Genomic DNA, 130,718 nt, shown 5'->3' with positions numbered 1-130,718 from the left:
CAGCGATAGCAAGGCAAAGCCTCCGAAGCCTGCGCTCCGGAGGCTTTGCGTTGCTTCCGCTGAAGCCAGGAGAGTCTGCTCTTTGAGGCTGGCGGTGGGGAAAGCAGCGCTTCCCCCATCGCCAGCCCCAGAGGATGGGGGGCAGCAGGAAGGCGCGCAACGCCATCCCGCTACTCTCCAACCCGGCTTCGAGGCTGGCGGTGGGGAAAGCAGCGCTTCCCCCATCGCCAGCCCCAGAGATTGGGGGGCAGCGGGAAGGCAGCGACGCCTTCCCGCTACTCTCCAACCCGGGTTGGAGGCTGGCGGTGGGGAAAGCAGCGCTTCCCCCATCGCCAGCCCCAGAGATTGGGGGGCAGCGGGAAGGCAGCGATGCCTTCCCGCTACTCTCCAACCCGGGTTGGAGGCTGGCGGTGGGGAAAGCAGCGCTTCCCCCATCGCCAGCCCCAGAGATTGGGGGGCAGCGGGAAGGCGTGCGACGCCTTCCCGCTACTCTCCAACCCGGGTTGGAGGCTGGCGGTGGGGAAAGCAGCGCTTCCCCCATCGCCAGCCCCAGAGATTGGGGGGCAGCGGGAAGGCAGCGATGCCTTCCCGCTACTCTCCAACCCGGGTTGGAGGCTGGCGGTGGGGAAAGCAGCGCTTCCCCCATCGCCAGCCCCAGAGATTGGGGGGCAGCGGGAAGGCAGCGATGCCTTCCCGCTACTCTCCAACCCGGGTTGGAGGCTGGCGGTGGGGAAAGCAGCGCTTCCCCCATCGCCAGCCCCAGAGATTGGGGGGCAGCGGGAAGGCAGCGATGCCTTCCCGCTACTCTCCAACCCGGGTTGGAGGCTGGCGGTGGGGAAAGCAGCGCTTCCCCCATCGCCAGCCCCAGAGATTGGGGGGCAGCGGGAAGGCAGCGATGCCTTCCCGCTACTCTCCAACCCGGGTTGGAGGCTGGCGGTGGGGAAAGCAGGGCTTCCCCCATCGCCAGCCCCAGAGGATGGGGGGCAGCGGGAAGGCAGCGATGCCTTCCCGCTACTCTCCAACCCGGGTTGGAGGCTGGCGGTGGGGAAAGCAGGGCTTCCCCCATCGCCAGCCCCAGAGGATGGGGGGCAGCAGGAAGGCGCGCAACGCCTTCCCGCTACTCTCCAACCCTCCTGTGGGCTTTTGGGGGAGATGGGGGAATTCCCCCACCTCCCGCAAAAGCAGGCAAAAGCCAGGCGCTCTTTAAAGGGGCTCCGTGGCTTCTGCTGGCTTTTCTAGGAGGTGGGGGAATTCCCCCACCTCCTAGAAAAGCCCGCAGGAGCCGCGCACCCTTTAAAGAGCGAGCGGCTCTTGGGGGCTTTTCCCCAAGGAGGGAGAAGGGACTGACTGGCCGAGTCAGTCCCTTCTCCCTCCTGCGGGCTTTTGCGGGAGATGGGGGAATTCCCCCACCTCCCGCAAAAGCAGGCAGAAGCCGTGCGCTCTTTAAAGGGGCTGCACGGCTTTGCTGGCTTTTCTAGGAATTCCCCCACCTCCTAGAAAAGCCCGCAGGAGCCGCACAGCCTTTAAAGAGCGAGCGGTTCTTGGGGGCTTTTCCCCAAGGAGGGAGAAGGGACTGACGGGCCGTTTCAGTCCCTTCTCCCTCCTGGTCGAAAAGCCCGCAGGAGTCACGCGGGGCTCCTGTGGGCTTTTGCGGGAGGTGGGGGAATTCTGCCACCTCCCGCAAAAGCAGGGAGAAGGTCTTGGAGTAGCGCACAGGCTGCGTGCAGCCTGTCCACTGCTCCCAGAGCTGGGGGGGGGGATCATATTTTTTCCTTGATTTCCCCCCCTGAAAACTACGTGCGTCCTATGGTCCGGTGCGTCCAATCGTGCGAAAAATACGGTACCTATTACAGCTCCAGCGATGCACGGCACATTCTGAAAGCAGAAGCCACTTATTTTCTCTTACTCTCTATCCTGGTCAGACTAAGTAAGGAACAGTGTGTGACATGATGCATATATATCAAAGAAAAGCATCTATAAAATGCATATATTAGTGAAAATAGCATACCAAAGTGCATTATACTACTGAAAATTGTATACCTGGGCTTCTTTCGGCTCATTTCTTTACTGCAAAAAGTCTGGTTATCATGTTTTTTTAATTGGAATTGTTGTTGTGCCAGGGCACTTTAATCCACTCTTAATTGTGTAAACCTAAATTTTCTGGTTTGTGATCTAACCACGCCCACAAAATGGAGTCTGGAGGGCACCGAGGTGAATTTATGGTCCTGATCCAGGCGTAACACGAAACTATGGCTTGGCATTGCATGAATGAGTCTCACAGACTCCTCCTTCTCCCTCAGCCCTCGCAAGAGCAATTAAAGTTGCACTGAGTTTGGCCTTGAGGTGATACCTCTTACTTAATGTTTTTTGCGTGCTTTTTATAACTGTTCCTTGATTAACAGTAGGGAGCATTCTTTTTTCTTAATCGGCATATTCTCAATCTGTTGAAATTTTCAGCCAAGTAAGTTTAGTTCTAGTCCTTAGACGCTTTGTCTCTAGGTGCAGGAAATACAAACCGTACATATAACCTTGGTTGCTTGACTTCTTTTTCTCCTTAGTTCTTAAAAGGTTTCTACTTTTACATCTGGATTCTAGGCAACCTGGAAACTGAAATACCTAAAGAACAGATAATTCAGGATATATTTAGAGGGTGGGTCTTCTTTTAGCTTGCATCTACCGCTCTACATCTTCCCACCCTATTCAGGGAAGAGGTGATTCATGCCAAAATCTGTTTATACAAGCCGTCTCTCAGACACATACCACACTGCAATCCCCATTGTTCAAATATCTGAGTGTCTGCAGGTTGCAAGAATGGGATGACGTCATGTTGAGGGTGATTTCTTATGTTCCTTTGTCTGCTGTTGCCTGAAGACTTTGGCCTAACCCTTTAGCCTTCCCCATCCCCAGCTGAAACAAAGCCTAGGTACCTGTGATTCTGCTCATATCCATCTACTTGTTACCCTTCCCTCTGTTGCTGTCTCATAGTAATAATAATAATAATAATAATAATAATAATAATAATAATAATAATTTATTATTTGTACCATCTGGCTGGGTTTCCCCAGCCACTCTGAGCGGCTTCCAACAAAGATGAAAGATACACTAAAATGTCACAGATTAAAAACTTCCCTGAACAGGGCTGCCTTCAGATGTCTTCTGAATGTCAGGTAGATGTTTATCGCTTTGACATCTGATGGGAGGGCGTTCCACAGGGCGGGCGCCACTACCGAGAAGGCCCTCTGCCTGGTTCCCTGTAACTTGGCCTCTCGCAGTGAGGGAACCACCAGAAGGCCCTCGGAGCTGGACCTCAGTGTCCGGGCAGAACGATGGGGGAGGAGACACTCCTTCAGGTATACTGGAAGGAGGCCGTTTAGGGCTTTAAAGGTCAGCACCAACACTTTGAATTGTGCTCGGAAACGTACTGGGAGCCAATTGTGAGCTCATCAGGAACCCCTTTTTTCCTGTAACGAGTGTGTGAAATGAACTTTTTTGGTTTAATCAAGTTTACTGCATTAGTTCAAAAGTCTGAACCACACCTGAAAGCAAGTCCCATAATTGCTGGGTGAACTGAACATGAATCACCGTATTTTTTGCTCTATAAGACTCACTTTTCCCCTCCTAAAAAGTAAGGGGAAATGTGTGTGTGTCTTATGGAGCGAATGCAGGCTGCACAGCTATCCCAGAAACCAGAACAGCAAGAGGGATTGCTGCTTTCACTGCGCAGCGATCCCTCTTGCTGTTCTGGCTTCTGAGATTCAGAATATTCTTTTTCTTGTTTTCCTCCTCCAAAAACTAGGTGCATCTTGTGGTCTAGTGCGTCTTATAGAGTGAAAAATACGGTAAGTTTGTTATGCAGTAGGGACTTTGAACAATTTCTAGTTCATCGTCAAGTCCATTCTCTTAAATGTATGTGTGTTGGGGATTCCCCCCATTATTCTGACAACAGTGCTGAGCTCAAAGAAGCTCAGAACAAGAGCAATTACCTTCAGTGCCATTTTTCTAGAAAAAGAGATGCTGGAACAGAGTTCTGGTGAGTTCCGGCTGAAAAAAAGCTCTGATTATGTTAACAATTAGCTGGTTTTAACCTTTAAAGCCCTATACGGCCTAGGACCCTCGTACCTACGGGACCGCCTCTCCTGGTATGCCCCACAGAGAAACTTCCAGTCTTCAAATAAAAACATCTTGAAGGTTCCAGGCCACAGAGAAGTTAGGCTGGCCTCAACTAGAGCCAGGGCTTTTTCGGCTGTGGCTCCGATCTGGTGGAACGCTCTGTCACAAGAGACTAGGGCCCTGCGGGTCTTGACATCTTTCCGCAGGGCCTGCAAGACAGAGCTGTTCCGCCAGGCCTTTGGCCAGGGCACAGCCTGACTCCCTCCTTCGGCAATCTTCGCGGAGCTCTGGCCCAATGGTGGCCAGTGGCTTGAATTTAATTAATTTTATAATGAATGATTTTAGAGTGTTGTTTGTGTTTGTACTGTTTTATTGTTGTTAGCTGCCCTGAGCCCGGCTTCGGCTGGGGAGGGTGGGATATAAATAAAATTTATTATTATTATTATTATTATTAAATGTTAGCAAAATGAGCAAGCATCACGATAATTGTAATCATACCAAAAGCACAATTGCATAGGAGGAAATTCAACAACCAGTTAATGCAATTCAAGACAAACTCATAGTGACTCAAAATAACCAAGATGGGTGCACCAGCCCTGTATCAGTGGTCATGATCTCTCTGGTAAGGAGCTTCCTCACTTAGCACAGCACCAGAACACTCATAGTAAAAAGATCACCCCCAAGTTGTTTGTCTTGAGAGTTCTTCTGTACCTCAAAGAGAAAAAAACGACGATAATTTCTATGTTGCATTTGGAGGGGTGGGGCACAGGTTTCATAGAAGATCCATATTGTCTGTGACATCTTTTCTCCATGTGGATAAGATAATTCCTTTTCACGGTCCCTTTGCGGGAGTGCAATGGCCTCTTTTTCTCTCTGTGTGTGCCCCAGAACAAGACTCCTGGAGCTTTTGCCCTTTGGCAAGGCATGAGCTTTTGAAGCTACCTGGAAGGAAGGAGAACAAACAGCCCGCCAGGTACTTTACAGCCCCCCAGGTGGAAGCACACCCCTGCAAGCCCCCAACAATCTCCTTTGTAATTGTTGAAGAAAAGAATCTACATTCCACTCTGTGTGTGCTTCAATACTTTCTTAAGTGTATTTCATACTTCAGCACAGCAGCTTGTAACATTCAGAATTCGGTTAGGGGTATTGTTGAGGATCGTCCGGATGAACTTGAATTGTGAAGTAGGGTTGGCTCAAGACATTTTGCTGCCTGAGGCGAAGGGCAAGATGATGCCCTCGCCCAAGGAACACACAGAAGCCAACTGGATTGATAGCTGAATCTTACTCCACTTCTGGTGAAAGGACAATGTCTTCCACTGCACTTGAGGGCAGCAGGCTAATGTAAGGGGCACAAAGAAGTCCACATGGTACCCATAGCTCTGCTGCTTGAGGCAGCTGCCTCATTCTGCCTCATTGCAGGGCTGGCCCTGCTGTGAACTGAGCTCATTCATTTTGTAAAGGGATAGATGCAATGCAAAATAAGTTCCTTTGAGGACATGTTGAACATAAACTAGTTTCCCTTTAAAATGTACTTTCCAAGCTCTGGAATGTAGTGGAATACCCAGGCAGAGACTGACTGACTGGCACTGGATTGGAACATCCGACAGTGTACACTTTTGCCACAGGGGCCATTTGTCAATACACTATTGCAAAAATCTGTTCGCACCAAAATTGTCTGGCCTCATTACTCAAAAGTATCACTTGGCTCAATAATAAGGGAGTAAAATTTCAGAAACTACAGAAACTGATTTTTAAAAATATTATAGGATTAAAAAAACACAACCCAAGAACTCTTAAAAATGGACTTCTTTTATATTATGTGCAGGTCAGACATTCTTATCATAAGCATGAAAGAAGAAGAAGAAGAAGAGTTTGGATTTGATATCCCACTTTATCACTACCCTAAGGAGTCTCAAAGCAGCTAACATTCTCCTTTCCCTTCCTCCCCCACAACAAACACTCTGTGAGGTGAGTGAGGCTGAGAGACTTCAGAGAAGTGTGACTGGCCCAAGGTCACCCAGCAGCTGCATGTGGAGGAGCGGAGACACGAACCCGGTTCCCCAGATTACGAGACTACCGCTCTTAACCACTACACCACACTGGCTCTCTATAGTGAAGAATTTGTTTCTGAAGAAAGAATGAAGACTCTTCATTCAGCACGGAGTGCGGGTGGGCGGGCATGGAGCAGGTCTTATTCATCAGAAAGGAAAATGTAATGACACAAGGCCAAACTATGCATAAGGAGATGTACCTACAGGTTTGGGAGTGACTGATGATGAGAGCAGAGCTCCCACCCTCAATTTCCTTTTAGAGACAATTGAGTTCTTAACACTATGCCTTTTTGCTATATAAACACAGGTGTGTGTGTGTGTTTGGGTGGTCAGATTCAACAGGCACTATAAGCAGTGATCAACACCTGCTGGTACCCTCACAGCTCCTCAGCAGTTTTGCATTAAATCCTAAAAAGAGAACATAATTCAACTCCCTTACGTTCTGCCATTGTGCATGGTATTTGTGACTAATGCTTCGCCTAGTGGTTTAGGCTAGTATTTGCAGTTGATGGACTCAGAATTTTACACCCGCATACTCATGGAAGTCTCTCTCATTCCAACCTGCCCTGCCACAATTCCCTCATGAACTTCCTAGGATTTGGAAGTTTCTGATGGCTGCTGGGACTTCTGAAGAGCCTATCTGAGTAACGTTTGAATCATAATGAAACCATGCAGGTAAGGCTGCACTTAGCAGTTCTGCAGAGGTCAGAGTGCTGGAGAAACTTGGGTTCAAATCCCCCAATCAGCCACGAGACTTATGGGGACAGTAGCTGCCACCTCTCAGCCTAACCTAACCCTATCAGAGGTGCCAGGTTGCCCCCAAGATTGATGGGCCCCAGTGCGACATGACACACGTGTGTCATCATAAGCATCATGTGTGCAATGTTGTGTTGTCTAGAGGAGGCCAAGAGCTTTGGAGGAGCCAGCCACTGAAACTGCACCACATGCTTCACCACAACATTGAGAGGGCCTGGCCCCCTTCCAATGAAGGTTGGAGATGGTAGACCTGCTGCCTGTCATTGTCTCTTGTGCCACCTACTGTTGGCCTCCTTGCTTGCTTTGCTTTCAGTTCCAATGGGCACCAACCACCATGATTCTCTTAGTCCAGAAAACTTGTCTCTTGAGAGAGAGGCTATTGGGCTGCTAACCCTCTCAGCATGCTTGCTAACTCCAGGTACCACCTGGTACTTGGAATTTGAATCCCTGCAAAGGTCCGTAGAGTTAAAGCTATGGTTTTCCCAGTAGTGATGTATGGAAGTGAGAGCTGAACCATAAAGAAGGCTGATCGCCCAAGAATTGATGCTTTTGAATTCTGGTGCTGGAGGAGACTCTTGAGAGTCCTGTGGACTGCAAGAAGATCAGACCTATCCATTCTTAAGGAAATCAGCCCTGAGTGCTTGCTGGAAGGACAGATCCTGAAGCTGAGGCTCCAATACTTTGGCCACCTCATGAGAAGAGAAGACTCCCTGGAAAAGACCTCGATGTTGGGAAAGATTGAGGGCACAAGGAGAAGGGGATGACAGAGGATGAGATGGTTGGACAGTGTTCTCGAAGCTATCAGCATGAATTTGACCAAACTGCGGGAGGCAGTGGAAGACAGGAGTGCCTGGCGTGCTCTGGTCCATGGGGTTACGAAGAGTCGGACATGACTAAACGACTAAACAATAACAACAAGGGCCATATAACTTTCATCGCATGAAATAGCCCCTCACCAATAACCAAGCTCAGTGTGTCACAATAAACCAAGCTAATGTCTTTTATGTTCCCACACCGTTTCTCATGTTCCGCTGCTCCTCTGCAAATATCCTCCCCCCTTTGACACATTTCCTATTGCTTTCCCAGGACCTGGGCGGTGAAGACGATCTTGTTAGCTTGGGGGCCTGTCAGTCACAGTCACACACAAACACACACACGATGCTTTGAACTGAAGGCGAGACTAGCTGGGCTGCTCAGAAAACAACCACAGACAGCTCTGTTGTCAGTCTGAACTGTCTGCACTGACAGCTGCCCTTTCTGGCACTTGTAATTTTTAAATCTTGTTTCATTATCACATTACTTCCACCACCACCAAGTCAACTCTTCCTCTGAACTCATGAAGGAGTGGCCCTAATGCTCTCATTAACCTTTCCATGTCAGATTAAACTGTCTGGTTCCCTGAAGGCTGTGAAATGCAAATGGGATGCCATTCTGTGTCTCAAGAGATTTCAATAACATTTCAGTGCGTGCAACTGAAGCTCCAGGTCCCTCTGCTAAAAGATACGTCACTCCTTTCAGGCAGCTACAAGTTATCAAGGTTATTATTGGGGTTCCTGGACCCAAAACCTCTTTCAGAGTGAGTTCTTTGACTTGTTCCAAGAAAGACAGCTGTAAGGTTATCTTGTTCTTAAGTTGTATTCATTCAACTTGTTTTTATTATTGGTTGTTAGCTGCCTTGAGCCCAGCCTTGGCTGGGGAGGGCGGGGTATAAATAAAATTATTATTATTATTATTATTATTATTATTATTATTATTATTATTCTGACTAGTTCCTTTATTTCAGGTGGTCAGCCATAACATGGTACGACAGAAGCATGCAAAGAAGGGGAAATGATATAAACTGAGAACTCAGGAAGGCCCCATAAACATTAATCCATTATTTCCTTTTTCTTCTCAATAGTGGTTATTGAATAAAGACTACTGCTGCATATTCCAACAGGGGAGGGTTGTTGTACTGAGGTTCTGCTTGTTGGTTTCTCACAGGCATCTGGTTGGCCACTGATATTATCTTACAATATCACAAATTATTAGGGCTCTATGCAATGAGTTATATGTGGTTATACTAGGTGTGAGGAACCTTTGGCCATCCAGTTGTTGCTGAACTACAACTCCCATCACCCCCAGCAAGCATGGTCCTGTCAGGCTTTGGGGAAGCGGCTTCTTCCCTCCCTTTGGCCATGGATAAGCAGAACAAAGCGAGAAGAGTCTCTTACCATTTAAAGAAATTTTAATCATCACTGCGGCAGAACAAAGAGTCCATCCTTAGAGTAAAGGTGCTCCCAATTAAGGTTTCCACCCACTTCCCCCTGAGTCATCCGAGTCACTTCCTTGTCTTGCAACCTGATCTCGCAACCACTGGGTCTTCTGTGCAGCCACCTTATCTTGACCTTGACCTTGGACTGAGCAGCTGGACACTTTACAGAGAAAAGGAGTTTGTTAACTCTCTCTCTCGGTTCTTCTGCTCCTAGCTGTTCCCCGCTCAACTCTACCCAGCTTTTGTCTTCCGAACTATGTCCCTCTGCAAACCACTGCTCCAAATCTATACTGCTCCACTGCTCCTGGGAAGCTTCAGGATCCTGGTCTGGAGCAGGAGGAGAGGGAGAGGGAAGCTCCCACCATTCCTCATCAGAGCAGCACTCCTCAGCCTGGTCTCTGACAGGTCCAGATTTTCCTTATTCAAATTCTCCCCTCATAGTCTAAGCATCATATGGACAATGGAGAAGTAACAGAGATACAGGAAGCTTAAACAATAGAACCTTCAGCATTCTCTCTGTGTTATTCCATGTTCCCAGAAGTGCTGGGGCATGAGTAACAAGCTTTGTGATTAAGTACATTTTGTGATTTAGGTACATTTTGTTAAAAAAAGATACCCTCTCCCAAAATTGTGCCACTAACCGGCACCCGTGCCACTCTCCTTTTTAACCATCGAACAATGAGTAAATTTCTGTTTACAGAAGACAACATTATAGGGGTATAATGCTACCTAAATACTGTTTTTAAAATAGATAAAGTTCAACTTTTCCACTGTCTTGGGACTATTTTGTCTCACCTGCCCTGCAAATGCTGTCACCTATATACCATAGATGGGATGTGGGTGGCGCTGGGATGCGGGTGGCGCTGTGGGTAAAAGCCTCAGCGCCTAGGACTTGCCGATCGAAAGGTCGGGGGTTCGAATCCCTGCGGCGGGGTGCGCTCCCGCTGCTCAGTCCCAGCGCCTGCCAACCTAGCAGTTTGAAAGCACCCCCGGGTGCAAGTAGATAAATAGGGACCGCTTACTGGCGGGAAGGTAAACGGCATTTCTGTGTGCTGCGCTGGCTCGCCAGATGCAGCTTGTCACGCTGGCCACGTGACCCGGAAGTGTCTGCGGACAGTGCTGGCCCCCGGCCTCTTGAGTGAGATGGGCGCACAACCCTAGAGTCTGTCAAGACTGGCCCGTACGGGCAGGGGTACCTTTACCTTTATATACCATAGAACCAATGTGCAGCAACTGTTGTAGTCTGTTGTAGCTGCTCAGCCATGACAGAGTTGAGTGGTGGGCGAGGCCAGCCAAGTCTCAGGGGGGTACTTGCCTGGGGGCAGAGTCCAAATGCAAGGCTCAGTCCAGTCAGACGGTCCAGGGGTCAAGAAAGCCAAGTCCAAGGTCACGGGAAGCAAGAGGCAGCAAGGTCTGGCCAGGAACGACAAATGTTGTTCCAGCAACTGACTGAGGCTGGAACCTCTGCATAAGAAAGCTGGAGCCAGCTCCCACCAGATGTCAAAGAGAACAACAACTACCAGACTTTCAGAAGACATCTGAAGGCAGCCCTGTTTAGGGAAGCTTTTAATGTTTAACAGACCACTGTATTTTAATACTTTGTTGGAAGCCGCCCAGAGTGGCTAGAGAAACCCAGCCAGATGGGCGGGGTATAAATAATACATTATTATTATTATTATTATTATTATTATTATTATTATTATTATGACAGTGGCAGACCTTGGGGTCCTAAGTTTCAGCGGTGCTCTGTGTGATGGCAAAATTCAGCACGCTCCCGCCTCTTGCCTTGCATTTTGCATTATAGTTGTGGCGCCCCCTGCAGTGCCCCCGAGGCTCGACAATTTAATTTAACAATTTAACAGAGTTGCACTCCCCTTAATCCGCCTCTGCAATGTGCTTGAACAGGTGTGTGCTTCGGCACCGGTATGGGTTTGCAAAGCAGGTTAATTTCTCAAATGCTCAAGATGTCTTTTCAGCAACACTGCTATGAAAATAGTTTTCTTCCTTCCTCATAAAAACCAACACTTGGGCCTCCAAAGGTTTCTTGGTTTGTTTCCCTTGTTAGTGAACAGTCAGATTGGCTTTCATATTTCCCCCCTCACCTTTTCCTGAAGCTTATCCGAATAATCTGGGTGCTCATAGTGTCAGGCAGGATGTACATGTGGGAGTGAGAGAGATGATGGGAGAGGACTCTTTAGCCATGCTTTTGTGGTTAAGCTCAATTTGTTCTGTAAAGTCTGCCATCGTTTGGTAAAATAGGCCAGTTACTGTGACTGTATCGCAGGTGTGGACCTGAGACAGGGAGAGAACAGTAGCCATCTAGTGGAGTTCATGGGATGTAACTTAATCATTAAAATCCTCTTCATGATTGTCTCGTTTCACCCCAAGGGACAAAGCATATGCTTATATGACCTAGCCACTGTGATCCACACGACGGTCATCTCCAGACTGGATTATTGTAACTCACTCTACGTGGGGCTGCCCTTGAGACTGACCCAGAAACTCCAGCGGGTGCCGAATGCCATGGTGAGACTCCTTACTGGGTCCTTGCTGAGGGATCACATTCACCCAGTGCTATACCAGCTGCACTGGCTCCTGGTGGAGTACAGGATCAGGTTTAAGGTGCTGATTTTAACCTTTAAAGCCCTATACGGTGTAGGACCCTCGTACCTATGGGACCGCCTCTCCTGGTATGTTCCACGGAGGACCTTACAGTCTTCAAACCAAATCATCTTAGAGGTCCCGGGCCACAGGGAGGTTAGGCTGGCCTCAACCAGAGCCAGGGCTTTTTCGGCTGTGGCTCCGATCTGGTGGAACGCTCTGTCACAAGAGACTAGGGCCCTGTGGGACTGGACATCTTTCCACAGGGCGTGCAAGACAGAGCTGTTCCACCAGGCCTTTGGCCAGGGCACAGCCTGATTTTATAATGAATTGATTTTAGAATGCTGTATTATTTTATTGTTGTTAGCCGCTCTGAGCCCAGCTTAGGCTGGGGAGGGCGGGATCTAAATAAAAATTTATTATTATTATTATTATTATTATTATTATTATTATTATTATTATTAAAAACAACTGTTTTGCCTGAAGTTGTGGAATGGCTTCAGGTAGAGCAGAGTCTTGGCTCTTTATGAAGCCATGGTTTGACTAGTCTGCATGTTCAGACCAAGGTATTAAAATGTGGTGACAATGTTACCTTGGTGTAAAAACACAAATTGAATGGATAGTATTCAAGGAAGTTTTACTCAGAGTGCAGCCTTTGGGATCATTTTTAGTCCCATCCACTTTTAGTCCCGTCTAAATATTGGATATGACCCAAGCTCTCTGAAATCCTACATTACAAACAAGGTGGAAATGAAGGGTCTTCTCAGTAGTGGTGCCCTCCTTGTGGAACACCCTCCCACCAGATGTCAAGGAAATAAACAATGATCTGACTTTTAGAAGACATCTGAAAGCAGCCCTGTTTAGGGAAGTTTTTAATGGTTGAAGTTTTATTCTGTTTTTAGTGTTCTGTTGGGAGCTGCCCAGAGTGGCTGGGGAAACCAAGCCAGATGGGCGGGGTATAAATAATCATATTATTATTATTATTATTATTATTATTATTATTATTATTATTTTATCAGATCCCTCTCTGTGTGTTGGCAAAGTGGGAGGAGGTAACCAAATGGGAGAAGGAAACAAAGATTTCCAGGAGAGGTGATGTGACTACAATTTTATACCTCAGAATAACTAAAGCAAGGTCATCAACATGGTGCAGTTAACCCTTCTAAAAACCAAGTCAAAGAGTGTATGCATTTTGCTATGAACACCTCATATGTAAGTTCCATTATGCTCTGCAGTGATGCATATGGCAATGTGTATTGGTGATTTCAGAAAATAATTGCAGTGGTACCTCGGGTTAAGAACTCAATTCGTTCTGGAGGTCTGTTCTTAACCAGAATGACCACTCCCCGCATAAATGGGGGCGCCCTTTGCGTGGATGTGTGCCTGGATCTAGAGCGGCTCCATCAACACAGGCTTGGCTTCGCCTTCCCCCAGGTGGGATACTTGGAGGTCTCCGCCTACCTCAGTCAGTTGTCCAATCCCGCCTGGGGGAAGTGTTGCCAAGGAGACCAGGCCAGGTAGGGGAGGGACTACCTGCCCACACAATAGAGGGAGGATCTTACCTGGGAATCCTCACTTGGCTCCAGAGCTTCTCCCACCCTACCCACCCTCAGTTAAGTCTTATTTTGCAGGTTAACTTTTCTTCACAGGTATGCGGGTGCTGTTGCATCAAGGTCACTGTTAAAGGGCCAGAAAGGAATTCCCCTGCATTGGCAGGTTTTGCCTTTCCCGTAGCAAAATGTCACAACTTTGGCGGTATCAGGCCTTGGGCGGAATCCTTAGTCTATCTTCCTCTTTGCAGTGGCGATACCAGGGTTCCCCATTAAAGGGGTTTCTGAAGGGAGGCTTGGAATGTACGCCGAGAGATCGTCATTGCTCTCCCCTGCGGCGGCGGCATAATGAGGGGGGGGGCACGGCCATCTCTGCTTGAACATATGTTCTCCAGAGCCGCCCCCCCCACACTGGATAACCCTGATGTTCCCTAGGTCCCCGGCTGGGGACTGGGGAGGGATAACGCCCAATGCCTGAGCCAAGGTCTACCCACATTTGAAATTTAATATAGTTGTGGCCAATTTAATCCCATAGCACGTTGTCCTGAGTTGTTATTCCACATGATGGGGGGGGCGCCCAGGATCTGGGGGGCTCCACCTGTCCACGCAAGCACCACTTTAGCTAATTGGGCCTCCTCCTGCTGCCACTGCGCTGCCGGCGTGCGATTTCTGTTCTCATCCTGAAGCAAAGTTCTTAACCCAAGGTAATATTTCTGGGTTAGCAGAGTCTGTAACCTGAAGCGTATGTAACCCGAGGTACCACTGTACATGTGGTCTGAAGTCACTTTTTTTAAAGAGCTTGGCTTTCCCCAAGTAATCTTGGAGAGTGTAGTTTAGCCTCCACACAGTTACAATTCCCAGCACCCTTAATAAACTACAGTTCCCATTATTTTGGGGGAAAGCTGTGTGCCTTAAATATGCATTGAATGCACTTTAAATGTATGGTGTGGTCCTGAGACATGAAGACGAGAGGTGAGATGCTCCCTTTGCTACCCTTAAATTATACCTGTGGCTCCATGACTGAGCATCTCAGATTAAATCCACAATTATGTAGGGAGCATGGAGCACATGCTTTTCATGCAGAAGGCCTTAGGTTCATTCACTGGCATTTCCAACTAGAAGCCACCTGCTTCTCAAGACCCCAGAGAGTTGCTGATAGCCAGAGCCGACAAAGTGCGTTCTCCATTAAATGAGAGCATGGGTTGCGGTGTGGGCCGCCGGGCCAGCCCTGTGTTGCCAGGCAGGTTAATGGCTATTTGTCTGGTGCATCAATTGGCTGACTGGGTTGCTGGGGCAAATTGCATGTAGCAAATTGGTGGGTGGGACCATAAAGGTAAAGGTAAAGGTACCCCTGCCCGTACGGGCCAGTCATGTCCGACTCTGGGGTTGCGTGCCCATCTCGCTTAAGAGGCCGGGGGCCAGCGCTGTCCGAAGACACTTCTGGGTCACGTGGCCAGCGTGACAAGCTGCATCTGGCGAGCCAGTGCAGCACACGGAAACGCCGTTTACCTTCCCGCCAGAGAGGTACCTATTTATCTACTTGCACTTTGACGTGCTTTCGAACTGCTAGGTTGGCAGGCGCTGGGACCGAGCAACGGGAGCGCACCCCGCCGCAGGGATTCGAACCGCCGACCTGACGATCGGCAAGTCCTAGGCGCTGAGGTTTTACCCACAGCGCCACCCGTGGGGTGGGACCATAGTCTTTATTGGGGCACTCTGGCTTTTGGTTTCTCTTTAACAGAGTGCATCGGATCACCCGCCCGCCCGCCCTGTGTTCCGGTTGGCCCTGCTTTGCCTGTCATGGGGTCATCTGCCTTGGTGCAGGAGCCTAGTAGGAATTTTGCCATTTGGCTGATTGGCTGGTGCCATTTGGTTCTTGCCAACTGCTTAGCAATTTGTCACAACTTGTAAGGTTGCGGTTAGGCATTGGTTATAAAAAGCTGGTGGTGGAGGGGTCAGGATAGGCTGTGCCTGCCCCTCCAATGGTGCTGAAGGGAATTCCGTTAAAGGAATCCTGGGGCTTGCCACGATTTCGTCCAATCCCTGAAATGGGACCAGGGCCGGCAAGCCTTGGGGAACTGGTTGGGTGAGCGGTGAGGGACTGATGCTCAGCTCAACTGATCGCCAGCATTGACTTTCCCTTCAACTGGCTTCCGATTGGAGCTCGGAATGTCAGTTCTGTCCCAGGCGGGGGGACAGATAATCATAACCAATGTCTAAACAACCACTCGCAGATTTTGTATTTTATTAAAGTTGTGGCCAAAATAGTGCCCAAAAACCTAAAACTAAAATTACGTGTGATGTGTGAATTATTTTGAGGGGTGGCAATACTACGCTGGATGCTCCAATGGTCTAATTAAGAACAAGGCAACTTCATATGCTCATGTCCTCATCCAGCCTGGGGACTAGTGACATGACTCAAAAAGACTGAAAAAGGATGTCTGAATTCCAGAGAAAGACCAGTGTGAATTGTGGAAACAGTTTTAGCAGATTGGCAATGCACATAAAACCTGTGGGTTTTTGTTTTTTTTTTGGAGGAAAAGAAGACAACGAGAACAGCAAGCTTAAAAATGACAGTTGCTCTTTATTTGTCACGCAGCCTTGCATGGGTCCATAGCCATTAGAATCAAGCGTTAGAATTCAGTGTTACAGTTCATAAAACAGCAGCAGCAGAATAAGCAATCACCTTTTCCAATTTTGCTTTCACTTCAAAGAAGGAATCAAATACGATTTTGCTGTTAGAAAATAAGCTCCATGCATGTTACAACAGAAGGGTGAGAGCAAGATCTTATCACTGGTGTCTCAAAACTATTTCCTTTTGGCAAGATCTGATGACTTTACGGGTCTACAGCTTTACACTGTCTCCATTCGAAATTACAAAGAACATGCTTGAGCAGGAGAGAGATTTCAGAAAGTGTGTGTGCAGGCAGATTCGTGCTGCCTGTCTACCTGGAAGTTCCCATAAGCTTTGATGTTAGCTGTCTATTAAGCATAGCACTGAAAGCTGTTAATTCAACCAAGAACTTAACTGTAAGTGCAAGCTTAAATCCGATTGCCGTCCAAAGGACCTAAGGGTGTATTTAAGGTTAACCATCTACTACACAAACTTTTCTAAAATGGGATTCCCTTTTTAACACACACCTAGGAGAAATCATGCAATCACTGAACAGTGAGACCCTGTAGCTTAGTAGATAATTTTGAGACCTTTGTTTAAAGAGCTCTATGGATGGCTCACGATTTGTCAGCACAGGAGCTCACTGCGCACTGGCTGCAGCTGATCCCGGTGCAGAAACCTGCGATCCGAGTCAGCAGTGCTGGATCAGGGTGCAAAGGTCTGGATCCATATGGCAGGCAAACTCAAATGGAAAAGGTGACAGTATCAGAGGGGAAGAGCTTTGCTGAGCTATTTACACAGTGGGCTGAAGAGCTTCGATTTGCAGGTGGCAACGCTCATTGCTATTTCAGAAGAGGTGGTGGTAGTGGCGAGTTAACCCTTTTTAATAGACACTTTTCTTGCTCGAAGTGGTTTTTGATACAATTTTCACACTGGAGCTTCCTCCTCCTCCACTTGAGGAGACACGGCCCCCGCCAGAACTGTAACTGCTACCACCTCCCATACTGACTCCGCCGCCGTAGCCACTGCCGCCGCCGAAGCCGCTGCCGCCGCCGAAGCCGCTTCCACCTCCAACCGCATAGCCGCCACCGCCTCCTCCGAGTCCGAAACCTCCTCCCATGCCGCCACCGTGTCCTCCTCCTAACGCAAGGCCACTTCCGCCAGCGTAGCCAGAGGTGGTGGTGCTACTGACCACAGCTGGAAAATATTAACAATGGAAAATTAAGTTCCTTGTGTCTCTTGGAAAGAGCCATGATTTCAACAGAATCTCTTTGAGCCAATGTTTCTCAAACTTGGGTCCCCATCATCCCTAGTGGCCAGGGATGATGGGAGTTGTGGTCCAACAACAGCTTGGGGACCCCAGTTTGAGAAACACTGCCTTAAGCAAACAAAAACCAGCAGCTCGCTTTCATTTTCAGAAAGGCAACCAATTTATACTAGCTGCTATTCAAATTTTTCAAGCTAAAGTGTCGTCCCAGCTACTTTTTGGGATCCCAATATGGATACAAGCATATAATAGTGATTTAGATAAGATACACTCAAGTTTCTTGAGACGTATCCTGTTTAGGGAAGTTTTTAATGACTGAAGTTTTAATGTATTTTTAATATTTTGTTGGAAGCCACCAGATGGGTGGGATATAAATAATAAATTAATTATCATCATCACCATCATCCTGGGGCTCCAAAATTCAATCAAGTATGAGACGATGTGTGGAGGACTAAGTATACACATGATGGAATATTGGTTGTGGGCTAGCACTATAAAATACTGGCTGTGTTGCTGTTGCCAACCTTTGAGTCTGCTTTCTGACTTATTTAAGAACTCTTAGAAATCCAGATCTATTGGTATTGATTTGGAACTCTTGTGTAATTCAAGTGAGCAATGTATTTATCGCAATATTCAAATCAGATTAAGGGACATTGAAAAACAAAACATCAAGTCAGCTGTAAATAAAATTTGCTCCCCCAAGTTCTATGGTTTAAATACAACAGATAACAGGGTCACTTATATTTCAAAATTAAGAATTCCAGTCCAATGCAGGGCCTTTATGTTAGCCCAACTGAACTGTTTTCCCCTCAGCTTTTGTCAAGGGCAGATATTTAAACATCCCCAGAAACGACAGACATTGCAGATGTTCTTTGAACGTGCCAGACACAATAGAACACAGTTTTTTCTACTGTCCATTGTACAACCAGCTACGCAAACGAGTGCTATTTTGGGTGTCTAACATCACGACACAAGGAAAATATCAGATTCTATCTGTCTGATATTAACTCGGAAGAAACCGCAAGGGTGGCTGAGTTTTTATCAATAGTATCTCATAGAGTGGTGAATGGCACTATTTTGCGGGAAGAAACTCCAGTGAAAATCCTCGTTATTACATATTTTTAAAGTGCAAGTAGATAAATAGGTTCCGCTCTGGAGGGAAGGTAAACGGCGTTTCCGTGCGCTGCTCTGGTTTCACCAGAAGCGGCTTAGTCATGCTGGCCACATGACCCGGAAAAACTGTCTGCGGACAAACGCTGGCTCCCTCGGCCAGTAAAGCCAGATGAGCGCCGCAACCCCAGAGTCGTCTATGACTGGACTTAACTGTCAGGGGTCGTTACCTTTTTCTTACATGGCTGTTTATTTGTATATATTTTAAAATTTTTATATATGGATTTTTTATGATAGCCTATATTTGTAATGCCTAATAAAGGTTTGGTGAAGTAAGTAAGTAAACAAAAAGGAAATCCAGAAACAGAGATGGTACTTACAGTAGCTCACATTTCCAGGGCCTTCTGACAACCTAGGAAGATGAAAGGAGGACATAATTGGTATAATTAATTCAGTGGATGCCTCAGCTTGTAGTAAACTAGGTCCCACATTTTAATCTAATCAAGGAGCTATTGTGAAGGCAGAACTCTTGCGGAGTCATCTGTTCCTTAGCCAAGTAAAAGTTGCATATTCACACAGCATTTTTTTTTAAAAAGAAACCTGCAAAGAAAAGTCAGCTCAATCTCCTTTTTTGGTCATATTGCTAATTGCTTTAAGAATGCATATATGCATGATTCTGTATGTTTGTTTGTTTGTTTGATTATTCATTTATTTGCTTTTCCTCTATTCTAAGCAGCTAAAGACAAGTAATTTAAAGCAAGCAATTATCAGTTTTGTATGTGTGTGTGTGTGTTTTTAATTATAAAAGTAACAATAAAATAGGCAACAGGAGTGTAATCCCCACAATAATCACAGTAAGAGAAAGTCACCCACCAACATTCTCAAAAGACCTTCCCAAAGAGCTACAGTTAAACCAAACAGTGGTTATTGCATATGTAATGATAGGACCAGATGGTCCCTCTGGAAAAGGCAAAGGGAGTCTGTGGCTCTTGAGATGTTACTGAACTCCAATTCCCACCCTCCCCAGTTAGCATGATGAATGATCAGGGGCGATGAGAACTACAGTCCAAAAACTTTCAAAGGACCATAGGCTGTTATACTTCCTTGCTATACTGTAGAAGTATTCTTTTCGCATCACATTTCAACAAATGCTGAGGTTAGCCCCATACCTTGGCATCTAAGTGCCTAAACACAACTGCACAAGAACATGATATTGTGGTTGGATTGCCAGAAACCTTACTGGCACCTCAGGCACATCCATCAAGACCGTCTTTTAGCTTCAAGGTGTGATTTTTGCCTGCCTTTGAGGTGAGTTTGGAATGTTCTCTTTGGGGGAAATTTAAAATGATTTTTGACGGAATCTATTCAAAGGGGAGATGACCGATTGGTTTAGTAAACCATCCAGGGCACTTTTGCTAGAGTACGGTTGCTGCTGCCAGCCTACCTGATTTCCTCTCCTTCTAGCAGCTTCCTGTAGGTGGCGATTTCAATGTCCAGGGCCAGTTTGACGTTCATCAGCTCCTGGTACTCCTTGAGCTGGCGAGCCAGGTCCTGCTTCGTTCTTTGCAAGGCTTCCTCCAACTCATTCAGCTTATGCCTGGCATCCTTGAGGGCAAGCTCTCCACGGTCCTCTGCCTCAGCAATGGCAGCTTGTAGATTGGCACACTGCACACAAGGAGATTTATTTATTAATATATATTAATAAGAAGTAACTGCAATATCTCACTGGAAGGACAGATCATGAAACTGAGGCTCCAAGACTTTGGCCGCCTCATGAGAAGAGAAGACTCCCTGGAAAAGACCCTGATGTTGGGAAAGATGGAGGGCACAAGGAGAAGGGGACGACAGAGGACGAGATGGTTCGACACTGTTCTTGAAGCTACAAACATGAGTCTGACCAAACTGCGGGAGGCAGTGGAAGACAGGAGTGCCTGGCGTGCTCTGGTCCATGGGGTCACGACGAGTCGGACACGAGTAAACAACTAAACAACAACAACAACTGCAATATCTAGACAGTTTTTGGGACCATCACCAATAAATAATAATTGTGACTTCTGGACATTTTGGGGGGGGGGGTATCACTATGGTCCAATCTTCCCCCTTCCCTACACCAGAAAAAAAAATATTTCACCCAGTTAGTGTCTAAAGTTTTTGTTTCTCCTGCATCAACCAGTGGAGAGCACTTTCTGAATGGTTGCTGTGCGGGGACGGGACTTCTGCGTGAAAACTGTTACAATGGACGTTTTAGGGGAAATGCTCCTTCCATCCCTTAATGATTCATGAGTAATCCCAGGAAAGTCCAATGGACAATGAATTCTGATGCAAGCCCTGAAATGGCCATGCACACATGCAACAAGATGCTGTGTACAGCTTGTGCTGTCTGCAGAGGTAACCCAAGAGGTATGGACACTGCATGCACAATTGCAAGAAGGTGTAGATATAAAACCATAATAATAACTAGATTGACTCATTGTAGATACATGCTAGGGGTGCATTATCATGCACCCGAGCATGTGTGTGGGTTGTTCATTTTGCCCATTTTCTGCAGTGCTGGAAATAACCTACATTTGATGAGGGCAGATCTGTCCCCAAGCAGTGAGGCTGAGTGCAACTTTTTGGATGTAAAAAATATTATGCTTCAGCAGGGCCTCCACTGTACACTGTATTAATTCCCTGCTCCCCACAGGTATGCCTCCATGTGTATACCTGCAGTAATTCCAAAAGCAATGCTCAGAGTGTAAGCATTTTCCAATGTCTATACTCCATGTCTTCGGCGCAATTATATATATTTATATATATTTACATATGGGTTTTTTTTGTTTTTGCTTTTTGCTTTGCAGTGCCCATTCCCTAAGAGTGGGTTAAAAGGCAAATGATCAATATGAATAAGAATTAGGTTTGCTTTGCTTTTCTTGGCAATAAGGGAAAGATATCAACACACTCCTATTGTGAACTTTGTAGGGTGTGGACTCTTTCAGTACACTGTCTACCTGTGTGGTACCTAGGGAAATGTGGAGGAGGAGATTCCTCCTCGCCTTTGCAATGCCTGGGAGATACTGTAAAACAACTAATTTATGGTTTGTTCAACTCTCTTGCATAGACACCCTGCAGCACTTGTGCAATGAGAGCTGTATTATTATCCGTGATATTTATCAGCACCGTGAAACAGACTGATAGTGATGATTAAACCTTTGTTACAAACAGCATCAACAATAGCAACCAACACCATTTCTAAAGTCAGTTTCAGAGGAGGAGGAGAAAGAGCTGGGCAAATTTGTACTCCCAGACCCTATTTCCATGCATCTGCTTCTGTACCCGCTTTGCTTGCCTTTCTTGTTTTGCCACTGCTAGGGCAGTGGAAGCATACCATCCTTCCCTTCTCAGCTGCACTCTGAGGAAGGGAAGGAGCTTCTTTCTCAGAGCAAGGTATTCTGGGAGAGGTGGCCTGGGAGAGTGCCTGCACTGCCACGTTGGGCTCACCTTGGCTAGTGACCTGTCTTGTGCTTGCCCTGGTATGACCTTGTTGAGGGAGACTTGGTTTGCCCAAAGTGAGTTAGCAGCTACACAATTACTATTCTATGAAACAGAAGCAGCCACTGGTCTACCCTGCATGCCAAACATAAAAAGATTGTACCTGTTTCTTCACGGCATCAATTTCACTTCGCAGCCTCTGGATCACCCGGTTAAGCTCAGAAATTTCTGTCTTGGTGTTACGAAGGTCATCACCGTGGCGTCCGGCAGAGACCTGTAGCTCTTCATACTAACATTCAGAAGAAAAGGAGAAAGGATTAGAATCTGATCCATTATATATGGTTGTCGCCCCCACAACACAGCTGGGAAATCAGGTGGGAGTGAGAACTAAATGTAGCCCCAAAGGAGCACCAGATTGAGGGAGGCTGGGACACTGAATTTCAGATGATAGATAAATAAGAGTTGTAAGGTTTCAGCGTGATCAATTGTCATCGCATATGTCTTTTGCTGGGATGCGTGTGGCGCTGTGGTCTAAACCACAGAGCCTAGGGCTTGCCGATCAGAAGGTCAGCAGTTCAAATCCCTGCGACAGAATGAGCTCTCGTTGTTCGGTCCCTGCTCCTGCCAACCTAGCAGTTTGAAAGCACACAGTGCAAGTGGATAAATAGGTACCACTCCGGCGTGAAGGTAAACGGCGTTTCCGTGCACTGCTCTGGTTCACCAGAAGTGGCTTAGTCATGCTGGCCACATGACCCAGAAGCTGTCTGCAGACAAACGCCGGCTCCCTTGGCCAGTAAAGCAAGATGAGCGCCACAACCCCAGAGTCGTCCGTGACTGGACCTAACGGTCAGGGGTCCCTTTCCCTTTCCCTATGTCTTTTGCTAACCCTTTGAGGCAGCCACAACTGAGATAGGGAATTAGCTAGCAATCTCAGGGTGTTCCATACATCTCTGTCTTGCATCAAATGACTCGGTTTTGAAAAGCAAATCTGAGAAGTGAGGGCTCAGCTTTTGCTGGAGGCCTGCAGGATCACCAGGCCAGATGTATCTGTCAAGCATTATTTCTGGATGAAGCTGCATCTATGGTAAGGCTGGTAGGTGAACCTCAGCCTGCTCTCTCCAAACAGGAGATCTGCTTGCCATCCAGGAGCAGGGCTGGCCAGAGATATTTTAGATCCTGAAGTGGAAAATCTAAATGGTTCTTCTCCTCTTCCAGTTTTTTTAAAAAGTTATGATAAATGAAGTTACTTGCTCCACTTCAATGACACTAAGAATCTGCTGCCTGAGGCAGCTGCCTACTTAATAGTAGGGCCAGCTCAACCACAGAGGAAGAAAGCTGCCAAGATTTGCTGTGAGGATTTGCTAAGTTTTATTTGCTAAGCCACTCTTCATTCAGGTCCTCTTTCCATTAATACTTTAGGAATGGAATCTCATTGCCACACCTTTTACTTTGCTCTGCCTAGACAGTCAAGATCAATTCAAGTTCCTATTTGCTTTCTGTATCTGTGTTGCTGCAGTTTATAATTCCAGCTATTTATTTCTAGCTTGGCTTGTTGAGCAGCAGGACAGCAAAGGGGGCATATTTCCACCCCAATCTCAGCCGTTTCACTCTCTTAGCTTTTCACACTTCTTTTAAGTGTTGTGAATACAATCCTTATACACTACACATGTTGCACATCTTAGAGAGTCTGACTGATGTATCTCCTAAGGAAGACCCTTCATATTTGCTTCAAATTTGACTTTAAGTTGAACCCAAGAGTGTATCTGAGTATTTCCAGCTTGCCTTGTCTACACACATCAATGAGTTAGGAGGTAAAATCTGGCTGAGGTAGCAGACCAGGGGTCACCGGTGTGGTGTCCTCTAGATGTTGTGGTCTCCAGCTCCCACCATCCCTGATCATTGACCATGCCACTGAGGCTGGTGGGAGTCCGACAACAGCAACATTGGCTATCCCTGTACTGCTTTAGGTGGATGATGCCATTTTGGAATGTTCCCTTATCAAAAACTTTCTCAGCTTAGAGGTAACTCCTAGGCCTTGAGCTGCCACTCACCTTGCTTTGATACCAGCTTTCAGCCTCAGTTCGGCTCCTGTTGGCAATGTCTTCATACTGCGCCTTGACTTCAGCAATGATGCTGTTCAGGTCCAGGCTTCTGTTGTTGTCCATTGACAGCACAACAGAGGTATCTGATACCTGCTGCTGCATATTAGCTAGTTCCTGCAAAGATTAAAAAAAGATGTGTCTGATTGTATGAAGCAATGGAACATGGCAGTTTTGAATGTAGAAAATAACAACCTTCTGTAAATTCTCCAAGCCTGAATTTTTTTTTGCAAATATGTTCATTTATATTATGATTTGAATGGCTTCTACTTTTCACCCTCCAATGTTCCCTATGATGGATTTTGTTGCATTCTGGAATGCATTGAAAGAAAGCAATATAAATGTATTTAGTAAGTTGCTTTCTTAACATGGTTGTTATCTAGGTAACTGTACTGACTGAGCAAGGAGATTCCCATGTGGAACCCATTTTTTATGTGAATAGCCAGTGCAGAGATATATATGCATCTTCAACCCCTGTCACATTGTGATGCTCATCAAAGACCAATAAACTAATTGCTTTTTGACCGGCATCCCCAGCCGGTACCACCAATGCTTAAACATAAAAAATTGTCTGTGATTCAAACTGCGTCAGGGCCCAAACATTTTCACATTCTTTCAGACACGGGTGCAAACTGAACAGGAGAATGTGCCAGTTCTACTAACACAGTACTGTAGTATGAAAACACTCAGGATTCTTTGGTTTTGGCCTCCAAAAAGGAAGCTGTTGATTTGACGATGACCAAAGTGCACATGAAAAACTGGAAACTCTGGAGGATTATTTTTCCCAATGGCATAGTCAGCGCAGGGACAGATATCTGGGGTCCCACTCATCAGAATGTGCAGGAGGATCCCAAACACAGCAAGACTATCTTACACATCACCATCTAGAAGACTCACTCCCAATAACACCATTCAGTCCAGAAAGTCTAAAATTACCAAACTGCATCACTGCCCACACTTTGCTTGAATTTTGACAGCATGAATGAAATAACTGCGCAGTTAACAAATCTTCCCCTTTTGAGACATAAACCTTACATATATGTTTTGAAAATTGTAGTCTGATCCTCAGCTCAGCTATACATCGACACACACAGAATAGGCAAGATAAGCCAGAGTACTATTTTTGTTTGCTCTTTCTAAAGGCTAAGAACAAAAGAAGAGCCCTGCTGAATCAGGCCCTATTTAAAGACCCACTTAGTCCAGCATCCTGTTTTCACAGTGGCCAACCAGATGTGTGTAGGAAGCCTGCAAAAAGCCCCTGAGTACAACATCACACTTACCACCCATAATCCCCAGAAACTAGTAATAAATAATAATACTGGGGACAGGGGCATTGCTTTTGTTTGTTACTGTGCTGTGTATTTTTGTGTTTTTATGTTGTAAACTGTGATCCTGAGATGAAGGGCAGTATGGAAACTTAATAAAGAAGCATAAAAAGAATGCTCTCCAGAGGCATGCAACTTCTGACAATGGAGGTTAAACGGGGGTAGAAAAAACTTGTGGTTTTGTATCACCACTGCTGAATTCTAATGTGTGGCTTCACTTATTAGTTTATTATAACCACCCATTATCAAGCTCATCTTTCTTCCCAACTGCTGGGAGCTAAACTTAAATTGCATTGAATAAGCTTCAGTTACAAAAAAATAAAATAATGTTTCCTAATCAAAGTGATTAATATGACTTGGATCCTGAGCCAAGAGCGGAGGTGGATTTTCCAAGGCTTGCAAGCATCAAGCCCAGACTAGACACTTTCCCCAAGGGAGAAGCGTTATTCAAATACAGCTCCCTGTCTTCTTCCAGCAATAGCTGGAGGAAAGTATTCATACATTGCACAAGATGTGATAATTGATGCCAGTAAGTCTCTGCTCGCTTTAAAATCTATTCAAATGCATCAGCAAAGGTAGGTGGGGACAGAAATAATAATCCCCAAAACCTCCTTGAGAAATGTAACGTTCCCAGCGGAAAATGCAACATGAAATTTTCCACAGTGGAGTATCTAAATGAGTGATGCATTTATACATGCTTCAACAAACCCATGTGATTTGCATGTCTCAGGAGTTCCTCCCATACCCAACTTTTGCTTTTCCATTAGCATTTTGCTTTTTAGATGGCCCTCTTTATGTTGAGTAAAGAGGTAATGTTAACTTAGAATGGTTTTGTTGCTGTTGTTGAAAGCGAAATGTATTTTCAAGATGAAGGTCCAAATCGGAATTCATTTTCCCTCTAAAATGTTCTGCTGCCACTAGTGGAACAGCTTCCTAGCCTTATGATTCTTATATATATATACCTTCGTTTGCCTGAACTACAATAAAACATGCCTCTACACACACACACACACACACACACACACACACACACACAGTTTGAAAATGTGTATGTTTCCAGAGAATTTTTCTGTAATTCCAGCTTTCCAATATAGTTCCTGCCTACTTGAGGATGCATGCAAATTAGAGAAGCCAGGATTCTGCTTTAAGGTCCCAGCACCTACTGGGCTCAGTGCTTCTATGTTTTCTGGAGGGAGGATAGCACATGTCTTGCATGCAGAAGGTCCCCAGTTCAGTTCCTGGTATCTCCAACTGGCAGGGCTTGGAAAGGCACCTGGCAGAGATAATGCCAGTTGGACTAGCAGGTATTGGACAAGATGCTGCAATGGCTTGGTCTGGCTAGGAAGTTCATTTCAATTCTAGAAGTGAAATTTTCAGGTGCCTAAGGGAGGACGCTTACCATCTCAAACAGGTTTTTCAGGAACAGAATTTCATCATTCAGAGAATCTGCTTTGCTACCGAGCTCAATCTTGTTCATATAGGCACCATCAACATCCTGCAAAAAACATGAGAAACGTCAGTAAATTTTGAGGGGTGGGGAGAATTAGAGGTATTTAGAAGGACCATCTTTTGAAACAATGCAGCAAATCAGGCAGGTTTTGTTTAATCTCATGAAGAATCCAATATTGCAGACATCGAATGTCGCCCTTCCATTTTTTAAAAAACTGAAGTTTGGCAGGACAACATGGGCATTGAGCAGTTGTTAAAGGCCACAGCAGAATAGCATTATTAAATGTAGAAACTGTCCAAGATCTGTCACTATCAACCTCTGCAGGTGAAGACTCTTTGGTACTATGCTATATCAAAGATCTGTCAACCAAGCCTGGTAGTTGTGTGCTAAAAGTGAACCAATGCTTTGACTCAGCACAGAGCAGCTGGTCATTATTCAAGACCAGGGATGGTGAACTTGTGGCCCTCCAGATGTTGTTGGAATCCAACTCCCTCCAGTTCCAGCCAATGGCCAAGGATGTTGACTACAACATTTGGAGAACCATAGGTTTCCTGCCCTTGCACCATGTTACTTAAGATATTGTAATGATAAAATAAAATGTACCTTCTTCAGCACCACGAATTCATTCTCTGCACCGGTACGCTTGTTGATTTCATCTTCATATCTGTTGGGACAACAGAGAGCAAAGGTAACACCAGTACTTTTCAGGATGAGAACCTAGCATAGCTAGCAGAAAGAAAGCATGAGGAGGTCAAGAACAACCCATTCTATTCAGAGTTCACACTTTGCCAAGGCGTTTGGTTCAGAGTGATTGGCTGCCAAATTATCTCCTTGAAGCTCAACACAACCAGGTTATTAACCCTTGCAGAAGCACCATCTGCACAGTGCATGGACTTCTCCTTGGAGGACTTCCAGAGCATGTTGATAGATTTCCAGGATCATGCTTTTAATGGCCAGCTGCAATTGTCTCCTGATGGCCTCTCTCATGCTTTTCTTATTGTGCTCTTATCTACTGCAGAGAGCTAGTGGAAGAAATGTGTGTCTGCAATGGATGTGTTACATTCAGGCTGTCAGGATCCACCCTCCTCCTTTAACTGCTAGATACACATTGACCCCTCTTGCTGGATGGATTAGCAACAGCATTTAAATGTCAAGCCAAATATGAAAACAGAAAATTCTGCATGCATTTTAAGGGAAAGCATGCGCTATAGATTTAAGTTGGTTTAGCAATCCTCCCACAGGAAAACCTGGGAACTGTAGTTCAAAGTGCAGGAGTATACAAGAATGACAGTACTCAACTCTCTGAGCAATTTCAACCCCCAATATTATACGGGAGAAGCCATTATTGGTAGACTAGCATGAAATAGATGTTTTTGCAGCATAGGTAAGCCGTCTTGCTACTTGCCCCACCCAGTTAGACAGAGGGGTGGGTGAATTAGTCAAATTCTGTTCTAAAGGTTCCTCATTTTTCCAATCTTAAATACAGTATTCCATATCTTCCACAGCAATTTGCATTAAAAAGAATCGTCATGAAAATTTGTATGCACTTTAAAGCACATTTCAATGAACACATTTTTGTATTCAGTTTTAGCGTACACCTTTTTGCAAGCAATTTTCCAGAATATAATGCATCTTTGTATGCTATTTTCATGAATACTTCTGTCATTATGCACATTTCTCCCTAATACATGCATAGTTTGGTAGAAAACTGTATTGTGAAATTCAGAGAAGCGCAAAATTCGACAGACGGCTGTGTTTCAGTTTGCATGTTGGTTCGAGAAGTGTGAATTAAGTAGGTTTCCCATGCAAGTGCAAGAATGTCTCAACCCTCCCGAGTTTTGGCTTGGCTAGACTACTTAGGAGATACAAAGCGATTTGTTCCAGTTCTACAAATGCTTTTCTGAGGAGGCACATATTCCCTCCTTAAGCAATACTGAAAGGCTGTTTCATGCACCTTACATGTTTTTGGCATACATCTAATTTTCCCCTTTAGAAATGCTTTTAAAAATTGCAATATATGAATAAAACAGCCACATGTCTGGAAACATGTGTCTCATATCACTGAGAGCCAGGGACTGGCTGGTGACCCCAGCTGAGCATATATACCGACTAGCTCCCATTAAATTTGTAAAATGGCTCTGAAAGGCAGTAGATGCCCCTGCTGTAAGAAAAGACCTCTGTGCCATGGCATCAATGATGTAATGCTAATTCACTGTAGAGTTTAATGGAATCTCTGATTGCTTAACTAGGTGTGGCAAGAGGAACTGTGGTTATGTGTTAGAGACATCCCTTTTATGAAACTTCATGACTTAGGGCCAAGTGAACCCTTTTGCTGGGCAGGGTGGAGCAGACTTCAACAAGAGAAAGACAGGAAGGATTTGCATCTCGCAGGTTTATCCTTAGAAAGCTCTGCTGACAGATCTTTGGTAATTTAGTTTGCCTTCCAGCAAAAGGATTTCAAAGAGGGGAATTTTTTGGTATAGATAGAGAAATTATTCTTACCACCATTTCATCTATCTCCTTTTTGCCTTGTCGGTCATTTTGAGCAATTTGATGGAGCGGCACTGCCAACAGAGTATTAGGCAGCAATCCTAGCCATGTTTACTCAGAAGTAATTCCTACTGAATTCAGTGGACTTATGGCTAGGTAAATGGGAGTTGAGAATGCAGCCTTAGCTTCACCCGTGAATTCTGCCAAGCCTTAGCCAACAAAAGTTTATACAGATTCAAGAACAGTTGTTTCGTTAAACAAAAGGAAGAATGTGAAAATAACTTACAGAGCCACATAATACTCAGTCAACCTGAATAAACATGTTAATGATGTACAGTAAGCGCTCCCTGGCACTTCTATTTGGATCAGTTCAAGGAAGGTAAAGTTTAGTTCTCCAAGACTCCCAGAAAGAAAAGGAGTGACTTTGTTTGCCACAAAACAGGTTAGTCCAGATCAAAGGACGCAGTGGATGTGCACAGGGATTTTAACCAGTGTATTTTCACCAGTGTTAGATATTTTGGGACCAATAGAAGGTGCTAGCCTATAAGAGCATTCAGATTCTTACCCTATCTAAGGCTGCAGCCCTATCCACACTTACTTGGGAGTTAGACCCATTGAACTTAAGGGGATCAACTTCAGGGTTAACAAATGCCTATGCCTGGGCCAAACCCCTAGCAGTAAATGTTACCCTTATCTCTCTGTATGGAGGTTAGACGGAGTATTCCTATTTATGTGAATTGGAACAGACAGGTTCTTACTTGTTCTTGAAGTCTTCCACCATGTCTTGCATGTTCCTCAATTCTGAGTCCAGTCTTCCCCGTTCATTCAAAATAGAATCAAGCTGCCTCCTGAGGTTGTTGATATAAGTCTCAAACATGGGTTCAACTCTGTTTTGTCGAACAGTTGTCCCCTGCTGTTGTAAGAGGTCCCATTTGGTTTCAAGGACTTTATTTTGCTGCTCCAGGAATCGGACCTGCAAGGTGGAATGGCAAAGGCATTGATGGTGCTGTATATAGGCAACCCACAAATCTACTGGACAGAAAGGGATGAGCTGTCCATTGAGACAGATGGAGATAATAAGTGAAGACCCACATTTGTTCAATGAAGATGTTGCCTTAACCCCTTACTCCTTGTCCCCCAGCTGAAACAGAGCCTAAATGCATCTTCTCACATCTGTCTCTCCTCTCCCTATTTGTCTCTTTCATCTCAATGTTTAGATGGTAAGCTCCTTTGGCCAGGGAGCTATCTTTTGCTTATGTTGCTCCCTAATGTGCCAGAATGGTACGACAGAGAACAGAAGGAATTATGAGGGATAAAAAAGAGAAAGAGCAAGGAGAGGAAAAGGGGTCAAGAAAACCAGGTAAGAATGGTGAAAACTGGCAGGAATGACTGGCAGCCTCTGCTTAGACACTTTGCTACTACTACCAGATTCTCAGCAAGCACACACTAATATCAACCAACCAATCAAGAGTCACTCCAAAGAACATAGACCTAGAATTATAAGGGAGGAGTTGTTGATGCTCCGAGTAATGTTAAAAATTGTGTACTTTTTATATGCATATTTATTGGCATGCCTAATAATAATAATAATAATAATAATAATAATAATAATAGGGTGTTAGATTTCCTTTATCACATTTAGATCTTGTTATACACCCGAGAAACTCTGACCACCTGCACTCTAACATCAATGACACCACACTGCCATCTTGCAAAAGAGATTTGTTACTTTGTTCTAAGTATTAACAGAACCATACATGGAGATCATGCTCAGCTCCAACAACTGAGGCGCTGACTGTGAAACGGGTGCCAAAAGTGAGCCTCTGTGACAGATGGTTCAGAAGCAATCAAAGGCTTCCAGAGTTAGACTACTTCACACATGCTGCATTTTCCCTCTACTGGTTTTGGAGACTAGAGAAGCCCAGCTTCTCCATGACTGGGGACCTCTCTATTTTTCTTGGAGAGCGTTTTTTCCACTCAGCCAGCCTCCGCACAGACAGTATGCCAGGAAATGACGTGGCCATCCCAGCCATTAATAATGAATCTACTCAACAATTGCATGCACACAATGTCTCTAGAAATTGGAATGCTTAATCACTCTTAAACATACTCCTCATGGAACAGCAACTATTTTTTTTTCTTTTGCAGGTTTTAGATCTGAGAAAAGGAATCAGTAGCCCTTCATTTTGCTGTTAGACTGCCACTTCCATCAACCCTGGCCATTGGCCATTCTGGCTGAGGCTGATGGGATTTGGAGTCCAACAAAGCCTAGAGGCTAACACATTGACTACCCCTGGTCTAGACCATCTTAAAGAGCCATTGTGGTGTTGGCCTGATTTGGTGACAAGTCACCTGCAACTTAGTGCCTTTGTGGTTAAGAATGATCACGAAGGTATTAATTCTGGTACTTACCTTGTCAATAAAGGAGGCAAACTTGTTGTTGAGTGTCTTGATCTGTTCCCTCTCATGGGTGCGGACTCTTTGGATCTCTGGGTCAATCTCAAGGTTGAGGGGTTGGAGGAGGTGCTGGTTGACGGTCACCTCTTGGATGCCACCGGGTGGGCAGACTGGAAACCCTGGGCCACCTCTTCCACCAAACCCTGGAGAACCTACCATAAAGCCACCGGCACCTCCCATCCCAGGCCCACCAAAACCAAAGCCACCACCGCCACCGGCACCAAGACCATAACCAAACCCAGCTCCTCCACCAGCGCCATATCCAGCACTAACAAAACCAGGTTGGAAGCCCCCCATGCCGGCACCGTAAGAGATGCGCTTGCTTCCACCCATGTTGTACAGACTTCGGCTGCCGAATCCACCGACTCCAATGCCGCCACCACCTCCTCCAGCTCTTGCTCCTCCAACCCGAGCAACAGAATAGGAGCTGAAACTCGATCTTCCACCACCACCACCGCCGCCGCCACCAACTATTGCGGAGCCAGAGCTGAAGCCTCTTCTTGCCCCTCCAGAGGATGATCGAAAGGATGTGAAACTCATGATGGTTTCTTTCAGAGAGAAGATGTGAGGAAAGGGTTTCGACTAGAAGCGGAGCTGCAGGGAAAGAGCAGAGGATGGAGAAGACGGAACCCCTCTGATATAGAGGAGCCAGAGACCTCCCCTTTTATCTGCTTGGGAAATAACCTGGCACGGGATCTCAGGCAACCTGATCTACTCATCATCTTGATATGCCTTGCAGCAACTTGTCTCATTAAAACACACCTACTTGAGGCGGCAGTATGGAATTGGGAGGAGGCATTTGTTTGCAATGAAACGATAGACGTTTCCCGCTTTTTATTTTTAGTTGGGCGTCTCGTTAAAAGAAAAAAGAAAAGAAGAGGGAAATAAGAATAATTGTGGAAATTACTAACCACAATTGCCACCCGCCTCCTTCTCCAACAGAGCCTGTTTACACAAGGGCAGATAAAGACCATGCTGTAAGATACAGATCTCCACAAAGTGTAGCCATGTGAATTTCATGACTCCATCAGGAGTCGTCTTATGGTTTCCAGTGAGATGGGAGCAAACTTTATGCAACTGTCTGTCTGCAAAAGTGGTCTCCTGTTCCCTCTTCTGGATTTTTTTGGAGGTGGAGGTGTTGATGTGCATGAATGATTTGTCATTTGCAACAACATTGTACTGACAACTGAGCTTTGATGTTCCTATGTAGTTTTTCTGCACCGTGAACTCTGTGAAGTAGATTGCAGCTGCCTGACAATTGAATTACAGCTGTGGTTTGTTTAGCCCAATCCTGACTTCTCTGACTGGCATCCTCTCTCTGGAGTCTTCCCCAACTCTGTCGAATGAGATCCTTTCCTAGAGATCCAAGGACTAAACTGGAGATGTCCTTCAGGCAATGCATATGCCCTGCCAGTGAGCTTCGCTCCTTAGACAAAGATAAATTACCCAAACGCCAAGGCTAAGCAGATGCTTGAATGAGGTTATCCTTTCCCTGAAGCCATCTCTGATTGCCCCTTGTTTAACAGAGCAATTCTATGCATGGTCACATAGAAGTAAGTCCCTTGTGAGTATATTTAGGATTGCAGCCTTAAAGCCTTAACCGTTGGACTATAACGGCAGAGGAACTTTCACATGCGGCTATAGATCTATGCATTATAATTCAAAAACGTTTGTAAGCTGAGCAGCTCCTTATCGCTGGTCTGGAAGATTTCTGGAGAGCAGAAAACCAAGAGGGTCAAGTGAATTCTAACATTGCTTTTTGCTTAGGAATACAGCATTTTAAGACAGGAAGGGAACTTAAGAGTCAGTGGAAACCGTTTGTGTAAGGCTGGATTGTCTACAGAGTTCCCCTCCCTGGCATTAGACTACCACCGAGACAACACCCCAACACTGGAGGCAGCAACCAAGATATGCTGATACAAATGGATCCTGCTATTCTGTCTTTCCTCTTGTTAAAGCATCAGTTCTTCACTGACTTTAGGTGGGGAAGCAAGCAGAGAGGGAGAGGAGGAATTAAAAGCAAAATGTGACCACCAACATCTGCTTTCCCAAAGTGCCTTACTTTATGTCTTTAGGGGTTTCCTGTATTTTGTAACATTTCAATATGTTATTTTTCCTCCAAGGAGCTCAAGGTGGCATATGTGGCTGTCCCAGATTCCCCGTTTCATCCCGACCACACTCCTCTCTAGGTTAGGCAGAGAAACAGTGAGTTGCCCAAAGTCATGCAGTGAGCTTCGCGGCTGTGTGGCGATTTGAAACCTGGTTTCCCAGGTCCTAATCCAACACTCTAACCACTATCCAACACTGTCTCTTATTTTTTAGAAAAAAGCAGCTCTTATTAACAACAACAACAAAACGATCTGCACAAAAATGTTCAGTTTGAAATCTCTCACCCCCAATTTCAGGTCAACATCACACATTAAATACAGTTGTATTTGTTATTCCATTTTCTTGCATTTTAGAAATGATGGTTCCAAAATATTTGTAACGGTTTGAGGTCAGTAGAAAATCTTAATTTTATTTTTAAGTATGTTTTCAGAATTAAGCATCAGAGCAAATGGTGGGGTTGGGTTCTTAAATCTATAACTATGCATGTAATTCTTAAACCTATTACTCCAAAGTCGCCTTAGCGGCAAGGTTTCAGAATCAGTGGTTAGGAAATTGCAGTGTAGAGGTCACCAAGTGCAAGCTATGAACTGTGAGAAAGCACTTCAAGTGCATCCTTGCTCAAGGGGAATTTTTGACCTTGGCTTTCTCATCCTTTAAGAGAGTAGAATATTTGAAAGTGGGGGAAATCCACCTATGGATGTATACCAATAACCGAGCAATCTGACAGCTTGATCCTGTGTTAGTTGAACTTAATGCTTCCTTTCTTATTCTGTTCAACTGGGCTTCATTGTGGTTTATGCGGCCACAAGAATGCTAAGCAAGTCTCTACCTGGATGGGGGACCACGATGGAGCCCAATGGAAGCAATTCTGCTCTATCCAAGAGGCAGAGGAGCTTGCAACTCACAGGATCAGCATGTTTCTCTCAAGCAGACAATCCTTGCTCTCATTGTCGCTACATACAGAGCTGACGACTGCACAGCATGACTAGGATTGGCAAAGTCACAGCATGAGAGTAGGAGTTTGCACAGTCAGACCTGTAAGGTACAAGCCCAGAGATGGTATCCAGACTGAATGGCTGAAGGGCACCAGCATTGTCCCATTGCTGGAAACTTTTCCAAGATGAGGGTGGTGTTTTCGGTTCAGTTCCTCCCCGCCTCCTTTTCTTTTTTTCCAGACTATCAAGAGACTTGATGGAACCTGAATCAAGGGCCAATTCCATTTCGCACAGCAATCAGAAAAATCTGATGTTTGCACAATTCGTTCTGTTTCCAGGCATTCCTGTCCCTGCACACCACCAATAACGTGAGTCATTCACACCCGAGGCTCATTGAAGGAGGATATGTTTGATTGCTGTTTGTATTATTTAGCATAAATCTGTTTCAGCTGCATGGGCAAGCCTGTACTGTAATCCTGGAAGTGTACAAGTTTGGGAGAGCATTACTCCTTGGGTGATCCTGGCACACTCCCACCCCTCTGAGCCATTCCTTAGTCCTTGTGGAAGATGTCAATGCAAAAGTTGAAAACATTATTTAAAGTTGGATTCATTTTTGACCCATGCATGCATTCACTGTACATTTGAATCTGCTTTTTATTTTAAATAAAAAAACTACATTTTGGCATGTCCTATTTGTTCCTCCCCACTACCCTGAAAGAGAGAGAGAATGCATTGATATTTGATAAGTTGTTTTATTGTTTCCAAGTGTTATTCCTGTTTCTGATTTTCATGGCATCAGAATAGGTTTAGACGAATCCCTTTGTAATTTTGATACATTGCCATAGCTGAAAACTTCATGCACATACATTCATTTGCATTCACGAGGACCCAGACACGTACAGTGTTTGTTACAGTGCAAGTTCCCTAACATTAGACAGTTTTTCAAATACACACATCCGACCTTTTAAACAACGTTCTGCATATTTATTCTTCTTATATAACAGTTTAGCTCAAAATGGAACTTCTGGGCGAGTTTGTGTGAGTTGAGCTGGTGGTGGATCAGATTCAGGGCTGCTCTTCTAGAACAATTCATTCATGGTGATTGGTGAGACTTACACCAATTCTGGCAGGAAAGGGGGGGGGAGTACAGTGGTACCTTGGTTTGCAACCGTCTTGGATTACAACCATTTTGGATTACAACCGTTTTGGATTACAACCACGTCAAACCCGTCACCCTCCCTTTTTTGGATTACAACCCAGTTTTTATTTGGAGACCCCATTGGCGAAAGCGCGCCTTGGGTTACAACCTGTTTTGGTTTACAACTGGACCTATGTCCAGTTTATGCCCAACGGATTATGGTTGTAAACCAAGGTACCACTGTATGTGTTCATTTTCTTGCCTTGCTCAGGTGGTTGGGGATTCTTTAGCCTTTAGCTCTTGATGCTCTTTTGACTGGTGGAAGTTTTAGATATAATTTTCACACCAGAGCTGCTTCCTCCCCCAGTGCCTTTTCCACTCCCAGAGCTGAAATTGCCCCCTCCTGAGCTAAACCCACTGCTGCTGCCTCCGCCGCCTCCTCCTCCAAAGCTAAGACCACCAAATCCCCCTCCTCCTCCTCCAAGACCAAGACCAAGACCACCAAATCCACCACCGCCTCCTCCTCCAAAACCAAGACCACCAAATCCGCCTCCTCCTCCTCCAAGACCAAGACCGCCAAATCCGCCGCCGCCACCTCCAAGACCAAGACCAAGACCGCCAAATCCTCCTCCTAGGCCGCCACCTCCTCCACCGCCGCCACCGCCTGCACTGGAGCTCACAACAGCTGTGGGGGGAAAGGGGAAAGTTTATTAGGTGCTCATGGGTTTGAGAAACTAGACAATTTCATCTCCCCGCCCCAGTTATTTGTGTTTCTAATATTAAGTTCAATTTCCACAGCCGTTTGCATATACAGTCGTACCTCGGAAGTCAAACAGAATCCGTTCTGGAAGCCCGTTCAACTTCCAAAATGTTCAGAAACCAAGGCATGGCTTCCTATTGGCTGCAGGAAGCTCCTGCAACCAATCAGAAGCCACGATGGACATTTGGGTTCCAAAGAAGGTTTGCAAACCGGAACAATCACTTCCAGGTTTGCGGCGTTCAGGAGCCAAAACGTTCGACTCGCAAGTCGTTCGACTTCCGAGGTACGACTATTTTTAAAAGTTCTGAAAATTCACCAGCATTTTAGTGCACTTTATACACATTTTTGCAAACAGTTTCCATATGCATTTTGGTGGATAATTCTCCCTTATTGCATTTAAATGGAAGTTTCCCCCTAACATACGTATTTGCACACATTGTTTCTGGATGGAGAACTTAGTTCCAAAATTTAGTGTGAATTTTGAAGGATGTTTGTGTTTCAAGCTTGCATATTGTTTCAGGAAATTATATAGGTTCACATCAAACTGAGAACAGAACCAACTTTCTTCTCCATTCCTAGGTACCAGGTATAATCATCAACTCATAGTCGGGGGGGGGGGGGAGAGATTTGCCAACATTTACTGTTTTTCTTTTGCTATTTTAGCCCCACTAGTCCTCACCACTGATGGATGCAACTATGGATCAGTGAAGGAGGACATGTAAAAAATAAGGTAAAGGACCCCTGGATGGTTAGGTCCATTCAAAGGTGTCTATGGGGTTGAGGTACTCATCTTGCTTTCAGGCCAAGGGAGCCGGCATTTGTCCACAGACTGGTCATGTGGCTAGCATGACTAAACTACTTCTGGTGCAATGGGACACCATGATGGAAGTCAGAGTGCATGGAAATGGAGTATGTATGGATAGATAGCAGGAGTTGAGCGCATGATCCAATGCTGGGTAGGAGTGAATGGGGAATTCCCACAGCAACAGTGCTCATCACTCTCATGAGCTACCTGACTGGGATTTTGAGCTGGACATCTCACCATAGGTGGAAGGCCAGAAGAGGGGACAGATACTCCATTCTATCTGAAAGCAAGAAGGAGCTGCTTTGCTGGTGATAAAAGGAGAGGGCACTGCTGAGGAAGAAGCCCCTTGGAGGAGACTGGTTGGAGGAGGAGGAGGAAGATTGGGCTGAAGTAGCAGGCTTTCCTCCTGTGTTATGGGACTTTAGGGGGGGGACAGTGTAGTCCTGTGATCCTCGGCAGAGTGGATGTCCACTGGACAAACCAATTTGCTGCTTTTATGCCACCCCTCCTGGTCCAAGGCAGTCTCTGGGAACCTGCCACTAAGAGCCTTGCTTGCTTACAACACTGTGCGGCTCCCTTCCCATGGTGACTGTGGGAATCTCCCCGGGAAACAGGGACCAGCCTTTTCCTTGGAACAGCCCCAGCTGTGTGCTATTGTTCCCAGCTGGTAGCGCTGGAAGAAGCTGCTGCCTGGAATGCAATACCAAGGAAGGAATTCGATCAGGTGCCTAACTGGGATGGCAGCCCTTCAAGATCTTCTCCAGGGTTTCCAAAACATTTGGCAGCTGGGGCATAGCCTCTCCCCAGATTAAAACTGCAAGCTCCTTCCACTCTCACACACCAAGAGATGCGTCTCCTGCCTTGCAGCTCTGGGACAGCCTGTTTAATCTTGTCTCCTGGCATCCCTCTCTCCTGTCCGTTTGCCCAGTTATTTGGGCCTCAGGGATGGGATGCAGCTTTCTGAATTATAGGGACTCCCCCCACACCTATGCCTATAATCTGTAGTGCAGGAATTCCCTGTGCATCGTTACTCCTTTGTAATGATGCCAGTGTCCAAATATTGGCAGAGGGAGAGAGAGAAAGAACAATGATCAATGCTGCGTGGAAAGAGTCATGGAAATGTCATCAAGGCACACCATCTGGGGCCGGAGATCTGAAATATTCAGTTTCTCCCAGCTTCTAAATTTTCCAGTGTTAAGTTCAGTCCACATTAGTTTGGGTGGAACTCAACATGGTGTTAAATGGGGTGTGCATGTGTTGAATGAGGTCTACTTGCAGAGCAGGACTCTCCTCTCTCCTCCCCCTCTGTACCCCATGTGCCCCCTAGAACTGTTATCGGGATTTAGGGGGTACAGGGGCGTGGGGGGTGGGTGGAAGGGGCAAAGTACCATTGCATGAACAGACCTCATTCCATGCATGCAACAACTTAGCTAAATCTGGCCTTTGCTGTTGTCATTCTGCATGGAAATATGTATGCGTTTTGTGCATGCTTATTCTAATATAAGCATTTTTATTTGCAAATGTTCTCTTTTGCATGTAATTTTTATATTGTAATATATTATATTTGCTAATGTTTGCAATTCCATGCACATTTCCCTCTAATAATGGACTTTTTATATCCAGCTCTTGGCTGGATATATAACTGCTTTGAAAAATTTGGAGGTGCAAATTTGGAAGTATAGTTGTGTTTCAGTAGGCATATCAGTTTTAATGGATGCACTGGTTCAAGAAATGCAAATTGCTGAATGAATTTCTTCACCATTCCTAACACTTGCCCTTCTTGTGGTGCACAGTGTACTCCATGCACCATTTGGGAATAAATAAACTAATCATCATCACATTATTAATAACTTATTCTGGGCCAGGCAAATAAAATAAAATGTTCATGATACTTACAGATGCTTACAGGATTGACTCCTTCTCCAGTTAGCCTGTTGAAAAAGAAATAGCAAAATGAAAAATGGCTCATCTATTACAATGAATATGGTCTGTTGTATATATAAGGGACAATGTTATCTATTAAATAGAGTTTCCAACAGCTACAATAATATATTTCCCTATTTGGCTTCCTGTGTGATATATACAGTATCAACAAAAAATCTACTGAAGATGTACTTAAGATCTGCAAGAATTTGGAAAAATAACTGATGCACAATGGAAGCAAAGATGTTGATGCTTAAGATCTGAGCTGTAAACTTAGAGCAATACCTCAAATACTCTCAAAGTCCATGGCACCACAAGGAGCACTGCTTTTCCTACTGCAACAAACACTCCATCACAATTCACGCGATTAGTGACATGATTTGTGTACTAAAACATTTTATTTTGTGTTTGAAGAAGATAATCAAATGTTGTATTCTTGCAAATTATAATAATAATAATTTGATTATACCCCGCCCATCTGGCTGGGTTTCCCCAGCCACTCTGGGCAGCTTACAACATATCTAAAAACCTAATAAAAAAATAAATCCTTAAAAAACTTCCCTAAACAGGGCTGCCCTCAGATGTCTTCTGAAAGTCAGATAGTTGTTTATTTCTTTGACATCTGGTGGGAGGGCGTTCCACAAGGAAGGCACCACTACTGAGAAGGCCCTCTGCCTGGTTCCATGTAACCTCACTTCTCACAGTGAGAGAACTGCCAGAAGGCCCTCGGAGCTGGACCTCAGTGTCTGGGCAGAACGATAGGGGTGGAGACGCTCCTTCAGGTATACTGGGCCAAGGCTGTTTAGGGCTTTAAAGGTTAGCACCAACACTTTGAATTGTGCTCAGAAATATACTGGGAGCCAGACAAAGCAAACTTAACAGGCATCCATTGATAGAGTTGTTCCATTGCAGATATTGTTTCATCTCCACACAGAGTCCCCTGCAAAAAGAAACTGAAGCAGCTCATAAAGTTATGATCACTTTATCCAGCTCACCTGTTCTCCTCCCCTTCCAGCAGCTTCCTGTAGGTGGCAATTTCAATATCCAGTGCCAGTTTGACATTCATGAGCTCCTGGTACTCCCGCAGTAGGCGGGTCATTTCTTCCTTAGCTTTCTGGAGAGCATCTTCCAAGTCAATGAGTTTGGCTCTGGCATCTTTGAGAGCTAATTCACCTCGCTCCTCAGAATCCGCAATAGCTGTCTGCAGATTTGCACACTGTAAGAAGGAAGGTGTCGTTAAATTCCTTGTCCTCTTTAGTATTTGTACATTCATTATTATTGCTATTATTGCTATCATGATTACAGTGGTACCTCAGGTTACATACGCTTCAGGTTACACATGCTTCAGGTTACAGACTCCGCTAACCCAGAAATAGTGCTTCAGGTTAAGAACTTTGCTTCAGGATGAGAACAGAAATCGTGCTCCAGTGGCACGGCGGCGGTGGGAGGCCCCATTAGCTAAAGTGGTGCTTCAGGTTAAGAACAGTTTCATGTTAAGTACGGACCTCCAGAACGAATTAAGTTCTTAACCTGAGATACCACTGTACGTATTAGTGTAAATACTGCTGCTATCATCATGCATTCATTTATTTCTTAGTCCTTGAATAAATGAGGCTGCAATTCTATTTTGTAAGGCGTGAACTTGCTTTTGAGTCAATGTACACAGGGCTGCTCATTTTGGGATATAAATTTTATTTCCGTCCTTCCAAGATTCTATTGTCAGTTTTCATTTTGATGAATTCCCACACTTTACAAAGTTCCAGCCAAAAACAGGACTTCCTCTCCCTGCCACCCCACAAAGTATTGGCAAGGCTATCCAATGCAGATGGCCTCTGTCATGTGACCCTTAACCAACACTTGCTTTTTAGAGCATTGGTAAGTTGCCTACTGAGAGAGAACATTGCATCAATTACAGATGTTCTTACCTGGTTCCTGGCGTTTTCAATTTCTGACCGTATCCTTTGAATCATCCGGTTGAGCTCTGAAATTTCTCCTTTAGTATTACGCAGATCATCACCATGCTTCCCTGCACTGGCTTGGAGTTCCTCAAACTATAACAGCAGGGAAGGGAAGGCAGAGATGGGTTGAAGGAAAGACACAATTACGCAATTTTCAAAGATTCTGCTCATCCACACTCCTCATTTCTGGCATTGGCTGTTGGGAGGTCCAAATGGCATCACCAAGAGGACCGGATTGAAGAAGCTAAGAAGAGCACTGTTGAATCTAGCTAGCATCCTGTTTTCCCAGTGTGGCCAACTAGATACTTATGGAGGAAACCTACAGGCAAATCCAGCAAAAGATTTCACTGTTTTTCCTCACTGACTGGTATTAAAAAGTAATGATGCCTTTCATTCTTCAGGCAGCTAACTGGTTTTTGTTGTTTAGTCATTTAGTTGTGTCCAACTCTTTGTGGTTAATGACCAGTTAACTTAGGGACTGCCAATTGCTGGCACCTAACACTCAATTCAATCACATCTCAGCTGAAAGGACATGTCACATGGGTGAACTTTGCAAATTTGATATCTGAATTCGTCTCTCATGTTCTGAATGTGTTTTGGCTCAAGATATTAGACTACTTAGAAAGTTAGAGTAGCCCATGTGGACTTTCTCTATTTCTCATCAGGAAGCAGGATTCAAACTGTTGTGCAAGTGGATTTCTGGGACTATCCTGGCCACAATCCAATATGGAGATAAGATTTATAACAGGAATCTTGAGACTAGATTGTGACATCTTGTAGACCAAACTAGATGTGACATGTTAAATGAACCTTTGCATTTCATAGACACATTCTTTAAAATGGAAATAGCAGCCACAGTGGCAGAGGAGAGATTGATAATTACTGGGATCACAGCAGTTGGGGAGCTGGCATTTAATTCTTTCCTTCCCTCCTTAACTACGACTACCCCCCAACTGCTTCATATTTACTCCATTTCAACTTCCCCACCAAGCTTAAAAGATCCTAAGCAACTCCAGACCCATGTTTTATCAGAAGCGTCCCTTGGATGTACTGGGGCCCAAGGCCACCTTCCATGCTAGAACTGCTCACCTTAGTTTGGTACCATGCCTCTGCTTCAGCTCGGCTCCTGTTGGCAATGTCTTCATATTGTGCTTTCACCTCAGAAACAATGCCATTCAGGTCCAAGTCTCGATTGTTATCCATCGAGAGGATGACAGCAGTATCAGACATGGAGGCCTGCAACTGAGCTAGCTCCTGAAAAACACAGAAGACAAAATTTGGTTAGAAAACATTTCATGTTTTGGGGGTTTTTGAGGTGGGACAGGATCAGATCGGTAGGAGACACACATCTGTAAAATGGTCAGCTTTCTAGGGAACAGGGTCACATGGGTGAGACCTTGACATTCATACCAAACAACAACCATAATAACAACTGAAGAATCCGAATCTTCAGTGGCAGATGAATTTTGGATCTCTAATATGAAACATCAAATCTTTCTTCTATACATCATTAATAGCATCTAAAATTAGGACCATTGTTTGTGAGAAATCACGTTAGGACAATGTAAATCCAAATATTTAGGGGGGAAAGCAAAGCATAAAAGAAAGGATGGTATTTATAATAATAATATAATAATAATTTATTATTTATACCCAGCCCATCTGGCTGAGTTTCCCCAGCCACTCTGGGAGGCTACATTTAGAAATGTCATGCTTCTTCACATTGCCGTCTTAACATTTATCAGGCTGACTTTTAGGTCTATGTTTTGAAGGTAAGAGGAAGACTGAATACCGATTCATAGAGGGCCCTCAGGAAGTTGAGTTCATCGGTCAGGGAATCAACCTTGGCCTCCAGCTCCACCTTGTTCATGTAGGCAGCATCCACATCCTAAAAAGACAGTAAGAAACCAATTATTTGTGGTTTTATATTCTGATTTTGTTCCATGAACTTCCCTGAGACTTTCGGATATATGGCAGTATATCAGTTCAATACAAAAATAAACTTTGCTTAGATTTCATTGGAGAGAAAACAGGGAATGGGAACAATAAAAAAAGATGCAGATGTCCACTCTTAAGGAGATTCATTATGGAGTTATAAAGGCAATGTTCTTTAGAAGCTTTTGTTATTATTTTTCGCTCCCTTTTTATCTCAAAAAGAGCAATCTTTGTCAGCACAGATGCTATTTTGGGAAAGATGCCCAAGTCCATTTAGCTGCTTATTTCTTTGCTCAGCAACTAGTCTTCCTGGAGGGTGATTTGTGGGATAGTGGATGGTGCCTTAGTCCAGAAAATGGCCTAAGAGCAAATTAAGGGTTTCAGGGAATAGTATTAGAAACAGAAACAAGAGAAGAAGTAGACACAATTTGCATACTCACCTGAGGTCAGGAACCCAAACCACACAAGCAGATGTAAGTAGTATCCACTATACTTGCTTTTTTTAAATCCACAAATGTTATATTAACAGTTTCCCTTCCATTGAAATGTATTGAAGTTAATTATGTAATTAATTACATATTTAATTGCATTAGTTTTGGCCATAGTGGATAGCAAGATGAATAATGTAGGTCATAGCAGAAGTTGAAGTGCAGTGGAATAGAAGCAGGGCTGATTGTGTTGAACACAGGATAGGATGGAAATCACTGCCTCCCGACACTCATAGAACAAATTCACCTCCTCCTGACACCAGTTTCTCAACTCTTTTGCCCCTAAGTTTGTAAGTGGGAGGCTAGTAGAAGATTCAGCTCCAGATGCTGACCCTTTGCTTACAGTCACTCAGAATATAGAACCAGTGAGATGCTTGCTACAGATGGTCCTGGAGAATAATCACATGTGGAGAGGGAGAGCTACCATCTTCCTTAAGATGGTATATTTGCATATTCGCTTTTAAAGCTGGCACAGAATTCATGCCTTATGCACACATTTCCCTCCAGCTTAGTACAAAATGCACCAAGAGAAGTCACACCAAGCCAACAAGTCCTTTTCTTGATGCATGAAACATCATTTGGTCAGACGTAATATTGGGTCCCTCTTAATTAACCCAGCTGCTCATCAACCTTCGGAGCACGAAGCCTCACCTTCTTGAGCATGACAAACTCATTTTCGGCAGATGTGCGCCGGTTGATTTCCTCTTCGTATCTATCAGTACAAGAAGCAAAAAGTTTCAGTTTGTAACTATTACATCTATTCAACGTGCCTTTAGGCATTTCAAAATGAACCACAGTGATAATGTCGTACATAGCACATACTGCACTTATTGCCATAAATCACCTATGAAAACTTTTATCTATTTCCACTGCGTTCCCAGTGTATAGATATGATGTTATGACAAGGGCCCTGAATGCAGAGCCTTTGACATTGAACTCTGCTCATCCTATATATCTGCAGAAAAATACCCCCCAAAATAGGGTGTTGTTAAGAGTGTGCCTGCAGAACATGGACACCCATATTTTTTTGTATGTGCCCTGAGTGTTTCTGATTGGTACATGAATTCAGGAGGAAATGAATGGGTGTGTTTGTGATTTGATTTACTCACTAAGCTATTGGTTTGTGGGAATAACTTAAGATGGTTTTATATAGTGATGCTTTTGGTATAATGGATGGGGTTAATTGAAAGGGAACATGATTTGGTATGGAGTGGTATCTTTGAGAAATGAACTGAAGTACAAATTAATTTAAGAATTTATCTGGGATCATTTGGATGGAAAATTAGTTGGCTCAGCTTCTGTGACATTTAAATTCAACAGTCGCACCCGTATATCAAATTACCATATGAAAATATTATGCAAACTTACGTCTGGGAGCCTTTGGACTGAATTTCCTCCAAATTTCAAAAACATTCTCAAAATATTCAGTTACCATTGAAGCTGCCATTAGTCAACTGATTAGTACCCCATATAGCCATTGCTTTTATGGATGGAGGCAATCTCTGTGCTGGATGGGGGTGATCTCAAAGGACCCAGCTGTACAGTCCACAGGTGATCATTAGATATCAGCAGATCATTAGATATCAGCAAACAAAACAAAACCTGAGAAATTTTATCTTTGGCAATTTGCTTCCCAAATTCTTTGGATGCGTCACTCAAGGTGTATCCACATTCCCCACCCCCGACCCTGAGGCATCATTTGGTTTCAGTTGCAAGGACCACCAGCTCTCACAGGAATCTGTCTGTCAAAAGTCCTTCTTAGGGAGCCTTCATCATGAAGGTGCATGGCAACTTGGAAAAGGGACTTTCCTGTGTTGGCACCCCAACTCAAAAATGCTTTCCTCCAACCTGCTCACTTTGCTTGCTGAGTTTTATGTAGCAGGCCATGGCTTTTTTTCTTTTTCAGGCTTCTAATGTTTCATTATAGGGACGCGGGTGGCGCTGTGAGTTAAACCACAGAGCCTAGGACTTGCTGATCAGAAGGACGGCGGTTCGAATCCCCGCGACGGGGTGAGCTCCCGTTGCTCGGTCCCTGCTCCTGCCAACCTAGCAGTTCGAAAGCACCTCAGAGTGCAAGTAGATAAATAGGTACCACTCTGGCGGGAAGGTAAACGGCATTTCCGTGCGCTGCTCTGGTTCACCAGAAGCAGCTTAGTCATGCTGGCCACATGACCCAGCCAATAAAGCGAGATGAGTGCCACAACCCCAGAGTCGGACACAACTGGACCTAATGGTCAGGGGCCCCTTTACCTTTACCTTTAATGTTTCATTGAGTTGTGCTGTTTTACATGCCTTTCTTACTGCTTTGTAATTAATGGGTGTGCTTTTGGAATTGCTATTTTAATAGTTTTGTTTTTAAACTCTGGAAGCCACCTCAATTAAAATAATCGTAATAACCAAACTATTAAAGTAAACTATTGGGTGTCAGTTTTGCCTATCAGGAGTTAAGAAAGCATGTAAAGCTGAACCCAAAAATTCCAACTTCCATCTGTTAACATTAACAGTCAAGGAAGATGCTGTGGGACTTGGCTGGAGAGGTTGTGGCACTCCTTTCACCCACTGTGACAGTGTCCATTAGTTTTCAGGCTTGGAGCTGAATGGCAGCCTGGGTAACTGAACTTGGGCTCTAGAGGTATTCCTCTTTCTCTTGATTTCTCTGCTCCAGATCAAATGGCTGTTTAATCTTGGGTTGGGGGGCTGCTTGAGGAATTGTACATGCCAATGAAAAATAAAGTCATACAAGAAATAATGTTCATGTTAGTAGCATAGCTGTCAACTTTTCCCTTTTCTTGCGAGGAATCCTATTCAGAATAAGGAAATTTCCCTTAAAAAATGGGAAACGTTGACAGCTATGTAGCATAGCACAAAACCAGTAGCCCATACCTAGCAGCCTGCACATTGCAGAGGTGCATAGAAGCACAGATGCGCTTGCAAAGCAAATTCCCTCCATGGATGACTCAAGCAGGTGAGGCAATCCACAAGCTCCAGACGAAAGCAATTAAATCCCCAATTCTCATTAGCCAATCTGATCTGGAGGCAAACTCTCACATTAATTCCACCTTCGACTGACAGGTCTCATTGTGTCATCGTGGTGTGGTCTGAGATAGTAGCCCTCATTGTGTCATCTGGGTTTTGGGAGTTTCCCCTGTGCAAACTGGTTTCGTGCCAATTGAAACCTTTACGAGTTACTTTATCTTTGCACTACCTATGAGAACCAGGACTGGCCCTACCATTAAGCAGTGAGGCCACCTGCCTCAGGCAGGAATGGGGGAGAAATCTAGTATTATTTGCATCCTGATGAGAAACCAACTAATTCACACTTGTCAAACCAATACGCAAACCAAAATTGTCCTTGAAAGTTCTTTGCAATTTGATGCAGTTCACCACCCAGTGTGTAAAATATGCATATGTTAAGGCAAAGTGTGCAAGAGAATGCATACAGCAGTAAAAGTAACATGCAAGATAATAGATTATACAGTCACAGAATGCATTATATTAGGGGAAATTGCTTGCAGAAATCAGTTTATTAGTAAAACTGCATCCAAAATAAGTGTATTAGGAGAAATTCAAATTAAATTCTGTTTTTTAAAAAATCAAATTGCTATGGAAATGTGGAGAACTGAATTTAATATTTAAAAAAATGAGAAAGTGAGAGAGACCAAAATTGACAGATTTGACCACTCCTAACCTCTGCTGACAGATTTTGACACATACACACCCCGTTTTTCTAGAGCATTAAACCCTTCCGTTCAGATCATTTCGGTCCCCAGGGTAGCTCCAACTGCTAAACAATCATAGTAACATCAAGAGGGTAATCAAAGTGGGCATATCTGGCCTGCCTAGTCCAACCAAGTCTTGGTGGTACATTGCCAATTGGTACTCTAATCCCGGCCATTGTTTTTAGCATGCACCAACTTGGCACTCAACCTCAATGCCTTAACACCCAATAGGAACCAGCATAGCTTCTTCATGGCTGAGGCAAATTCCAGAACACGCTTAACCCAGGTGTGAGGGACAGTTGACCTGTCATCAGTCCCATCCTTAATGGCCAATTGCTGGGGATGATGAGGTTGTAGTTCAGCAACATCAGGAGGGCCAAAGGCTCCTCACACTTGGCCTAACCCTTCGTTTCCTCTACTTGGCCTGCCCCGCTCCCTTCACCACTTCTGCCCATGCCTATCCTACATGCAAATCCCCTTCCTTAAGCTCATTGGGACAAACAAAAGAAAAACAAAGAAATCGAATATATCTGAACCAAGAAAAGAACTGTCAAGCAAAATAGTCCTCAAAGCCTAACTACTGGCTCACTTCAATTGTCAGGACTAGCAGATGTTAAGGTAAAGGTAAAGGACCCCTGACAGTTAAGTCCAGTCGTGAACGACTCTGGGGTTACGGCGCTCATTTCTCTTTACTGGCCGAGGGAGCAAACGTTTGTCTGCAGACAGTTTTTCCGGGTTTTGTGGCCAGCATAACAAAGCCGCTTCTGGCGAAACCAGAGCAGCGCATGGGAAATGCCGTTTACCTTCCTGCGAGAGAGGTACCTATTTATCTACTTGCACTTTGACATGCTTTCGAACTGCTAGGTTGGCAGGAGCAGGAACCAAGTAACGGGAGCTCATCCCATCGCGGGGATTCAAACCACCAACCTTCCGATCGGCAAGCCCAAGGCTCAGTGGTTTACACCACAGCACTTCCTGCGTCCCTTTAGCAGATGTTACAATCCCCCTAAATTGGATCTTCTCCCCCTCTCACTGAGGCCTAGTCAGTGTACTTAATCCGTCTCCTACGGTAGGTTTACCCCGGCCTTGCTCTTGCAGGAGGAGCAACAAAACAAAGTCCCAGTGATACAGAGAAGACCAGCTACCAGAGAGTAATGCTCCTGTCCTTATTCCGCAGGGTGTAACCTGTCTTGGAGTATCACTGGTGTTTAGGTGGAGCTGCTGCACAGATATGTGTGATCATGGCAGACCAAGAGAAGCATCTCTAAGTGAAGGCGGTCTGGCTGTCAGCTAATTCAGCTTCTATGTGTTTATATGTGTATGTCCCACAAGCAGCTTTTTCATATTAATGTCTTCCCAGTTACTTAAAAAGTTGGCTTTTTCAGCCAGTAGCTTAAAGAGGGCTGAACCAAGCCTTGAGGCAAAATGTCCAGATTCTGATTCACCATATCCTGGTTTGACTCACTTTGAAAAGATTTGCCACTCTGCAGTCTGAGCTATTGTTGTGGCATTTGCAAAGTTGGCCCAACATGCTAAGAAGCTCCGAAAAGGCCCATTTCTCTTGATTTCAACCACATCAAAAATGAATGGCTGAATGATTCAGTCTTGAGTCAGTAGCCAGTTTCCACTGCTCCCTGGTATTATTAGTAATTGCTTCTATAAAATGTTTTATCAGCATATGCTGATCTTAGTCAGGTTGCCTTTGACATTTATTTATTTGCCATGTTGTTGCAGTTATGGAAGGGGTAAGAGAGTGGCTTATTTTCATATATTGGAGATATTCAAGAAAGGTCCTATTTATATAACTTGTCTGAGACAACACAACGCTACCATTTGGACCAAGAGAAAAGCGTTGATCTATCACGACTGCAAAGTTATTTTTCAGAAATGCCAGTATGAATCCAATATACACAACAGGAACAATTTTATACCACTAATATACTCTTTTAACATCTAGGGGAATGTGATTAATACAATGTATATGACACAGTGCAATATAAACAAAATGTTTCCATTTCATTTTGTATCAGGGAGTTTTTAATGTTTGACATTAAGTTTAAGTTGTTAAGTTTGATGGTTTATTATGTTTTTATATATGCTGGAAGCTGCTCAGAGTGGCTGGGGGAACCCAGCCGAGTGGGCGGGGAATAAATAATAAAATTATTTATTTATTGCAAAATGTATTATGTGTATACAGGAGTACATAGTGCATATAGGAATGGGTGCTTGCATATGTCTATGACAATTGCATTTGACACTGTATATAGCATGCATCCCATTGTATGTAGAGTCTACACACCAGAGGGAATCTGAACAGCCTCTGTAGGCATTATCACAGCTACTCTGCCACTTTCTATCTCTTCCTATGAAGATGGTTCAAAAGCCTCAGCCAGTACAGAATTCGGCAGTCAGGTTAATCACCAGGGCAAGATGATTTGAGCATATTACACTGACCCTGGCCCAACAATAGAGGCTACCAGTTAGTTTCCAGGCCCAATTCAAAGTGCTGGTTTTGACCTATAAAGTCTTAAACGTTTCAGGACCACAATACCTCAAGGACCATCTCTCTCCATATGAACCTAGCTGGACCATGAGATCATCCTGAGACCCTTCTTTGTGTGCCTCCTCCTCCTCCATATGAGGTCCAGAGTGTGTCAACTCTGGGTTTGTGAGATGCCTCAGGGAGGCTCACCTGAGGCCTTCATTATACACCTTTATGCACCAGGTAAAAATGTTTCTCTTCTCCCAAGCCTTTGGCTGATTAACATTCTATGTCCTTTTAAATGTGTTTTGTGGGATGGTGAGACTATTGGTTGCTTTTGTTTTTATTTTGTTGTGTTTTTATCTTGGTTTTTTTTATTTTGTGACCCACCCTGAGATCTAGGTAAGGCAAAGGATCCCTGGACGGTTAAGTCCATTCAAAGGCCACTATGGGGTTGCAGCACTCGTTTCACTTTCAGGCCAAGGGAGCCAGCATTTGTGCACAGACAGCTTTCCAGGTCATGTGGCCAGCATGACTAGACCACTTCTGGCACAACGGGACACCATGCTAGAAACCAAAGCACATGGAAATGCCATTTACTTTTCTGCTGCAGCAGTACCTATTTATCTACTCGCACTGGTGTGCTTTCAAACTGCTAGGTTGGCATGAGCTGGCATGAGCTCACCCTGTTGCGGGGATTTGAACCACCGACCTTCTGATCGGCAAGCCCAAGAAGCTCAGTGGTTTATACTACAGCACCACCCGCGTCCCTTTAACCCTGAGATCTACGGATGAAGGGCGGTATACAAAATAATAATATTAATAATATTATTAATATTAATAATATTAATAATAATAATAATAATAATAATAATAATAATAATAATAATAATACTTTCTAACTCTTCACTCTCAAGTCTGCTGGAATAGCAGATAAATATCTGCCCCCCCATCAGATATTCACTTACTTGGTCTTGAAGTCTTCAACAAGATCCTGCATGCTCTTCAGCTCCCCGTCTAGCCGCCCCCTCTCATTCATCAGGCTGCCCAGCTGTTTCCTTAGGTTATTAATGTAAGCCTCAAAGAATGGATCAAGGTTGCTCTTGCTAGCACCAGATTTCAAGCCTTGGTCCTGCAAGAGGGTCCACTTGGTCTCCAGAACCTTGTTCTGTTGCTCCAGAAAACGGACCTGAAACAAAGGAACACATGAAGCTCTTTCTACTGAATCAGAATCCCAGTTCAACTTGCCCAGCATTAAGAAGAGACCCACTGGATCAGGCCTAAAGCCCATCTAGTCCAGCATCTTGTTCTCACAGTGGCCAACCTGTGGGAAGTTCGAAAGCAGGACCTGAACGCAACAACACTCTCACCACCTGTGATTCACAGCAACTGGTATTCAGAAGCATGCCACCTCCAACAGAAAATTGTTTTCATGGCTAGTAGCCATTGATCTTTCTCAACATTGCTATATGAGATCCTCTTAACTGGAGGTGCCAGAGGTGGACCTACTGCAGGCTGACTACCACTGAGCTACCACTCCTTCACAGTTGAAACAGCTTGTGTGGGTTTCTTTTTCCAGGCAACCCTCGTGAAAAATGCAGATATCTTGATTTACAATAACATGTGCCTTTGACATTGGTATGGTGACCCCATCCCAGCTTAGCCTCGCTATTTTATATGGTATTTGTAAATTTAGCCTAATATTGGTTACTCTGACTGGCAATAACCCTCCAGGGACTCAGGGAGATCATTACCATCACCTGAAATCCTTTTAGATGCAGATGCCAGAAACTAAAACTGAGGGCTTCATTAGGCAGAACATGCTAAGGTAAAGGTAAAGGTACCCCTGACCATTAGGTCCAGTCATAGCCGACTCTGGGGTTGCGGCGCTCATCTCACTTTATTGGCCGAGGGAGCCGGCGTACAGCTTTCGGGTCATGTGGCCAGCATGACTAAGCCGCTTCTGGCAAACCAGAGCAGCGCATGGAAATGCTGTTTACCTTCCTGCCAGAGTGGTACCTATTTATCTGCTTGCACTTGATGTGCTTTTGAACTGCTAGGTTGGCAGGAGCAGGGACTGAGCAACGGGAGCTCACCCCGTCGCGGGGATTCAAACCGCCGACCTTCTGATCGGCAAGTCCTAGGCTCTGTGGTTTAACCCACAGTGCCACCCACGTCCCATAGAACATGCTGAGTAAAGGGGGTAGAAATTGTGCAATTATTCAGTTAAATGATAGCTCCATGAAAAATAGTCTAAATCCTCGTTTTTCTTTCCCAGATAAAAGGAACAGAGCAAAAATGAATTTTGAGTGAACAGAAAGCTCAGCCAAATCTTCCCCTAGTTTAAATTTGCTCACAAAAATGTTGAATTTATATTCTCCCACTCGAGTCCTTCCTCCACAATATTTCCAGTTATGGTTGATGGGTTTTAGATTAGAATGAAGAAACAAGACTTTTAACTATTCAGTTAGACTACTTCTTGGGGGAGGAAATATCCTAACCCTTGAACTTAGAAAGTGAAATTCAAATTCATATTCTGATGATTCGACAAACACTCTGAATGGGTTTTTCTGTGTATCTCTAGTAAGATTGTTATAACACACATAGACCTGAATTCATAAGCCAGCCACTCAACTTGTGTCTATGCTTACATGTTAAGACATATGCATTTGTCTTGAGTCTACCTCCTTATCTTCAGATAAAGCATAAACATGGTTTTCTGCTCTTCCTGTACTATCCTACAACAGCTGAATGAAGTCTCACCTTGTCAATGAAAGAAGCAAACTTGTTGTTCAGAGTCTTGATCTGCTCCTTCTCCTCTTTCCGCACCTCTTGGATGGAAGGATCAATTTCCAAATTGAGCGGTGCCAGGAGACTTTGGTTAATGGTTACTTCTTGGATGGTGCCACCAGCTCCAGGTCCACCGCCACCAAAGCCCAAGGAACTTTTGGATCCACCAAGTCCGCCACCAAAACCAAATCCACCACCACCACCACCAAAACCACCACCTCCAGCTCCCCCGCCAAAGCCATACCCACCACCAGATCCACCACCCAAACCAAATCCACTGCCGGAACCTCCACCAAAACCCAATCCGCCGCCGCCGCCACCAAATCCACTGCGGAGGTTGCTGGCTCTGCTGCTGGAAATTCTCCTATTGCCACCAAGATTATAAAGACTCCTGCTGCCAAAGCCACCGCCACCTCCACCGCCACCAATACTGATCCTTCCAAAACTGCTGCCACCACCACCACCGCCGAAGCCAACTCCGCCAGCTCTGGCAAGAGAAAGTGAGCTGAAACCAGATCTATTGCTACTTGGGACAATGGCAGAGGTGGCGGTGAAAGCCCTGCCACCACCGCCGCCTCCTCCTCCAGCCCTGATACTATAGGACTGCCGGTTCATCTTTGTGGATTGCCTCTGAGAGATGTTGCTATGGAGGAGGAAGCCTAAAGAGTGGTGCTCTGGTGGGAGAGCCCTTGAACATGGCTTCTTTTATCCTCCGGGCGCCCTGGGTTTGGCCGCTTTGGAAGTCAGGAGATCAATTTAGCGCATTCATGATTTTGACACACCTGGAACGCAGGTGTCCAATTGGACTTGTTCAATGCTAATTGAAGAGAACACACACACCCCCCCCTATGTAGTGATAGGTGCTTGCATCGCCTGAGGCCTTATGATCAAATTACCAAGTATTCAGAAACCAACCATGTGTTAAGGGTTAATCTAGCCAGAAATTGTCAAATATTTAAAGGAAGTTCTGCTTGCTTGCTTGCTTGCCTTCTTTTTGAAGAAAATGCTGCACAGCATCATAAATTTTATGCAACTGAAACATTGAGTTTGAAAGGGGATCGATCAGCTTCGGTTGTCAACATTAATTTGTGTGCGTTATGTTTTGTCATTTCATAATACATGATCTTGTAGTGTGTTGGTTCAGCAACTTCGTGTGCCTTGCTGAGATTATGCTAATACAGGCACATCTCGTTTTATTGCACTTTGCGCTTCACAGGTATTGCTCTTTGTGAGGAAGCAGGTGCAGCTTCAGGTAGCGTGGCCGCTTTCAGGGGATGGAAGACCCTGTCCCCCTCTCTTCGGGACCTGGAAGTGGAGCTGGCTAGGGCTGGAGATGTTTTTTTGCCTTCCTGCCCCTGCAGTGGCAGCGGCGGTTGCAGGGCGGAGCTGGATTAATAGGCTTCAGTGTAGGGTAAGCATAACTTTTATGTGCACTGGGAAACAACATAAATAGTGTGGATTGCTTATTGCAATATTCCCTTTATTGCAGTGGTCTGGAACCAAACATGCAATACAGTGGTACCTCGGGTTACAGACGCTTCAGGTTACAGATGCTTCAGGTTACAGACTCTGCTAACCCAGAAATAGTACCTCGGGTTAAGAACTTTGCTTCAGGATGAGAACAGAAATCATGCACCAGCGGCAGAGGGAGGCCCCATTAACTAAAGTGGTCTTCACGTTAAGAACAGTTTCAGGTTAAGAATGGACCTCCAGAACGAATTAAGTTCTTAACCCGAGGTACCACTGTATCTCTGAGGTTTGCCTGTATGTCCATATTACAGAGCTGCAAAATGTATAGAAAAAGGCACTCCCACATTGTTGTGTTACCAGGCGCATACCACACATACCGTTTAATCATAACTGAATCATAAACCTGGAAAAGCCACCACTTTTAAGCATGCTTTCTTTAAAGTTAATTCCCTTACCATCAACAGGAGTTCAATGAAGTATGTTTAAGGTGGAAGTGTTGAAATAGAATGTTACCCCCTCCCATCAGGTATGTACTTTGATCATTGTGTGCCAATCCGCTCCTTTTTTCTTTCTAGTGCCACCATTGCAACTGAGATGTTCAGGAGTTGGGTCCCTTTCTCTATCAGCATGGACTAAAGTGTTTGAGATGTTTGAGATTGCAGGTAGTGGTGGGGACCACGATTAAGGAGTGAGCATGCTTGAGGTTCATAAAATTATGAATTATGAACTGTGGGGGGATGGATACAGAGTAAATTACATAAATAGGAAGGCTTCAGGTTGCCATTTTAGCTAATTTGTGGGAGGTTCAAGAGACAAACACTCGCAATAGTTTGACCCTACATTTCTGACCACATCAAATGCCAAAATATTAACAAGTATCTTAATCTTTTCAACTTGAGGCCCTTGACAAATATCCCTCCTTCCTGCTGCCACCCTTAATTGGCCCTGCAGGTGATTGGTTATATTATGCTGTTTTTTGCTCATGCTGTTATGTTTTAGTTAATTAGTCTTGTGATATGTATCGCACATTATGTGTCATGTTGCTTTTTTCTTTTTAACCTTGGCCTTTGGGAGATGTAGTTATTCAACAAATCTAAAATCTAATTCGCCCATTCCAAAGTTGCTTAGATTAGCGCCTAGGGCTTGCCGATCGAAAGGTCGGCGGTTCGAATCCCCGCGGCGGGGTGCGCTCCTGTTGCTCGGTCCCAGCGCCTGCCAACCTAGCAGTTTGAAAGCACCCCCGGGTGCAAGTAGATAAATAGGGACCGCTTACTAGCGGGAAGGTAAACGGCGTTTCCGTGTGCGGCTCTGGCTCGCCAGAGCAGCGATGTCACACTGGCCACGTGACCCGGAAGTGTCTGCGGACAGTGCTGGCCCCCGGCCTATAGAGTGAGATTGGCGCACAACCCCAGAGTCTGGCAAGACTGGCCCGTAATGGCAGGGGTACCTTTACCTTTACCTTTACAGTAAGAAAAGAAAGTTGTTGTAGTCAATACTATTTGTTCAAGGAAAGTCTTCAAGCTACACAGTTTAAATGCACAATTTAAAGACCAAAAGAAATCACTAATTACCCGTATGCTAGCCATAGACAAGATTCTACTCATGTCCATTCATTTTATTCCAGAACAGTAGGCATGCATGATTCATCATACACATCAGTTAGTGGCTATGAATGGCAATGCATATTTCTTAATAAAAATATTCTGTGGTCCAGACAAGCATCAGAATGCAGGTGAAATCTGCATATGTGTCCACCCATCAGCTGCATAGGAAATGTTTTGAGTATTCAGATCTCCCTTCCTGGATGCGTGTGTGTGTGTGTGTGTGTGCGCGCGCGCACCAAACTGGGGTACATCAGTGTGTACGAGAGCCAGTGTGGTGTAGTGGTTAGGAGCAGTGGACTCGTAATCTGGGGAACCGGGTTCGCGTCTCCGCTCCTCCACATGCAGCTGCTGGGCCAGTCACACTTCTTTGAAGTCTCTCAGCCCCACTCACCTCACAGAGTGTTTGTTGTGGGGGAGGAAGGAAAAGGAGAATGTTAGCCGCTTTGAGACTCTTTAAAGGGAGTGAAAGGCGGGATATCAAATCCAAACTCTTCTTCTTCATCAGAATTTTCAGTTGCAAATAAATACTTGTAAATAAATAGACTGCAGGAAAGCAACTGTTGGTTAAATAATTTCCAGAAGTGCATTAATAAGCAGCTGTTTGAAAAGAGAAGGGTGGCTGCACATTGGTTTGACTTGACTTCATGTAATCAGATCTGTTTAGGAGCAAAAGAGCTGGCAGGCAAAGCATGTCAGCTTCCAAGTTTTGATGGTTGATTTCTCAACCCTTTCTTGTAGTGCAGAGGAGGAGCCATTTCAAGTCCACCAAACTTCCTGTGCACTGAGGGGGAACCTCCTTGGGCCTACTGAAAGGTCTGCTTGTGTTTTGAGGGGAAGGTGATACAAGCTAGAGGAGGAGTAAATGGAGATGAATTTTGTAGGAAACGTGGTACGCTTGAATTCTTAGCTAAATGTTTTAAAATTGTGTTGGTTTTCATAGTATTTAGTTGACATTTACATTTTTTTAAATCAGTTTCATAAGCTTCCTCAGACATCCTGGTGCCCTCCAAATATTTTGAACTCCCTGATTCCCATTAGCCCTAACAAGCATGGCCAGTGGTCAGAGGTTATAGGAGCTACAGTCCAACAGCATATGGAGGACACCAAACTGGGGAAGGTTACTCTTGTGCTATTGGACTCATCTAAATAGTAAGCATCAACCAGGCAGAGGGCCTTCTCGGTGGTGGTGCCCGCCCTGTGGAACGCCCTCCCACCAGATGTCAAGGAAATAAACAACTATCCGACTTTGAGAAGACATCTGAAGGCAGCCCTATTTAGGGAAGTTTTTAATGTTTGATGTTTTGTCGCATTTTTAACATTCTTTTTGGGAGCCGCCCAGAGTGGCTGGGGAAACCCAGCCAGATGGGTGGGGTATAATAATAATAATAATAATAATAATAATAATAATAATAATATCATCATCATCATCAAAGGGCATTCATTGGCTTAACTCTACATCACATGTATACCCTCCAACATTCTTTCTGAGTCTTTCTGAGTAAAGTAGCAAAAAGTTTACTCACATTTCAGTTCACGATTTTATCGCTATGATTTTAACTACTAAGCAAAGGCAGGCTTTGCTTAGTAGTTACACAAAGAAAGAGTGAGTTCATCTCATATGGAGACTGAAATCATGTGCTGCTGGCTGAGGGCCAGCAGACAGCAAAATTACATTTAGACAACAAAATGGCTGCAGGAGACCAGCATGGCAGCAAGAGATAGAACAAGACAACAGAAAGATCAAACAGGCTGAGAAAATGGCTGCATGACTTGGCTCTTTGGTGGAGTCAGCCCATCTCCCAGGTCACATGTAGGGGGAGGAAACTCCAGACCAGTGGAAGAGGAAATTACACTGACTGGATGTCCCCCTGCCTGTGCCCACTCTAGGGAAACAAGGAATATTGCATTTGACTGCACCAATGGATCACACCCAACATAGAGTGTGTTGTCGTTGTCGTTAATTGCATTTATTCCTTTTTTAAAAAAAATATTTATTAAAATTTTCCATTGTAGTACATTAAAAAATCAAAAAAAAGAAAAAAGAGAAAAGTTTAAAAACACTTAGAATTCACAATCCTTATTTTCAATAACATATTTCCCTGACTTCCCCACACCTCCCCCTCTTGTATTCCAATTCAAATTGTTGGTTCAACAAGTTCTTATCCCTAATTTTTAACCTTTTTATATTTAGTTCATTTTAAAAAACCACTTTTGCCTTATAAACATCAATAGTAATACATCAGTGCTTATTCTTAAAACCTTTTTCTAAAGTCGGCCTAAATTCCCTTCCACGATTTCCTCAATTCTCAAACAGATAACAAAAATAAAAACAAAACAGATTATTATTATACACCCTTTGGATTCCCAAACTCCCCCCCCTTCCCGGTTTCAATCCCCAACAAACGTCCATCAATCAATCTACTATCAGCCTGGAGATCTCACGTCCGAGGCTCTTAATTCTCTCTCAGTTCCTCTCTGCCGGTTTTTTTGATAGTCCTTGGTATTAAACACCAAATCTCGGAGAAGCACTAGTCCAATAGGGTCCATGTTTCTTCCAGCCAGGCCTCCATACTTAAAAGTGGAGCCTGAATCTTGTTTCTTATTAATTGCATTTATTCCTGAGCTTTTTCTCCAAGGAGCTCAAAGGTGGCATACATGGCTCTCCACCCCATTTAGTCCCCCACATTCTCCCCTTTGAGATAAGTTAGGTCGAGAGGCAGTGAGCCATAGCTGAGTGAGCATTTGAACCCTGACCTCCCACATCCTAGCCTGGCACTCTGAACACTACACCACACTGGTACAACTGGCATTGCCCTTAGGATTGACATTGTGTTCTGCATGCAGATCTAGCTAAACAATGGAGCGCAGGCTTTGCGGATCCAGGTTAAGTCGTTGGCATCTGTTTTTAAAAGGATTTCCGGTTTCAGAGCAGGGGAAAACCTTCGGTCAGAGAGGCTTCACAAGTCTTTCCTGGAGAGCTGTAGGCTGCGATGGGTGAGACGGATCAGTTTTCAAACACTTCCTAACCTCCCAGGAAAGAGAAAATATTGCAGAGTGGATGTATGTGATCTCACTGCATCTCAAACATGAGGAAGATAATGAGATTAAGGGTGTGTCAGGGTCCAACAAAACGGTGGAAATTCTGCCTTCAGGCTTTCAAACTTCAGCTCGCTGCATTTAAGGTATTTGTGCAATGTGAAGGCTAGGAAGCTTGAACAATTTCCTCAGCTGACTCTCTTCCAGGGCTGGCTCAGCTTCAGTTGCGGGAAGCAAGATTACGGTTCATTTTTAGAACAACAAAGGCTGCAGTTAAGCCCAGGATTTAAGTCAATACAGGTCTCAGCTAGAATGGCATGGGGCAGGTTTGGATGTGGAAAACCCTGGATCAAATCTGTGCTCAGTCTTGAAACTCGCTGTCTGGCTTTGGGTTAGTCTCTCTCTCTCTCCTTACCCTGTTGCACTACTAAAAGATGAGATGAGACGGTACTTAATGTAATGGTTAGAGTGTTGGACTAGGATCTGGGAGACCAGGATTCAAATCCCCGCTCAGCTATGAAGCCACTAAGACTGACTTTGGAATCTAGACACATATAAAAAATGTTGTGAAAATACTTTTTTGAAAAACATTTTGAAAAATATATAGAATTTGCCATAGCTCACCATCGCCATCTAGTGACACGTTTGTATAATGCACTTTTAAAAGGTAAAGGTAAAGGACCCCTGACAGTTAAGTCCAGTCGTGAACGACTCTGGGGTTGCGGCGCTCATCTCACTCTAATGGCCGAGGGAGCCGAAGTTTGTCCGCAGATAGTTTTTCCGGGTCATGTGGCCAGCATGACTAAGCCGCTTCTGGCGAAACCAGAGCAGTGCACAGAAACACCATTTACCTTCCTGCTGCAGCGGTACCTATTTATCTACTTGCACTGGTGTGCTTTTGAACTGCTAGGTAGGCAGGAGCTGGGACTGAACAACGGGAGCTCACCCCGTCGCGGGGATTCGAACCACTGACCTTCCGATCAGCAAGCCCTAGGCTCAGTGGTTTAGACCACAGTGCCATCCACGTCTTTACAACACACTTAAAGCGTTTTATTTGCAGCTGTATACCTGAGTCCACTGTCTCCCAGCCTAACCTACCTCACAGGGTTGTTGTGAGGAGAAAGTGGGGTGGGCAAACCATGTGTGGCACCTTGGGCTCCTTGGAAGAAAGAAGGGATATAAATGCCATGTGTGGATGAATAAAACTGCCAAGTGCCACCTTTCCCAGAAGTGAAGTGGGTGACAGTGCAGCAAGGGAGCGCTCCTTTTCAGCTGTGACACCCTGCCTTTTAAAAAACCTCCCCACGGTGATTTAATTTGAAGCAATATTGCACACTTTCAGATGCCAGGCACACTTTTGCCCAGGCTTTTAGACTTGCTAATGTATTCTTTTAGCTGTCAGCTGATTTATTTGTTAAAATTGTTCTTATGTATAGGATTTTTTTTAAAAAAATTAAAAATGCAAACTACTCTGGAGTGAAGGATAGTATAAACAGGTTGTGTGCATAAAGGTATATACACACAGACACATTCATTTATCCATGATCACACACACACACACTGACAATGATGATGATCCTTTAAAAGAGGTTTAAACCAATTCATGGAATAGAGGTCTATTGGTGGCTCCTAGCCATGATGGCTTTGCTCTGCCTCCACAGCTGGGGTGCAGTTATGTTTCTGAATATGCCCTTGTGCCAGATCCTGCCTGAGGACCAGCATTCATCTGGGTGGTCACAGTGAGAACAGGATGCTGGTTTGCATGGGCCATTGGACTCATCCAGTCATTCTTATGACAACGAGAAATATACAGTGGTACCTTGGGTTAAGAACTTAATTCATTTCGGAGGTCTGCTCTTAACCTGAAACTGTTCTTAACCTGAAGCACCACTTTAGCTAATGGGGCCTCCTGCTGCTGCTGCCGCGCCGCCGGAGCACGATTTCTGTTCTTATCCTGAAGCAAAGTTCTTAATCTGAAGCACTATTTCTGGGTTAGTGGAGTCTGTAACCTGAAGCGTATGTAACCTGAGGTACCACTGTAATAATAATTATATTATTATTGGGTATTGTCGGCCAGGGGGTGTTAAAGACGGATATAACTTTTTTTATGTACGCTACAACAGCAGCAAGAATACTTATTGCGAAGTACTGGAAGACACAAGATCTACCCACTCTGGAAGAATGGCAGATGAAGGTGATTGACTACATGGGTCTGGCAGAAATGACGAGCAGAATCCGAAACCAGGGAAGAGAAGCAGCGGAAGAAGAATGGAAAAAATTTAAGGACTATTTAAAGAAATATTATAAAATTAATGAAAGTTAAAATGATGTTGGACTAGAAAATAAATGGTTACTATTAGTAATGGATAAGATAAGGAGAATAAGGAAGATTAAACTAAAATTAAAATAAGGGAAGATTTGCTGAATAAATGATTAGAAATTGGAATACAGAAAAGGGAGGTATGAGGAAGTCGAAGAAGTAAGGTATAAGAAAATAAGATCGGAAATTGTACCTGTTTTTTGTTTTTGTTTGTTTGTTTGTTGTGTTTATTGTATTGTGTTGTTATGTTTTTGTTGTTATGGAAAATTCCTTAATAAAAAATTATATATATAAAAAAATAATAATTATATTAAGTAATGCTATGTGCTCCATTTCTGAGGAGGCAGAGTGAGGCACAAATGTATTAAATAAAAATAAAGTACAACAAAATGTGCTTTCCCCCCATGACAGTTTATTGGCTATAATACAGAAAACTACAGCAATGAGCAAAGAAAGAAAGAAAGCATGCAGGTACATACACAGGTCTTTTACAGAAAACAGTACTGGTGCTTGAACTTTCCAATCCCTTGTTGCCTTTCAAATTACACACATTCAACATTATATTACACCATCCTTCCTCCCAGAAGTTTGGAACTATGGCTTCCATCAGCCATCAGTGGGAGTTGTAGTTCAAAGCATCTGGTGGGCAACAGGCTGGTGAAGCCTGTGTTAGGCACACTGACTCAGGCCCAACAGAGAACACAGAGACAGAAAAAGCAGAGCTGTGCCCACACAGTCCGCTAAACAAAGCTGTCATCTAACCAGATGTCTGTTGGAGAAAGGAAGGATGGGAGACTGAATCCAGGCTCTCCAGCTCCACCTTCCAACAGCTGATTGTGAGATTCTATCTTTGATTACTGGGCTATCTGTGTGCAGCCCCATCTGTAGTGCATGTGATTCCCTATCCAGCTGCTACCTGGACCAGGGTAACTGTCTACTACATCACAATGCCCTAAAAAGCTACTTTTATGAGGTAGTGGCATATATTCCTCCTCTGCAGAGCCGATTCAGATATTGTGGCTTGGAGGATTTGGTTTTCATAAGTTATTAATTGTTCTGTTGGTTTATTTTAATGCACCAAACTTAATCTGGGTTGTACCTGCTTGGCAGCCCTTGGTTTCCCCACACCGTATCAGCAAAAGCACCCTCCTTTCTATTACACTCTGAGGATAAACACATTAACTTGGAAACAGAAACAGGCAATACTACTTTGTTCTGCTCTGGAGAAAACTCTGGAGATGCATTTCTCAACCCCCCACCCCACTCCCACCACAATATAATGTTCCAGAATATCTCTGGGACTCTAGAAACCCAGTTTCAGTGGATGAATGTCCACTGTCCACTGTTCACTTTCTGTAGTTCTGTTCAGGGGAATCAATTACATGTTCTACCCGTGTGTGAATTGGGGTGTAGGTCTGCACCGACAAGCTCTGCCCTCAACATGGCGTCCTCACACCTCGCACAGATATCTGTATGGAGGGAGTCTTCATGGGTACAGCTGTATACATGAAGATTCCCTCATTGCAGCTTTCCAGGCTCTATGTGTGGATGCCCAGGGGTGGAGTAAATCAGAGGACATGATTCTGGGGGCAAGGTGAGACATTTTGATCCTAATTTTCTGCTAACAGGGAAGCAGTGGGTCTCACTGCTCATGTGCAGGGATTGGGTCACATTGTTATCAACCTTAGCACATGGATGGCATGATGCCCTCATTGGCAGAGGAGGTCTCTGCGCATGCATAGTGAGGTTCATTGTATTCCGAACCTTTCAGACATGTGACTAGGGAATGAAGGATCTATCAATTTTAATTCTCTCAGTTTCACATTTTTACAATCTTGAGTTCAGTTCTCCACATTTCTGCAGCAAGTTGTGAATGTTTTAATCATCCCCAAAATTTCACAGAATTTTATGGTGAATTTCTCTCTCTCTCCCCACACACATACACACACACACTTTTGTATGCAGTTTTGACCAACATTCACATTTTTGCAAGCAGTTCCTTCTAATAATACATGTATGTAACTGTCACTGATATGTTCATTTCTATGCACAGTTTTCCCCATAATATATGCATTTTTGTACATTGGTTGGAAAACTGCATTGCAAAATTCAGATAAGTGGGAATTTTGAAGGATGGCTGGGTTTCAGTTATATTATTTTGGAAAATCCGAATTTGATAGATTCAGCCATAAATAAGAGCTGAATCAAAATTCTCCCACATAGCTTACATGTGGCAGACTGTTCTGGTTCTGTTTCATGCCGGTGAGCCCCCACTATGATGTGACTTACTCTGTCAGAGGCAGAATGGCCAAATTCTGTGTTTTCTTGGAATCCAGTAGCTTCCCTTCTTGTTGCTGCATAATGTGCACCATGTCCCTGAGTATCTGTAGCCCAACCCTTGTTGCTTTAGCCAGCTCAACCCACATCACCAAGAACCTAGATATGTAAGCTTCCCCTTCCTGCTATTTGAGAAATGGCGGATGGAATCATCGACGTTAAACCTGACCATATTCTTAGTGAAGTCTTACTTAGCCTTTGCTCTGCTTGACCTTTGGTAGCCAGTGGCGTGCCTTCCCCTTTGACGCCTGTTCTGGCTGCTTCTGAAAGCAGACACCGCAACTCTTAAACTTTCAGATCCACAAGTATTGACCTCCTTTGAACAGCATTCAGCTCCTGGTTTTGCAACATTTTGGGAAGAGCATGGGGCATTGGCTACAGCTGGAAAGGAAACACATGGAATGGTTATTGCCAAAACTTCTTTGGGGCACCAAACATGGATTCTGATCTGCAAAGAACAGGAGAAAAGAACAAGGAAGACTACTTACATACGCTGACTGAGTTTGCACAATCTTTGGACATCCTGTGTGGGCAAGGATAAAAGAATATAGTACGTTCTCTTCCGATTACAGTCACATAATCCCCAAATCCCATCTTCAGGTGTTTATTACCTAGATCAAGTTTGGGGGACCGAGCACAATTCAAAGTGTTGGTGCTTACCTTTAAAGACCTAAACGGCCTTGGCCCAGTATACCTGAAGGAGTGTCTCCACCCCCATTGTTCAACCCAGACACTGAGGTCCAGCTCTGAGGGCCTCCTGGCGGTTCCCTTCCTGTGAGAAGTGAGGTTACAGGAAACCAGGCAGAGGGCCTTCTCAGTAGTGGCCTGCCCTGTGGAATACCCTCCCATCAAATGTCAAAGAAATACAACTATCTGACATTTAGGAGACATCTGAAGGCAGCCCTGTTTAGGGAAGTTTTTAATGTTTGATGCTTTATTGTGTTTTTAGTAGCCTGTTGGAAGCCACCCAGAGTGGCTGCGGAGGCCCGGCCAGATGGGCGGGGTGTAAGTAATAAATTATTATTATTATTATTATTATTATTATTATTATTATTAGTCCAAAGGGTACATTCCCCTTCTGGAGGTGGGGTGTATACCAGTGGTGGGTTGTGCCAGAAGGAAAAGTGGACAGAGTAATTCAGTAAAGTAAGTTACATTCCAGCCATGCAGAGGTTTCTGTGCACGCACACACACACACACACACCTCCATCCAGGTACGGAAGAGGCATTATCATGCTTCAAGGACACATCCTCTGGGAGGTCATCATCTGGGGAGAGTCCTGAGAACCAGTTTGAGGGCCCTCATTTTATGAACTCCATTTGCAGCCCGGATTCGCTGGATGCAACCAAAACTCTGTACTCCGAATGACTCCAAATATTACACCCATTTACTGCTTTGAGATCCCTAAGTGCAAATTAACACTTAGTTAAAGGTAAAGGTAAAGGTAAAGGGGCCCCTGACCGTTAGGTCCAGTTGCGGACGACTCTGGGGTTGCGGCGCTCATCTCGCTTTACTGGCCGAGTGGAGCTTCCAGGTCATGTGGCCAGCATGACTAAACCGCTTCTGGCAAACCAGAGCAGCGCACGGAAATGCCGTTTGCCTTCCTGCCAGAGTGGTACCTATTTATCTACTTGCACTTTGACATGCTTTTGAACTGCTAGGTTGGCAGGAGCAGGGACCGAGCAATGGGAACTCACCCCGTTGTGGGGATTCGAACTGCCGTCCTTCTGATCGGCAAGCACAAGGCGCAGTGGTTTAGACCACAGCACCACCCGTGTTAACCCTTAGTTAACTTGCTGTTAACATAACTTTTCGTTGTGATTCCACTGCCATTGCTCTCCCAACAGTTTGCAGGCTCACCTCTTCTCTTCCCCTTCCAGCAGGCTTTTGTAGGCTGCAATCTCAATATCTAGGGCAAGCTTTGTGTTCAGTAGCTCCTGGTAGTCACACACAAGGCATGCCAGTTTATCCTTGCCATTCCGAAGGGCCTCCACCAACTCAGCATATTTCTCCTGAGCATCTTTCAGGGCACAGTCGCCACCGTCCGTCCCATCACAGATGGCCTTCTGCAGCTCATCATTCTGCAGCGATTACAGAAGTTGGTCAGGTTAGCCTCCATTTCCTTGTGCCAGATAACCAGATCACAAAACCCTTCAGTGTACAGATTTGAGGTGGTTGTGCAGTGGCTTAATTTCTCCATCAGAAATTTGGACTGGTCCCTGCTTGGGATGGTGGAGAAATTTGATTCATTTCTCATTTTGAATTTAATTGTTATTCATGTTTTTATACTGTATTTTATGCTGCTTTTACAATTAAGTGTTTTAAATTTGTTGTTAGATGCCCTGAGCCTGATTTTTGAACCGGGAAGGGCGGGGTAGAAATAAAAAATATTATTATTATTATTATTATTATTATTATTATTATTATTATTATTAGGCAAAACTACCCAATGGGCACATCCTGAAACAATATGCAGGCTGAAACTCAGCCACCCTTCAAAAATGTGTGCAAAAATGTGCATATTCAGGGAAGGTGTGGATAAAAGAGCACACCTTAGTGAAAATAACAAGTGCATTAAATTAGTCAAAACTGCATGCAACAATGTGTCTATAAGGAGAAATGCAAACTAAGAACCAAGAAATTTACGGCTGTTTGCTCAAAGAGAAAAGATTCCAGTTGTTGGAAGTGGTCTTGTTGTGATCTCTGCTTGGTCTAATTCCCAGTCTGCCTATATTCACCAAGCTACTCACAGCTACTACCCTCAACCTCTCATGCCTTTGCCTTTCCAGCTTCCTTGTCCAAAAATTCAGATTGTACAATATACACAATTAAGAAATAATAAACTACTTTATACAAAATTGTGTTGCATGTGTGGTCTTATGTGGATTCGTTGTTGTTGTTGCAGAATTTGGATTTTTGAAATCTGGTTTCCTGACCTGTCCACCACCAAACTTACCTCCTTTTGCACACTCTGAATTTCACACTGAAGCTTCTCGATTCTCTTTGTAAGTTCTGAAATCTGCTGCTTGTATTTCTTCAGGTCTCCCTTGAAGCAGCATCTCTTGCTTTGAGCCTCTTCATACTAAGGGTATAAACAAGGGTATGATGGCTATTATGCTTTTGAATTATGGTGCTGGAGGAGACTCTTGAGAGTCCCATGGACTGCAAGAAGATCAAACTTATCCATTCTGAAGGAAATCAGCCCTGAGTGCTCCCTGGAAGGACAGATCATGAAGCTGAGGCTCCAATACTTTGGCCACCTCATGAGAAGAGAAGACTCCCTGGAAAAGACCCTGATGCTGGGAAAGATGGAGGGCACAAGGAGAAGGGGACGACAGAGGACGAGATGGTTGGATTGTGTCTTCGAAGCTACCAGCATGAGTTTGACCAAACTGTGGGAGGCAGTGGAAGACAGGAGGGCCTGGCGTGCTCTGGTCCATGGGGTCATGAAGAGTCAGACACGACTAAATGACTAAACAACAACAACAACAACAACAACAACAACAACAACAACAACAACATGATGGCTATTTAGCAAGGGCAGCTATAATGAGAGAGAGCAGATGCAAAGAGCATAGGACCAGGTCAGGCAGCATAAGACAGCTACCTCATGCAGAAGATTCTGGGAGGGTGGCAATGATAGCCCCCCCCACCCTTCCTTCTGAGTCCCTGCCCCACCCCAGCCACACTCATCCACCTGAGTTTATATAGCTTTATATGGCTACAAGTCAATGGACAAAATAAAGAACCCTAGTCTTACAATGCTACAAATTGAGAAGATATCAAAAGCAGCCAGAGAAATATTTGTGAAGGATGAGGGCAACCTGAAATATTTCAGCAAATGAGTACCCCCTATCATGATTGCATAGTACTTGTGTCATTAAGACTTTTTTCTTTAATAGACCACTTTTTGAATTTGTGACATTTTGTTTAAGCTCCAACGCCCACCTTGTTTCAGCACCTACCTTGTTTTGGTAGAAGGCATCTGCCTCAGCTTTGCTCCTCTGGACAATTTCTTTGTACTCTTCCCTTAGGATGGCAATAATGCTGTCCATGTCTAAACATCTGCTGTTGTCCATTTTCACAACCACATCCAAATCTCCGGTGTGATGGTCCAGTTGAGCTTCCTCCTAAGGATATTGACCCAAATGCATCATCATTTGTTCTTTATCCTTTATCTCAAATACTTCTTTTCTCTGCCAACTTTGCTAGAGTTGTAATAAGGCAAATCTATAAAGCAGGTACAAATGTTAACAGCTGGTTCACATGGGCAAACACATTGCTTGAGCTATCATTACTTCCTTGCTAGCTCTTTGTGGTGACTCTTAGCTGAACATGTGAATTGGCATCAGTGCAAAGCATTGCATCTGAGTTACTCATTCACACATGTGTGGATGAACTTAAAAATGGAAAGCGTAATGCTGGTGGTCAACAAAAGAAGTTTAAAGACTGACAGCTGGGAAACACTGGCCTGCTAGCTCTCCAATTGGAGAACAGCCTTTACCAAAGGTGTCATGGGCTTTGAAGACACTCAAACTCAGGACGCAAGGGAGAAATGTGCTAAGAGGAAGGCACACTTGGCAAATCTACACTGTGATCAACTCCTACCCGGAAACCAATGTCCCCACTCTGGAAAGACGTGTGGATCCAGAACTGGCCTCCAGTGTCACTTACGGACTCATTGTTAAAACCATGTTAATGGAAGACAATCTTACTCGGCTACGAGGGATCGCCAAAGAAAGAAGAAGAAGAATGCCGTAAGTCACTGGGAGACTTTTTTTGCATAGCAAGAGACTTAACAATTTTAATATCTCATAATAACACTGCTCAGAAATCTTCATTGTAACCTGAAAGTAGGCCTAATTCACTTGCAAATCCAGGCTAGTTAGACAAAGATGCCCACTACATGTCAACCAACCACTGGAATTTACAGAGCTGGCCCTATCATTAGGCAGAATGAGACAGCAACCTCAGGCAAATAATTTTGGGTGTCATTATGGCAATAAGTTATTAGTGATCTAAATGACGGTGACTCACTGCCAGCGAGGGAGTGAGGTACTCAAGGGTTTTATTTTATTTTATTGCCTTAAGTTAAATGATGGCAAGACTTGGATACTCTTCACCTTTACTTCTGAGGGTGGGGACCACTGTTTGCAGCTCTGCTCCATTCAGACCAGCTTTAAGAATTTGCTAATCAGATTCAGGTAGCTTTCCCCCCATGTCCATTTCTTCTTCTGTACTTACCAGGATTCGAATGGCACCTTGAGATGTATAGGCTAAGTGGAGATAATATGGAGTGTCTCTGCAAGGAATGTCTCCTTACCTACCTTCAGATATATGCATCTCAGGAACTCAATCTCTTGGGAGAGGAGACTGACTTGTATCTCCAGCTCTGCATTGTTCAAAGCGACACAGTCTCTATCCTGCAAGGATGACATTTCCCTGTTATTTATATTCTACTGTTTAGATATGGTTTCAAAGGAAAGGGAGCAGAAACGTCTAGAGCAGGGGTGTCAAACTCAAATTCATTGGGGGCCGCATCAGCAGTTTGGTCACCCTCAAAGGGCCGGTTGTATCTGTATGACTTTATCAAAGTTATTTTTCCTTAGGCACTGGTGTGTGTTGTCTTGAACCTATACACTATTTAATATACCTATTCCAGTATGATTTTAAATAAGAATAGAAGAAGAAATAATAATGATTTTTTAAAAAGATGACGAGATGGGCTTCCAGGCAGACTGGAGCTCCAACAGGGAGGAGACAGGAGCCTGTCCCAACAGGCTCCCTCCACCCCACTCTGCATAGCTGAACCAGCAGCAGCTTCGCCTCTCCCAGCCCAGTCGGGGCGCGCCGCCTGCGGCAGGACCTGCACCGGGTCCCCGCTCTCCACTCGCCTCCGCCGTTCCCTTCCCCGCCTGCCGGCCCCGCTATTTACCCACCAGGGTGACCCCCAGCCAGCCCCTGGCCCCGCCGCCCGCGCCCCCGGCCATCTCCTCACCAGCTGCAGTGCCACAGTGGCCTCTTCTTGAGGCCCGAGCGAGTGAGCAAGCGGCGTCCCAAGCCGTGGCTCTCACTCCCTGCCCTCGCTGCCAGCCTCCACGGCTCTCTTGGGCTCCAAAAGTTGCTGCGCACGCGACCCGCCCCTTCGAGCAGCCGCGCCTGGGAGGCTCCGAGGGGCGGAGGTAGCCGGCTCCGAGCTCGGCTTGGCGGGACCGCCTCCTCCTCCGCGAGCCCCAGACTGGACCGAGCGAGCAGAAAGCCTCTTTGCCCGGCCCGCGAGGCAGGTGAAAGTTGCGGGACCGGCAGGTAGGCAGCGCTGACGGGGCGCGTCAGTTGGAGCCCTGTCTGCAAGCAGGCAGGGAAGGCTGTTCGCATGGGTCACTTTTTAGAAAGGCAGAGAGCCTCCGCCAGAGTGCGGACCCTAAAATCTGGGTCGGGACCAGTAAAAACGACGAGAAGCTCACTTCCTCACCCTTGATGCCACGGGCGACATGACGAGGTCTGGCGGGCCGGATTCGGCCCGCGGGCCTTGTGTTTGACACCCGTGGTCTAGAGTTTGCTTACATGAACAGACTTATGAGACATTTTATAGATTGTAAATCCATTTCATAGAATCATAGGACTGTAGAGTTGGAAAGGACCACAAGAGTCATCTAGTCCAACCCTCTGCAATGCAGGAAACTTATGCTCAACATGAGGCTTGAACCCACAGCCTTGAGACTGAGTCTCATGCTCTACTGACTGGGCTATTACTACTGTCCTGAATTAACAATCTTACATAGGTCCTTGGTCTAATTTCACAACTCCTTTTAATTTACTTACTGCATTTATGTCTGACCTTTTTCTCCAAGGAGCTCAAGAACTGTAGCCAACACTGTTTTACTCAGAGTAGACCTATTTAAATTAATGGGCCTAAGTTAGTCGTGCCCATTAATTTCAATGAGTCTATTCTCAGTATGACAAACATGGAAAGCGTGACAGCACAGAAATGCATGGACAGAATTGTTTGAGGCCCAGTGCTGCTGCATTATTGCTGTCCAAATGGGTTACAATGTACAGTGGTACCTCAGGTTACATACGCTTCAGGTTACAGACTCCACTAACCCAGAAATAGTGCTTCAGGTTAAGAACTTTGCTTCAGGATGAGAACAGAAATTGTGTTCCGGTGGTGCGGCGGCAGCAGGAGGCCCCATTAGCTAAAGTGGTGCTTCAGGTTAAGCACATTTTCAGGTTAAGTACGGACCTCCAGAACGAATTAAGTGCTTAACCTGAGGTACCACTGTAATAAAAGACAGAATTAAAGCAGAATGTTTGCATTCTAAAAAGTTAATGGATTTTGCCAAGCGATTTCAGGGTATGCATTGATCGGAAATGAAGCAGTTTGACTGCCCCAAAACCCTTGCAGGTACAAAGAGTATTTTGCAAACACAAACACAGATGACTGTCCCAATAGTATCACGACTACAAATCATCATGAATGCATAATAAAAAGGATGCCTGATAGGACCCCAATAATCCATAAACCATGGTCTCCATCCCTCCCAGCCTACTGATTGGGGGGTGTCAGATGGTGGTGGTGATGACGGCAACAAAGAAAACTGAGTTATTAAAAAAATGAAATGGGGAGATTTCTCATTTTTAAAACATAGATATTTCTGAAATGAGGAGAAAGCCTCATAATTTTTAATTGAAATGTTTCAGCAGGCTATACCTGTTTTATTGTGTTTTTAATATTTTATTGGAAGGCGCCCAGAGTGTGGCTGGGGAAAACCAGCCAGATCGGCAGGGTATAAATAAATAAATAAATTATTATTATTATTATTATTATTATTATTATTATTATTATTATACCAATGGCTTCTTCCTCTTACCTTCTTCAGTTCTGCAAATTTGTTCTCTGCAGCACAACGTTGGTTCATTTTCTCTTCATACCTGTAAGGTAGGAATTAAAATGAAACTACAAAGGGGTGGTGATCAGTATTTCACTCACTACTAAGAACAGAAGAACATATTATGAGCTCAGCTGAATTAGGGCAAAGGTCCAGCAAGTCCAGAATCCAGTTCCCACAGCAGCCAGCCAGATGTCTCTAGACTCCCACAAGTAGGATATGAGCACAATAGCATTCCGCCACTGCTGCTACCCAGCAACCACTGCTCAGAGGCGTATGCCACGCTGACAATCTGATATTCCCACTGCTGCATCTGCCACTGCACTGAGCTCGCCACTGCCTGGCCTCTTCCTACTGGTATCTGGCAGTGATGTGGCATTAAGAAGCCAGGTGACCAATGCCCACCACACCAGTCACTACTGGGTACCAACTACAGAGGATTTCCCCATTTATCAGGGATAAGTGGATTTCCTGGTCTGGATGGTGTTTCCATTGTAATCCAATGACATCTGAAAGCACCACATTTTTTACTGCTGCGGTGGCCAATACTAGGCTAGAAGTATTGGACGAACTCTATATAAGAACACTCTGAATGTGGCATATTTCCTCCTTCAGGTATGCTGTGCTTCAAGGATGTCTATGACTCAATTCACCTGTTTGTTCATTCTCACGGTGGACACTTAATAAAAAGTGACTGTGTGTCACAATTCATTCATTGGAGTTTGCAAAGTGGAACATGCTATCTATGTCAGGGGTAGGCAACTTAAGGCCCATGGGCCACAAGCAGCCCACGGGGGTCATTTAACTGGCCCACGAGCTGAACCAAGTCGGCCGCTTGGCAAGTCCCTGCTCACTGCACTAAACTGGCACAGCGACTCGCTTCCTCTGGGCTGAAAATTGCCCCTGCGCAGACGCAGGCGTCGAAAATCGTGTCTGCGCAGGTGCAGACGCCGGAAATCACAGTCGTGCGTGCGATCCGGCCCACAGAGGGATCTCCGCTGGAGTGAACTGGCCCAGGCAAGGTAAACCTTTCCGACCCCTGGTCTATGTGAATGATCCTGGATTCAATCCATGCCATCTTCTGTTAAGAGAATCTAAGGGACCAGGAAAGACCTGTGCTGGACGTCCTTGAGATACTGAGTTTGACAGACCAATGATCTGACTTAATATACAGCAAATTCAGATGCTCCCCTAGAGAGTCTTAATTCGTTCCAAAAACCAGAGAGAAACAGAAGTGTGCAGGGGAGAAGCAGAATTCTGTTAAGTCTCCATTTATGAAGGACAAAAGCCATTTTATGGAGAAAAGACAGAAAACCCTTTCCATTCTTAGAGCCAGCATTTCCTATCTTTGCACAATTCCAGAGCAGCTGATTCCATGAACCGGTAAACTCACCTGCACTTGCAGTCCTCAGCCTCCTCTTTTGAACACTCACAATCAGTCTCCAGTTTTCCCTTCTCACACAGCAAACGATCCAGCTGCTTCTTCAGGTTGCAAATGAACTGCTCGAAAAGAGATTTCAGACATTTTGTGGGTGGTTTTGCTTGTTTCTGTAGAAAGGACCATTTGGTTGAAAGCAGCTGGTTCTTCTGTTCCAAGCACTGCACCTGAAATCCAATATAAAGCAAATGAATAGATACGAAGATTTTGAGATTTTGCCCAGCAATGCTTACTGCTCATACTGTTTCACAGGGTACATCTATATTGCAACATGGCTGCCAATTTAGTGGTTTAGTGAAAGTGCAAAATAGATTGGTGCAACTAGCTAAGAAAAGAAAGGCCTTTGTGAGAATATTGGAAGCAAAGTGATCAAAACAAGGATTAATCTATATATTAGAAAAGGTTTGCTTAGTGCATAGAAAAGATTAAGGCCAACTGTTTTCCAAGTCTTAAAATCAACCTTGCAAATAAGTCCACCCAAGTTACTAGCTCATAACAAATGTACTCAGCTAATTACCGTTTTTTCGATCTATAAGACGCACTGGACCACAAGACGCACCTAGTTTTTGGAGGAGGAAAACAAGAAAAAAAAATATTCTGAATCTCAGAAGCCAGAACAGCAAGAGGGATCGCTACACAGTGAAAGCAGCAATCCCTCTTGCTGTTCTGGCTTCTGGGATAGCTGCACAGCCTGCATTCGCTCCATAAGACGCACACACATTTCCCCTTACTTTGTAGGAGGGAAAAAATGAGTCTTATAGAGCAAAAAATACGGTAATCACTTTTTGTTCAGCTTTGGTAAAACTTTCACATGGAAATAATTGCTACTCAATTCAGATGATAGATCTTTTACTAGGACGCTTTAAGGAGTGTCAGGAAGAAGAGGTCTATCAGTGATCCATCCCACCTATAGATGCTACAGCAGAAGGCTGGAAGAAATCCTGCAACTCATGGACTCCAGCAGTACATCTCAGTGGTCACCATATTGATGGCAGATGGCAGCCATCAGTGTCGAAAGAGCGATGGTGCTGCATGCTGGGGTGGGGCCTAAGATTTGTTCCAGGAAAAAGGGGTATGGCACCAGTTTCACCATTCTACAAGGACAAGGAGTCATAACCCAACAGCAGATACCAGGACCAGGCTAAACATGACTTGAATGCTTCCCAGCAGCACTGGCTACGGCAACAGCCTGGTGGTGCAACGAAAGCCTCCCATTCTGATCTCACCTTATCAATGAAATCGGCAAATTGGCTGTTAAGGTTCTTCATCTGCTCCATCTCTTGTTGTCTCACTTTCTGGATCTCAGGGCAGATGTCCACATGGAAAGGCTCCAGCAGATGCGGGTCAACCTGTACGCCATGGATGCTGTATCTTCTATGCACGCTTGGACCATCAGCTCCACAGGTGCCACTCTTGTAGTCTCCACACAGGAATGTTGTTCTTCCACTAATCCTAGACATACTTCTGCTTCTGTAGCTGCCAGGATGAAACCGGGAGGCTGAGTTACTTGTGGAGAGTTTGGTGAAGGGGCTTCTGGCACGTTGTCTGCCTACTAAGAGCTGACGGCTCATGTTGCCTTATTGTTGTGGATGCGACTACAGAGGAGGACGTAGAGATGGAGACCCAGCAGCTGCAATGGAAGACCTTAGAGCTGGCCTCTCTTTTATGTGTTGGAGGAACTGGGCTTGGTTGCATGGGTAACATCAGGACTCATGTGGTTGGTATGCCCGCCAGCAAAACACAGTGCTAGGCACAGAAGACAACTCAAAAATAAATTACAAAACAAAACAAAAAAATGCACGGCTTGCAAGATTGTCATGAGAGGATATTGTTTAATTAATCTGCCTCCTAACTCTAATTACAGTTTAGTTAAAAATGTTATCCCAAAAGGGATCTTCATGGTCTGACATCAATATATCTGGCTCTTTTTATTTTATTATGGGAGAGAACACCTTTGTATACATTACTGTTATATCAAAAGTGCTGTATTCAAAAGAATACAGGGACAAAAATAGGGCAAAACATAGTTCTGTGTCAAAATAATAATTATCTTAGGTGTCAAGAATCAGATATGGTTCTGGATTGCTTCTAATTTTGGCCTGGGCAGGTCACTGGCCCAACCAATATGACTAATGAAGATGGCCATGGGATCATCTGCAGTTTGGTGGAAGAACAGTATCACGTGTTGTAGATCAAAAGGCTACTGCTTTAATTCCTGGTATCTTTCATTAAAAAAATCTCTGCTTGCACAGCTGGGAAAGACCATTTGAGGCCTTGGAGAACCACTGGGGTACATGAGACACATGGTTCTGGGGTACATGGACCCAAAATAGTGGCTTATAATCTCCCCCCCACACACACATATCCCACAATTTCCAGCATCTTTAACACACTACAATTACCAGCATTCTATGGGGTAAGACTTGTGCTTTCAATGTGTTTCAGTGTGTTGTGGATGTGACCATGGCATATATATGTTCATGCGTGTTTTCTGTTTGTTTATCACTGGTTATTAGTGTGTGTGTTAGATTAATTATGGCTGCAGCCCTACAGACACTGATTTGAGAGTAAGCTCTGCTGAACACACTGAGACATACTTTGGAATCATCATGTATAGAAGGTGTGAGGAACCTTTGGCATTCCAGAGATTTCAGAACTGCCACTCCCATAGGAGTCAATTACTAGGGGTCAAGGAGTCTTCGCCTGCTCCCAATAAAATATTTGAGGGGGCCACCCCCCAAAGTTGATGGGCATTGTCATTCGAATGGTGAGTGTGCACTGAGTCAAATGATTATGTGAGGCAGGGCTTACCTGCCCCCTCCAATATTTCATTCAGGTTGGCACCCCTGGCCACTCCCATCATCCCTGGGAATTGGCTGTGCTTGCTAGGAATGATGGGAGCTGTATTTCAGAGGCAGATTTGGGGGAGTGCAGTTCGGCTCGGTCACATTGGGGGCAGATTCTCAGGGACACCGCAACTATGATGTAGCATGGAAGGTGAGAGACAAGGGTGCCAAATTTTGGCATTGCACAGGGTACCACTGAATTTTGAGACCCCAAGGTCCGCCATTGTATAATTCAGCAACTTCATGGGGAGAAGTGGGGAGGAATGATTCCCTGTTCCTCCTAATGTATAGAATTTGCTGCACGCTGCTTACCATCACAAACATTTTTCTATAGAGAGAAACTGACAAAGATGTATTGCACAACCCAATGTGCATGATTACTCAGAAGTATGTCAAATGTTATTGGATCCATCTGTCAGGTAAATAATGACTCGAGTTAATTTGATTTTTTATAAATGGCTATTGTTACCTGCTGTTTTATTATGCCCTTTGATCTTATATGCTGTATTGATCTACTGTCAATTATGCCAGTTACGTTTTTATGCTACTTCTTAGAACTATAATAAAGCATGGAGTGAGACATCTAAGCTCATGGTAATTACCAACAAACTTGGATGATGAATTCTTTATGTTAATTATACTTCATTGTGAAGGGAAAGTCGTAACATTCTATACGCTAATTATAATTCTTTCATCAGTACCCGATCAACTGCTGAGCAATTCCATTGGGTGACTTTGAGGCCTGGAATTGTGTGTGAGAGAGGCAAAAGTCTAGTTCAGGGCTGACCAGTATGGTGCCCTCCATATTTTGTGGGACTCCAGCTCCCATCAGCCACTGCTAGCATGGCTCATGATCAGGTATGATGAGGGTTCTGGTCCAACACTTTCTGTACGGCACCATAACCTGGATCTAGTCAATTTCACGGCCAGCCACACACCTTTTCCTTCATCATATAGATGGATTTTTGTCCTGTCATGTGAATGTGCAAAGGCAGACCCAGCCCAATGCCCCCTATTCCCCTTCCAGAGCTACAATCCCCTCTGAAGAACTATCAACTCTAAGCCCACTTAACAACCTACAGCTCCCAAGACTCTTGAAAGGAAGCCATGACTGCTTAAGGGCTTTAAATGGGTCGTATGAATGTGGCCCATGAAAGCTTATGCCATATTGCATGGCGAGTTCCCGCCTCCCCCACAGAAATAAAGGCACAGGTATTTTAGGTTAATGGGCAAAATTAGGCCACAATTTATTGATTACAGGAATTGAGCGGTATTGGCTTAGGCATTGATCCTATCGACTAACTGGCTTCAGCCTGATTGCTAGAAGACCGGCAAGGGTTAACCACCAGTAGGGAGTCCTGCTGATGTACATCAACTAGGAGCTCCCCCGGGGTCACCGCTCGGGGGCATGCCTTAGGCCCACATCTCCCTAGGCTTATGACACGGCAACGCCCCCCGGAATCCTTTACCGGACTACCCTTCGATATGGGGCAAGGTGATGGCACTTCCTCCCCCCCCCCACTCATCTGCATAAAAATACCCGTACCAATGCCTAACCGCCAATGCCGAGGAAGTTGTGACGATTTGCTACGAGGTAGGCGAAAAACCAAATGGCTGGTGCCAATTTGCCAAGTGGAAAAAATTCCTACCAGGCCTCTTGACGGTGACCAACCGAAGTCCATAGCAATGTCAAAGAGCCAAACCTAAAGGGTGCGAGGGTGGGAAACTGGAGCAGCTGGGGCGCTGGAGCGGAGAAAGAGGAAAATCCTCAGGGGCCGGCCCTAAATAGCACGGGCCACGCCTCCCGGGCCAGCCGATTGGCTGGCAAGGGAGATGACGCGCCCAAGGATTCCCTGCTCTCGCGGGGGCTGCAAGACAGCCCCCGCACACGTGGGGGGAGGGCATGAAGCCCGCAACCCCACCTCCTCTCCAGCTCGGAAGTAGTTTAACGTTTTATGGTCATCTGATGGTCAGTAAGGTTCCACAAGAGTTTTGGTTATTTAGCTGCATTGGACTAATAGAGCAATCCACTCTCCTAATCTGGAGCTGGGAACAAACAGAGCTAGGCTGGTCAAAGAGCTATGCTGAATCCTAAACTGGTCCAACTATCAGCAATGGTGGATATAACAAACCAGGATAGGGAAAGTGAGCTACAATTTCCAGATGTGGCTTAACAAGTAACTTTTCTTCTCGGGAAACTCTGCAAATTGTAACTTTGTGAGCGGAATCTAGGGGTCTCATCCTTAACAAACTACAGCTCCCATGACTGCTCAAAGTGGTATCACAGTGCTTTAAATTTGTGAATGTGTCCTGTGAGGGGCAAAGCTGAGATACTTCTTGGCAGGACTGTCTATAGGACAAAATAGCAAGAGGGTGGGTTGGTCACAGGAGTTGCCAGAAGAGTCGGTGGAACAAAAGGTCTGTTTGGTCCATGCAGTGCTTTTCCTGATGAGCCTTCTCTTTGTGTGCGGTGCTCCAAAATGGTGCTTGTGAGTAACAGTAGGGGTATTGAACTGCTGGCTGGAATGCCTGGAGACTGACAGTGGTGGCTGTGCCACCGCGGCTGATGGAAAGGGGGCACTCTGGTTGGGTATGTGGTCACAGAGGTGTATGTCCCTCTTGTTGTGAATTCATTGCCTGCCTTGGGCTGGGGCATTGTCACCAGCACTACTTCCGATTGGTGGGCACACTGGCTAGTGGGATTTCTCCCCAGCACTCTAAAATGTTCTAGCTGTACATATTTTTACATACTACAATTGTACAGGTATTCACATTTCCTCTCTAGTCTCCAAGTCATTACCCCCACCCTCAGTTTTGCTGCTGCTTTGACATGAGTTCCCACTTGGCAGCTGCTTCTTTCTCCTTCCTGGCTTAGCCACATCATTAATCCCAAGACATATTATCCCACATAATATAACCTGTCAGGAGCACCAGAGCCCAAATGCGCATCCACCCTGCTTCTCATCGCAGGTTATACTTGTGGTGCGGAAGGCGTCTCCTTCCTGCACTCCATAACCACACGGATCATGTATGCACTTATGCTGTGTATATGAATTGGCCTTTAGACCCAGTGGCAGTTGCTGAAGACTTCATTCATTTTGGTGGCGCCTCCAGAGTTTGCTGTGAGAATGCAGCTTTGCACCATTACCATGATGTGAAGAGATTCTGCATGCAACAGCAAAATGACATTACCTTTAGGGCATTGTGGTCACTGCGCCATCCTTTGCTTTGTTCATTTGTTGACATTTGGACCAGTGGCAAAGCACATGTGTTTCCAGTTCCAGAGATCATGGCCATCAACTAAAAGAACCCACACTCAATCAGGACTAGCATTTCCAAATGTCCAGGAAGTGTAACAGACAGTGCCGGATTTAGGTATAAGCTAAACAAGCTATAGCTTAGGGCCCCACTCTCTTGGGGCCCCCAAAAAAATTAAGGGGAAAAAATTGGATGTACATTTCTAAAATATAAGATTAAAAACACCACCTACATACAGCAACAATGTTTTGTGGGTGCTGTGGTCTAAAGCACTGAGCCTTGGGCTTGCCAATCGGAAGGTCAGTGGTTCGAATCCCCATGATGGGGTGAGCTACCGTTATTTGGTCCCAGCTCCTGCCAACCTAGCAGTTCGAAAGCACGTCAAATTGCAAGTAGATAAATAGGTACCGCTCTGGTGGGAAGGTAAATGGCATTTCTGTGTGCTGCTCTGGTTTCGTCAGAAGTGGCTTAGTCATGCTGGCCACATGACCCGGAAAAACTGTCTGAGGACAAACGTCGGCTCCCTTGGCCAGTAAAGCGAGATGAGCGCCACAACCCCAGAGTCATTCGCGACTGGACTTAACTGTCAGGCGTCCTTTATATTTACCTTTTAGGCACCTATGATGTAAGTAATGGGCCCCGCCTGCTAGCCTGCTCCCTAAAATATCACTGGTTTGCTTATTTCTATATATAGGGTGCCTACATTCTGCATGGACTGGTTGCATAGCAACATGTGCAAATAGCTTTAGATACCTATTAGATCCATAAAATACCACATAGCATATATTCAATACAAAAAACAGCGACAATTTGTTGTTGACAAAGGACAGCTGGACACATAAAGGGCCCCATTACCTTCAGTAGCTTAGGGCCTCATCAAACCTAAATCCAGCCCTGGTAACAGATCAGGATACTGATACCATTTGGGCACTTGCAGGCATTTATTCTTTTTTAGTTACAAGAGACAGGCTGCAAGAAGCAGCTGTTCCTGGACTAGAACTCAAATACCCTCACTGCTTCCTTGGCACTAAATGCAACTTAGTGATCTCAGATTTTGCCATCTCCTGACAGAAGATTTTATTTACTTTTATTTTTTTACATTAGCCTTGGCTGTACAGTGGTACCTCTGGTTACAGACGCTTCAGGTTACAGACGCCGCTAACCAGAAATAGTACCTCGGCTTAAGAACTTTGCTTCAGGGTGAGAACAGAAATCACACAACAGCAGTGGGAGGCCCCATTAGCTAAAATGGTACCTCAGGTTAAGAACAGTTTCAGGTTAAGAACGGACCTCCAGAATGAATTAAGTTCTTAACCCGAGGTACCACTGTATTCAGTAGGAAAAACCTGAGTGCCTGGAATATCATAAACCAGCTGTTAGGGCAGAGATGGGAAACTTCACTGCCAGATTAAACCCTAGGGGTGGGGGCCCTTAGGCAGTCAAAATCTTGGGGAGCCCCTTGGGAATTATCTCCTAATAAGTTTTTGATTTTACCAACCAACAATTTCAATAAGCAAATTTGATTACACAATATTATATTGCAGGGCCCCTAAAAGGTGTGGGGTCCATAGGCTGGTGCCTACACTGCCTATTTGGTAATCTAGCACTGGGAAATCTATGGCCTTCCAGATGTTGCTTATAGGGGCTGATGAAAGTTGAAGGTGAAAACCATTTGGGGGCCACAGGGTCCCCATCCCTGAGTTGGGAGAAGAGAGTAGCTGGCCCCTTCGTAATGGAGGCAAACTGACACACAGAGACACATGCTTTTAAAAGAGAGGATTATATTTAACTCGGACAACTCTACAGTATATTCTTAAGTCCACATTACTCTAACTTGCATATATTATTGAGCAATAAATTTTATTCCAATCCCCCCCTCCCCCAATTCCATATATTTTTTTTCCTGCTTAGCCAGTGGGAAACTTGCATTCATTTAAACAAAACCAAGATTTCATTTTGTCTTTGGGAATTAAACAACATGTAAGTCATCAGAGGGCAGAAGAGTTTGGCATGTATGCAATCTCTGCCAGACCAGAATGAGATGCATTGCGGTTTATATCTCTTCCTTAATTTGTTTAATCTGCTTAAGCAGATCTAAGATACAGATGCCGGGCATGTTAATGTGATTGTGGAAATGGGTGCATATGTACATATCCTGAAAATGTCTGCATGATCCTTTCCTCCACATATTTGAAAGCCAGAAATCACCTAAACCAGCCCATGCGTAGCTGGCTGGTCATGTGGAGAGCTCAGCTCACAATTAAGGCTACCTGTGTGAGTGTCTTTCCCCAGCCATGCTATTTTGCAATGCCTGCATCCACACACCAGCTGAATATGTGAAAAGGAGCTTAGAGTCACTTTGTATATTATAGGAGGAAGCAGGCATCAAAGATGCAGAATGGCTAAATCAGCCTCCTGTCACATTTATATATCTTCTTTTCTACATGTGACCCCACTGTGACTACAGCTTTCGGAATCTCCCTATATATTTTTTAAAGTAATTGTTTTTACAATGTTTTCAACTACAACTGCTTTTAATTAATTTAATTTTTTTTTAGACTGTTTCAATTTGGTTTATAATGTTGTTTTTGCTTTTACGTTTTAAATCTGCCACTCTGGTCTCCTTGGGGTGGACAGTCAGGATATAAATTCAATTATTATTAATCATCATCATAGTCATAGTATTCAATTCACCACAGGACCAAGCTTAAAAGTGTGGTTAATCTCAACTAGTTAGTGAAAACAAGCTGGTTTCATAAACTATGGCTTGACATCAACTTGTTTCAAACAAACTGTAGCTAAGATCACGCACACTTTGTTGGGTTTGGATGATACTATTAATGCACAGTTAATAAGAAGAGAAGTAAAGGCTAGGCTAGACTTGTTTTCATCATGGTTTATCATAACACAGCCATTATCTCCTGTGATTAATTTTATGGCAAAAACCCAATTCATTTCTGCTTTAATCTGCACACGTACTGTTGAAAGACAAAACATCCCTAGAAATCACGTGGGTTATATGTAGATTTTCTTTTGAAGTTTCATTGCCAATCCTGCAGACAACAGCACACTAAAATTCCCTAAGTGCATCCAATGTTTGCTTCCATTTCAGTCTACTGTTTCACACCGTGGACTGTGTTGTGGACTGCACAAGAAGTGTTCATCACAGCTGCAAGAGAATGATATATTCAGTGAATAAGTCTTACAGCATGTCACAGACATCAGAGGCTGTTAATGTAGTGAACGAAATCTTACAGACTACAGAAGAAAGTAAGAATACTTGGGGTCCTTACCCAGACTCACAGGTGCTCCAGAACATATTCTTTTAGAGACGGGCCGGGCGGCGGGGGAAGAAAAATAATACAGGTTGGTTATTATTTCTTAAAGTGAACAGAAGAGTGTTTATTATGGGATGGGTGCTTTTTTTGGGCATCTGTGAAAAATGTTATCATCAAAATGCCAACCCCTGCCCCACATAATCCAACCTGAATTTATGCTTTCCAGGGGAAATCCCATCGTTTTTAAAGGAAAATCTGTTGCCAATGACCCATTTGCAATGTTTCAATGACTTGTTTATTATTACTACAGTCATACCTCTTGTTGCGTTCAGTTCAGGTTACGTCTTTTCAGGTTGCATCCCACGGCAACCTGGAAGTACCAAAAAGGGTTACTTCCAGGTTTCGCCGCTCGTGCATGCGCAGACACGCAAAATGACATCACACACATGCGCGGAAGTGGCGAATCGCAACCCGTGCATGCGCAGACGCAGGTTGCATTCCTTTCAGGTTGCGAACGGGGCTCTGGAACGGATCCCATTCACAACCAGAGGTACCACTGTATTTGGTAAATTTGTACAGTACCCTTTATCTGTAGATCTCAGTGCTGCTCACAGCTGTAGCTATTTGATTCTAGGTAAATTATTAATAAAAGAACTTGGTATTTATATTCTTAGTAAAGGTAAAGGTAAAGGTAAAGGTAAAGGGACCCCTGACCATTAGGTCCAGTCGTGACCGACTCTGGGGTTGCGGCGCTCATCTCACTTTATTGGCCGAGGGAGCCGGCGTACAGCTTCCAGGTCATGTGGCCAGCATGACTATGCCGCTTCTGGCAAACCAGAGCAGCGCACAGAAATGCCGTTTACCTTCCCGCTGGAGCGGTACCTATTTATCTACTTGGCAGGAGCTGGGACCAAGCAACGGGAGCTCACTCCGTCACGGGGATTCGAACCGCTGACCTTCTGATCAGCAAGTCCTAGGCTCTGTGGTTTAACCGACAGCGCCACCCGCGTCCCTACTATACTTAGTAGTCAGTGCAATTTCACGATGCGATTTCCCCCCAAGAATGCACTTTTTTTGGACAGTGGTCTTGTGCAGTGCCCCAAAATGGATGTATTTGGGTGCCATGACTGGGGGGGAAATGCTTTGAGGGGCACGCAATATCACGGGAACCAAAATTGCTGCCATGCTCTCACGATAAAAATCAGGAACGTAGTGCCCTGGATTTTGGTTTGAAAATGTTGGAGGATATGGCATGTGTAGGTGAATTGCTCCATTCCAGGCTCGAAAACTTGGAAATACAAACAGAATCCTTTCTATCTAGAGATGCCGTATATTGCATTCACCTGTTCTCTTCTCCTTCCAGTAATGTCTTGTATGCAGCAATCTCAATATCAAGGGCCAGTTTGGTATTCATGAGTTCATGATAATCCCTCAAGAGGCCAGCCAATTTGTCCTTGGAATCCTGCAGGCGCTTCTGGAGCTCTTGTTCCTTTTCCTGGGCATCTTTAAGAGAATGGTCACCTTGTTTTTCAGTGTCACCAATGGCTGCCTGCAGAGAAGCAACCTGCAAAATATGGGAGAACATTGTCCAAATGTAACACCAGTATCACTCCATACTGGAGTCAGTCCCTTTCCGCCTTCCCACTCCAACAGTAATTCTGGGCAACCAGGAATTTCCTAGGATCTTATCACAGGCTCTTTAACAACAAGATCACTAAGGGAGAAGAGGTTCCCCAGAAAGATAATCTGCCTGCCCCTGTTGTTGAACTCCCTAGAGAAGAGTGTTGGGTAGGATGCGCCCTCAGGTCATGCAAAGTGATGCAAAAATCACCTGATAGGTGAGTGCTTTTCATGGGGACAAAAGTGACTCCTAATAATCATCCCTGGTTATTTCAGCTCAGGGACTAACTGAATTAGTGATAGATATGTTCTCCCGGTCTCATTTGGTTTGGCTTGAAACAAGCTAAGTGATTTCTGCCCCAAACTGGAAACTGGGAAATGTCCTAGCTCCCTGACCCAACACTCTTCAGATATGTTGGATTACAAAGCCTCTCCTCCCTGGAAGAGAGGGGAGTGGTTGTGAGCGGGAGCCCGAGCTCCGCCCCTGGCCGGGGGCCTTAGCCCCCGCCCCTCCTCACCTGGCTGGCGCCCACGCCCACCGGAGGCAGCCAACCAGGTGTCTCCGGGGGGCGTGTTTAGCAGCTTAATGCTGCGGCTTCAGCTCCGCCTCCTCCTCAGTCGTCGTCGTCCCGCAGCGAGTCACCCACCCTCCACTCCCATTTAGCTCAGGGTCTAGGTTTTTTGGCCTTGCTATGGACCTTAGGTTGGTCACCCCGGTTGTCTAGGGGGCCTGGTAGGAATTTTTCCATTTGGCATTAGGCTTTTTGGTTTTTTCGCCTACCTCGTAGCAATCGTCACAACTTTTGTGGTATTGGTGGGTAGGTTAGGCATTGGATTCATGTGTGTCTAGGGCTAGGTGTGGCCATCGCCTATGCTATCTACCGTGGGTTATTCCGTTAAAGGAATCTGGCGGTCGTGTATTCTGTCCGATGCCTGCTTGGCGGGAGGCCATGGCACGACCCTCGGTGACATCAGGGGTGAGCCTATAGTTGGATTAGCATCAACAGGCTCCACCTACTGGTGAATAAACCCACCTCCTATAGTCATCCAATGCCTAAGCCAATACCTTTTCACTGCTGTAATCAATAAAGTTGTGGCCTTTTCTTGCCCATTAACCTTATATCACGTGTCCTTGTGTGTTTATTTCACATAGCGGGGGTCGGGCCCTCGATCCACAAACTCCCATTAGCCTCAACCAGCGCTGCCAGTGGTCAGGTGGAGCTAATCTGAATTAATAAGGACCCCACTAAGACTCTGATCAGGGATTCCTGCATTCCAGTGAGTTTTGAAGCTGCTGCTCACCCACCATAACTCTTCTTCCCACTCACCCACCTACCCACCTATAGACTTCCAAACCTCCTTTCTCTCCCCTTTCACCTGCTTACCTGGCTGCTGAATCTGGTAGCAAAGGCAGCGGCAAAGTCTTCTCCCTATTCGCCTGCCTAGAGTTGCTTCTTGGAAGACTATGCATGTCAGACAGGGGTTAGGGGCTGGGTGCATGGAGTGGGAAAGGAGTTGAATTCTTCTCCAGCTCAGATTAAAACCTGAGCCAGAGAAGAATTTATGGGACTGTAAATCATCTCTCACATTTGTAATGAACGTTATGAATGTGTCCCATGTTTCTTTTTCAGGAAATACAAATTTCAGAAACACCTTTAAATAGCATATGGTTACAAACCATTAGTGGTACCATAGAAAAGCCAGTAAGTTGCGTCCTTCAGTTTGTGAAGGCAGGCCTTAAGGTCTGACACTCCCACCAAACCAGGGCTGACTTGGACCAGGGAACACAGGAGCTTCCTCACCTTCTTCTTCTCATTATCTGTCTGGATCTGCATTATCTGTATCACCCGTTTTAGCTCAGTAATTTCATTGTTGTTTTTTTCCAGGTTTGCATGGAACTTGTATCGTTTGTTCTGGAGATCCTCAATCTAATATTCAGAGAGAAGGCAGAAGAGCAGAGGTACAACTTCATGCTTAAATATTGGGAGAGAAGCAGTGATGGCTCCCCCCTCATTGGCTATGTCGGGGGTGGGGACTCTTGTTAGTGGGAGGGCCACAGTCCTTTGTGGATAATCTCCCAGGGGCCAGAGGCAAAAATGGGTGGAGCAATGCCTATGACAATTACCTTTGTAAATAGGTGACATTACAATCAACTTACCTCTGTATCCTCCATCCACACAAACAAAATGCACTGTCATAATTCAAAGATGCTTCTGTCTGGACATAAGCACTTGAGGAGGCAATGAAGCAGGGTCAATGTGAGGCATGGACTGGGGAGAGGGCTAAACAGAGGGGCTTGGAGAGCCACATTTGACACCCAGGCCTGAGGTGTCCCTGCCCCCCAGGGACTATATAAAAACTATGCCACAATCCTCAGCCACCAAACTAGGACCACCTTCCTCAACAGAGTTCCTGTGAATACTGAGTTCTTTGAAAAAAATGCCCACACAATGGGCTGAAATTAAAATAAAACAAGTGTGCTTCAACCGTGCATACTAGGAAAGTTTCTAAACAGCTAAGCGGTGTTCCAACTCTGAGAAATTTTCATTTTATTTTGTTCTGGTTTTGATCCTCCACTTCACTGGTGAATGTGTTGATTGTAATGTGAAACTTCGTGGCTGCCTCACGGTGAGAGAGGAATGCTAGGAATGTATTTTGATAAGCAAGGACTGTGTGGATCTCAAAGAAAGCACTCAATATGGTGAAAATATTGAAAAACACCCCATTGACTGTTGGTGTCATGCAGCAACTATTGAATGAACGATGAAAAGAGCTCAAAGCAAAGGAGTGGACCCTGTGTGAGAGGAAGGAAGAAAGGGAAGCTGCCAGGTGAGAGCTGAGAGAGTTCACCTCTTTCTGTGCGAGACAAGAGTTAAGATCTACATGTGAGAGAGGACTTTGCATTCTTTTTCTTCCTTTTCTTTTCTTTTGTTTAGATTAGTTTGCTTTTTAGTGTATTATTAAAAGTCTTAATAAAATCTCATGTAAAAAGGGAAAATGCACACAGATTCCATATGAGGGATTGATTGAGATACAACATTAAGTTTCCCCAAACTAATTTCTGAGATCTTTGCTAGGACTAAGAGTACATCCGGGAGTACCTGTAACAGAATGAGGATTTATGCTTGTTAAAATGAGGAATGTTAAAACAATATTATAATCTTTTAAGTTTGAGGAGGAAAGATTGCTTTAGAACAACAATAAAACTGATAAACAAGATAGCTGGTTGCATCTGAGGCAAAAGCTGTTCATATCCAATGATATATTAGAAACTATTCAGAAGGAACCTGATGGAGATTCAGACATCAAGATCCTGTGCCTCCACTTATCAATTCACCAGAGCAATTCACCTGGCAAAATAACTTTCTGTTGGGCCTTTCTGGTTCTAAGCTTGCAAACTATGCCAAAACAGTTCTTTGAGGGATCTGGTTTCTGCAAAGGTTATATATGTTGGCCATGCTTACCGAGATATGATACCCTTGGTACCTACGGTACCTATGGGACCGCCTCTCCTGGTATGCCCCACAGAGAAACTTACGGTCTTCAAATAAAAACATATTGAAGGTCCCAGGCCACAGAGAAGTTAGGCTGGCCTCAACTAGAGCCAGGGCTTTTTTGGCCGTGGCTCCGATCTGGTGGAACACTCTGTCACAAGAGACCAGGGCCCTGCGGGACTTGACATCTTTCCACAGGGCCTGCAAGACAGAGCTGTTCCACCAGGCCTTTGGCCAGGGCACAGCCTGACTCCCTCCCTCGGCAATCTTCGCGGAGCTCTGGCCCAATGGTTGCCAGTGGCTTGAATTAATTAATTTTATAATGAATGATTTTAGAGTGTTGTTTGTGCAGTACTTTTGTACTGTTTTGTTGTTGTTAGCCACCCTGAGCCCGGCTTCGGCTGGGGAGGGCGGGATATAAATAAAATTTATTATTATTGGAGGTGTGGGTGACAGTCAATGCAACCTTTGGGCTGAAAAGGGTTAGCTATCCATGTTTTAACCCTACATCTTGTATATGTGGTGGGAAATCCAAGGAAAGTCTAGATTACAATTTATTTATTTTTAAATTGAGTGTTGGTGTCCATCGTATTTTTATGATTTTCTCTGTTAAATCACCCTGGTCATCACACATAAATATATGAAGCTCTATGTATTGGTGAATAACCACAGAGATATTTAGCTGGATGGATGTCATATATCCAACTTATTTAAGATGAAATATCTTTGTGTGGTACAAGTGGTGTTGTGTTATATTTAGAGTAATCTCATTGGCAGTGGCAGTGACACAGTGAAGGTTTGTTTGGAGAAAATGTGGTGGATTTGTAAAGCTGACTTCCAAAGGAGAAACTGGCTTCATTTTGGTTAATTTTATTATGCTATTATGCTCCTAAGACTTGCTTGGTGAAACAATAAATCTGATTAACTGAAGAGTAATCTATGGCTTTAGATGATCAATATGTGGACCTGGCAGTCATTTCATTGCACTGATTTTAACAAATGGATAGAACAGCAGAGTTTTTCTATTTATTGAGAAATCTGACAGCTAGAAGTTGGCAAGCAAGGATGTGAAAATCAAATTGCTGAAAATCTAGGGTCTGGTTTCCTGTATTTTCTGATTAGCTAGATTCCTTTAAAAAGAAGAAGAGTGATGTTGAGATTCTGAAATAACATCGCCTGGCTGTGAGGTGTGAAGGCTGCTCCCCGCAAGGCCCTTTCCACCTAGCTTACACCGCTTTGAGGTTTTTTATTAAAAATCTAAAGCGGTATAGAAATTGAATAAATAAATAAATAAATATCTCAACCCATTCCATGTCTCTTGGTCATACCTGGCTCTTGTAAAAGATATTAGCTTCTTCTTTGCTTCTTAGTGCGATGTTCTGATACCATCTTTCAATGTGCTGGATCAGGGCATCCATGTCTAGGCCTCTGCTGTTGTCCATGCTGACAACCACAGATGTATCATAAAGTTGACAGTCCAGCACAGTGCGTTCCTGCAGGTTACACAGAATTTGAGTGACATCCAGCAGTATAGAAAGCATCAGCAAACTAATAATAAGAATATAATAATAATTTTATTTTTTATACCCCGCCCATCTGACTGGGTTTCCCCAGCCACTCTGGGCTGCTTACAGCACATAAAAAATTGTAAAACTATCCTGAGGTGCAGGACCAAGGCTAACTTATGTGTCTTGTTTGGAGCAATTGATGAGATTCACATATCATTTTGTTGAACACTACACATTTAAAACACCTCCCGAAAGAAAATGTGGAAACTATCGTTTTTAAGGGTGCTGGGAATTGTAGCTCTGTGGGGGGTAAACTCCTGCACCCAGTATTCTATCCGAAAAGATAGTCACACAGATCTAAACATTGTGATCCAAAGCATAAATTGCTTAGAACAAAAATCAAAGGAACCAGTAGGACTCCTGTGTTGAAATGAATAGCATTGCCTATAGAAGGAAAGGATCAAGATCCATAGCTCAGTGATAGGGCAACTATTGGGCATGCAAAAAGTCCATGGTTCAATTCTTGGCATCTTGGCACCTGATTTCCCAGAGATGCACAATTAAAATATCTGAATTGAGGGGTAACAACAGCTTTTTATGCTGCGACTTATCTTAACAGACCTCTGCAAAGAAAGCTCTCAGGAATTCTACAGTCTCTTTCAGCAGCTCCTTCTTCATTTCCAGTTCCTTCTGATGTTCATATGCAGCATCAACTTTCTAGGGGAGAAAACCGGAGATTTAATTCTTATGCCATTCCAAAGCCAACACTATTTATTTATTTTATAGCATTTATACACCAATTAATATTTAAGACTTTCCCCCACACACTGAAATATATGTTTGTAACATGTATCCATGCATACAAGTTTATATGCTTAGGCTGAGTTCCCTGCAATTTCAGAGTTCCAAATTACAATGGAGCCCTTTCACCATGCTTTTCAACAAGACCTTACAATTTATGATTATATGGAAATATCTGATGGTTCCTTAATGCAGTGATATAGCCAGAAAGAGGTTATCCAGGTATGTACTTTACTAGGGCATCCGTGTTTATCAAATGCCTTTTCTCCCAATGAAATGAGGCTGGCTGCTTGTTACATGTATCTCCATCTCTTGAAGACATCAGCTGCGAGTGGCAATGAAAAATCAAGTGATGTACATTGTTTCGGCTCTCCATTTCTCCACGCTGATACATTTTCGAAGTTCAATAGGAATGTTTGGTCTTCGAGATCAGCACTGTGTTCATGCTGAATTATGGCAGTCTATATCATTCCCTCTGGAGAGCCAGTATGGTGTAGTGGTTAAGAGCGGTAGTCTAGTAATCTGGGGAACCGGGTTCGTGTCTCCGCTCCTCCACATGCAGCTGCTGGGTGACCTTGGGCCAGTCACACTTCTCTCAGCCCCACTCACCCCACAGAGTGTTTGTTGTGGGGGAGGAAGGGAAAGGAGAATGTTAGCCGCTTTGAGACTCCTTAAAGGGAGTGAAAGGCGGGATATCAAATCCAAACTCTTCTTCTTCTTCTTCTTCTAGTGGAGCAATTTCCCCATCTCTCCAACTACCTCTCCCACCAATTTGGAACAAGCAACATCAGCCCCCAAAGCATCCTATAGTACAGGGTGGAGAACCTGTGTACCATAGCTGTAGAACTACAGTTTCCATAATCCCTGACCATTGACTGGCTGTGACTGATGGAAGCTAGAGTCCAAGAAAAAACAGAGGACTGCAGTGGCTTTAGGAATTGCTCCTTGGGACCTCTTCCCACATTTATGTTTTTAAAATGCCAATAATAATGTTCTTTTAAATGAGTACACCTAATAAATGGAAAGTGTGAATGTAACGGAGGGCTCATCCACACTAATTTTCCTCTGCACTTTCTAGGCACAGGTCTGTGGTTTTCTGGACCACATCTGAATGCTTCTCTCTCCCCCCCTGCAATTTGTGGGAAACCCAAATTGCCATTTTTTTTTTTAATTCTGATTCAACTTTAAAGAGCAGGTTTTCCTGGGGAAAGTGGACTTGGATCAGGAAAGTGTACCTAGAAAGCATGGGGCAAAAGGTAGAGGTAATTAGAGAGCCCAGAGACGTGCATCACAACCTGGAATTGACTGCAGTTCCTTGCTGATGTTCAATGCCCCAAGTTGCCTTTACTTATGTAAATTAAAATTAAAATGTGTAAATCTAGAAATCTCCACTGTATTCCTCATTTTGTGCTGGCACGCACATTTTACTGTGCAGGCCTACCTAAATCACTCACCTGCTTGAGCAAGACAAACTCATTTTCTGTATTTGTTCGTCTGTTCAGCTCTTCTTCATATCTTGCAGGATTTGAGAGGGAGAGAGAGGGAAAGAGAAAAACTTTATCCAAACACAAAAAGCAAGCATGGATTACACTTAAACACATGTACAAAGCCCCAATGGTCATTTGATGTAATGAAAAGCTGTTCAGGATGGGGGAATTTTGAGCCAAGAAACAGCAGGGACAGCAAAAGGAGTTCATCGAATCCAATTATTTGCTGGCCTCTTTTCTCTTCCACATCCCCTTTCCTGAAGCTGCTTTTATTAACCCCCCAGTGTTGCAGAAGCAACTAAACATGTCTGTAACCCTGCACGGGGGGCGGGGGGAAAGGAGCTTGGGGATGCTATTTTTAGTGGCTGGACTGGCATGAAAAGGGTTAAGCACTTTTGACCTCTTCTTCTGCCAATCCTCCAGTCAAAATTGCCCCCTCCTGAAACAATTTGACATCAGACCAAAACAAAGCCTAACAACCAGTCATGCAGTCTTTATGACATGCATTTTCATGCAACACATAATTAAAATGTGACAGGGACCATTAATCCTGTGCTGTAGAAACCAGGATGAAAAGAAGAAGGAAACAGAGCAAATTATATCACATTTTAAGTAGCATACATCTTAACTTCTCTGGGTATGTATGCATCTAGACAACAAATCTTTTCCAAGATTGTACTTGACGGTTTTGAATGTCAGTGTTTCAGGGGAAAAGAACATACATACATTTAAGTTTAGTTAAAACACCACAGGACTAGTAGAATTATTTGGTCAATGACAGGTTTGAGGATTGCACTCTCTTGCAAAAGTACAAATGCCCGAGGTGGCACTATGGAGAGGGAAGGTTGAAGCCATGGTAGGTTTCAGCCTGGTTTTTGACATGCTTTAGATGTTAAATGACAGGTTAAGGGCTGTTGCCCAAACTGAAAATGCCACATCCCATTCTCTCCCCTGCTTTCCAGCAACGCTTAAGCCCCCTTCACCTGTTAAGAACATGAAGGTAGTGCCATCCATTGAAGGAGCTATGACACTGTCCCAGCTCTGATCCCTCATCCATACTTCCTTTTGTGCCACAGGTCTGGGCTTTCCAGGTCTGTGTCAGACCTTGTCCCAATGCTTTCCCCCAGGAAAAACCCACATTTTACCACTGAATCAGAGCAAATATCAAGCAGGTTTTCCACAGAGCCAGGCGATATAAGAAACTAAGCTACCGGCATGATCTCACTGTTCCTTCAATATTTGAAGCTCACTTCACATTCCATGCCATGTTGGGAAAAAATGGCATGATGTTATCATGTGGCAAATTCATAGGAAGCAGCCATTGGATTGTAATGGGGAGTGGGAGGTAATCACAAGGTCCTCGTGTCACATGTTTAATTTCATGTGACTGGAGGGAGACAGATAAGAGATACTGTTGTTTTCAGCCATAACATCTAGTTCTGGCTAGGAATGGACAGAAAGCAGCATTCTACTTATGTTGTTTTATTGTATTCATGTCCCACTATTTCTCCAAGTAGTTCAAAGTTCTCCCTCTCATTTAATCCCCTTAAAGGTAAAGGTACCCCTGATCATTAGGTCCAGTCGTGGACGACTCTGGGGTTGGTGCTAATCTCACTTTATTGGCCAAGGGAGCCAGCGTACAGCTTCCAGGTCATGTGGCCAGCAGGACTAAACCGCTTCTGGCGAACCAGAGCAGCGCACGGAAACGCCGTTTACCTTCCTGCCGGAGTGGTACCTATTTATCTACTTGCACTTTGACGTGCTTTTGAACTGCTAGGTTGTTTAATCCCCTTAACAACCCTGAAAGGAAGTGACTGGCCCAGGGCCACCCAGTGAGCTTAATGGCTGAGTGGGGATTTAACCCCCCCCCCCTCTTCCCAGCTGGACCATAAAGAAGGCTGATTGCCGAAGAATTGATGCTTTTGAATTATGGTGTTGGAGGAGACTCTTGAGAGTCCCATGGACTGCAAGAAGATCAAACCTATCCATTCTGAAGGAAATCAGCCCTGAGTGCTCACTGGAAGGACAGATCCTGAAGCTGAGGCTCCAATACTTTGGCCACCTCATGAGAAGACTCCCTGGAAAAGACCCTGCTGTTGGGAAAGATGGAGGGCACAAGGAGAAGGGAACGACAGAGGACGAGATGGTTGGACAGTGTTCTCGAAGCTACCAACATGAGTCTGACCAAACTGTGGGAGGCAGTGGAAGACAGGAGTGCCTGGCGTGCTCTGGTCCAGGGGGTCACGAAGAGTCGGACACAACTAAACAACTAAACAACAACAACAACTCTCCAGTTCATCTGTTGTTTTGGGGTGCACAAATTAGATAGGCTCACCTTAAAACGCAAAGTGAAAGCCTTCCCCCCACCGCATTCCTAGTTCTGTGGAGGTCAGGCCATGTAAGGTCTGCCACCACTCTTGGCTGGCTGTGGACATGGGCTCTGCCTCGAGAGGTTAACTTACTTGCACCGGTTCTCCTCAACCATGCTGTGCGTTGTTTTTTGTTGGTTTTCGAGCTTCTGCTTCTCACACAATAAGCAGTCCAGTTTTTTCCTCAGCTTACTGAGGAAATTTTCACATAAGGGCTTGAGATCTTTCCGAACGGTGGGAACTGTCTGTTTCTGCAGCAGCTTCCATTTGGTGACCAGCACCTGGTTCTTCTGTTCCAAGGATCTGACCTGAAATCGAAGCAAGAAAAGCAAAGGCCAGTTGCTGGGAAGCTGTTGCAACTTTTGATAGCAAATAAATGCATGAATGAGGCTGCATTTTGCTGCTACGGGATTCGCTCTTAGGTGCTGAATATATGCTTGGTTGTTGTTTTTAAATACAAAATATAACCTATAACCACAAAACCATTATGGAAGAGATTCAAATGATATATCTCACGTATATAATCAAAATCTTACATTATGGTTCTAAGTGTATTCTAATCCATTTTTCATAGCTGATAATAAAAACACCTCAGCCACACCCTTTTCACCACCTATGGTGTTGTTAAAATTTCTATACTGCCCGTCATCTGAGGATCACACAGAAATTTAAAATATGAAAACCCACACAAAATGTGTAACATAGTAACAAACAAAAACAGTACCTCTACCCCACCGTTTAATAGACCATAGGTTGTTTAATTAGCCAAAAGCCTGGGAGAAGAGGAATTATTTGGCCTGGTGCCAAAATAAATGTAGCAAAGATGCCAGCCAACCCTCCCTGGGGAGAGCATTTCACAAGTGAGGAGCCACCACAAAAAGGCCTGTATTTTCCTGTGTCCACTGTATATTGAATAAAGTATACTGTCTACCCATTTCTGCTTGCACTACAGCCTTGAACCAGATCAGAATTGCCCTCCCAAGCCACAGTTAGCCACAAAGTGAAAAGCTGTGGGCTTAAAAAAGCTACCCATCCTCTTCATGATGGGGTGTGATCATAGAATCACAGAACTGTAGAGTTGGAAGGGACCCGGAGGGTCACCTAGTCCAACCCCTTGCAATGACGAATAGGCAACTGTCCCACATGGGGTCAAACCTGCAACCTTGGCATTATTAGCCCCATGTTCTAACCAACTGAACACCATATTCTAACCAGCTGTGAATGGGCTGTCACAGAGATTGTACTACTACTACTACTACTACTACTACTAGGTAAAGGTAAAGGGACCCCTGACCATTAGGTCCAGTCGTGACCGACTCTGGGGTTGTTGCGCTCATCTCACTTTATTGGCTGAGGGAGCCGGCGTACAGCTTCCGGGTCATGTGGCCAGCATGACTAAGCTGCTTCTGGCAAACCAGAGCAGCGCACGGAAACACCGTTTACCTTCCCGCTGGAGCGGTACCTATTTATCTACTTGCACTTTGATGTGCTTTCGAACTGCTATGTTGGCAGGAGCAGGGACTGAGCAACGGGAGCTCACCCCATCACGGGATTCGAACCATTGACCTTCTGATCAGCAAGTCCTAGGCTCTGTGGTTTAACCCACAGCGCCGCCTGTGTCCCATACTACTACTACTACTACACCCACGTACCGTAATACTACTACTAGCATTAAATTTGCATACCACCCTTCATTCAAAGATCACAGGGTGGTTCACAACATAAAAATACAAAATGAGAACATAAAATACATAATAAAACAAAAACAAACCAATAACCTCCCTCCCATATGAGTTTGTAGTGTGGCTATACTGAAAAATGGCATGGTGCTTACATAATATATATTTTTACCACTGGACAGCTCTGTCTCGAGAAACCTTGAAGCCAGATTTCAAGGCTTCTGGGTATGCTGCAGTCTAGCAAGCAATAACACAAGCCTTCTATGGAGAGATGTAAACACCATGGACAGAACTCTTAGCACACGATCATCCACAAACGCAGCACATTTCAACTGAGTCAATTCACACATTCTGCTGTCAAGTGTACAGGTGTGAATCAGGCCATATCCTTCAAAGTCTCCAGGCACGATTCAAAATTTGCTCTCTGCAAACATATCACTTAATGTGGCAGCAGAATTAATTAGAACTCTAACTCTGCTTGAAATATCTTAATGTTCAGCCACATGTGTGTAGTCCCTTCGGTCTGGGATCATCCCCATCATCATTAATGGAATCATCTCACCTTGTCAATGAAGCAAGCAAACTGATTGTTGAGGTCCTTTAGTTGCTCCTTCTCCAGTGCTTTTACTTGATGGTCATGCGGATCGACCCCCAGGCAGAGAGGTTCCAAGAGATGCTTGTTAATGGAGACCTCGCGGATCCTATCGCTTCTACAGCTGGCAGAAGGACTTGCTGTGCTTCTATGTCCAAAGCCCCTTGCAAGTATGCTGTGGCCCACCACTTGTCCTGCTTCCATATCGTTTCCATAGCTACTTCTCTCCTGGCCCACACAGCAAGAAATCTGATGTCTTCCACCAAAGTTATGGAAACTTTTGCTGGTGTTTCCCCTTCCTGCCAGGCAGGTGGTGGCAAAAGGTTGGCAGGTGGATGCCTCACTGATTCTGATCCCTCCGCTGCCTCCACCAGAGGAGGCAGAGGTAAAACATCTTCGAGGAGAAGAGGTGAAGAACTGTTGGCTCATCATGTCGGCTCCGTCTGAGAAGGACTAAAAGGACAAGGGGGTGCAAAGAAGGAGAGCAGCAGAAGGAGCTCCTTTGATGCAAGACCTAGAGCAACTCCTTATATGCAGCTGATTAGTCAGGCCGATTTTCTGAAATTTGCAGTGGTAATTTAGAATATTACGGGGTTTGCCTTGCCTGGCAGCAGGACATTGACCTCCACAGGCTAAAGGATGAAGTTAAAAAGTGCTAGACAAACAGTAAACAGTGTGGCACTTTTTAAAATGTCCTGTTGGCAAATTTTGATTTGGAAGATGTTTTCCTTTATGAACTGATTGGCTACTCTTTTGTCAGAATTAGCATGATACAAGTGAAATTCCTTGAGGGCAAAGGCACTGCAAGAATCTAAAATGCTTCCTTCTTTCTACCCTGGTTTTGCATGCCAATCTCCAAGTTTCCATCTGTGATGTTGTTCTCGCCATTGTTAAATGGGTGGACTGGACTGTGACAATTGCCAACTGCCATAGAAGCCAACTACTATGCCTCCCATAAAATATTTGAGGGAGGTGCCCCCCCAAAGTTGAAGGGCATTGGCATTCAAATAGTGTGTGTGATCAATTATGTGGGGTGGGGCTTACCCCCCCCCATATTTTATTCAAGCTGGCACCACTGCCACCTGCATTCATCATTAATTTGTCTCTGTTGGGTTGATGAACATGTCTCACCTGACATGCTCTTTATGTAGGAGTGGGGTCTGGCCCATGTATGACAAGGATTTCAATAGATGAAGGAGTAGCTGTGGAGAGAAAGATGAATGCAGGTGGATATGAATGAATGTGTGCTCTGTGACCGATGCTCTGCAAATGCCTTTTTTTAAGTGACACATGTTAATTATTATAATAATATATTTCTTTTGACACTTTGCACCTTCAATATGCGAAGTAAATATGAATTAATGTTTACAATGACACTTTGAAGTACTGTAAACAGGTAATTTACCCCCTGCTGAAGGAACATGGTGACCAAGGAACGTTAATTAAAATGCTTGGGGAAAACTTGACACTTGACACTGACATACAAATGTTCATGCAAATAGCTTGGCCGCATCTCTCCTCCTTTTCAGGTGATGGTCCCCTTCGAACCACCTGGTGCAAATGCAAACCTGGGGTTTCCATGGACTGTATACTCCACAAGAAGTTACAGACAGTGGAACCTCCATGGAGAGTGTTTCTGTACAATCTGGATGTTTGCAAACATGTACAGTGGTACCTCAGGTTACAGATGTCTCAGGTTACAGACGCTTCAGGTTACAGACTCTGCTAATCCAGAAATAGTACCTCGGGTTAGGAACTTTACCTCAGGATGAGAACAGAATTCGTGCTCCAGCGGCGCGGTGGCAACAGGAGGCCCCATTAGCTAAAGTGGTGCTTCAGGTTAAGAACAGTTTCAGGTTAAGAGCAGACCTCCAGTAGCTACCTTCAGTAGCTTAGGGCCTCACCAAACCTAAATCTGGCCCTGGTAACAGATCAGGATACTGATACCATTTGGGCATTTATTCTTTTTTAGTTACAAGAGACAGGCTGCAAGAAGCAGCTGTTACTGGACTAGAACTCAAAGACCCTCACTGCTTCCTTAGCACTGAGTGCAACTTAGTGATCTCACATTTTGCTATCTCCTGACAGAAGATTTTATTTACTTTTACTTTTTTACAATAGACTTGGCTGTACAGTGGTACCTCTGGTTACAGACGCTTCAGGTTACAAACGCTTCAGGTTACAGATGCCGCTAACCCAGAAATAGTACCTCGGGTTAAGAACTTTGCTTCAGGGTGAGAACAGAAATCGCACAGCAGCAGCGGGAGGCCTCATTAAGTAAAGTGGTGCTTCAGGTTAAGAACAGTTTCAGGTTAAAAACAGACCTCCAGAATGAATTAAGTTCTTAACCCGAGGTACCACTGTATTTGTTGTGATCACACTTTACATTTTTAGGTGTATACTTAAAGAAAGGTGAACACCCATAAAATGTCATTTGTGAAGTGTTCCTTCAAGCGTCAGATTAGACAGTAACTACTACTGTTCTGCACTGTGGTTATAGCTGGTTAAAGAAAAATGACACTGTACAAACAGTTCCTGACCTTGTCCAGCTGCCAAGACCAGACATGCATGACCCTCTTCAGCTAATGAGCAAGAGGACAGATAATCCTGTGGAGGAGCTGAGTGGTGCAGGTCACCTTTCCGATTTTCCCTACCCCAAAGAGCTGACTGGCACGATTGCCGATCAGGCCAGGGCTACTCATGCACAGCAATTGCTACGGTGCTTGCATGAAACTGAATCACCAGGGCAAGTGGCTTCATTCTGCATGGCGTGCCTCCAGTGAGCACTATGTTTGCAAGGTCAGCTCCACGAGTTGAAGGATACTCCATGATGAACGCAGTGGGGATGCAGAACATCTGTGTGCAGAACATCTGTGAATCTCTCTAATTTATATCCCATCCATTATCTGTGGCGGTACACTATGATTCATAAAATACGCCAGTGGCGCTGTGGATTAAACCACTGAGCCTCTTGGGCTTGCCAATCGGAAGGTCAGTGGTTCGAATCCCCACAACGGGGTGACCTTCCATTGCTCTGTCCCAGCTTCTGCCAATCTAGCAGTTCGAAAGCACAGCATTTACATGCGCTCTGGTTTTCATCATGGTGTTCCCTTGTGCCAGAAGCGGTTTAGTCATGCTGGCCGCATGACCCAGAAAGCTGTCTGTGGACAAACGCCAGCTCCCTTGGCCTGAAAGTGAGATGAGCACCACACCCCATAGTCACCTTTGACTGGACTTAACCATCCACGAAGAGTCAGACATGACTAAACGACTAAACAACAGCAACAACCATTCAAGGGTACTTTCCTTTACCTTTTTTACACACCAACAGAGAGGGGGGAAATCGTAACACCAACAAGACGTATAAAAAAATAACACCACCCTATGTTAGGCTGGAGGAGTCCCCGGCACCAAGAGGAAGGGAGGAAACAAGACAGTTCTTACAAATGATTTATTCAGTCATCATGGTAAAAGGCAAAGGCAAAGAATTCTGGTCATTCCTCCATAATGAAGTTGCTCCCTCTGGCTCCCACCTGCCCCTTCCTTCTTTCCTAACAGCACCTGACCCTATGGAGGCCCCCCTTGGTTAAATGTGCTCTTGCACACATAACTAATGTTGTGTTCTAGGAGACAGCAGATTGTCTATGCTGTCTAATGAAGCGTCCGCTGGCTGGGCTATCTACCCCCATGCTTCTTCTATATCTATATCTATACCTATACCTATATCTATATCTATATCTATATCTATATCTATATCTATATCTATATCTATATCTATATAAATGTTTATTAGTTTGTTTTTTTTACATACCATTTTCAACAGTAATTAAACATATTTTTACATCTTATTCAATTTTTTTGACTTCCATCAGTCCTGTCTGAGAATTTTCCAATCTAATCTCTTAGTATATATTTCTTATATTCCCTGCTACATTTAAAACTCATAACCAATATCTCTATTCTTTATCTACTTTGTAGCACTTCATATATTCCATCTTACAAAACTTCTTGTAGTCCTACTAGCATAATTTGTTGGTTACAATTGCTTTTCAAATAGTTCATATACTTCTTCCAATCTTCTGTAAATCTCTGGCCCCGCAGGTTTCGAATCCTTCCTGTCATTTTGTCCAATTCTGCATGTCCATTATTTTCGTCTGCCATTCTTCTTTCGTCGGAATTTCTTCTTGTTTCCATTTCTGGGCTAACAATGCTCTTGCAGCAGTTGTTGTATATAAAAACAATTTAATATCTTGCCTATTAATGTCCCGACTTATAATACCAAGTAAAAATGCTTCTGTTTTTTTTAAAAAAATGTATATTTCAACGTCTTTTTCATCTCACTATATATCATTTACCAGAAGTTCTTTACTTTTTTACATTTCCACCACATATGATAAAATGTTCCTTCTTTTTCTTTACATTTCCAACATTTATTATTTGTCTTATACATTTTAGCTAATTTCACTGGTGTAATATACCATCTATACATTATTTTCATCATATTCTCTTTCAAAGCATTACAGGCTGTAAATTTTATCCTTTTATTCCACAACCTTTCCCATTCTTCAAGCCGTATATTATATCCAAAGTTTTTTGCCCAATGTATCATTGATTTCAGATGCCATTCCAACAGTGTTTCATACATTTTAGATATTATTTTACATTCATTGTTTAATATTTCTATTTCAAATTTTGATTTTTTAATCATCAAATCCTTTTTTAAAAAAATCTTGTTTATACATTTCATTGACTTGGCGATAGTGCAACCAATCATTCAAATAGTCTTTAAGCTCCTCATAAGGTTTCATTTTCTATTTATTTCCTCCCCCCCCCAACCATTTCTCATAGGTAACCCAATTTTTACTCATATTTATATTTTCCACACTCATTGCTTCCTTTTTTTTAATTAAATATTTATTGGTATTTTCAAGAAACACACAACAAACCAAAACAAAGAATAAACAAGATAAAAACAACACAAAAATACATATTCAAAACTAAACAGAAAAATAAAAAAAACACATAAAGTTTCTGATACTTATTTTCCTCAACCTTATTTCTCAGACCTCCTCACACCTCCCCTTCTTGTATTCCAATTTAAATTGTCAATTCAGCAAGTCCTTAACTTATTTCTTCACCTTAACTTAAACATTTATTCTAACATACTATTATTTTACTTTACTTCTTTTTTCCATTTCCTCCATTTATTTTTAACAGCCTTATTTTCAATTAATTTAAAAAAGAAAAAACCAATTTCACCTTATTAAAATTACACATCAATACTTATACCTCATTAATTATTCTTAAACCTTTTTCCTAAAGTCGACCAAAGTTTCCCTTCCACGGTTTACCCAATTTCCTTACCACTAACAAAATATAAAACAAACAAAACAAAGCAAATTATCCTTATGTACCCTTTGGATTCCCAACCTCCACCCACCCTTCTCCCGGTTCCAGTCCCCAACCAATATCCATCAGTCTTTATGTTATTTATTTAGCCTGGAGATCTCACGTCCGAGGCCCTTGTATCTCTCTCAGTTCCTTTCTGCCGGTCTCTTTGATAGACCTTGATGTTAAGCCCCAGGTCTCGGAGGGGCTCCGGCCCAACAGAATCCATGTTGCTTCTAGCCAGTCCTCCGTACTTAAAAGCAAAGCCTATGGGGTAATCCAACTCTTGTTTCAAATTTCTTTCAAATCCAAATGTCCCCACAGCTCCAGCTTCCACCTTCAATAAATTTGTAATCCTCAGGTCTTCAGATCTCCTCCAAAGGGGATCTCTCCATTTTCCAGACTCCCAATCAGACCAGGCTTTCCGCATCCAATTTTTATTGTTCTTTTTTATCATCATGTCAGGCCTCATATTGTAGCTCTCCTTTGACTCCTGCAAACCTCCAGCTCCTCCTTCATTTTCTTCAAAAACAACATATTGCTCCATCGTGTCTACGCTTTCAGTTTCATTTATTTGTTCAGTTAAATAGGCTTCCTGTTTCAAGTCCTTATCAGACTCCAAACTGTTGTTTACTGTCCAGTGTAGTAGCGATACCTCTGTAGACAAAGCATCGTATTCATCTTGCAAGTTTCCCAAGAGAACAAGTGCTCTGTCCAATTCTGCTTGGAATTTACACACTCCAGCCATTTTTGTAATGTAGTATCCTTGTTACCCCTCTAGGGGGGATTTTAATTCCTTGATATTCCTTTCAGCTCAAAACCAAAAGTCCAGTTATTTTGTATCAACCCTCCTTAATTTCAACAAGTTATACCGAATAGACCAGCAAAAACAGCAGAAACAATGTTCTCTTTTTCCAGCTGACAACTAGCTGACTAGCAGCTCACTTGACAGCTGTCAAAATCTTCCATGCAACAGGCTTTCTCGTAGGACGTTCCCGGGTCTAGGGGGGGGTGTAATTTCAGCTCCCAAAATTCTTTTTATCCTCTAGAATATCTTCTTATAATGTCAAGACCGTGAGGTCAGGATCTTTTGTTAAAAAAACAAGAAACAGATTCTCTCGACCTTAGCTGCCCAGTCCTTTGCTTTAAATTGTTTACAAAGGGGGGGGGGTGGACTTCCTTTTTAGCCCCTTCCCGCTCGTTCCAAATCCAAGATAAGAAATTTTTTAAAGTTCCAATCTCCGTATTACTCACGGGTTGATGTTTTAGAATCCAATCGATCTTAGAAGAAGTTGGCGCTCTCTGTCAATGGCTTGCGGCTTCACTCCGTAGGCGAGGGAGTACTCTCAGCACCACGCCTCACCCTGCCTCCGTTCCGAAGCCTTTAAAAAGGCTCCGTCGCGGATTGGGGGGGCGCAAATGGTGCCCGCCGAGTCTCTGTGTTCACAGGCATCCGCGCCTGTGATTTTAAGGGTCTCCGCTTCGCCGCAGCGGCCAGACCCAGACGCTACGGAGCCGATTCCCTCCGGAGCTCGGAGGGAATCCGCCATTAAACAATGGCGCCAACCCGGAAGTCCACACTCATTGCTTCCTATGGAGATAACCACCACGGTGTTTTACATTCTAATAAATTTTTGTACCTATCCCATACTTCATATAAAGATCTTCAAAATATATGATTACCAAATCCTTTATGGATTTTTGTTTTGTTATACCATAAATATGCGTGCCAACCAAATCTATTACCATGACCTTCTAAATCCAACAAATCTGTATTTTTTAGCAACATCCATTCCTTTAACCAACAGAGGCAAACCGCTTCATAATACAACTTCAAATCTGGCAGGGCGAAGGCCCCTCTTTCCTTAACATCTGTTAACAATTTATATTGTATTCTCAATACCTCCGTGCTTCTTCTATCACTTTGTAACTTGGCAGCTTGCCAATCTCTGCCTTGTTATCTCCCTCACAGCTCGGCTGTAATTTCAAACTGGCCTCCCTCCTCCCTGTCAGCTACAGGAGAAGGGGGAGGAGATCTCCACCATTCTTCTTCCTCTTGATTCCAGTCCCTGACACCCTAATATTTTAGGTTAGGGTGAAAAATAAATACTTCTGTAAATAAGCCACGTTCCGTGCCCAGTAAACGCCTTTGCCCGGTGGCGCTGTGATCCACAGATTGCAGCAAAATACTGGGCAAGGTTTTGTATTCTGTGTCGGGGTGCTTTGTACAGACAGCAGAGCTCACAGTACTCAATTTGCTCAGTGGGCAAGCACATGCTTTGCATGCAGAATGGCCAGCCAGGTTCAATCTCTGAGATCTTCGGGTAGGTTTCCTCTCTGAACCCCTGGAGAGTTGCTCCCAGTCCGTGCAGACCAGTGATGGCCAAACTTGGCCCTCCAGCTGTTTGGGGATTACAATTCCCATCATCCCTGACCACTGGTCCTGGTAGCTAGGGATGATGGGAGTTGTAGTCCCAAAACAGCTGGAGGGCCAAGCTTGGCCATCACTGGCAATACTGAGTTAGATGGACCAGTGGTCTGACTCAGTAAAAGGCAGCTTCCTATGTGTAGACTGGAGCACTGCACAGGTTTGGATCATGACTGTGAGCCTCAGAACAATGTCCGTGCAAATATTTTAGCATTAAATGCTAGGATTCCCCCACCCAACCCTTTCATCACTCAGCATCTTGCACTTTTAATATGGGCAATTTTAGAATTTGATTATTTGATCTGATTTCTCAGTTGGACAGATGCACATCTGACAGACGCACTCCAGTATCAGGTGCAAATTCAACACATGCTGGCAACTTGTAAATATAATATAAGGAGAATAGCTACTGCAGCTACCTAATTAATAGTTTCAGAAGCTAGTCTCCCAAATTTGTATTTACAGGTTGATGTAAGTACCTGAGCTGGAGAGTATAAACAAAGTGTGCTAGTACCGCATTTTTCGCTCTATAAGACGCACCAGACCACAAGATGCACCTAGTTTTTGGAGGAGGAAAACAAGAAAAAAAATATATTCTGAATCTCAGAAGCCAGAACAGCAAGAGGGATCACTACACAGTGAAATCCCTCTTGCTGTTCTGGCTTCTGGGATAGCTGTGCAGCCTGCATTCACTCCATAAGACGCACACACATTTCCCCTTACTTTTTAGGAGGGAAAAAGTAAGTCTTATAGAGCAAAAAATACAGTACATACAATTTGCCTTCCTGGGCCAAATACCTTCTTGAGTTTAGCCCCACATTCAGGGCTCACATCAGGGGTGATAGAGCATATGTACCAAACTTTCTTTGATGAAAGGTCACTTCCGCCAGCTTGGTTTCCAAAGGAACTGAAGGAAAGCATTTTCGCTTGTGGATATTAGTCTCCATCTTTTTAACCTTGTCTGCCATTCTCTATTAGACATACATACACTTTTCTGGACACTAACCAGTGCAAAGGATTCCTTCTGTACTTGGAACTTCCAGGACGCTTTGGCCCATCCCTTTCCAAACACATACAACAAATAGTTAGCGTTAAGTATAGGGCAAATGGCATTAGGCAGGGACAGCCCAATACATTTTGGCACCTGAGGCAGACCCCAAAATGGTGCCTCCTTCCCCGTCAGGTTAAGAAAGGTGAGGGAAGGATAAGGAACAAGGTGCATGATAACTTTCCTCATAACACAACATTTTACAATTCCCATGGCTGGGGCTGATGAGAGTTTCAGTCCTAAACATCTGGAGGGCACCAGGTGGGAGGAAACTGATTTAAAATCGGCAGGTGTTTCTGAAGTCTTATGGAAAGCTAAGTTGTAATTATAATTATAATAGGATAGCAAGTGCTGCTGGGCCCCAGGGGTGTTTCACCACAGATGTTTACAAACCTTCATTAGTACCTCATTTTAGTGGTAAGCTGTTTCCAGTACTGGTGCTATGAAGGTCTTAAGGTCATAGTGGCATTTCCACAGGACAAATGTTTACTTAGGTTAGCCTTTTTATAAATACAGTGGTACCTCGGGTTAAGTACTTAATTCGTTCCAGAGGTCTGTTCTTAACCTGAAACTGTTCTTAACCTGAAGCACCGCTTTAGCTAATGGGGCCTCCTGCTGCTGCCGTGCCGCCGGAGCATGATTTCTGTTCTCAACCTGAAGCAAAGTTCTTAACCTGAAGCACTATTTCTGGGTTAGCAGAGTGTGTAACCTGAAGCGTATGTAACCTGAAGTGTATGTAAGCTGAGGTACCACTGTATCTGCATCTGCACATGTATGCGTGTGAATATAAATGACATGGAGTGGAAGGTTTTTCTTCTTTCTTTCAAGATAAAATGTTGGATTTTTGTTCTCGCTTTACTCTACAATGGTATTAGATTCAGGTAGGTAGCTGTGTTGGCCTGACACAGTCGAAATAAATAAATAAATAAATAAAATTGTCCAGTAGCACCTTAGAGACCAACTAAGTGCATGCACACTTCTACAGATACACATGCACACTGGACAATTTTTTTATTTATTTTGTCTACAATAGTATTAAATTTGTGTCTGTGGAAATTAACCTTTCTCTCTTCACATGAGAGGGTTATGTTCACACTGAATTGCACCAGTTGGGATATCTTTCTGCTACACTCATGAGTAGTAAAAGGGTGCTATTTCCTGTCAAATACTTATGCCCCACCCCTAGAGTTTGATTGGTCCCCGTATACAACTCTCATGCCTAGAAGGTTGGGCAAGTGACATAATTTGTCGTGGAGCTTCCATCTTCCCACCCACTAATCTTCTTGTTTGATGCTATTGTGGTTATTAACAACCCATCTCAGAATGTGAATCAGGGAGCTATTTCCATTGCTATAATTAGGGATGAGTTGAAACTGCTCATGCTGTTCTTTTTGGTTTGTGTTGAAAAGCCCCCCCTGCTTTCAGCAATGCACATCCGGCATTCATGTGGTCTGGACACCGTTCTTCTTGATATCATCATTCAGCTTTATTTGATCCCGGAGTGCCATGTGGCCCTCAGGATTGTGGGTGCCCACCGCTGCGGAAAGGAGGAGGAAAAGGAGCTGCTGCCACGGGCTGCCACAACACGGATGTGCAACATCACACACACAACTACACCTAGTGCGTGTGACATCACATGCACTATGTGCAGGCGGGTGCGTGTGACATCGCACATTCATGTAATGGCGGCCAGTGGCAATGGCTCCTCTTCCTCCTCTCTTCCACAGCCAGTGAGGCACACTTTTCTGTGAGAGGCTCAGTCTCAGAGACAGAGAGACTCTGCCTCTGTGACCAAACCCCTGTTGTCAAAATTGGGTGCCTTGCTGGAGGGTTGTGGAGGGCGGAGCTGAACCGCTTCTCTCTTAGAGGCTTTTCTCTTTGACTTTGTGGGTCCCCAGCCCCCACAATTATATTATTGCAGGTGCCCAAGCACCCACCGCCCCCTGAAGTTGGCTCCTGTGTTTGATCCACAGCCATTTAATCCAACTGGATGCAACATTTTTGTCAACGGAGTCACAACTAATGGTCAGGTATGGTGGAAGTTGTAGTTAAAACATATGGAGGGCACCATGTTGATTACCCCTGTCTTAAAGCAAGGCATTTTCCTCTGCCTAATCCTTTAGGCAGAAATGACAGGGGCTGAATTTGGAACCTTGGCGTGCAAATAATGTGTTCAGCCACTGAGTGATGGCCCTAAACCACTAGAGGAGGCCTACATAAGTGGCAGTCTATTAAGCCAATCAGCAATGTGGGGCAGGACCCCAGGGACTTTGTAAGTCTGTTTTTGCTATTCTGGACAGCAAAACTAGGGGGGTTGTCAAGCACTTTATTATGGCTAAAGGGCTGTGTATTTGGCTTGGTGGGTTATCAGTAGTGTTCTAGTGGCGAGTTGTCCCAGCCAACTTTAGTAGCATGATGGTGATAATAAATTGGAATTGAACAATGTGTACATGCTTGGGTTGAGAAGGTAGGTATTGTCCAGCTTCAACTGTTGCTCAGTCTTGCTTTGGCCTTTTTATTATAGGAAAAGCCAAAAGGTGTATGTGCTGGTGGTTGCATTAGAAAGGTTCTACAGATGAAAATCACTAGCCACATTGCAACTGGCATATCTGATGCTTCTTCTGCTACAACTGCATATCTAAAAGCTTGGCAAGGAAATCTGCCTGTCATAAGTTATATACCATTCTGACATTGTAACAGTCCATCCAGTCCACCTGGTCTTTTGGGATCCATTTCTGGATGCTTCAAAGAAATACTTCTTCAAAAAATGTTTCATTTTTTTTCACGTGAAGCCATTTCCGGGGGGGGGGGGAGAAAGTTCATCCACCTATTTTGTTGCTGTGGTTACTATTAATCATGATCAATGGCCTCTGTAATTTCATGGGATAAGTACAAGTACCCAAGTCAGGGAGATCAAGCAAAGGATTTCCTTCTAAGCATACCTCATCACAGGGGATAGCTCAAAGAAAGTGGCTATCAGTGGGTTTTCTTTTGCGCCATTTTATGAGATGTCCCCATTTTCTGTTTTACACCTATTGAGTTTTCGTTATGAAGTTTAAGAATATTTCACAGACAAACAGCCACTGACAATTCTTTTGGCCAACCTTTCCCTTTATGTATTCAATTTGTATCCCAGTATTTCTCCCAAAGCAGTCTCAGAATTTAGGATCTTTGCCTCCACCCCACTAAGCTATTGGGTAGGATTTTATCATCTCAAGACAGGCTAATTCTTCTGTATTTGTAGACCAGGCCTCATCCAAGCAACTATGGACCCCTCCAGACACCCTTTTTGTTGTTCATTTTTGATTATTTGAGCTCATGATGCTATTGGGGTGGTCATGGGTGACCCCACTTTTGATATTACTTGCTGCTGCAAAAGTTCTGGAGTGACCATATTGCTCCACTTCTAATGTGTGCCTATCCCATTACTTCCTGCTGAAATCCTGTTGCAGTTTATTTTTTGTCTCCATTTTGTTGCACTGTAAAAAAAGGTAAAGGTAAAGGATTCCTGACAGTTAAGTCCAGTCGCAAACAACTCTGGGGTTGCGGCACTCATCTCACTTTACTGGCCGAGGGAGCCGACATTTGTCTGCAGACAGTTTTTCTGGGTCATGGGGCCAGCATGACTAAGCCGCTTCTGGCAAACCAGAGCAGTGTACAGAAATGCTGTTTACCTTCCCACCGGAGCGGTACCTATTTATCTACTTGCACTTTGAGGTGCTTTCGAACTGCTAGGTGGGCAGGAGCTGGGAGCTCACCCTGTCACGGGGATTCGAACCGCTGACCTTCCGATCGGCAAGCCCAAGGCTCAGTGGTTTAGACCACAGTGCTACTCGTGTCGCTGTAGCACTGTAGCTCCTGCGAATAGCAGTTATGTGGTAGCATTGGTGAAGCATTGCAAAACAGACAAATTGAAGCAGAATAAATCCACCAATGATGAACTATTATTGCATTAATAATGTGTTGCAAAGCATATTGCAGCAAAATACTTGTCTCAAGAGAGGGCCTATATTAGCATATATAAGTTTAGTTATACGTTGTTGTTTTCTCAGAGAGAGGGGGGAATGGAAAACACTTATGTAAAACAGAAGCCAGGCGCATGCATGCAGTTTATTTAAAATGCAGACGAGGGTTTGGAGTTCTTGACAAGAAGCAAAGTGTATGCAGTGATGTTACAACTGTGTAGATACAGACAGCACAAGATGTTTTGGACCAGTTTTTAAACGAAATAGCAATGCATGCATTGAAGTGTGGGAAAAACATATAAAAGTGCTTAATTGTTACTAATTTTTATTGCAAGTAGAGCTGAAACAGAATTTCACAGAATAATTCTGAAGATTTCTTGATATATATATTTTTGAATTCCATAAACAGCTTTTAGGAAGGTTGAAACGCAATTCTTGTCACCAAAACCAGGGTACTGATGCACAAGTTAACTGCAGGTAAACACACCACACACCGTCACTTCCCCCAACCCTCAAATTTGGCTTCTAACAATTTTGGATTAATTTGACCTCTAAGCACCCACATCTGTTGCAGGTCTAGTTGCAACAATACTGTAATTTATATCAAAGGGAGTGTTCTGGTATGATGAGAGCATACATGCAAAGCAGGGTCAACAAAAACCAACTGAGTAAAATATGCATATAGCTAAATGTCATTCCTGTGCAATGGAACTGGAAAGAGAAATGCTACTTTGCAATCTCATATCGGACAGTGAAGCCATTGCTTCCCCTTCTGAAATGCTTTGCTAGAACGAGGAGGGGGAGATTTCTGAATCCAAATGTAGTGAGTCCTAATTTAGCCTGTGCAAGAAAACCCAGGGGGTGAAAAAGGGGGAAAGGAGAAATCATGGGGGGAGATTGCTTGCATAGCCAAAATAATTCCCAAAGATAGCTACCGAGCCATTGAACTCAAGCTACAGCAATCCACAAGAAATCAGAAACTTCTCTGCTAGAGATCGTATGTTGGGCAGGGCTGTTACTTTAGCACATGGCTGCCACTGGCCACAAATTGAATGATTCGTGCAGCTGTCTACAGGCGGGCTTCATTCCTTCCCAACAGCTGGGCTTCAGTGGAGACATTTTCTGGATGAAGAACTGACGGATGTTACATGCACATTTCTAACACCGGTGGTGCAGTCCCCTCGAGAACCGCCATAAATAGCTGATAGCATGCCTCCACCAGACCCGGAGCCATAAGCTCCCCCAGCAGCCAAGTTCTGCACTCCAACCCCATAGCCCCCACTCCCAGAGGAGCTAATTCCTCCGGCTCCCCCTACTGCGTGGTGGATCCCACCGTGGTGCCCACCCCCACAACTCCCTTCTGTAGAAATGCCTGAGCTGTGCCTGCCACCCCCAGAGGTCACCTCGTGCTTAGTGGTAGTAATGCTCGAAGCGTAGCCTCCGCTTCTGGAACTGAACCCTCCTCCAGCTCCTCCTCCAGCGCTATGTCCAATCCCATAACCAACACCGGCCGCTCTGCCTACTGAGCCAGCTGCAGTTCGGGAGCCCATGGTGTGGACGCATCCTGCACTTCCAGAGCTGAACCCGTCCCCAACGCCGCTGTAGGCGCCAACTCCGTGTTCTACGCCTCTTCCTACAGCAGCTCCAAAGGCCATTCCAGCTCCAGGTGCACATTCTCCAACCGGGAAGCCGCCACTCACCATAGCTGTGAAGGAAGACCAAGAAAACAGGTTCTGTTATTTTGCTGATAGATTTACAAATCCAAAGAAACAAGCAAACAAGCTGTTGATATTAATTTTTTTGATGAGGCGAATGTTGAATATACTCACCAACGCTGACAGGGTTCCCTGTGCATATCCTGTTAGGAACAGAGAAACAAAATGCATTCATTATTTTACAACTGAAGGTGGCTTACATATGGCGTTTTTGTACGATTGCCATATTTTGAAGACGAAAAAGGAGGACTCAGGGGGCCAGTCTTGGTGGTGGAGAATCTAACAGAGGGCCCCATCCCCAGTCTACATGCCTTTTCATGCACTCTTTACCCGAATATGTGCATTTTTGCACTGATTACTTGGCTGGAAAACTGCACCACAAAAGCCAGTGAAGTGCAAATTTTGCAGGATGGCTGTGATTCCGTACGCACTATGTTTCTGAAAGTGGAAAATTGGCAGATGCAACTTTCAATGTGACCTGAATCAAGCTTTTCCCACATCCCTACCTATGGTCCTCCATATGCTGTGGTCTGCAACTTCCACCCTCCATAATCATTGCCCATGCTGCCCGGGGCAAATGGTAGCTAGAACCCAAAAACATATCCGTTCAATTATATGTATATATTCAAAACGGCACCCCACCTGTTCTCCTCTCCTTCCAACATTGCTTTATAAGTAGCAATCTCAATATCCAAAGCCAGCTTGGTGTTTAGCAGCTCTTGATAATCACGAAGCAGGCAAGCTAATTTATCTTTGGCCTGCTGGTAGGCTGTCTGCAGTTCAACATGCTTGCTCCGTGCATCTTTTAGGGCAATGTCACCACGCTGCTCAGCATCGCAGATAGCTGACTGCAGGCTTGCAACCTAGGAATGGGGAAAAGAATAAAAATTAATGGTTTGTCAGGAAGATACTCAAGATAAAGCTAAAAGCAGAAGGAAATGGGATCTCCATGGCTTCTTGCAGTGCTGATGAGTTAGGGCAGGGATAGGGAACCTGCGGCCCTTCAGACATTGTTGGACTCCAAATCTCACCAGGCTCAGCCAGCATAGCCATTGGTCAGAGGTGGTGAAGTCCAACCACATCAAGAGGACCACTGTTTCCCTATCCCTGAAGTAGTAAAAGCAAGCACTCGCTTTCCTCTCTGCTGCTGCAACTTGGCTTTTACAGACCTTGCCACTGCAAAGAATAGGAAAGGGCTATGTGATTATTCTCAAAGGCTCTTCTCATCATCTTTTACAATGATTAGTCTTGGATATGGTTGAGATGGCTTTCTGAATTCTCCTCAGCATATCTTCTTCAAATATCCCCTGAACACTCATATATCATATTCTTAGACAATCTGTAATGATGACACTCAATGATACGTGGTTTACAGTTGTACCTTGGAAGCCAAACAAAATCCGTTCAGGAAGTCCGTTCGACTTCCAAAACGTTCAGAAACCAAAACGCAACTTCTGATTGGCTGCAGGAAGCTCCTGAAGCCAATCAGAAGCTTCATAAGCCCCGCTGGACATTCGACTTCCAAAAAAAGTTCAAAAACCGGAACACTCACTTCCGGTTTCCGATTGTTCGGGAGGCAAAACGTTCGGCAACTAAGCCGTTCGAGATCCAAGGTACGGCTGTATATCTTGGAGATTTAACTTTGAGGTTTGATTTCAGTCATTGGAAATTTACAGTATCTGAATGGCTAGCATGTGACGGGGTTTATATATTTAATAGTTCATTTGCAATGGGCATTTCAGATGTAACCCTCTTTGATAGTTGCCATGTGCTAGCATTTAGTAGTTGGCAGTATCTGATGCCTTATGACCAAAAGATCAAAGCCACCAGAAGAGTCCATTGGGCATGCCTTATACCAAGTCAGACTATTGCTCCATCTAGCTCACTATGGTCTACTGTGATGGTCAGTGGCAATGCAGGCAGGAACATTTTTCAGCCCTGCCTGGATATTCAGGGGATCGAACCCAGGAGCTGCTGCAAGCAAGGCAAATGTTCCACTATTGCTATGCAGCCTCACACCACCCAACTTTTTTGAGAGCTGGTCATTCTGCTCCTCCTCTGCCTCAGTAATAATCAAATGATCTTATTGTATCCAATACTGAGGCACAGCAAAATCATTCCCAGCAGAGGCAACAGGAAGGAAGGAAGGAAGGAAGGAAGGAAGGAAGGAAGGAAGGGCAGAATGTTGCTATATCTGGGTTCTTTCTTGCAGCAAACCCTCCCACCATTCTCACAGTTGGGGAACTACTGTATTAGGCCTTTGTCTATGGGTAGCTTGTGATCAGCACCACTGCCGTTACAGGAAGACAAGTTCATCTGCTGAGACAAGTGGCTAAAACAAGACTTGCTCTACCTGCTTCTTTGCATTGTCAGTATCGCTATGCAGCCTCTGGATCACTCTGTTCAGCTCTGTGATCTCATGCTGGTTGCATTTAAGCTCTTCGTTGAATTTGCCCCGATGGTTCTGCATTTCTGCAATCTAGTGCAAGGAAAACACAGTTACTCCTGGGAATCAGCACCACCTGAATAGCTGCTGAAGTGTCAAGGTAAGAAACCAGTGCTTTATCTCCTATAATGCATTAGCTGAAATAGGCCAATAACTGTGCACTTACTGAAACATGCACATTTTTATTTATATATACACAATGGAGTATCCAGTTAATTACTTCCACCAGTACAAGAATTTATGCTTGTACAACTGGACTTCCTGTCCCTCTCCCTGCATGCCCTTGCACTCTCCCAAAATCTGATCTGGAGGTCTGGGGGAACCTCCAGAGCGGATTTAGTGTGGTGTGGACCCTGTGCACAGGGAGAAGAGATGGAGGGAAGTTCCATTGCACAGCCAAAGGTCCTTGTGCTAGAGAGAGTACTTTTCTGGATACCACCCACAACTTTGATCTTTAATCCAGGGGATAAAAATGAGTGCAGGTGTTAGCACTCAAATAAATCTGAATTGTGCACTTTGTGTACATGCGGGCAAGTCTTGAATTTGAAATGCTGGATTCTATTGGCACAGCCCCTTATTGGGAATTTATGTATGATGTCTACTATGATGATGTTTGCGGTATAACTCTTAAATGATAATGACATAACTTAGTCAAAGTTGAGGCACAGTCCAAAGTGCATTTTTAAGGGAATAAGATGCACTGAATTTTAAGGGCTTTATTAGGATCACACTTTAATTCTAGGCTGCATTATGTTACAACGTGTGTGTGTGTGTGTGTGTGTGTGTGGCCAAAATGCCTCTAGTTTTGACCTAGAGCAAAGGACCACTATCTAGAGCAGGGGTCGGCAAGGCTTACCAGGCATGGGCCAGATCACTCCCACAGAGATCCTCCATGGGCTGGGCCGCCGTAGCATGACGCCGAAAATCATGTCTGCGCATGTCCACGGTGCCGGAAATTGCTTCTGCGCATGCCCAGATGCCGAAAATCATGCCTGTGCAAAAGCTATTTTGGGCACCTGGGCATGTGCAGACATGATTTCCTGCATCTGGGCATGCACAAAAGTGATTTCTGGAGCCGCGGAAGGGAGTCCCCATGCCTCGCTGTGCCGATTAAGTGCAGCACATTGTTACTCGCCGAGCGGGCAGCTCAGTTCAGGGATGGCTCGTGGGCTGGTTAAATGGCCTCTGTGGGCTGCTTCTGGCCCATGGGCCTTAGGTTGCCGACCCCTGATCTACATTGTGCACATAGATCTCTAAACGATCTTCCACAATAGTTTCAGTCATCATCAACTCCATAATCAATTATTTTAAAAATCAACATATGCTTCAGAGTCAATAGGTTTGCTGCAGGGTGGAGAGATCATTGCTGCTGAACAATCTGCAGTCTGGTACATGAAAGAAGGGTCTCTGCCTTGCTGCCTGAGTGCTGATGTTCAAGTCAAGCACTTGTGTAGCCACATTCCAAGTTGCACATTCCAACATCACAATGGTTCCTTGGGCTGAAATGGCACCCTGAACATACATTATAGTATGAATAAAGGGGCAGCTGTATTCTTGTTGAGCTAAATACTGATCATCTGCAGAGAACCCTAAATGGGGATTAATTCTGGTACTCTGACTCACCTTGTTGTGGTAAAAAGCTTCAGCTTCTTGTTTGCTGGTATGAGCAATATTCTGATACCAGGCTTCTACATTTTTAAGGATGAGGTCCATGTCCAAGTCTCGTGTGTTGTCCATTTTCAGAACCACCGAGGTGTCACCAATCTGGTGGTCGAACTGAGCCAACTCCTGCAGAACATGATATGGTCTCACTTTAAGACTGCACATGGCTAACCTTTCCCTTTTAAACATCATGCTCCTAATTTGGTCAAACAAATGAGTTGGACTGCTTAATGGGCTTTTCAAATTGCTCTTATTAAGACAAATTCTGTAAAAATGTGCTGGATTGCAATAACAACAGATGCTCCCAAGCTGTCCTCAAAGAGACATTTGTAGAGAATAACTTCTACCCAATATTAAAATGTAAACATTTAGGCAAATGGAGACATTCCCATTGAGTATGGTGGGAATAAACTGAATTTGTAGGATGCAACCTCCATCCATCCATCTTGTTTTCATTTCTACCATCTTATGCAACATGGCTCAAGTTCCGATGCATACAGTACATACAGTAGCTCTTCACATAAACAAGAGTTTCCTCTTCCCTTCAGTTGTTCCTTAAAACGTAAAGGTACCCATGACCATTAGGTCCAGTCGCGGATGACTCTGGGGTTGCAGCGTTCATCTCGATCTATAGGCCGAGGGAGCAGGCGTTTGTTCGCAGACAGCTTCCGGGTCATGTGGCCAGCATGACTAAGCCACTTCTGGTGAACCAGAGCAGCACACGCAAATGCCGCTTACCTTCCCGCCGGAGCGGTACCTATTTATCTACTTGCACTTTGACGTGCTTTCGAACTGCTAGGTTGGCAGGAGCAGGGACCGAGCAATGGGAGCTCACCCCGTCACGGGGATTCGAACTGCCAACCTTCTGATCAGCAAGCCCTAGGCTCTGTGGTTTAGACCACAGCACCACCCCCATCCTTACAAAGCTCCAAACAGGAGATTCCACAGAGGTGAATAATGACGTGGGACTTTGTGACCCCCATTTTACATTTGGGGAAACTGAACTGAGTCTGACATGGTGGCTTGCCTCAGGCACCTTCAGTGAGCCTGTGTAGCAGTTGTGGGGGGTGACCAAGCATACTTAAATCCCATTTTGTATAAGATGTCCAAATAATAAGTTCCTATTTCTTGAGGGACAAGCTTCTCACATGGTTCATATTAAATCGTACCTCTGCAAAGACACATCTCAGGACTTCCAACTCTTGTGCCAACACATCTACTTTGGATTCTAGTTCTTCTTTGGTGAGGAATACGCTGTCAACATCCTGGAGAGAGAAGGAAAACACACAAGAAAACATGAAAGGAAGGAAGGAAGGAAGGAAGGAAGGAAGGAAGGACTGGTAGTATTGAATTTAATAAAGCTAAAAATAATTCTGTTCTTTCTATCTTGTAATTGGCATTTTTATGATTCCAGTAAGAAGAAACATCTCCAGGCATCTTTCCTGCTGTGTGTGTACAGAATATCTGCTTTAACTGAGGTGCATATAGGGTAGCCTTTGTGGGCAAAGTATCACATGCACAGTTCCAGGTGCTCCATGGTAGTTGGACAGTATGTGTGTAATTAATATTTTCCAGGCCACAATTTCTTACCTTTTTGAGCACCACAAATTCATTTTCTGCTGATGTGCGCCTATTGACTTCCTCTTCGTATCTGTTTTGAGAGAGAAGGGGGAAACGCTTAGGGTTTGCTCTTACTGTTGGAAGAATTTAACAGAAAACCTGCTTTGCAAGAACCATCAACGGGACCCAAGAAAGGAGTGTTTACACTAAGGAAGGGGTCAGCAAGGTTTATCTTGCCTGGGACGGATCGGTCCCACGGAGATCCCTCTGTTGGCCAGATTGCGTGTGCAATTGCAGACGCAATTTTCGGCACCACGAAAGCAAGTCCCCGTAACGCGCTGCGCTGGTTTATCGCAATGGGCGAGCAGGCAGCTTGGTTCGGGGGCAGCTTGTGGGCTGGTCAAACGACCTCCATGGGCCACTTCCGGCCCATGGGCCTTAGGTTGCTGACTCCTGAACTAAGGCAAAAACAAAATTGGGAGTGAATTTCTTAAACAACTTTGGCAGTTCTGGAAGATTCCCCCATTGGCTGATTTTCCAGAGATTGCATGAAAGTGCTTACCATTCCAGAGTTAGGGCAATCAGTCATCCAGTTGCCTAGAAACACCCACATGACTGATAAAAAGATATACAGTGGTGCCTCGCAAGACGAAAAGAATCCGTTCTGCGAGTCTCTTTGTCTAGCGGTTTTTTCGTCTTGCGAAGCAAGCCCATTGACGGATTAGCGGATTAGCGCTATTAGCGGCTTTTAGCGGCTTTTAGCGGCTTATTGGCTTAGCGGATAAGCGGCTTAGCGGCTTAGAAAAAGGGGGGGGAAGGAAAAAAAACCCGCAGGAACTCGCAAGACATTTTCGTCTTGCGAAGCAAGCCCATAGGAAATTTGTTTTGCAAAGCACCTCCAAAACGGAAAACTCTTCCGTCTAGCCAGTTTTCCGTCTTGTGAGACATTCGTCTTGCGCGGCACCACTGTATTGGCCTCACTCTGAATTGGCTTCATTTATCCACACTGATGTCATTGTGTAGTCAAATCTGATTGGCTACCTAGTCCCATGAAAGAATGATGGGATCATGGGATCAAACAGGGTGGGGAAGCAGTTCTCTGAAGAACAAAATAGCACTAATTGAGCAGCACAGAGGATGGAACAATGGTAGTGACCAGAAACCAGCTGAGTTTTTAAAAATTAAATCTTCTCAGTTAAACACTTTTTTGGTAGGCAACTGTGCTTAACAGTTTGCAAAACAAACTTCCCTTATATAATGGATTTTGTATGTTATTTTGTTGTATGTTATTTTCACAAATATATGCATTCTATTCACATTTTACCCTAGTACATGCATTTTTGTACCCATTGCTTGGTTGGAGAACTGCATTGCATAATTCAGATAATTTTGAAGGATGGCTGGGTTTCCCTTAATGCACTTTTTCAGAAAGTGCAAATGAGTAAGTTTGCTTTTAATTGTTCTTCCCCATCTCTAGAGATGGCTACAGATTCAAATGGCTATGTATATGAGCCCTTCAGTATCAAACAATCTTATCTTGAAAAGCAGCTATGCAGATTAATGGGTGATATCAAATTAATGGGTGATATCAAATCAAATTAATGGGTGATATCATCTGCATAAAGCAGATGAAATAAATTAAGTCCATTGATTTCAATGGGGCTACTCTGAGTGTGTCTTAGTTGGTTTTCTCCCAATGTGTAGAAGGGGAAATTGGAATAGAAACTTTTTTTTCCAAAAGAAGAAGAAGAAGAAGAAGAAGAAGAAGAAGAAGAAGAAGAAGAAGAAGAAGAAGAAGAAGAAGAAGAAGAATTAAAATGGCCCCTCTAGTCCTGGGTGAGGAGTTAGGCAGGCTGCAAAACTTTCATCTAGTGAAGTGATTCTCAAACCTTTTTCTCAGGGCCACATTTTCAGAATAAAAAATTGATCGTGCCACATCAAATTTTATTGATGAGAAACACATTGGAAAACAATGCAAAACAACTCCTAGCAGTGCTTGATTTTGAAAAGATATCTATCCATATTCTGCAAAAAAATAAAAATAAAATAAAATTATACTACACTAGGCACATCCAACTCTCAAGAGACTGTGATCTACTCATAGTATAAGACAACTGGACAACTGACCAGAGTTGTTGAGCTTTTTTGGGGGGGGTACATTGCTGGGGGTCCACAGTCCACCATCGACCAAGAGAGCACTATGATCGGATGATCGGACAGTAGATCACGATCGACCTGTTGGATATGCCTGTACTACACTGAGATGTTTAAATGCTTCTTTGATTGTCCTTGAATTTTCCCACCACACTTGCCATTGTCTCCTGCCACACCAGTGCAGCACACCACACCCTAGTGAATGAGTTTACTTACTTTGACCTGTAGTCCTCTACCAGTTCCTGCATGTTCTTCTGTTCATGTTGCAGTTTCTGTCTCTCACTCAAGAGGCATTCTAGCTGCTTCTTAAGTGCGGCCAGGAAATTCTCATAGTAGCCTTCCAGGTTCTTCCTTGCAGGTTGGACACACTGGTGCAGAAGCTCCCACTTGGTGGCAAGCACCTTATTCTGCTGCTCCAGGGATCGGACCTGAAAGGAACATGTTGTTATTTAGTCGTTTAGTCGTTTAGTATTGTCTGAGAGCCAGTGTGGTGTAGTGGTTAAGAGCGGTAGACTCGTAATCTGGTGAACTGGGTTCGCTTCCCTGCTCCTCCACATGCAGCTGCTGGGTGGCCTTGGGCTAGTCACACTTCTCTGAAGTCTCTCAGCCCCACTCACCTCACAGAGTGCTTGTTGTGGGGGAGGAAAGGAGGAAGGGAAAGGAGAATGTTAGCCGCTTTGAGACTCCTTCGGGTAGTGATAAAGTGGGATACCAAATCCAAACTCTTCTTCTTCTTCTGACTCTTCATGACCCCATGGACCAGAGCATGCCAGGCACTCCTGTCTTCCATTGCCTCCCAGTTATATTTCCCATTCTGGCAGGTCTCCCAACAAGGCCTAATTTCTTGCTGTGCATTACATAGCACAATTCAGAGGTGAGAACGCACTTTCTTGTTCATGCTTTTCCAGCAACAATCCAAAATGAAACCTCGCCCCAGTACTGATCAAATTGCAAGGCCTAAAATCTTATTGGGTAGGCTACAGCGCAGTAGCTTACTATATGTTATCCCAGTTTGGTTAAATGCCTTCAACCAGGCTACTGAAAGACTTCCGTTTTCCACCAAAAATTCTTTGGTGTATCAAATTGTGTCCCCTATGCTGATTTATGTCTAGAAACAAACCAAATACTTTTAGAAACAAAAGTTTCGTTCCTAACATTTAACTTTTAGCTGTGGCTGCATTACAGATATGGACCTAATATTCTTGTTGCGGCCATGTTAGCTGAATACCAATAATCAGGATGGTTAAGAGGGATGGAGAACAAAATTAAACAGATAGGAATCCCACTAGACTCCTTGTACTGCTTATCAGAAAATCCTGTGTTTGAGATAATGAAGTGCAGATTGTCAGACAATGGGTTTCAAGAATTTAGTAGCCAAATCAGGAATAGGATTTGTGCAAGTTTGGGGGTGGTGCGATCTGAACAGTCAATGGTGACTTATCTCTACCAACTGACCAACCCAAATGAATGAAGGGGTTACATGCTTCAAACGGCATCGCCCCGCACCACCCACTGAAGAGGTAACTTCCTGCATTCTGTCACCTTGGTCTACTACCTCATTTTGCATTGTGTTTTTTTAAAAAAACAAAAACAAAACCCAAAACAAACAAACCCTCTTTTAATAATACTTCAGTGCAGTTTAGTCATAGACCTCAAAACTAAGTACAAACAAACCTTTATTGCCAATTAACTTATGTGTTGAGCAAGATAGTCACCCACTCCCTACTGGGAATTATAGAATCATAGAATGAGAGAATTGCAGAGTTGGAAGGGACCACAGGGGTCATCTAGTCCAACCCCCTGCAATGCAGGAATATTTTGCCCAATGTGGGGCTCAAACCCAAGACCCTGTGATAAAAAGTCAAATGCTGTACTGGCTGAGCTATGAATGAAAGTTAGAAGTTGATATCAGGCATGGGGAACCTGTGGCCCTCCAGATATTGGTGGACTAAAGCTCCCATCTTCCCTGACCTTTGGCATACCCTCCAACATTTATCCAATGAAAATAGGGACGTCCCATTCTATAATGATAAATTTACTATTTATACCCCACATGTCCTATTGGGTTGCCCCAGCCACTCTGAGCAGCTTTCAACATATATAAAAACATAGCAAAACATTAAACATTAAATAAAAACTTCCCTATACAGGATTGCCTTCAGACGGCTCAGGAGTTGGATAACTCCATACCTTCAACATTTCTCCAATGAAAATAGGGGCATCCTAAGGAAAATTGGGACATTCCAGGATCAAATCAGAACCCAGAATGACATCTCTAAATCAGGGGTGCCCCTGGAATATAGGGACACTTGGAGGGTCTTTTTTGAACATGCTGTCTGGGGCTGATGGGAGTTGGAATCCAATGACATCACTGTTCCAGAAGGTTCTTTGATGCTCTTAATTCACTTGGGGTGGGCACCAAAGATAAGACACTCCCACCTTTTCCAGAGGTTCTCGTGGTGTTAGCTATAACAGTTCAGAAACAAACCATAAGCTGATTCCCCTCATACAAAGCTCCCTGGTGCCTGTTTGAATGAAGGAACACTCTTGTGGGTATGGGACTGGTTCTTAAGCACCCTTTTATCCGTAAGTAACGAATTGAAATTCAAATGTTTTTCAGGGAACTTATTTTCCATGCAGAAAATAAGACTGCAGCACTCAATGCATTGCAGATGGATTGTACTAAACGTATGAGAAGATTTCCAGCAGACAAGAAAAAGAAAAGGGGTGGGAGTTGTTAGCTAAAAATAATCTGAAGGATGAAGGAGAAACTAGTAGCTTTATAACTTCCCATTTCTTTTTCTCCTGTGCTGGAAATAGTCTCCTGAATCTAATGCAACCAGTCTGCAAGTCTGTAATATTAAATGCTATGCATTTATTTCCTAGATGAAATATAAGTTCTCTTAAACTACCCTGCAACAAACCAGGTTGCAGTGATTCAGGATATCATTTTACTTGTATGCAATCTGAAGTTTCTTCCACTACCCAGAAGTCTTAATAACTGTCTGAGTACAGAACCAAAATGAATTTTGTTGCAAGTAATATTTTTTTCAAACAGGTCTTGCAACTTATGTTTGCATTTTCACTCTACCTTCCAGTCTCGCCCACGGCAATTTGTGTATGTGTGTTTAAAAATAATAATAACCAGTTGCCATTCCTCTATGATACTTGCAACATTTTTACAGGAAAATATAGGCTACCCAGTTTGTCCAAAATGAGGCCAAATACATTCTCCTGGAAAAACAATGCCATTTCATTTCTTCACTCCATGAGTTGAAAATGGAATGAGAAGCTCCAGAGGTTTTTACAACTGATGTAAGATGGACAAAACAAAGCAGGATGGAGGGAACCAAATCTGTGCTGGATTTGACATACAAAGTAGCATGTCAGGAAAATGGAGCAAATGGAAAGCATTGGAGGGCTATTTTAGCAAATTAGGAGGAGAACTTTGAACCAAGAAGCTCATGGCTCAAATGTTGTCTTTTAGGCTGTGTACACACCATACATTTAAAGACTCCCCCCCCCAACCGCCAATAATCCTGGGGTTTGTAGTTTACCCATCACATTGTTACAATTCCCAGCACCCTGAACAAATTACACACCCCATGAGACTTCCCAGGGGTGAGGAGAATGCGCTTTAAATGTATGATGTGCATGAAGCCCTAAACAAACTACTATCTCTTAGCTTTCCTCCCCAACTCCACTTCTGCAATAGGAGCATAATCTTTATAACAAGTCTGTTGTAAAGTTTCCTGAAATAATGCAGTGGGTCCCTTAAACCGTAAAGTGGTTTATATATGCGCTAAATGCATAGTTATGTTTCAAGAAAGGCTTTTAAGAAGTAGATTTCATGGTGGGATTTTAACCGGTGAGTAAAGGTAAAGGTAAAGGTACCCCTGCCCGTACGGGCCAGTCTTGACAGACTCTAGGGTTGTGCGCCCATCTCACTCAAGAGGCCAGGGGCCAGCGCTGTCCGCAGACACTTCCGGGTCACGTGGCCAGCGTGACATCGCTGCTCTGGCGAGCCAGAGCCGCACACGGAAACGCCGTTTACCTTCCCGCTAGTAAGCGGTCCCTATTTATCTACTTGCACCCGGGGGTGCTTTCAAACTGCTAGGTTGGCAGGCGCTGGGATCGAGCAACGGGAGCGCACCCCGCCACGGGGATTCAAACCGCCGAGCTTTTACCCACAGCGCCACCCGCGTCCCTAACCGGTGAGTAGGAAATGATAAATAGATGTGATTGGAGGGTACTTCTAAGACCAGGGAGCACCATGGCAGAAACCCAAAAGAGGAGGAAAGGGAAAGGAGCAAAGGCAGAATGAACTACAACTAAAGGAGGTTGGGGTCCTCATGGAGAAGGAGAAGGAGAAGGAGAAGGAGAAGGAGAAGGAGAAGTGTTTGGACTTGATATCCCACCTTTCACTCCCCTTAAGGAATCTCAAAGCGGCTAACATTCTCCTTTCCCTTCCACCTCCACAACAAACACTCTGTGAGGTGAGTGGGGCTGAGAGACTTCAGAGAAGTGTGACTAGCCCAAGGTCACCCAGCAGCTGCATGTGGAGGAGCGGGGAAGTGAACCCAGTTCACCAGATTACGAGTCCTCCGTTCTTAGCCACTACACCATGCTGGCTCTCTTCTCTTCATTTAAAAATTGCCTTGGGGAGAAAACCCATTGGATGGCCAAGCTCTTACCTTATCGATGAAGCAGGCAAACTGGTTGTTCAAGGTCTTCATCTCCTCTTTCTCGTGTGTCCGTGCTTTCTGCTCCTCTGGATCAACTCCAACCGAAAGTGGCTTCAAGAGGCGTTCATCCATCGAGACACCTCGGATCCCTTCGCCTCGGCATGGCATGCCACCACCCAAACCTCCCATTCTACCATAACCTGCAAAGCCACCCTGACACCCTTGACCGCCCATGCCCATGCCTTGACCACCCATGCCCATGCCTTGACCACCCATAACCATGCCTTGACCACCCATACCTATGCCTTGACCACCCATAACCATGCCTTGACCACCCATGCCCATGCCTTGACCACCCATAACCATGCCTTGACCACCCATACCTATGCCTTGACCACCCATGCCCATGCCTTGACCACCCATGCCCATGCCTTGACCACCCATGCCCATACCACCAATACCACCATAGATTTGTCCTCCATAGCCCTGACCACAAGCAATCCTTCGACCTCCACCACCAAAGTTATTAAGGCTCACGCTGGAGTAGCCACCAGCTCCCTGCGTCCTTGCAACTGGCTGGCACATAGGAGCACAGCTGCCTCGGCCACCACCCAGGCCACCAGTGACAGAAACAGAGGAGAAGCCCCTTCGTCCACCAAGGTATCGAGGACCACCACATATGTTCATGGTAGCTTTTTGAAAAGTGAAGCAAGCTGGTACTATAAGTGAAGCAATGGGACGAAGGAAGAGCAGAGGGCGAAGTACAGAGAATCCCTTTGATATGAAATCAGGAGCTCCGCTCTTATATATGGCTCAAGAGCTGCATGGGGTGCAAAAAAATTAAATGAAACAGCATGGGTTTGGTTTGCCTAGCAGCCAGAAAAAGTTCCTTTTAGTGCAGCCTCTGCTCCAGAGCAAACACTTATCATATATGAAATAGTGTGAAATTAAAAAAACTTGCTTTGCTTGCAAGCTTTCTTCTCAGCGGCCTTTGTGCTTTACTTTAATTAATCTGCTTCCTCAATGTGTAATTATCTTTCAGCAAAATACTTCAAGTGGCTTGTTTACAGGTGTGTTTCACTTGCAGCTTCATCCCTTTTTATGTTTAATTATGTCAGGGAACATACCATTATTGTTAATGAGCAATTTTTCCAGGATTACCGTCCTCCATCCAGATAGAAGGAAGGACATGGGGGAGATTGCGTTCCGAGTTGCCGCCAGCATTTTGCTTAAAGGGGAATCAGAAATGAATTTGAGGGGTACCTCCTTAATCAGAAATCACCAAGGACAGAAAATGTTCCGTAAGATATGGGATTTCTCCGGGAAGGGGACTTCCAAAAGGCTCTGACTTGCTAGCAGACTTTTGCCTAAAGCAAAGCTGGAAGTGCATTTGGAGGCTCCTATGTTAAGCAAAACGTCTGGCGTATAAGAATGTTGAGAGAATTTGTTTTTTTGGGGGGGGGAGTCAGGGACGTTTTGTACACACCTAGTTGTATGTATCCCATGAAACAAGGAACTTGCTAATAGCAGTAAAGGGATGCTGGCTGAAATAGACATGACCTAAAGTAGGCTAAAAAGTAACCTAAAAAGTAACCTAAAGTAACCGAAAAAGGCTGTGGGTTAAACCACACAGCCTAGGACTTGCCGATCAGAAGGTTGGCTGTTCGAATCCCCGTGACGGGGTGAGCTCCCATTGCTCAGTCCCTGCTCCTGCCCACCTAGCAGTCCGAAAGCACGTCAAAGTGCAAGTAGACAAATAGGTACCACTCTGGCGGAAAGGTAAACGGCATTTCCATGTGCTGCTCTGGTTCGCCAGAAGCGGCTTAGTCATGCTGGCCACATGACCCGGAAGCTGTACACCGGCTCCCTCGGCCAATAAAGCAAGATGAGCGCCTGGATCACGACTGGATCTAATGGTCAGGGATCCCTTTACCTTTAAAGTAGAGGTGGGGAGTCTGTTGCCCTCCAGATGTTGTTGGACTCCAACTTCCAACAACCAGCAGGGGCAGTAGTCAGGGATGATGGGAACTGTAGTCAGATTCCTTGTCCATGAATTAAAGAGACAATGGAATGGTTTCAATCTGCAGATAAAATCTTCTGCTTGTGATTGACAGGCACACTGTCCAGTTTCCGGTGCTTCTGAATCAGCGCTCAAGAGTTGAACTGGTGGGGGCGGGGGCGTGATACTTTCGGTCCTGGAAAAATTGGGAGATGACACTTTTGTTGTTTACTGGTTCACCCCAGTTTGGAGAATGTCTCTTTGAAGACATGCTGGGTTGGGATGAGACATTTCCCAGAACCCTTGAGAAATTGGGCAGATCTAACTGAAACTATGTTGGCTTCCCACAGAATCCCTGCAGATGTCTGTCTGCATAGAAGCTCCCCAAATACCACTGGGTTTTACTGGCAGTGAAATTAGTCAAGCACACCTCCCCTGCCCACTAGATTATGCTAATAAATGTTTGTTTTAACCCCTTCAACAATTCCCATAGATCTTTTGTCTGAGCTTCCAAATTCAGCCAAGATTTCTCCTCAGACAAAAATTTAGGAAGTTACACGGTGTTTCCTTACGCCAAAGAATAAACGGACATAAATCGGACATCAAGAATCACAAGACAGAGAAACCAGTAGGAGAACACTTCAATCTCCCAGGACATTCTATACAAGATCTCAAAGTAGCTGTTTTACTACAAAGGAATTTCAGAAATAGACTGGAAAGAGAAGCTGCTGAATTGCAACTCATTACCAAACTTAAAACCATGGAGAGACCTGGTCTGAACAAAGACATTGGATTCTTATCTCATTATACATGACAAAGCCATTTTTCACCTTCTCACCCCTTGCTTTTTCCTGTAAGACCTATTGCAGTCGTTAAGAGTCGTCAACAGGCTCATCACAGCTATCTGCCAATCACCCATTCCCACCACCCTTCTGAGTAATACCCCTCCCCACCTTCTCACTATATAGAGGGATCTGGCAACTTCTGTTTCAAGTGTATCTGAAGAAGTGTGCATGCACATGAAAGCTCATACCAAGAACTAACTTAGTTGGTCTTTAAGGTGCTACTGGAAGGAAAAATTTTTTTTGGTGTTTCCAAAGTGAGTCTTCTTGTTTCCCTTTTAACCTTGTCAGTGACTCCATGGGGCCAGCTGAGTTCCCACATTTTACTAGGTTTTGAGGAAAAGCTAAGTACTGTTTAGTTTAGGTGGGGGGGACAGAGAGCTGAAATTATAGAGGTTAGAAAAATATTCATGGCATGGTGAGTAGAGAGAACTTTCTCCTCTTCATAATATCCAAACTTGTGGCCACACAAGCGAAACCAACCAAAAGCAGTCTATTAAGGCAGCCAAAGACTTTCTCTCACACAATTAGTAATTAACTTACAGAACTCCTTGTCAAAAGATGTGGTAATGGCCACAAGTTTGAATGGCTTTTAAATTAAATTAAGATGCATTCATGGAAGATGGCTCTATTGTAAGCTATGAAGTCTCCCAGTTCAGAGTCAGCACGCCTGTGAAGACGAGTCTCTGGGAATATCAGGTGGTGCTCTTGTGCTTGAATTCTGCTTGGTGGCTTTTCAAAGGCATCTGGGTGGCCAATGGGAGGAAAGGATGCAGGAGCAGATGGGCCTTTGGCCTGATCCAGCAGAGCTCTTCTTATGTTCTTGTGCTCTTACGCTTGGGGGCTTCCCACAGGGACCTGGTTGGCCATAGGAACAGGATGCTGGACTGGCTAGGTCTTCAGTTTGATTCAGATGGGCCCTTATTCCTTCAGGACAGGGAAAACTTTGGTGCTGGAGATATTGCTGGAGTCTAATACACATCAGCCCCCAGCCAGCATGGCCAATGGTTAGAGAAGATGGGCCTTCGCTGTGATTCAGTAGCACTCTTTCCTCTTGTTCTTAAATCTACTTGCTTATTTGTCAAACATTGGTCTGAAATCACAGGAATGGAACAAAATGAATATGGTTGAGGCTTGTGCCCGGTTCCAGCGAGAAAGTTATTACAGACACAAGTATCCACATCTCAAAATCAAGTTGCTAAAACTTGTATATATATTTTATCTTTTGAGTTGTTGGGTTTGGGAGCAACTTTTATATTGTCAGTAAGACTTCAGGTTTACCTCAGACTGCAAACACTCCTCTGTTCCTCTGTTTATTTAACACTCCCTGCCCAGTGGCATCAGCCAGGCACCTTTGCTATAATCTTTTTGGTGCCTGGCCAAAACCCTTTTGGTTTAGCCAAGCCCATTCACACATACAGACTGTGGACAGATGTTTTAATCTGTTGTTTTTCTCCAAGTTCACCATTGATTTTAATTATCTTTTGAATGTTTTAAATAGTAGTTGTTAACTTTTTAAACTTATAATTTCATTGATTTATTCTTTTTGTAAACTACCTCAAGGTAGTATATAAATTTCATTAAATGAATAAAATTATATATATCACATGCCACAGATAAAATAACAATGTTATGAACTTTCCAATCCCAGGGTGGCTGATCCACAACACCCCAGTCTGCACTCAGACAGCCCCCATGCCCCCGTCTTCTGACTTCCAGACCATCCAGAGGGTAGCACTGGCTGTTGACTTTGTAGAGCTCCGCAAGGAGGATGGGGACAAAGCTAGAATTAGCCTGCTCTGCCATTGAAGCAGCTGCCGTCTGGGCTCCTGGCCTCCTGCCCTACCAGTCCTAGAGGCAACCCCGAGGAAGAAGATGATCTGGATATAAGAAACAAGGCATGCAGGTGAGGCTGGTGGAGCAGTGACCAGCCTCCACTGCCAGCCACCAAGGTAATCCCAAACCTATAAAATATTATTAATGTACCATGTGGAAAAATTATTGTACTTGTCAATATTTATATTACAGTGGTACCTTGGTTTGCAAACAGTCTGATTTGCATACATTTTGGATTACAAACTTGTCAAACCCGGAAGTGCGTGTCCCAGTTTGCAAACTTTTTTTGGAATACAACCCATTTTGGGGGGATTACGAACAAAAATTTTCTGGAGGCCCCATTGGCAAAAGCGCACCTAGGGTCACAGCCTGTTTTGGTTTACAAATGGACCTCCAGAACGGATTATGGTTGTAAACCAAGGTACCACTGTATATCTATTCTACATGATTTCATTTAAAGGATTCTGTTTCTCTTTTATTTCCAGCATTGCTTGGTTTAAGCAATTTGGGGAGTTTACATGCCTGCTACCCTCTGGCGTTTTGCTGGCCATTCTCTTGTTGATGGTGACCTCTTCTTCCATTTCTGTGTAAGGAGCATGTGAGTGGCAACTATTAAGTTCCATTATCAGCTCTTTATGCTTGACTCATTCATCTAAGGTTAGGACATTTCGTTGTTGGCATACGTCTGTCTTGGGAGACAATGGAGGAGTGTGTATTTGAGGGTGAAATCAAACTGTTGGAAGCACCTGCTGTGGCTGTAAAGACCAATACGAGAGAGACATGTTTTGTTGCAGCTGGGGCAGATGAAGGCATCCAGTTTTGCTGCTGCTGATGCATCATGGCGTTTCTTCTCTCTGCACTCCTACCGGTGGTAATTTCTCCTCTGCTATGGATACATGACTTCACTGTTTGTCTCCATGCGCTGCAGTCACCTGCAGGGCATTCCCACATGGCAGAGTTGATGCTGCCAACCTTCATGCCACATGCAGAGCTGGTCTTCCAATGAGCCTGGCTGACATTTTAGAGGGGATACATTTGTCATCATTTTACTTCTTGTTGGGGGTTTTTAGTTAGTCAGTCTGCTTATGGGTCTTAAACTGCTTCCCAGCAAACACTTCCAAGCATTATACAACAGTAATGTAAAAAACACACAAAAACATTTAAAATTAAATGTGCATAACAAAAGCAACCCTCAAATTACAAAATGTCATCTAGTGCAAAATGTGACATGGCTGTTTCATGATGAAGTTTTGCTTTTATTGTACTCCAGTATCTCTGTTATTGTTATATACTGTCCTGGGATCTGTTTGGATGATGAGTGGATTAGAGAAGAAGAAGAAGAAGAAGAAGAAGAAGAAGAAGAAGAAGAAGAAGAAGAAGAAGAAGAAGGAGGAGGAGGAGGAGGAGGAGGAATAATAACAGCTAGCAATATAAGCTAGATCTGTAATGAACTTGGGAGAAGGAATTCTTAAATGTGGAATATTTCCATTAAATGCACAATACTTGATTTCATATACACATACATATATACGTGCTGGATTTTGGTTTATGTGAAATTTCCTTGCAAGCATATTCCAGTGTCCAGAGAACAGTTCTCTGTGGGAAAGGTGAATCTGATTTAACTGAAACTAGTTCACACACACCCTGCAGATCACTCCCTTATTTGGGTAAGATTGACTTCTTTAGCCTTAGCTGAAACCTGTTCTTTGTCATCTAATTGCTTAGAAGTGGGACACATCAATGGCATTTTTCTGTTTTCGAAAGGGCTTTGATCTGTGAGTGTTATGCTCAACCACAGCCAGACGCATCATCACCACTTCTGCAATGTAACTGTCCTAGAGCCATTTCCATAAGCAGGTTTGTCAACAGGCAAGGTGCTAACTCTGGGTGAGGTGTGAAGTTATTCTAGTAAAGGCTTTGTCCAGGTTGGGGTGGATATACTGCAAGACTGCTATGGGCATGGAGCAAGTAAATTAGGAACAATCCACATGTTCAAAGTGTGCAACAGGGAACCGTACTGATTTGTATTGGTTCCAAAATGAGTACAGGAGGTTTCCCTTCTGCAGAGGGGTGCCCCTGAATTCACCATGTCAAGATCCAGCCCAACCCAGATCTCAGGCATACATCCTCTGAGCAAGAGGCATAGGATTCCCACAGAGGCGCCACCACAACTGAGGAACTGCAAGAACTCACAGAAGTCCTAAGATGCCCTGAACAGATTTAGCTCATGTGTGTTTCACCCGAGCCCCACAATAACCTCCATGACAATTACCTGATCCATGCTTTTTCCACCTAAGCTGCAAAAGCAGCAAAGGACCCAGTGGGAAGCCCAGAGTTGGCCTGTTTGGCTATCAGGAAGTTCTAGCACCAGGGTCTTCCTCAGGTGCCAGGGTCTCCTCAATAGGAGGGAGAAGACGGCTGTGGACAATGGCCTAGAGAAGCTGTGCAGGAAGAGGAGGACTTGTCAATGAGAACAGCTCCCTGTTGAACTCTGTCTTGACTAGTACCTGGGCAACTTCAGGACTCCCTGGCTTAGCCCTGTCTCTCACACTAGGTGCTGGTTTCCAGTGTAACAGGGAATAATGGTGGTGAATTAGCAGCAGCTTACACTCTGCTCCTCCCACCCATGTATTCATTTAGGCCCCTTTGTGAATGCCTAATAGGGTTGTAGAAACTGCACATTGTTAGGGAAAGTATTCTCACCATTGCGGGCGAAAGTGTTCTCACAAACTTCAGTGTTTGTGTATGCATGTTGTTTGTTTTGCAGGCAGCCTTTGACATAAGAAAAGAACCATGCCTTTCATTTTGACGTTCTCCAGTTCTGGGAGATGATTAAGAGAACTCCTGTGATGTGTTTGGTCTAGAGATATACAGAACTGCTCTTCCCAACCTCACATCCAGGAAATGTCACTAGTTTTATTGAATATCTTTTGGATTTGCTCCAGGCTGTTGTTCTTAGGGGAGGGGAAATAATAATAATAATAATAATAATAATAATAATAATAAATTTTATTTATATCCCGCCCTCCCCAGCTGAAGCCGGGCTCAGGGCGGCTAACAACAATCAAATAAACAATCAAATAATCCAACATTCTAAAAACATTTCATTATAAAAATTCATTAAAATCAAATTAATGGCAACCGTTAAGCAAAATTCTGTGCAGGTTGCCAGAGGAGGGAGTCAGGCTGCGCCCTGACCAAAGGCCTGGTGGAACAACTCTGTCTTGCAGGCCCTGCAGAAAGATGTCAGGTCCCGCAGGGCCCTAGTCTCTTGTGACAGAGCGTTCCACCAGATTGGAGCCGCAGCCGAGAAAGC

The 130,718-nt window shown here is 44.4% G+C and overlaps 4 protein-coding genes across 4 annotated transcripts; all 4 read right to left on the bottom strand.

Annotated features, from left to right (window-relative positions):
• Positions 1 to 15,886: 15,886 nt before the first annotated feature.
• On the bottom strand, positions 15,887 to 32,253 carry LOC128405476 (keratin, type II cytoskeletal 5-like). The gene is made up of 9 exons (XM_053372206.1): positions 31,561 to 32,253; positions 29,907 to 30,121; positions 27,262 to 27,322; positions 26,608 to 26,703; positions 23,836 to 24,000; positions 21,948 to 22,073; positions 19,758 to 19,978; positions 18,694 to 18,725; positions 15,887 to 17,133 (listed from the first exon to the last, which is right to left on the bottom strand). The coding sequence occupies exons 1-9, from the start codon at positions 32,143 to 32,145 to the stop codon at positions 16,820 to 16,822; spliced, it is 1,815 nt and encodes a 604-aa protein (XP_053228181.1). The 5' UTR covers positions 32,146 to 32,253; the 3' UTR covers positions 15,887 to 16,819.
• Positions 32,254 to 36,003: 3,750 nt separating this feature from the next.
• LOC128405462 (keratin, type II cytoskeletal 5-like) lies at positions 36,004 to 53,345 on the bottom strand. The gene is made up of 10 exons (XM_053372168.1): positions 52,621 to 53,345; positions 50,826 to 51,046; positions 44,308 to 44,368; positions 43,026 to 43,121; positions 42,323 to 42,487; positions 41,201 to 41,326; positions 40,271 to 40,491; positions 39,249 to 39,283; positions 36,440 to 36,472; positions 36,004 to 36,382 (listed from the first exon to the last, which is right to left on the bottom strand). Exons 1-10 carry the CDS (start codon positions 53,260 to 53,262, stop codon positions 36,081 to 36,083), a joined length of 1,902 nt encoding a protein of 633 aa, XP_053228143.1. The 5' UTR covers positions 53,263 to 53,345; the 3' UTR covers positions 36,004 to 36,080.
• A 10,474-nt stretch (positions 53,346 to 63,819) lies between these two features.
• Positions 63,820 to 96,106, bottom strand: LOC128409641 (keratin, type II cytoskeletal 4-like). The gene is made up of 15 exons (XM_053380206.1): positions 95,645 to 96,106; positions 93,497 to 93,711; positions 91,002 to 91,062; positions 89,368 to 89,463; positions 88,567 to 88,731; positions 85,547 to 85,672; positions 83,468 to 83,688; positions 73,969 to 74,218; positions 72,698 to 72,909; positions 71,287 to 71,347; positions 68,743 to 68,838; positions 67,381 to 67,545; positions 66,372 to 66,497; positions 65,276 to 65,496; positions 63,820 to 63,862 (listed from the first exon to the last, which is right to left on the bottom strand). The coding sequence occupies exons 1-15, from the start codon at positions 96,104 to 96,106 to the stop codon at positions 63,820 to 63,822; spliced, it is 2,520 nt and encodes an 839-aa protein (XP_053236181.1).
• Positions 96,107 to 109,609: 13,503 nt separating this feature from the next.
• Positions 109,610 to 123,479, bottom strand: LOC128409640 (keratin, type II cytoskeletal cochleal-like). Its single transcript, XM_053380205.1, has 9 exons — positions 122,735 to 123,479; positions 118,257 to 118,468; positions 115,917 to 115,977; positions 115,496 to 115,591; positions 114,288 to 114,452; positions 112,572 to 112,697; positions 110,861 to 111,081; positions 110,333 to 110,361; positions 109,610 to 110,208 (listed from the first exon to the last, which is right to left on the bottom strand). The coding sequence occupies exons 1-9, from the start codon at positions 123,410 to 123,412 to the stop codon at positions 109,610 to 109,612; spliced, it is 2,187 nt and encodes a 728-aa protein (XP_053236180.1). The 5' UTR covers positions 123,413 to 123,479.
• Positions 123,480 to 130,718: the final 7,239 nt, after the last annotated feature.

The sequence above is a fragment of the Podarcis raffonei genome, chromosome 2, assembly GCF_027172205.1.
Source record: "Podarcis raffonei isolate rPodRaf1 chromosome 2, rPodRaf1.pri, whole genome shotgun sequence".
NCBI classification, from domain to species: domain Eukaryota; kingdom Metazoa; phylum Chordata; class Lepidosauria; order Squamata; family Lacertidae; genus Podarcis; species Podarcis raffonei.
This window is presented reverse-complemented; position numbering and strand designations above follow the sequence as displayed.

Bases quoted from the DNA above. Each gene is read 5' to 3' on its own strand.
- LOC128409640 (XM_053380205.1), bottom strand. From the start codon at position 123,412: ATGAACATATGTGGTGGTCCTCGATACCTTGGTGGACGAAGGGGCTTC. The intron at 114,453-115,495 runs GTACGATTTAAT...CATGTTCTGCAG, and splicing joins TGAGATGTGTCTTTGCAGAG to GAGTTGGCTCAGTTCGACCA. The intron at 110,209-110,332 runs GTGAGTATATTC...CTTCCTTCACAG, and splicing joins AGGGAACCCTGTCAGCGTTG to CTATGGTGAGTGGCGGCTTC.
- LOC128405462 (XM_053372168.1), bottom strand. From the start codon at position 53,262: ATGAACCGGCAGTCCTATAGTATCAGGGCTGGAGGAGGAGGCGGCGGT. The intron at 41,327-42,322 runs GTGAGCAGTTCT...CTGCTGTTATAG, and splicing joins AGGCATGGTACCAAACTAAG to TTTGAGGAACTCCAAGCCAG. The intron at 36,383-36,439 runs GTGGAGGAGGTG...TTGGTCTTGGAG, and splicing joins CAGTGCAGGCGGTGGCGGCG to GTGGCGGCGGCGGATTTGGC.
- LOC128405476 (XM_053372206.1), bottom strand. From the start codon at position 32,145: ATGAGTTTCACATCCTTTCGATCATCCTCTGGAGGGGCAAGAAGAGGC. The intron at 22,074-23,835 runs GTGAGTGGCAGC...TCTGAATGTTAG, and splicing joins AAAGCTGGTATCAAAGCAAG to TATGAAGAGCTACAGGTCTC. The intron at 19,979-21,947 runs GTACAATCTTTT...CCTTGTGTGCAG, and splicing joins TTGATGCCGTGAAGAAACAG to TGTGCCAATCTACAAGCTGC.
- LOC128409641 (XM_053380206.1), bottom strand. From the start codon at position 96,106: ATGATGAGCCAACAGTTCTTCACCTCTTCTCCTCGAAGATGTTTTACC. The intron at 91,063-93,496 runs GTAAGTTAACCT...AAATCCTGCAAG, and splicing joins GTTGAGGAGAACCGGTGCAA to ATATGAAGAAGAGCTGAACA. The intron at 85,673-88,566 runs GTATGACCAAGA...TCTGAATATTAG, and splicing joins ATATCTTTTACAAGAGCCAG to ATTGAGGATCTCCAGAACAA.